The sequence below is a fragment of the Chiloscyllium plagiosum genome, unplaced genomic scaffold, assembly GCF_037043375.1.
Source record: "Chiloscyllium plagiosum isolate Xiang-an unplaced genomic scaffold, Cpla_swu_hap1 HiC_scaffold_17, whole genome shotgun sequence".
In the NCBI taxonomy this organism is placed as follows: Eukaryota; Metazoa; Chordata; class Chondrichthyes; order Orectolobiformes; family Hemiscylliidae; genus Chiloscyllium; species Chiloscyllium plagiosum.
The window spans coordinates 6525246-6669424 of NW_028270155.1; positions in this window are offsets into that span (position 1 = coordinate 6525246).

Here is a 144179-nt window from a genome sequence, read left to right on the forward strand (position 1 = left end):
GGTCTTCAGACCTGCCCTCCCTCCTCCGTACAGGATGTCCGAAGATCAGGAGCGTGGGACTGAAGTGCAACCAAAAGCTGAGGAGGAGGTTTTTGAGGAAATCAAAAAGGGAGTGCAAATGCCCACACCCAATATACACGTGGTCCATGGACTCCACATCACCACAGAACAAGCAGTTGGGCTGGGAGTCCGTGAACCACCGCAATCTGCAGTTGCAGGGGGGGGCAGAAGCTTTTTATTTGTTATAATATAAACAGAGAGAATACTGGAGACACCCAACAGGTCTGGCAGCATCTGTGGAGACAGAAACAGGGTTAACGTTTTGAGTCCAGTATGACTTCTTTTGTTCATGTTAGATCTCCAGTCCCTTGTGTTTTACTTATCCTGTGGACTGTGAGTGCTGCTGACAAATGCTGATGGCATCCAAGTCAGGATGGCTTCTTTTAATTTGTTCATTGGATGTGAGCATCACTGGCTAGGCTAGCATTTGCTGCCCTCAACCTTAATTACATTTGAACTGAGTGGCTTGATTAGATTAAATTACTTACTTACAGTGTAGAAACAGGCCTTTCGGCCCAATAAGTCCACACCGACCCGCCGAAGAGCAACCCACCCAGATCCATTCCCCTACATTTACCCCTTCACCTAACACTACTGGCAATTTAGCATGGCCAATTCACCTAACCTGCACATTTGTGGAAGGGAGTTCCAAACCTCTCTCACCCTTTGTGTGTCAAAGTGCTTCCTAACATCGCTCCTGAATAGTCTGGCCCTAATGCTCAGACTCTGCCCTATTTCTAGAGTTACCAACCAGTGGAAATAGCGTAATGTCATCTTCCCTGTGTTTTCCAGTTAATATCTTGAAGTTCACCCCAAGCCTTCTAAATTCTACAGAAAGCAGGCCTCATTTGTATAATTTCTCCCTATAACCTAATCTCTGAATTTTAGGTATCATTCTTGTAAAACCTACATTGTACTCCTTCTAAGGCCAATATATTCTTTGGTTTATATGACAATATAATGGCTACGTGATCAACCATTAGGCTCACTTTTAACTTCAGATTTTTCTGTCAATGATATCAAATTTCACTAGCTGTCATGGTGATGTTCCAATCCATGGCCCCAGCCATTGGCCTGGCATTTAGGATTACTAGTCTAGTGACAGTATTGCTATTCCATTGCCTCTGCTTGTTGAAGGTGGAATTCCCACATGTCTGTGAGCAGTTGAGTTTGGGAGAAGCTGTTGAGAATACTTGGTTCGTGAGCCAAGACAGTGAGTAGCTGGCATTAAGAAACAGATCACCCCATTATCCATGGAACAGGAATGAGATGCCAAGACATGTGGGCTCCAAAGAGGAGGAGCCCTCTGTACAACCTTCCTGATAATTACCAGATGATCCCAGTTAATCAATTCTGCACTGATTGTGGGCTTTTGTAGGACAACTGGTAAATGCTAGTCACTGTGCATCAAAAGATTTCAATGGGATCTTCATTTTGAGGTTACCTGCTGCAAGTAAACTCTCCCCACCACATCCCACCTCCGAGAAAATGGTCTGTGGACAGTATGCATCTGGGGAAACTAGCCGCAAAATTCACTACCTGCCACCACTGCTCTGCCTCTATTTGAAAATCATAATCCAGGTCCCAATGTTGAAAATCATCTTCAGAAATTTAAGCCCATCTAGCGCTTGCATCCCAACTGGTGTTGAGTCCCATTCCCTTATAATGTGCTCTGCTCACCAACCAACATTGAGTCATAGTGTCATAGAGATGTACAGCATGGAAACAGACCCTTTGGTCCAACTCATACACGCCAATCAGATATCATAACCTAATTTAGTCCCATTTACCAGCATTTAGCTCATATCCCTCTAAACCTTCCTATTCATATACCCATCCAGATGGCTTTTAAATGTTGCAATTGTACCAGCCTCCACCACTTCCTCTGGCAGCTCATTACATGCACACACCACCCTCTGTGTGAAAACATTGCCCTTTAGATCCCTTTTATATTTTTCCCATCTCACCCTAAACCTATGCCCTCTAGATCTGGACCCCCTCACCCCAGGGAAAAGACCTTGTCTATTTATGCTATCCATGCCCCTCATGATTTCATAAACCTCTATAAGGTCACCCCTCAGCCTTCGATGCTCCAGGGAAAGCAGCCCCAGCCTGTTCAGCCTCTCCCTATAGCTCGATTCCTCCAACCCTGGCAACATCCTTGTAAATTCTTTTGAACCCTTTCAAGTTTCACAACATCCTTCCGATAGGAAGGAAACCAGAATTGCATGCAATATTCCAAAAGTGGCCTAATAAACATCCTGTACAGCCGGAACATGACCTCCCAACTCCTATACTTAATACTCTGACCAATAAAGGAATGCATACCAAATTCTTTATCACTATCCTATCTAACTACAACTACTTTCAAAGAACTATGAACCTGCACTCCAAGATTTCTTTGTTCAGCAACATACTCCTCAGGACCTTGCCATTAAGTAGCTCCCAGCCCTCTTGATTTTATAGTCATCATGTTTGATCCAAACCCTTCCATTGTCTTGCCCCTTCCTTCCTCTGTCATCTCCACCAAACTGAGATCTCTCTGAGATCTGTACCTTCCATTGATTCTGCTTTCTTGAATTTTAATTGCTGCATCACTGGTTCCTTTGTCTTCAGTTGCCTCAGCACTAAACTCTGGAATTCTCTTTCTTATCCTCCCTGAATTTACTTGCTAATTTTTCTTGAATTCTCCTCCCAATTCTCTTCGGAATTCTCTTCTTAATCCTCTCTGTCTCTCTATTTTTTTTATTCAGACACTCCTCAAACGTAATTCATTGACTAGGCTTTGGTTTTTATGTTTGATGATCTGCTGATGTGTCTTGGTATCCTGCAATGAATCTTTTACCATTTCATTCTGTACAAGTGACAATCTCTTTTGGAAACAAAAGCAATTACAACAGAGGTCACATGTCACAGTGTACACTGCTATCACAAATATATTTCTCCAAATATCTTCCTTTTCATTAAAACATCTAAAAGTAAATTGTACGCACAGTCATTTTAGTTGCACATTGCATGATTTCTAAAATAAAATTATCACTCGTGCACTAAATTCCCATCTGCCCCACTTTTTTCAGTCTTCACACGTACATTGCAAGCGTAATATTTAAATGGTTCAATTCTTCTGGGTTGTTGTTTTTGATTTTCCATCTGGTATCTACCCTTCCCTGGGGTTCCTTCTCTGGGCAATGTTTCTCCCATCTCGAATGTTGTAACTGCTGTTGCTGGTCCATTGCCTTTGTTGGGGATGAGTGGACCTCTGAGATTAATAAATACTCTTTACCAATTTCTTTTTTAGCTCTGTTAGAATGTTATATGTTTCAATCAGCTCCCCTGTCATTCTTCTAAAGTTGAGTGAATAGAGGCCCAGTTGGACCAATCTCTCCTCACCAGAGTCCGACTAGCCCTTGTATCAGAACTGCACAAAATTTCTCCATACCTTATTTCATTGGTACCAACTGCAGAGTGATTTCAGTGCTGACATTGCACTTTCTCAGTACTAGTGTTGTCATCACCAGTTGTTTGATCCAGGTGAAATCTTCCTCATTTTCTCTGCTGTAATGCCACTGAACATTTGTTGTCGAGCTTGTGTAGTTAATAATGTACTGATGACAGATTAGGGAAGAGCTTTGCTCAGTATTTCACAATTCCCACAAGTTGGCTACTGAACCTCTGTCACTGGCCCTCACCTTGCCACCATCAGGGTGAATTCTTTTCACTGTCAGCACATGATCGACATACATAACTTCAGCCATCTTTAATTACATCTTTTACTTGTTCAGCTTCAGATTCATCTGACTAGTTCTCTCTAACAATCTAACCAGCTTCTGATAGTGGCTCCTTCCATACTATTACCTGTAGACAAGCAGATCATCCACAAAAGCTTCTGCTCTGTGTTTCTGGATTAATTGCCTAGTAAACAATGCCAATAGGTCATCACCACCTTGCCCCTCACACTCCCAGGGGTGAAGTGACACAATATTTTTATTTCAAATTACCAGCATCTGCCATATTTAAAATACTCCCAGAATTCAATGTGCCACCTCAAGCTACTTTGTAGCCAATGAAGCAGTTCTTTTGAGGCAAGTCATTATTGCTTTTTTATATTGTGATTTGGTTTTAGGGATAAATATTAGCCAGGATAGTGGGGGTAATTCTCCTACTTTGCTTCAAAATGATGGTTATGGGATATTTTATCTCGACTTGAAATGGAAGACAGGGCATATCAGAGATGGCCTGGTGAATGGTGGAACTATCTTGAGTAGCTGAGTGGCTTCCTTCTGAAGCTAATTCCCTTGTGGCTGGCCTGCTGAATGGCCTGGTAATGGAAGGACTCAATACCCACAATGCATTGCACCATTGAATAAGATCTATTTGTGACACAGCCTGCTCAGAATGGGGCTCATTGATGATGGGAAACCCAAAGTGCTACATGATCTCTGTTACGCTGAAGTTTCTGTGCTGTTGTGTGCTGCTCAACATGGACTGTCACATTCTCACTTGAATTATTATGAGGGCAGTATTAAGCCACATATTTTAGGGAGCCTGTAGAGAAACAGTAACAGAGGCAGTTACAAAGTTATCATTAGTATGTAGGAATTCCAGTGAGGTTTAACTGTATATACACATAACTCAACCTCCATGGTGTCTCAGTATTGATTAAATGCCTTGGTTACTGTTAGTCTAAACTCCATTCTTCAAATTGTTTGACCTGGAGACGTGTTTGCTGAGGAGGCCAGTAAAAGGGGTTTGGGTGAACATTGTGGGGGCTGGGAGAGGAGACAGGAGAAAAGGAAAGGGTGGCAGTAGGGGACATGGAATAGAATCAGGATGGGATTACAGGGGAAGGGCAGCGTGGTGTTGGTAGTCTTGGGATTGAGGGTGAAACAAGGTTAGCTTGGATGGAGTTTGGGAGTGGATGGCAGGGTTGCAACGAGATGGACTGTAGAGCTCAGAGAAATTCCAACTTTGTAGGTCAGTTATAATGGGGGTCTTCATATTGATTGGGATACTGGTAGTGCAAGTGGCAAGAGTTCCTCAACTGTGTTCAGGATAGCTTCCAACAGTAGGACGAACGCCCAGTCCTCAGCAAAGGACTCACCTTCATCCCCCTCCGTCCACGCATCAATGAAATTAATACACGCCGTGACGTCGAACAATTCTTCCGTCGCCTCCGCCTCCGACTTTACTTTCACAATCAGGACTCCCGCCCACCTTCCGAGGACCCCTTCGCCCACCTCCAACACACTGCATCCACCTGGACACCCCGCGCTGGCCGATGACCTGCCCTCGACCTCTTCATTTCCAACTGCCGCCGGGACATTAACCGCCTCAACCTGTCTACATCCCTCCCCCACTCCAACCTCTCACCCTCACAACGCGCAGCCCTCCAATCCCTCTGCTCCAATCCCAACCTCACCATCAAGCCAGCGGATAAAGGGGGCGCAGTGGTAGTCTGGCGCACTGACCTCTACACCCCTGAAGCCAAACGTCAACTTGAGGACACCTCTTCCTACTTTCCCTTCGACCATGACCCCACCCCCCCATCACCAAACCATCATCTCCCAGACCATACAGAACCTCATCACCTCAGGAGATCTCCCACCCACAGCTTCCAACCTCATAGTCCGGGAACCCCGCACTGCCCGGTTCTACCTCCTTCCCAAGATCCACAAGCCTGACCACCCTGGCTGACCCATTGTCTCAGCATGCTCCTGCCCCACTGAACTCATCTCTACCTACCTCGACACTGTCCTATCCCCCCTAGTCCAGGAACTCCCCACATACGTTCGAGACACCACCCACGCCCTCCACCTCCGCCAAGACTTCCGTTTCCCCGGCCCCCAACGCCTCATCTTCACCATGGATATCCAATCCCTCTGCACCTCCATCCGCCATGACCAGGGCCTCCAAGCCCTCCGTCTTTTCCTCTCCAGACGTCCCCAACAGTACCCTTCGACAGACACTCTCATTCATTTGGCCGAACTGGTCCTCACCCTTAACAATTTCTCCTTTGAATCCTCCCACTACCTCCAGACCAATGGGGTAGCCATGGGCACACGTATGGGCCCCAGCTATGCCTGTCTCTTTGTTGGCTACGTAGAGCAGTTGATCTTCCGTAATTACACCGGCACCACTCCCCACCTCTTCCTCCGCTACATTGATGACTGCATTGGCGCCACCTCGTGCTCCCGCGAGGAGGTTGAGCAATTCATCAACTTCACCAACACATTCCACCCTGACCTTAAATTTACCTGGACCATCTCTGACACCTCCCTCCCCTTCCTGGACCTCTCCATCTCCATTAATGATGCCCGACTTGACACTGACATTTTTTACAAACCCACCGACTCCCACAGCTACCTGGATTACATCTCTTCCCACCCTACCTCTTGCAAAAATGCCATCCCGTATTCCCAATTCCTCCGCCTCCACCGGATCTGCTCCCAGGGTGACCAGTTCCACCACAGAACACACCAGATGGCCTCCTTCTTTAGAGACCGCAATTTCCCTTCCAACGTGGTTAAAGATGCCCTGCAACGCATCTCGTCCACATCCCGCACCTCCGCCCTCAGACCCCACCCCTCCAACCGTAACAAGGACAGAATGCCCCTGGTGCTCACCTTCCACCCTACCAACCTTCGCATAAACCAAATCATCCACCGACATTTCCACCACCTCCAAACAGACCCCACCACCAGGGATATATTTCCCTCCCCACCCCTTTCCGCCTTCCGCAAAGACCGTTCCCTCCGTGACTACCTGGTCAGGTCGACGCCCCCCTACAACCCACCCTCCCATCCTGGCACCTTCCCCTGCCACCGCAGGAACTGTAAAACCTGCGCCCACACCTCCTCCCTCACCTCTATCCAAGGCCCTAAAGGAGCCTTCCACATCCATCAAAGTTTTACCTGCACATCCACTAATATCATTTATTGTGTCCGTTGCTCCCGATGCGGTCTCCTCTACATTGGGGAGACTGGGCGCCTCCTAGCAGAGCGCTTTAGGGAACATCTCCGGGACACCCACACCAATCAACCACACCGCCCTGTGGCCCAACATTTCAACTCCCCCTCCCACTCTGCCCAGGACATGGAGGTCCTGGGCCTCCTTCACCGCCGCTCCCTCACCACCAGATGCCTGGAGGAAGAACGCCTCATCTTCCGCCTTGGAGCACTTCAACCCCAGGGCATCAATGTGGACTTCAACAGTTTCCTCATTTCCCCTTCCCTCACCTCACCCTAGTTCCAAACTTCCAGCTCAGCACTGTCCCCATGACTTGTCCGGACTTGTCCTACCTGCCTATCTCCTTTTCCACCTATCCACTCTACCCTCTCCTCCCTGACCTATCACCTTCATCCCCTCCCCCGCTCACCCATTGTACTCTGTGCTACTTTCTCCCCACCCCCACCCTCCTCTAGCTTATCTCTCCACGCTTCAGGCTCACTGCCTTTATTCCTGATGAATGGCTTTTGCCTGAAACGTCGATTTCAAAGCTCCTTGGATACTGCCTGAACTGCTGTGCTCTTCCAGCACCACTAATCCAGAATCTGGTTTCCAGCATCTGCAGTCATTGTTTTTACTTAGTAGTATGTATCCAGTCTAACAAGGAAGGAAATGGGATGGCCATGAATCAGATGTCAGTGGGGAAACATTTAACAGAGAGTACCCATTGTAATGAAAGTTTCAGAATGGTCTTGGAGAATAACTTGTAACAAAAAAACACAATTGGTGGAGCGTTGACTTCAAGGAGGCCAGAACAGGGCTGAGCAGGATTGTTTGGAATGAAAGGTTAGTGGGAAAAACAATTATCTACCTTTAAGGAGCAGAGGGTTCAGATACAGTCAAGGTGTATTCCATCAAGTGGACAAGATGATGGAGCGATTGTAATGAGGTCAGTCAGGTGCACCTCATAGAATATGAGTTCCCTGATTGGGGCTGTTAATCTGGTCCAATCAGGAAGCCCTGGCTGACAGATATAACAGGAGTCTCAGGGGTTCTGTTCACTCTGAGAGCTGGCTCTGAGAGAGCCAAATCAGTGTCAAGTACTCTCCACGTGTGTATAAAGAGTGACTTGGTGATAGAGTATCAGCTTCTGTAGAGTTATTTCAGGTGGGACAAACAAACCCAGAGTTCCCTGGACAACCACCTAGGTAGAAATTATCATCAGAAAGAAAAGGTGTTCTTATGACACGTGTAACGTGGAAAATGCAGGAGAGAATCAACAGGAATACCAAAGGTTTGGGCGGGAGGTAATGAAACAACTAAGAACTAGAAGGAGAAACAATGAGGAAAGACTAACAGATAACATGAAGGGAAATCCCAAAGTATTCTACAGTCAAAGAAGCATTGAAGAGTGGTTAAAGGAGGAGTAGGCTGATGAGAGACCAAAGTGGGAATTACAGATGGAGGCAGAGGGCAGGCTGAGGTAGTAAATTAATATTCCACATCTGTCATTGCAAAAGAGGATCCTGCCCAGCCTGTGGTGACAGAGGAAGAAGCTCTGTCATTGGAAAGGATCAAGATTAAGAAGGAAAAAGTTTTGGATCGATTGTTGGCACTTAAAGTTAATAAGGCGCCCTGGTCAGATAAGATACATCCAAGGATTTAGGAGGACGTGAGGGTTTTAATTGCAGAGACTCTGGTTTTAATCTTCCTGTTTTTCCACACCTCCAGGGTGGTGCCAGAAGACTGGAGGAATGCCAACATTACAGCCTTGTTCAAAAATAAGTTGTGAGGTAAATCCTGGTAATTACAAATCAGTTAGCTTCATTTCAACAGTGGGGAAACCTTTAGAAAATATTACTCACGGTAGAAACCGGAGTACCCGGAGGAAACCCACACAGACACGGAGAGAATGTGCAAACTCCACACAGACAGTTGCCTGAGGTGGGAATTGAACCTGGGTTTCTGGTGCTGTGAGGCAGCAGTGCTAACCACTGTGCCACCGTGCCACCCACTGTTCTCCTTGGAGAAAGAAAGTGGAGGGAGATTTCATGACAGGTTGATTATAAATATTAAGCGTGATTTCCAAAGGAGAAATTAATTTTGGCTAACTTGAAGTAGAAACAGAAAGGGGTTTTTGTTGTGGTATACATGGATTTTCAGAAGATGTTTGATATAGTACCACACAACAGACTTGAGAAGAAAGATATGGGTCATGGTATAAAAGGGGCAGTAACAACATGGACACAATATTGGCTGAGTGACAGGAAATGGAGAATAATGGTCAATGGATATTATTTGGGGTGAAGAAAGGTTTGTAGTGGAATTCTCCAGGGGTCAGTACTGTGACACTTGCTGTTCCTGATGTATATTAATGATCTGGATGTTGCTGGATAAATAGCAATTGCAGAGTTTGCAGATAATATGGCAGTTAGAAGAGTTAAAAATGGCAAGGAGACAATAAAGAATGATATTGTAGTGGCTGGATAGATGGCAAGTGCAATTCAATACAGAGAAATGTGAGATATTGCACTTTGGCTGGAAGAATATTGAAAGACAATATAAAATAGGGGGCACAATTCTAAAGGGGGTCTTGGAGCAGAAGGACCTGGGTGTATATGTGCACAGATTATTGAAGATGGCATTCAGGTGGAGAGAACAGTTAATAAAGCACGCAGTTTCCTAGGCTTTATTAGTAGGGTGTGGAGTATAAGAACAGGGAGGTGATGTTGAACATGTAGAAGACCCTTGTTAGACCTCTTCTGGAGTATTGCATACAGTGTGGCTGCTGCATTATAGGAAAGATGTCAATGCATTGGAGAGAGGGCGGAAGTGGTTTCCAAAAATGGTTCCAGGAATGAGAAACTTGAGCAATGAGGATTAATGAAATTAGATTAGATTACTTAGTGTGGAAACAGGCCCTTCGGCCCAACAAGTCCACACTGACCCTTCGAAGAGCAACCCCCCCCCAGTTCCACTCCCCTACATTTACCCCTTCACCTAACACTACAGGCAATTTAGCATGGCCAATTCACCTGACCAGCACATCTTTGGACTGTGGGAGGAAACCGGAGCACCCGGAGGAAACCCACGCAGACGCGGGAAGAATGTGCAAACTCCACACAGACAGTTGCCTGAGGTGGGAATTGAACCTGGGTTTCTGGTGCTGTGAGGTAGCAGTGCTAACCACTGTGCCACCGTGCCGCCCACTGTTCTCCTTGGAGAAAGAAAGTGGAGGGAGATTTCATAGAGGGTTTCAAAATCATGAGTGGGCTGGACAGAGCCGATAGAGAGATGGTGATTTTATGGGTGTTGTGTGTCAAAAAGTGCAGGGATGTGCTCAGGTGTGGGAGGATAAAGGTGATGGGAAGGGTATGTAGAGGAGGAAAGGGAGATGAGGTTTTGGGGTTCGTGAGGTTTGGTTTGAGTTCCCCCAGTGAGTGCCATCAGTCAAAGACCAAATTAATGTGAAGACAAGACTATATAGAGGCAATGGTAATTAGGTAAGGGTAAATTCAAAACACATTGGACCTTTGACTTACTCTTGTCTTCTATCTACAGAGGCATGGGATTGCACTTTTCATCCTAATTAGTGATGGACAGCACTTTAAGATATGGTACCACATCCTAACAAGACATGGTCGATGTTGAGGGTACAAACTCACATCTGTGAACCCTGGATTCTGAAGATTCAGCTCATCTCATCATCAGCCCTGGCTCACTCTCTGATTCAAAAAGTATGGTGCTGGAAAAGCACAGCAGGTCAGGCAGCATTCGAGGAGCAGGAGAGTCGATGTTTCAGGCATAAGCCTTTTATCATCACATTCCTGATGAAGACCTAATGCCCGAAACCTCAACTCTCCTGATCCAGTGCCACACTTTTCGACTCTGACTCTCCAGCATCTGTAGTCCTCACTTTCTCCTATTCACTCTCTGAGTCAGAAGGCTATGGGAATTCAGAAACTACAGGTCTACTCCTGACTGATGCAGTAAGTGCCAACACTGGGAATGCTGCACTGTCAGGGTGAAATAACTGCACAGAGGCTGGCATCCCATCACCAAGTCACCTTTTATTTACATATGCACAGCTCACTGCCTGGCTCAGAGTCAGTCCCCTGACCTAAGGAAATTCTAGATCCTCTGTTAAGTTTTCCTTTCTTTTCTTTTTTCTTTTGTTTTCTTTTTTTTCCCTATCTTTTATATAACCCCCACACTACCACCTAATAGAGGTAGTGCTTATTGATTCCCCAGCACCCATATTGTGTGTGTGTTGGTGTAGGACTCAGTGAAGAACAACGAGTGCAGAAATCTTTATTTATATTCCATCACCAGGAAGAAAGGAAACATCTGAGTGGCCAGTGACAGGCAGTGCCCTTCTCAACGAAGAGCAATGCTGTGTGATCAAAAAGTGAAAGGAGAGGGCAGGGATTAAATAAAACTAGACTTGGAGGGGAAACTAAAGCACTCTACACCCCTCGGTGCCCACCTCTCCCTGAAAATCCGGAGGGAGTTGGTAGACACCGCTTGCTCCTTCTCTAAGCTCACCCGGGCATGGAAGAGGGGCAGGCAATCAGCCATAACGACCCCCTCCACAGCCCGCTGCCTGGACCTGTTAATGACCAGCCTGGCCAGGCCCAGGAGCAGACCCATGAGGAGATCCTCTGACCTACCCTCCCCCCCTCTGCACGGGCGGCCCAAAGATCAGGAGTGAAGGGCTGAAGTGCAGCCAGAAACATAGTAGAAGGTCTTTAAGAAAACTAAACAGGAAATGCAAATGCCTGCACCCCATATATACATGGTGCCAGCCCAGCAGTTGAGCTGGGAGCCTGTGAACTACCACAACCGTTGCAGGAGACTGCTGCGTGAGACAGCCTCCACCTCAGATATCCCCTATTGGCACTTTTATTTCTTTTTTCTTTCTTAGGTAGAGGGCACAGTGAAGGAACAAGTCCCCTGTTTATATGCTTTTTTTTCTGGAGGAGATTCTAAATCTCCGGTTTATATATTTTTTCCAATTCTCCAACATTACCGCCTAACTGCGGTAGTGCTTATTTTTTCCCCAGCACCCATGGTGTGTGTGTGCAGGTGTGAGACACAGTGAGAGACACAAGGTGCACAAATCTTTATTCAATTTCCACCACCAGGAAGATAGGGAAACACCCGAGTGGCCAGTGACAACACCGCCCTTCACATCAAAGGGCAGTGCTGTGTGATCAAAACTGAAGGGGAGGACAGGGACTAAATCAAAATAGAGTTGGAGGGAGAAATAATACACTCCACTCCCCGCGGCGCCCACCTCTCCCTGAACAGCTCCAGGGTGTTGGTGGACACCGCGTGCTCCTTCTGCAGGGATTCCTGGTACATATTTGTCAGGCAGGGCTCCCTGATTGGTCTCAGTCTAACAAGCCCAATCAAGGATCTCATAGTCAAGGAGACCCACCTTGTCCCAGTCACTACACAGGAGCATCAGCTTTTGGGCGGGATTGCTGATCCCTTCTGGGGATCTGGTATTTGATCACTATGTGAGGGAAAATACCCTGGGTTTGTAAAGGGTTATGTATCGCTGCAAGCAGACTGAAGCAGAACACTTGGGAATCTTGAGCTTAAACTCAGAAGGCAAACATTGTGTGACATTGTGTTCAAAATGACTGAGTACAATATGTATGCTCTGAGACAACACTGCCAAATACTTCAAATTTCATCACACATTCAGTTCTTTGACTGTTCTGAATGCAGATTGTGTTGTAATTTTAATAATGCTAATTAACTGCCGTCAAGTTAAAATTTGACATACTAAGTGGAGACTTACTTTTGTAACTCTGTGTAAAGGAACTTTCAATGTCAGGTTCTCTCAACTAAAGTGATATCCTTTAGAATTGTAATCCCATTAAAGAAATTGCTCGAATGCACTTTAACATGTAGAAAACATTTGCAATTATGGAGACGTAATAAAGTCTTCCCAGGTTCTGGGAGTTTAAGCAGTGAAAAATCATTCTCAGGGGGTTTTAAATCAGTGACAAGGGACTTTAAAATATGAAAGATCACTTGAGGAATGGAAGTGAAAAGTTTGACAAAATGTTTTCAGTCTGAGGCAGAGATTTGTAACAACAGAAAAAGGAATTGGATCAGTGTGTTTAACCTTAAAGTGAGAGCTAAGTCATTCAGGAGCAAATGCTTTCACATGAATGATGGTCAAAGCGTCAAACTATCTCCTTCACAACTGGCTGTGATTGGTGGGCTTTTACAGCCACCTTTGCATCAAGGGAAATGCAAAGTTGATATCTAAAGTTGATTGAATTCGATAATGGAAATTGGCTGAATGGTCTACTCTTCCTATAAAAAGAAAAGAAGGAACATGAAAGGATAGTGGCTCAGATTACAGCCCTAACTTAGACCAAGAGTCCTGGTCACCCATTGGTACTGTGCTTCCAGACTCAGATCCCAGTCCAACAAAACCTCGATTATAAAAGGACTTCCAAAATATTGTCTCAGTGAGAACCTGAACCTTTGTGGCATATACTGCACTGGCTAACGTACAGAAAACCACAAATTACATCAAATGCCCTTTTGGAAGAATTTTCTTTCAAGGAATGGCTGCTTCACAGGCATGGTTAAAGTTCACATGGCAGAGAGATTTTCTTTCAAAGATTTTTCCTTCAAGTCTTTGATATCGCACATGTATTTTTAATAATACATTTATTCTAAAAAAGGAGCAGATCTGGCTTCTTTCATGGAGCAACATGGAGACACAGTCAGGGAGAATGTGAATGAAAAGGGCTTTCAGTTCATCCAAGTATTGAGTTACTCCAATGCACTGATCAATCTCCCTTTACACGTTGAAGACCAATCTAAATCACATTGCCTTGAGGTAATATATGGGCAAAGTCTTGGAAAAGGTGTTTTATTTTATTTGCGGAATTGAGTGTTATATACACTGTGATAGATTACTTAACTAAGCAAGGACTTTGTTTCATTTAAGTTCCTTGAATGTTCCGTTTTCATGCTTGAGGGTGCTTTGACTTGTGAGCCTTGCTCACACGAGCGCAACATTTGAACTTAATCCTGTAACGCTATTGTGTCAGCCATGACTCAGTGAGTAGCACTCTCTACATCAGCAGGCTCTGGGTTAAAGCCATGTTCTCCCAAATGTATTGGCTGACATTCCCAGCGCAACACTGAGGGGGATGTGGTAGCATGGAAATAGCGCATATCCAGTAACCCAGAGCTCCAGGCTAATGAACATAGCTTCATGCCCCACCATGAAGGTAACAAAATTTGAATTTAACAAAAATCTGGCAAAATGCCATTAGTGGCCATGTAACCACTATTGATCACTGTAACAACCCATCTGTTTCATTAGAGTCCCTTAGGGAAGGAAATCAGCCATCTTTCTCTGGTATGGCCAATTTGAGACTCCAGAACCACAGCAATGTGGTTAAACTTTTAACTACCCTGCAGGCAATACATACTGGCCTTGCCAATGATACTCACATCCCATACAAGAATAAAAAAAGCCCTGATGCTCATCTGCTCTCTCAATTATATGTGAAGATTTCCACAGCGTCATTTTGAAACCGAGCAGGATGAACTGTTCTTGGTGACTCTTTCCCCTAGGGTTGGCCCTTTGTGAGGAATAGGGGAACAGGTCAGAAAGACCTTCCCAAGTGCCCAGCAAAGCACTTAGTTTTATTGGCAGAGTACTCACCTACCATTGCTATAGGAACACTCGGTCAGATCTAGGTGAAGTGAAGCGATACGTGGCTCAGTGGTTAGCACTGCTGCCTCACAGCGCTAGGAACCCACATTTGATTCCAGCCTCAGGCGACTGTCCGTGTGGAATTTGTACATTCTCCCCTTGTCTGCGTGGGTTTCCTGCCATAACCCAAAGATCATAGAATCCCTACAGTGTGGAATCAGGCCTTTTAGCCCATTGAGTCCACACCGATCTTCTGAAGAGCATCCTGACCGGACCCAGTCCCTATCCTATACTTGCATTTCCCATAGCTATCCCCCCCACAAACCTGCACATCCCTGGACACTATGGCAACATAGTGAAAATATCAAGTTAGCATGGTCAATCTTCACTCTAACCTGCATTTCTCCCACAGTCCAAAGATGTGTAGATTAGATGGATTGGCCATGTTATATTGCCACATAGTATCCAGGTATGTGTAGATGGATTAGCCATGGAAAAATGCAGGATTACAGGGATTTTTAAAATTCTTTTGTGGGACTTAGGTGTCACTGGCTGACCAGCATTGATAACCCATCCCTATTTGCCCTTGAGAAGGTGGGGGTGAGCTGCCTTCTTGAATCGCTGCAATCCACTTGCTGTGAGTTGACCCACAATGCCGGGAGGAAGGGAATTCCAGGATTTTGACTTGTGAAGGAATGGCAGTATACAGAGGTACTTCGATTATCTGAAGGACATGGGAGGGGAGTATTTTGTTCGGGTTAATCGAATGCTGGATAATTGAATGGATGACATAGTTTAGCCCAGCACTGGGACTTTGCGATCTTGTTCAGATAATCCAAAATTCGGATAATCGAATGCCGGATAATCAAGGTTCCTCTGTATCTATGTCAGGGCTGTGAGTGGCTTGGAGGAAAACTTGCAGATGGTGTGTTCCCAAGTACCTGTTGCCCTTGTCCTTCTAGAAGGAAGTGGACTTGGTTTTGGAAGGCGCTGTCTAAGGATCTTTGGTGAATTTCTGCAGTGCTTGTTGTGAATACTATACACTGCTACTACTGAGCACCAATGGTGGAGGGATTGAATGTTTGTGGATGTGGTGCCAACCAAGTGGGCTGCTTTGTCCTGGATGGTGGCAAGCTTGTTGAGTGTTGTTGGAGCTGCACTCATCCAGGCAAGTGGGGAATATTCCATCACAGCCCTGACTTGTACCTTGTAGCTGGTGGATTGACCTTGGGGAGTCAGGAGGTGAGTTAGTTGCTATCGTATCCCTAGTCTCTGACCTGCTCTTGTAGCCACTGTGTTTATGTGGTGAGTCCAGTTGAGGTTCTGGTCAAGGTAACCCCAAGGATGTTGACAGTGAGGGATTCAGTGATGGTAATACCGTTGAAAGTCAAGGGGCAGTAGTTAGACTATCTCTTATTGGTGATGGTCATTGTCTGGCATTTGTGAGGCGCGAATGTTACTTGCCACTTGTTGGCCCAAACCTGGATATTGTCCAGACCTTGTTGTATTTGAACATGAACTGCTTCAGTATCTGAGGAGTCACGAATGGTGCTGAACACTGTAATCATTGGTGAACGTCCCCACTTCTGACCTTATGACAGAGCGAAGGTCATTGATGAATTAGCTGAAAATTGTTGGGCCGACGACATGAGGGATAGGGTAGAAGGGTGGGACTGGGTGGGATGCTCTTCGAAGGGTCAATGTGGACTCAACAGGCTGCTTCTATACTGCAGGGATTCTATGACCCCATCACTCTACTCAATTTTAGATCCCCCACCTCCAGCCTGGTCTAATTGGGGTAAAGAGGTGAATATCCAAACATTGTGTGCACCACTTAACTCTGTGCCAAGTGTTCAAATGCACAATCCACCCTTCCCCATTAACTTTCACAAAAGGTCTTTCACAATTCCAATCACCCACATTCTCCAATATCACTCGAACTGACCACTAACCTTAAAACCTGCTAATTAATGTGTGTTCTTCCAACATGTGACTGCATTGTTCCAAAGGCTCTCAGATAGAAGTTTGTAACATACTCCTGTTTCTGTCAGAGCTAAAAATCACACAACACCAGGTTATAATCTAACAGGTTTATTTGGAAGCACTAGCTTTCGGAGCGACGCTCCTTCAGCAGGTGGCAGCTCCTCCACATCATGGTTTTTATCAAAATTAAGCTCTATTCTTGACAATTCCCCCTGCCTTGCTGATTAAACTAATTCCTGAGGGTAGTGGGTGGCTTTGAAAGTGGGAGATTAAATTGGGCATTGAAAGATCTTTAAAGCTAATTGGCAAAAGACCTCAGAAGCGAGAAGAGAATTTTTTTCCAACACAACAACTAATTATGATGTAGAAGGTGTTACCTGAAGGTGTGGTGGAAGCAGATGCCTTAGCAACTCACAAAAATACATTGTACAAAAGCTCGCATGAGAAAATAGTTGCAGAGATTTTGGGAACTGATGCAGGTAAGGTGGACATAATTGTCTCTTGCTGCTGTGGTTGGACAGGCCACCAGAAATAATGAACTTATGATGTACAATAATAAACTTACCATGGAGTTACAAAAGATGAACAATGATTAAAACATGCTGGGAAATCAAACCCAGCCTTGACTAAAGTGACCGTGCTAATCCACATGCTGCAGAATCCAGACAGGCTGCAGCTACCCACAGGTGGCTTTCAAACAAACCTGACATCTGCAGACCTGCATAACACACATGAATGGGACAATGGATGTCACCCTCGGAACAATCAGGAACAGTGAGTCATTCGCCAGACACGGGGGCATCTAGCACCCTTTTCTGGAGGAGGCTACGTGCACCCAGCACCTACCATGATGGACACCTAAGGGCCACCCCGCCATCAACGTGCCAGTCCCCGGTTGGGTCTGACCGATCAGGGTAATTGAACCTGATCAATCCTTTGGCAGATCCTCAAGACCCTCCCGAAAAGGCACCAAGACTCAGAAGGATAAGAATCGCCACAAAAGCCCACCTAGGGCGGTCACTTGAGAATAACCACTGAAAGAGAAGATACCTCCAAGACCATCGGAAAAAGAAGAAAGCATCACCAAATGGAGCCTGGCCAAGTTCTGGTGTGGTGTTAGACAATCACGCAAAGTAAGTTAAAGCATAAGAGAGTTTGTAGTGTTTATCATTAGCTTATTGTATACTTTATTGTTCTGATATTTATTGTGTTCAATAAACAAATACTATTGCGTATAAAAATTGACTCTTAGTTCTTTTGCTGAATATAAGAATTTAAACACACTGCGTGGCAGGTCCAACACTGTGCTCTAAGATTCAATGTTTCCCTGTTTCCAAAAGAAAGCAGAACCACTCCCAGGTTGGACTTTTTCAAAGTCCCTCCACACATGGACCTTGTGCTATTTCTGGCCACTCCAAACCACTAAGGAATGGAGGCACTGGAAGCTGATTTCTAGCTATCACAGAGTCATACAGCACAGAAACAGACCCTCGGACCAACCAGTTCACACCAACCATCTTCCCAAACTAAACTAGTCCCACCTGACTTGGCTTGCCCTATACCCGTCTGAACCTTTCCTCTTCATGAACTTATCTAACAGCCTTTTAAATGTTGTAACTGTACCTGCATAAACCACTTCCTCTGGAAGTTCACTCCACACACGAACCACTCTCTGTGTAAAAGCATTGTCCCTTATATCCTTTTCAAATCTTTCTCCTCTCACCTTAAAAGTACACCCCCAATTATTGAACTGCCCATGCTAGGGAAAAGACCCTTGTCATTCATCTTATCTGTGACCCTCATTATTTTATATTCTCAAATATTTTTCACCAGTATAGGAGGGGAAGAGGAATAGTGGGTTAGGTATTAAATTGAAATAGAGGAGATGTGATAAGGCAGCAGTTGAGTGGGACTGGGGTAAACAGCCGTGGAGTGGAGGAAGCCATGGACAAATAGGTCAATATCAATGTGTTCACTTGGCTTCTCTTTTGAAGGTATTGGCTCTGTATTTTTTATTGATTTGTGGGACTTGGGTGTCACTGGCTGGGCCAGCATTGATAGCCCATCCCTAGTTGCTCCTTGAGAAGGTGGTGGTGAGCTGCCTTCTTGAATTGCTGCAGTCCTCTTGCTGTGGATTGACCCACAATGCCCTTAGGAAGGGAATTCCAGGATTTTGACCCAACAACTGTGAAGGAACGGCGATATATTTCCAAGTCAGGGTGGCGACAGGCTTGGAGGGGAACTTGCATGTGGGTGTTCCCAAGTATCTGCTGCCCTTGTCCTTCTAGAAAGAAGTGGTTGTGGGTTTGGAAAGTGCTGTCTCAGAATCTTCATTGAATTTCTGCAGTGCATCTTGTAGATAGTACACACTGAGCGTCGATGGTGGAGGATGTGGTGCCAATCAAGTGGGTTGCTTTGTCCTGGATGGTGTCAAGCTTCCTGAGTGTTGTTGGAGCTGCACTCATCCTGACAACTGGGGAGTATTCCATCACACTCTTGACTTGTGCCTTGTAGATGGTGGATAGACTTTGGGGTGTCAGGATGTGAATTACTCACCACAGTATCCCTAGTCTCTGACCTGCTCTTGTAGCTACTGTGTTTATGTGGTGAGTCCAGTTGAGTTTCTGGTCAATGGTAACCCCAAAGATGTTGGCAGTGGAGGATTCAGTGATAGTAATTCCATTGAATGCCAAAGGTTAGAGTGTCTCTTATTAGTGATGGGCATTTGTATAGCGTGAATGTTACTTGCCACTTGTCGGCTCAAGCCTGGATATTGTCCAGATTTTGTTGCAGTTGAGCACAAATTGCTTCAGTCTCTGAGGAGTCACGAACCCTGTGCAATCATTAGCGAACATCCCCACTTCTGACTTTATGACAGAGCGGTCATTGATGAAGCAGCTGAAGTTTGTTGGGCCTCGGACACTACCCTGAGGAACTCCTGCAGAGATGCCTTGGATCTGAGATGACTGACCCTCCACAACCACCACCATCTTCCTTTGTGCCAGTGACACTAACCAGTGGAGAGTTTGCCCCCTGATACCCATTTATTCCAGTTTTCCTAGGGATCCTTGATGTCATACTCAGCCAAATGCAGCCTTGATATCAAGGGCTGTCCCTCTCTCCTCCCCTCTGGAATTCAGCTCTTTTGTCCATGTTTGACCCAAGGCTGTAATGAGGTCAGGAGCTGAGTGGCCCTGGCAGAGCCCAAACTGGGCGTCACTGAGCAGGTTATTGCTGAGCAGGTGCTGCTTGATAGCCCTGTTGATGACCCCTTCCATCACAGTACTGATGATGGAGAGTAGATTGATGGGGCAGTAATTGGCCGGGTTGGAGTTGTCCTACTTTTTGTGTACAGGACACACCTGGGCAGTTTTCCACATTGTCGGGGAGATGTCAGTGTTGTAACTATACTGGAAGAGCTTGGCTAGGGGAGCAGCAAGTCCTGGAGCACACATCTTCAGTACTATTACCGGAATGTTATCAAGGCCTATTGCCTTTGCAGTATCCAGTTCCTCGAGCCGTTTCTTGATATCACATGGGGTGAATCGATTTGGCTGGAGACCGGTATCTGTATTGCTGGGGACGACTGGTGGAGGCCGAATTAGACCATCCACTCGGCACTTCTGGCTGAAGATTGTTGCAAATTCATCAGCCTTCGCTTTAGCGCTGATGTGCTGGGCTCCTCCATCATTGAGGATAGGATGTTTGTGGAGCCTCCTCCTCCTTAATTATCCACCACCGTTCATGACCAGATGTGGAAAGACTGCAGAGCTTAGATCTGATCTGTTGGTTGTGGGATTGCTTAGCTCTGTCGATCACTTGCTGTTTATGCCGTTTGGTGCACAAGTAGTCCTGTTTGGGGTTGTCACCAGGTTGACACCTCATCTTCAGGGCTTGTGCCCGAAACGTCGATTCTCCTGCTCCTCGGATGCTGCCTGGCCTGCTGTGTTTTTCCAGCACCACATTTTTCAACTCTGGTACTCCAGCATCTGCAGTCCTCACTTTCTCCTACCTCATCTTCAGGTATGCCTGGTACTGCTCCTGACATGCCCTCCTGCTCTCTCCATTGAACTAGGGTTGATCCCGTGGCTTGATGGTAATGGTTGAGTGGGGGATATGCCGGCCCATGAGGTTACAGATTGTGCTGGAGTACAGTTCTGCTGCTGTTGATGACCCACAGCACCTCACGGATGCCCAGTCCGGATTTGCTAGATCGGTTTGAAGCCTGTCCCAATTAGCACAGTGATAGTGCCGCACAACACAACAGAGATTATTCTGAATGAGAAGGCGGGACTTGTGGTTTTCTGCATGTTTGTCACAGTATCTAATTTAGACTGATGTCCTGAAGTTTATACGCTGACAACACTTTGAAAACCCTTTTATAATTGAGGTGTTGTTGGTCTGGGATCTAATATGCACAGAGACAATGGATGAATAGGACTCTTGGGATAAATTAGGGCTCTAATCTTATTCACTATCTTTTATCCCAATCCTTTCATGTTCTGTAATGTCATGGGCAGATGCATCTGCAGCTGGCAGATTAGTAAGGATGAGGTCAAGGTATGGTTTTGGTTGGTTCTTTCACCACTTGCTGCAGACCCAGTCTACCAGCTACATCCTTTTGGAACTGACCATCTCAATCAGTAATGCTGTTGCTGAGACCCTCTTGGTGGTGGACATTGAAATCCCCCACCCAGAGGACATGTTGCACCCCTGCCATCCTCAGTGCTTCCTACAAGTGTTGTTCAACATGAAGGATACCAATTCATCAGCCGAAGGAGGACATTACGTGGTAACCAGTAAACGGTTTCCTTGTCTATGTTTAACCTGAAGCCATGAAACTTCATGGGGTCTGAAGTCAATGTCAAGGGCTCCCAGGGCAACTCCCTCCCGACTGTATCCACTGTGCCACCACCTCTGCTGGTCTGTCCTGCCGGTGGGACAGGACATATCCAAGGATGGGAATGCTGGTATGTGGGGTGTTATCTGTAAAGTATGATTCGGTAAGAATGACTATGTCAGGCTGTTGCTTGACTGGTCTGTGAGCCAGCTCTTCCAGTTTCGGCACTAGAGCCCAGATAATGGTAAGGCAGATGTTGTATGGTCGACAGGGCTGTTTGTGTTTTTGCTGTTGTCTTTTCCGGTTCCAAGGTTGATGCCAGGTTTCATCTCTCTGTTGTGACTTTCTAGTGATTGATACAACTGAGTGGCTTGCTCGGCCATTTCAGAGTCAACCACATTGCCGTGGCTATTGGGGGTTGTTATTGTCTGGGTGGCTGGCTTGCTGTGCAGAGTGACGGCAACAGCATGAGTTCAGTTCCTGCTGACTGAGGTTTCCAATAAGGATTCTCCTTCTCAACCTCTTCCCTCAATTGAAGTGAGATGACCCTCAGGTTAATTCAGCACTATGTGTTGAATCTATGGTCTGGTAGGACTACAGTGTTTACCTTTACCAGTCTGTTCTGGCTCCAGTGCAAACAACACCCTTCAGGTGGGTCAGCCATAGTAGAAAGGGTAGGCCTCTTACTTGACATCAAAAGAGTGACAAGTTTTAGTCCAACTGTAGGGACTTGAGCCATTAATCCCAGATGTTGCTACAAGTGCTGCATTGATCCAAGTGCTATCTTTTGGATAAGGTCTTAAAACAAGAACTCTCCTGACATCTGTTGACCACCAAATTACTGAAACAAACCTGGTCGCAATTTGATTACTGCATGCTTCCTGTGTGCAGGCTAGTATTGCAAAACAAGAGACTGCAGACTTGGTCAATAGGGTAAGGAGATCCCAGTACTGAGATAATTGGACTTTGAGAGCATCGTCCAGGGAAAGGGAGCAAAGATGGGAAAAGGCAAACTTGACGTCCAAAGTTGATCAAATTTAATGATTGGAAAAGGCCCAATAGGTTGAATGGCCTTATCTGCTTCCTGTGAAAAGGAAAGGAGGAAAATAAAAGGATTGGGATAAAGGATAGTGAATAAGATTAGAGCCCTAACTTATACCAAGGGTCATATTCACCCATTGTTGTTGTACATATTAGATCCCAGACCAACAACACCTCAATTATAAAAGGGTTTTCAAAGTGTTGTCAGTGTATGAACTTCGGACATCAGTCTTGAAAAGGATCTATGACAAACACACAGAAAACCACAAATTACAATGCTAATACTCTTTTAGAAGAATATTCCTTCAAAGAATGGATTCTTCACAGGGCAAGTGAACGTTCATTCTGCACAGACATTTTCCTTCAAAATATCCCTTCAATTCTTCGACATGTCACGTGTATTTTAAAGATTAGATTACTTACTTACAGTGTGGAAACAGGCTCTTCGGCCCAACAAGTCCACACTGACCCACTGAAGTGCAACCCCCCCCAGACCCATTCCCCTACACCTAACACTACAGGCAATTTAGCATGGCCAATTCACCATGGATTGTGGGAGGAAACCGGAGCACCCGGAGGAAACCCACGCAGACACGGGGAGAATATGCAAACTCCACACAGTCGCCTGAGGTGGGAATTGAATCCAGGTCTCTGGCGCTGTGAGGCAGCAGTGCTAACTCACTGCACCACCGTGCTGCCCCGGAAAGAAATTCTTAACACAAAGGAGCAGATCTGGCTTTGTAGAAGTGGAGAGGCCCAGAGGTTTGGGGAAATTAGGGCCTTGGTTGGAGACACAGCAACCAAAGATGTCACATGTAAAATCCTGAATTCTCAAGAGGGCAAAATGGAAAGCGTGAAGAGATCCCAGGGGTTATGTCAATCTAGACGGGGGTCAGAGATAGGCGATTGCTAGGCTGTAAAATGATTTGAAAATGAGGGGGAGAATTTTAAAATCAAAGAATTTCCAATCTGAGAGTCAGCGTGGCTCAGTGAACTCTCACATCACCGTAAACATTAGATTTAGGGTGAGGATGTGATTTGAATAATCGGTGGCACTTGAAAAGGAGCATCTGGCAAATTGGGAGAGATAAAGAAGTCTCTACATTTGTTATAAAAGTCATCTTCACTCCCCTCCCACATTGACCTCTCTTGCCCTTGGCCTCACATACCCCAGCAATGACATTGTCATCGACCCAGACCCATTCACTTTTGCCTTACAGCCTTAGGCCTACTTCAGTTCAATACCTTCTCCACAGTTGTCTTCCTCTTCTTGCTTTCCTCCTGCCCTCACGACTCCCCTTTCCCCTGGCTTGACACGTGTAGCAAACCATTAAATGTCTGACCATCACATTCAACCATTAACCCCCCACTCAGTTTTGGATTGGCATTTCCATAGGGCTAGTATCACTGCATTAAAAACCCAGAAGCAAGTATGGATAACACTGGAGAATCTCAGCAGGTCTGGCAACATCTGTGAAGAGATGGAGTTAATGTTTCAAGTCCAGAACTTGCAGTTCTGACGAAGAATGAAATGTACCACTGTTTGTCGATCCACAGAAGCTGTCAGACATGCTGAGTTTCTCCAGCATTCTCTGTGTTTGATTCAGATTTCCAACATCGGCACTGTTTTGTGTTGACTAGAGACCTAGAATGCCAGGCTAATGTTCTGGGGTAGAGACTGAAATCCCACAAGGGAAGTTGGTGAAATTCGAAATCAATAACAATCTGTAATTTAAAGCTAGTCCATTGATGGCTATGTGGTCACTTAACCTTAGTCCTACTCCTAACCCTAATTCTATCCCTAACCCTAGCTGTAACCCTAACTTTACCCCAACTCTAACCCTAATCCTAACCTATGCCTAAACCTAGCCATAATCCTAACTTTAACCCTAAGCCTAACCCTCACCCTGTCATAAAACCTGAGTCCTGGAATGGCGTAAAGGGAGATACTGGATTGATTCGGACTACATTCATTACAAAAATGGGGGGTCGGTGGGGGGTGGGGGGTGGTGGTTTTCATAAAGACCTATAAAGCTCTAATAGGATCAGACAGGGTAAATGGCGGGAGGATGTTCTTGATGGTCATGAAGTTCAGAACCAGAGGGTCAGAGTTCAAGGAAGAGTGGAGGCCGTTTTGGACTGAGATGAGGAGAGATTTCTTCACCCAGAGAATAGTGAGCCAATGGAATTCACTGTGGAATTATACCTATGTCCTTCCTGAAAGCCATTGAGGCCAAAACATCGAAGACTTTCAGGAAGGACATAGGTATAATTCAAAGGATCAAAGGGCATGAGGAGAAAGCTGGAATAGTGACTGTATCAGACAGTAATCTGTGATCGTACTGAATGATGGAATAGGTTTGAAGGGCTAACTGGCCTACTCCAACTCCAATTTTGTATGTTTCCATGTCATTTAGGGAAAGAAATCTGCCATCCTCACCTGAACTGATCTACATGTGATTCCAGACCTACAGCAATGTGATATACTCGGTGATGAGTAACTTTTGCCTTGTCAGTGATGCTCACATCTCATGAATGAATTGAAAATAAAAAGAGTTTTCAGCAGTTGAGGAGGGGGGATGGATAATTGATGAAGGGGTTTGGGATGCAGCATTCTCTCAGGTTGAACATGCTTCACCATGACTTCTCCAAATAAATAACCAAACTGGCTGGTTCTCTGGGCACTTGTCAAGTTGCTGTGCACCATGGTGTGCTGGTGGAATGTTGGTGGGGGCCTTAATGCTGGATAATGTTCTCCCATTGTCTGACTGACTGGTCCCAGCCAACTGGGTTTTCAGGTGGCCCCCTCTAATTTGGGACCATTCGTAGCTTTTGTGATAAAATGACTGAGAGAAAGCGAGGACTGCAGATGCTGGACAGTCAGAGTTGAAAAATGTGGCACTGGAAAAGCACAGCAGGTCTGGCACCATCCAAAGAGCAGGAGAAACGATGTTTTGGGCATAAGCCCTGCATCAGGAATGAGCCACATTTCTGATGAAGGGCTTATGCCGGAAACGTTGACTCTCCTGCTCTTCAGCTGCTGCTGGACCTGCTGTGCTTTTCCAGTGCCACACTTTTTGACCCTGACAGAATGATTGGAATCACTGCGACAGGCAAACTACATTAGACTCCGATATGGATGAGGAAACTGGAGAAGGGTCACCAGATGACCCTCAGACTTGACAAGAGGATACGGATATGGCAGGGCTGCGAGGGTTGTGGTTCATTAGACATTTGAGGAAGATAAGGAGTTGTTGAGTTCTTGGGAAAGTTGAGTGTGTGGGCTTTGATTTGTTGGGGCAATGAAAGTGTTTAAAGAGGAGGTGGATTGATTTTGGAAATAAAGGATTTGAGGGGTATGGGGAGCTGGTAGAGTGGAGGAAGCATAGAATCATAGAACCCTACAGTGTGGAAACAGGCCATTTGGCCCATCGAGTCTGTATTAACCCTCTGAAGAGCATTCCACCCAGACCTAGCCCTACAGGTGTAACGCTGCATTTCCCATGGCTAACCCACCTAGCCTGCACACCTTTAGACTTGGCTACATCAGCCATGGTGTTGTTGGATGGCAGACAGTCTCAAGGGGCTGAATGACAATTGATTAATTGTACAGGAAATGAAATGTAAAGCAATGCATCAACAATCCAGCAGAGGGAGCAGGAGAAACGCTTATGCCCAAGTTCACTGTGCTGTGATTTTCTGCTCTTTCCCAGACTTAAGCTTTTAAATCATTTCAAAGTCGCAGAAAAATCCGGAACCATTGATGCACCTGGCATAGAAAGAGGCCATCCAGCCCTTCCTGCCAGTATCTGAAAGAAATGTCCAGTTAATCCGGGCTTCCCTGATTACCTGCAGCTTTGTATTTCTTTTTCAAGTCTACACACGATTCTTTTTTAAAAGTTACTATTGGATCTGTTCTTGCCATCTTTTGAGAAAGTGATAAACAGCGCTACAACCAGTAGACACTGATTTTCTTTGTTTACTTAATATGCCGTAGCAGTGAACAAGAGATCCATCAGATATATAGCAGAGATTGTAGGGAGAGAGAGTCTGTGCCAAAATATCACCCCCCTCCCCCAACTCTGTCAAAGGCCATAAGGTATTAATGCGGGATTCCTGGCCATTGGTGCCTTGTCTCATCAGGTTTGACATCACACTATGAGTTCAGGCTTGAGACAGACTGGTCAAGGAGAAGGCAAAGTCAAGAACTGTCTTCAGGCTCAGACTTTGAAGGAAGACAATTTACTGTCCATTAATGCTAAATACTATTGCACATAATCCTTAGCACCATCATCATTGCCTGGATGGCTGCAGCTCCAAAAACACTCAAGAGGCTTGACACCATCCAGGACAAAGCAGCCCGCCGGATTGGCACCACATCCTGAAACATCCACTCCCTTCACCACTGACGCTCAGTAGCAGCAGTGTGTACCCTCACAAGATGCACTGCAGAAATTCACTGAAGATCCACAGACAGCACCTTCCAAACTGACAACTACTTCAATCTAGGACAAAGGCAGTAAGTACGTGGGAACACCACCCCCTGCAATTCCCCTCCAAGCCACTCACCATCACGAGGGAATTAAAAGAAAGATTCACAAGTCTCCCGCCTTCTAATTACATTGGGTAAGGACTATTCTAACCTCATCATGTGTTCATGTTCACGTACTTGTAAGTCTCTCTCTCATTCTACAGTGCTGTAATCTCTTGTGACATAGTTTAATGTAGTTCTAACGCTGCCCATATGTGTTAGTGATGTGCAGGTCTGTGATATATCACAAAATTGCACCATGATCCTGAGGAACTTATAACCAGGCCATGGGATGTGAATTAGACTTGTTAATGAGACGGTGAACATCCTATTCTCACTGAGCCAGCCTCGGGGTTAAACGGAAGCTGCACATTTTCCACACGCACTCTGAATGCCTTCCAGTGAAATCTGTTGGATTTGCAAACTGTTTTCTGGGGGGTGGGTGGTGGGTTAGGAAGGGGCTTCTTCCTCAATATCAAGTACTCTGTCCTTGATAGAGGAACCCAGCATCAGATAATGGGGGTGGACACTGACAGCTGGTCCCAGCACTTGCCTCTAACACCTCTCCCTGTTTGCCTGTGACCCCAACTTGGCCTTCACTCACCTCTGGCCTGGGGTGTCCCTCACAATCCTGGCCCCCTGATGGGTGCAGTTGTGACACAGCGGCGAATCTTTCTGCTAATTAAACCAAACATCCAGAAAAGCTCACCTCGCCTCATAATCTGTTAAAGTACAAGCGACAGAGAACTCCCAAATTCCACTAGTTAAATAAAAAAGCATCAATTTATTCTTTAACTCAAGAAGTGAACACTAAACAACAACTATTCACAACTCTAAGCCACCCTTTCTCTTAACTGCTTATTATCTGCCTCCAGCACAATTGTAACATTTAAAAGGCATATTGATGGGTCTATGAATAGGAAGGGTTTAGAGGAATATAGGCCAAGTGCTGGCAAATGGGACTAGATTAGGTTGGGATATCTGGTCGGCATGGATGAGTTGGACTGATGGGTCTGTTGGCGTGCTGTACATCTCTGTCACTCTATGACTTTATAACTCTATAACAATGTGCTGTTCCAATAAAACACTTATTAAAATTACAACAACTTAATTTTAAAACCACACAGTGGCTATTATCTTCATTGTCTGTCTTCTTCTGGCTGAAGATCTCCCTGAGTCGTCTTCTGTCTTTTATCTCAAGTATGCTTCATTTCTTGGTCTCTCTCAATGGCAGTTGCTCTCTCTCCAATTTTCAAAATGCCTGTATTTTTATATCTCCAGCATCAGATTGTCTCATTGGTTCAAGGTTGGCAAAACAATAAATTCAAACTCAATTGGGTTTTAGTATCCTGGGGCAAAATTTAAACTGCTTGACTAAAGGCATATTGTTGTCAAAACAGCAACCAAAACTCAGGTATCTATTTCACAGCCAAATGTTATGTATTTTCAATTTTCCAGTACACCATGAGACTGCCATTTAGTCATATACACAGGTGCATGTAATCACTCAGTTCAGAACAGCATTCACTCTCTCTTAAAGGCACAGTACATGTACTGTGTGGAATGCACAGCCTGGAAATGTGATGGAGGCAGCTTCAATGAAGACATTCAAAAGGTTGTTGGATGATTATTTGAGTTGCAATGGTGAACAGGGTTATGGGGAAATGGCACTAGGTGATGACGCTCATTTGTAGAGCTTTTGCAGACATGATAGGCTGAATAGCCTCTTCCTGTAGAGTAATAATTCTGTAATTGTGTGATAAAGTTACAGACAGGGCTGAAAATACACAGGAGGTTTGGCAGTACTTGTGAAGAGAGAGGAACAGAGTTAAATGCGTTTCAAGTCAGATATGACTTATTTTCAGAACTGGAGGGTAGGGCATAGGTTGAAGACAAGGAGGGAAATATTTAAAGGTTACCCAGAGGGTGCTGCATAAATAGAATGAGCTGCCAGAGGAAGTGATGCAGGTTACAATTACAACATTGAAAAGACATTTGGACAGGTATATGGATGGGAATAGTTTAGAGTGATATGCACCAAGCACAGGCAAAGGGGACTAGTTCAGTTTAAGAAATTGGATCAGCATCGATGAGTTGGGCTGAAGGCTCTGTTTTCATGACTCTATGAAGAAGACTCATATCAGACTCACAATGCCTGTCTGCGTCTGTCTGTAAAGGCTGTCAAACCTGCTGCGTAGTTTCAGCGCTTTTTGTTTCCATTTCAGATTCCCAGCATCCACAGTATTTTACTTTGATCCAAAATTGCAGATCCTCTGATCATTATTACCTCACTGTGCATGTATTGATTGCCGTGTGCCCAACAGTGATGACAATTCAGAAATACATCATTGATATAAAGTGCCTTGTGAGGCCATTAAAAATGTTATAGCAATAGCCAAAGCAAAATATTCCAAAAAGTAGTAAAAGAATGGTGACTGTGATATTAGTTTTCACCTTCCTCCTGAGACTATCAACAGTCCCCCCTCTGTCCTCTCACAGACCTCCAACTTTTCTTCACTTACTGCCTGCCTTACTTTGGTTTTGTGTTTTCGAAAGAGATGTTAACTCTCTTTGATCTGTCCAATTCTAAAGAGAGGTCATCTCACTGAAAGATGAAGGCTGTTTCAGACCTGCAAACGCCGCCTGACCCACTGAGCAGTTCCGGGGGGGGGGGGGGTTTCTGATCTTGTCTATGGGTACTGCTGTAAGTTTCATCCAGCTCCTGAAATTGTTGCCTGGTATCAGCCTTGACTCTTTGAATCACAAGAGGGCAGACAGCTGACGAGATCAGGCAATACAAAGTGATGGCAGATTTGCAGATTATGGAATGATTTACAGGAACAGATTGTGAAGATTCTGTGCTCTTATATGCACCATTAATCGTCATTACATCAGCACCGGCTTTACATGAAACTTCTTGTTATTTGCTGTGCAGCTTAGTCACCTCTGTGCCCAGCTGCTCAGAATGCAGCATGAGAGAGGAGCCTCCCAGAACCAAATGTACAGTTTCTGAAGGAGGGCACATTTACTCACCACAATGACATACAATTTACAACAGGTGAATAGTCACTTGGCCCCACTGATCTCAGCTGTGTGAATCGTCTTCTGCACTCCCTCATATCACCCTGTCAGGATAATCATCTATTCTTCTCCATAGAGTCATACAGCATGGAAACAGATCCTTCGGTCCTACCAGTCCATGCTGAACATGATCCCAAACTAATGTAGTCCCACCTGCCTGCCCCTGGCCCATATTCCTCCAAACCCTTCCTATTCATGTACTTACCCAAATGTCTTTTAAAAGTTGTAACTGCACCCACATCCATCACTTCTTCGGGAAATTGATTCCACACACGAACCACCCAAAAAGATTTGCCTCTCGTGTCTTTTTTAAATCACTCCCCTCTCATCTTAAAAATATACCCCAAGTCTTGAAATCCCCCATCCTCGGCAAAACCCTTCATACCCTTCATTTTATAAACTTCTATCAATTCACCTGTCAACCTCCTACACTCCAGTGAAAAAAGGCCCAGCCTGTGCAGCCTTTCTTTCTGACTCAACCCTTCCATACCCAGCAGGGTCCTGGTAAATCTCTCCTGAACTCTCTCCAGCTTAATAATATCCTTCCTATAACTGACCAGCTAGCACTGGGCACAGGGTTCCAGAAGAGGCCTCACCAATGTCCTGTAAACCTCACCATGACGTTCCAACTCTTCTAATCAAAGGACTCAGCAATGAAGGCAAGTTTATTAAATGCATTTTAACCATCATTACATCAGCACCATCTTTGCATAATACAAACTTCAAAGAATTATGTACCTTAGTCCCAAGACCCTGCCATTAATTGTATAAGCCCTACCCTTGTTTATTGTTCATCACATTTCACTGTACTCCTGTCCTTCTGTATTTGAGAACATATGACAATAAATTCTAAGTCTAAATCGAAATCTAATGAAACTTCCCTTACCTGAAGCCGCTCCCTTGGTGAGGCCACCTCTATGTGTGTGGATTAGGTCTCGTTGCTGAAGGAATGATGTATTGGCTACAGGGAGATACAGTGCGGTGTTCCCACACTGATTCCTGGGGTGGTGGCAGTTTCTCAGGAGTAGAGATTGGAGAAACTGAGTCTGTATTCAAAGTTTGAGAGGTGAAACCTCGCATTGAAACCTACATAACACCTAAATAGTTCTACAGAATGTTTGCATAAAGGATACTTCCCAATGGATGGGAGCTCTGGAATCATGGGACACAATCTCAGAATAAGGCCAGACCATTGAAGATGGAGATGAGGAGGAATGTCTTCACAATGAAGGTGGTGATTCTTTGGAACTCTACATTGGAGGGCTGGGGGAGCTGAGTTATTGAGAAAGTTCAAGTCAGGGATTGATAGATTTCTTGTGACTAATAACGTCAAGAGACATGGGGCATAGCGCTGAGGTTGATAGTTAACCAAAATCTCGAATGATGAAGCAGGCCATTTATTAATGACTTATTAAGTCATTTATTAATGACTTGGATGAGGGAGTCGAAGGGTGGGTCAGTAAATTTGCAGATGATATGAAGATTGGTGGAGTTGTGGATAGTGAGGAGGGCTGTTGTCAGCTGCAAAGGGACTTAGATATGATGCAGAGCTGGACTGAGGAGTGGCAGATGGAGTTCAACCCTGCCAAGTGTGAGGTTGTCCATTTTGGAAAGACAAATAAGAATTCGGAATACAGGGTTAACGGTAGGGTTCTTAGTCAGGTGGAGGAACAGAGGGATCTTGGGGTCTATGTTCATAGATCTTTGAAAGTTGCCACTCAGGTGGATAGAGCTTGTAAGAAGGCCTATGGTGTATTAGCGTTCATTAGCAGAGGGATTGAATTCAAGAGTCGTGAAGTGATGTTGCAACTGTACAGGACTTTGGTTAGGCCACATTTGGAGTACTGTGTGCAGTTCTGGTCGCCTCACTTTAGGAAAGATGTGGAAGCTTTGGAGAGGGTGCAGAGAAGATTTACCAGGATGTTGCCTGGAATGGAGAATAAGTCGTATGAGGATAGGTTGAGAGTGCTAGGCCTTTTCTCGTTGGAACGGCGAAGGATGAGGGGTGACTTGATAGAGGTTTTTAAGATGATCAGAGGAATAGATAGAGCAGACAGTCAGAAACTTTTTCCCCAGGTACAACAGAGTGTTACAAGGGGACATAAATTTAAGGTGAAGGGTGGAAGGGAAAGGGGAGATGTCAGGGGTAGGTTCTTTACCCAGAGAGTGGTGGGGGCATGGAATGCGCTGCCTGTGGGAGTGGTAGAGTCAGAATCTTTGGTGACCTTTAAGCGGACATTGGATAGGTACATGGATGGGTGCTTAAGCTAGGACAAATGTTCGGCACAACATCGTGGGCCGAAGGGCCTGTTCTGTGCTGTATTGTTCTATGTTCTATGTTCTATGTTCTATGCCTGAGGGGCTGAATGGCCTCCTTCCATATTCCTAACAATGTGCTTGTCTTGAATTTCCACTGAATTTATTTGTGATGAGCATAAATACCCCTTCCTGGTTTTAGACTCAACAGAAACAAAAACATTATCATTTAAGGACTTAATCCCACCTTTTGTAGAAGAGAACTTCAACTTGCTCAGAATGTTCTGATTGTTATAACCTCTTGGCTCTGATATTCTCTGCTTAAATCTTTATTACATTGATAGCACCACAACAAAATCACAAGGGAGAAAGGCCCATTGGTCTATGCCAGCCTTTAGACTCTGCATTGGTACCCTCCTAATCCTCTGTCCCTCACCCCATCAATCTTTTCATCCTTTCTCTCACTTGTGTTTATCAAGCCTTCTCATAAATTTCAGAATCCTATTCTTGTTTTAAAATCCTTTCCCTTTCTCTGGAATTCGCGTCCAACCCTGGAATCCCGGCCAACCAGGTCTTCCTCCAATCCTTACCTCCATTATGAAGTCTCCCAGCGCTGGTGGTTATGCTTTCAGCTGCCTGGAGCCTTCCATCTAGAATCCACTCCCAGAACCTCTACCTTATTGTTCCACTTATTAAAACCAACCTCAAACCAGCAAGCCACTGCTCAGCTGGCCTTTTATCTTGATCCACAGTTCAGGGAGTAAATGCAAATGTCTCTGTGAATTGCCATGCCATGTTTTACGACTTGAGTTGCTCTACAATTGCAAAGTTCCAGCTGCTGTTATTTGTGCCTGTTTCACTAGTCAGTGACTGTGAAGGAAATCGGGTTACAGACGGGAAATTGCAAAAGGTGAGATGTATGTAAGGACACGACTGAAGGTGCGTTTCTCACTGTTGAGTTGCAGTGGTGAGGAGGGCTCCAGAATGTTAGTGGGAGGTGCTAGCAAGTGGCAGATTTTATTTTCATTCACTTCTGCAATGTGGGTGTCTTGGCAAATCTCATGTTTTATTGCCCATCTATAGATGTACCTCGGGATGCTGGGATTGGAGACTGTTTTTTTTTAGAAACATGGAAAAATAGCAAATCGGAATGGGAGTAGGCCATTCAGCCCTGCTCCGCCATGCAGTATAGTCATGGCTGATCAGCTAAGTCAATGCTTGTTCCTGCTTTCACCCCTGTGCCCTTGATCCCTTTAGTGCTATATCCAACTTTTTGAAATCATACAGTTTTCTGGTCCTGAACTCTTTCTGTGGCAGAGATTTCCACAGGCTGAGTGAAGACCTTTCTCCTCATCTCAGTCCTAAATGATTTAATTCATATCCTTAGATTGTGACCCCTGATTCTGGATTGCTATGTCATCAGAAACATCCTTGCTGCAGTTACCCTGCCCCGTCCTGTTTATACGTAACAGCTTTTAAAGGCTTCTATGAGATTCCCCCTCAATCTCTTAAACTTCAGTGAATATAATCCCAGCCAATTTAACTTAGCCTCGGATGTCAACCTTTCCAAGAATGGTTCCAGGAATGAGTTACAGACTGACGAAGCTGGGAATTTTCTTCATAGAACATAGAACAGTGCAGCACAGTACAGGACCTTCGGCCCTTAATGTTGTGCCGGCCTTTTATCCGACTCTAAGATGAGACTAACTTACATACCCAATGTTTTTCTATCATCCATGTGCTTATCCAAGAGTCACTTAAGTATCCCTAATGTCTCTGACTCTACTATCACTGCTGGCAGTGCATTTCATGCACCCACCACTCTCAGTGTAAAAAAAACCTACCTCTGACATCTCCGCTAAACCTTCCTTCAATCACCTTAAAATTATGCCCCCTCATGATAGACATTTCTGCCATGGCTATCTACTCTATCTATGCCTCTCATCATCTTTTACACCTCTATCAAGTCACCTCTCATCCTTCTTCACTCCAATGAGAAAAGCCCTAGCTCCCTCAACCTTTCTTCATAAGACATGCCCTCCAGTCCAGGCAGCACCCTCTCTAAAGCTTCCACATCTTCCATATAATGAGGCAACCAGAACTGACCATAATATTCCAAGTGTGGTCTAACCAGGGCTGTATAGAGCTGCTGCATAACCACGTGGCTCTTAAAATCAATCTCCCTGCAAATGAAAGCCAACACTCCATGCACCTTCTTAACAAACCTATCAACTTGGGAGGCAACTTTGAGCGATCTATGGAAACATCAATTCTCCTGCTTCTCGGATGCTGCCTGACCTGCTGTGCTTTTCCAGTGCCATACTTTTCGATTCTAATTCTCCAACATCTGCATTCCTCACTTTCTCTTAGCATTCAAGAGGGGCATTGGGTGGTTATTTGGATAGACTCATGGAGATGGGGAAAAGGCAGGAGAACAGCGCTCTATTCAGACACGATGAGCCAATTCTGTGACTCTGAATTATTACAGCCCATGCAGTTAACTGTACTTGACTACTTCAGAGGGATATTAGCCACACTGATATGTGACTAGAGTCAGGTACAAATTCCCAAAAACCAGATAATGATGGTGTTCTTCCCTAAAAGCCGTTATTATAACCTGCATTTAAATAGTGCCAGTACACCTCAATATACCTGTCCGGAGAGTGACCATATAAAAAGTAACACTGAGCTGCCTAAAGAAATATTTAACTGGTAGTTTTAAAGGACATCTTAAAGAAGGAGGAAGAGAGAGACAGAGAGAGAGGTAAAGAGGCAAATTAACTTAGAGAGGGCATTCCAGAAATCAGGGCCTGAGCAGCTAAAGGTGCAGTCAATGGTGGAGTGATTAAAATTGGGGATAATCAAATGGTCAGAATTGGAGGAACACGGACTTCCCGGAAGAGGTTACGAAAATTGTAAGGGTCAAAGCCATGCACTACTTGCAAATCACAAGGAGAATTTTAACATTGAAGATGTTACTGAAAATGGAACCAAGGTAGATTGGTAAGCATTGGGCTGAGTTGGGCTTGATCTGAACCAGGACTGGGGAGCAGAGTTTGGATGAGCTTAATCTGTGGAGGTGGAAGATTGGCAACCAGCAAAAGAGTGCAGGGGGATAATTATGAACAGAGTTAATAAAATTGAGTTGAAGGAAAGCTGCTTGCATTATGTTTAAGCCTAAAACTCTGAATAATCTTGTCAGTTGCTATTAAGTAAATATTTTATTTTACTGTCAGCACATGATAGCATCTAACTGGTGAATGTTACAAATTATTTTATTTGGCAAACATGAACACTTTCAATTGCTGTCATCTTGCAATAGTGGAGGAGAAAGCTGATGAAGCCGACGAGACCTCTTGCTACTTTTAGTCTCCGTGATTATCCTTTGTGAACGAAGAGGTGGTGTCAGGTCTTAGTTCTCTGATGTCTTACAGTCAGGCTCAAACACCTCGGGCTATTGTGACGGATGGAATTTATGTGTTTCTTCTTACTCCCTGTGACCAGGTTGAATGGGCTGTTGAGACCAGAGCCCATCTGCTTTGCTTCCCTTTCTTTTCTCATTTTCCTTCTTCATCTTACTTACCTCTTACTTCTTAGCTCCTGTGAAGAGTTGTTCGCAGCAATGGCACTAGTGGTGGCTAGGTGAACCATGTGTGGATTCCTGATGGATGCATTGGAGGTGAAGTTGGGTTCATAGAGGTTTCTGCATCGATGAGATGGGCCAAGCGCTGGAGGTGGTGTGGGAGGCAAGTGTGGGTCCAGTGCCTACTCATGGTGGAGATGGGGGAGGTGGGTTTGGGTACAGCGCTGACTCATGGGGGTGGTGGAGGAGGTGAGTTTGGGTCCAGTGCTGACTCATGGGGGTGGTGGGGGAGGAGGTGAGTTTGGGTCCAGTGCTGATTCATGGCGGTGGTGGAGGAGGTGAGTTTGGGTCCAGTGCTGACTCATGGCAGTGGTGGAGGAGGTGAATTTGGGTCCAGTGCTGATTCATGGTGGTGGTGGAGGAGGTGAGTTTGGGTCCAGTGCTGACTCATGGTGGTGGTGGAGGAAGTGAGTTTGGGTCCAGTGCTGACTCATGGTGGTGGTGGAGGAGGCAAGTGTGGGTCCAGTGCTGATTCATGGTGGTGGTGGAGGAGGTGAGTGTGGGTCCAGTGCTGACTCATGGCGGTGGTGGAGGAGGTGAGTTTGGGTCCAGTGCTGATTCATGGCAGTGGTGGAGGAGGTGAGTTTGAGTCCAGTGCTGATTCATGGTGGTGATGGAGGAGGTGAGTTTGGGTCCAGTGCTGACTCATGGTGGTGATGGAGGAGGTGAGTTTGGGTCCAGTGCTGACTCATGGCGGTGGTGGAGGAGGTGAGTTTGGGTCCAGTGCTGATTCATGGTGGTGGTGGAGGAGGTGAGTTTGGGTCCAGTGCTGACTCATGGTGGTGGTGGAGGAGGTGAGTGTGGGTCCAGTGCTGATTCATGGTGGTGGTGGAGGAGGTGAGTGTGGGTCCAGTGCTGACTCATGGTGGTGGTGGAGGAGGTGAGTTTGGGTCCAGTGCTGATTCATGGTGGTGGTGGAGGAGGTGAGTGTGGGTCCAGTGCTGATTCATGGTGGTGGTGGAGGAGGTGAGTTTGGGTCCAGTGCTGACTCATGGTGGTGGTGGAGGAGGTGAGTGTGGGTCCAGTGCTGATTCATGGTGGTGGTGGAGGAGGTGAGTGTGGGTCCAGTGCTGATTCATGGTGGTGGTGGAGGAGGTGAGTTTGGGTCCAGTGCTGATTCATGGTGGTGGTGGAGGAGGTGAGTTTGGGTCCAGTGCTGACTCATGGCAGTGGTGGAGGAGGTGAGTTTGGGTCCAGTGCTGATTCATGGGGGTGGTGGAGGAGGTGAGTGTGGGTCCAGTGCTGTCTCATGGTGGTGGTGGAGGTGAATTTGGGTCCAGTGCTGATTCATGGCGGTGGTGGAGGAGGTGAATTTGGGTCCAGTGCTGACTCATGGTGGTGGTGGAGGAGGTGAGTTTGGGTCCAGTGCTGACTCATGGTGGTGGTGGAGGAGGTGAGTGTGGGTCCAGTGCTGACTCATGGTGGTGGTGGAGGAGGTGAGTGTGGGTCCAGTGCTGATTCATGGTGGTGGTGGAGGAGGTGAGTTTGAGTCCAGTGCTGACTCATGACAGTGGGGGAGGAGGTGAGTTTGGGTCCAGTGCTGACTCATGGCAGTGGGGGAGGAGGTGAGTTTGGGTCTAGTGCTGACTCATGGCAGTGGTGGAGGAGGTGAGTTTGGGTCCAGTGCTGACTCATGGCGGTGGTGGAGGAGGTGAGTTTGGGTCTAGTGCTGACTCATGGCAGTGGTGGAGGAGGTGAGTTTGGGTCCAGTGTTGATTCATGGCGGTGGTGGAGGAGGTGAGTTTGGGTCCAGTGCTGACTCATGGCAGTGGTGGAGGAGGTGAGTTTGGGTCCAGTGCTGACTCATGGCGGTGGTGGAGGAGGTGAGTTTGGGTCCAGTGCTGACTCATGGTGGTGGTGGAGGAGGTGAGTTTGGGTCCAGTGCTGATTCATGGTGGTGGTGGAGGAGGTGAGTTTGGGTCCAGTGCTGATTCATGGTGGTGGTGGAGGAGGTGAGTTTGGGTCCAGTGCTGATTCATGGTGGTGGTGGAGGAGGTGAGTTTGGGTCCAGTGCTGACTCATGGTGGTGGTGGAGGAGGTGAGTGTGGGTCCAGTGCTGATTCATGGTGGTGGTGGAGGAGGTGAGTTTGGGTCCAGTGCTGATTCATGGTGGTGGTGGAGGAGGTGAGTTTGGGTCCAGTGCTGACTCATGGTGGTGGTGGAGGAGGTGAGTGTGGGTCCAGTGCTGATTCATGGTGGTGGTGGAGGAGGTGAGTTTGGGTCCAGTGCTGATTCATGGTGGTGGTGGAGGAGGTGAGTTTGGGTCCAGTGCTGACTCATGGCAGTGGTGGAGGAGGTGAGTTTGGGTCCAGTGCTGATTCATGGGGGTGGTGGAGGAGGTGAGTGTGGGTCCAGTGCTGTCTCATGGTGGTGGTGGAGGTGAATTTGGGTCCAGTGCTGATTCATGGCGGTGGTGGAGGAGGTGAATTTGGGTCCAGTGCTGACTCATGGTGGTGGTGGAGGAGGTGAGTTTGGGTCCAGTGCTGACTCATGGTGGTGGTGGAGGAGGTGAGTGTGGGTCCAGTGCTGACTCATGGTGGTGGTGGAGGAGGTGAGTGTGGGTCCAGTGCTGATTCATGGTGGTGGTGGAGGAGGTGAGTTTGAGTCCAGTGCTGACTCATGACAGTGGGGGAGGAGGTGAGTTTGGGTCCAGTGCTGACTCATGACAGTGGGGGAGGAGGTGAGTTTGGGTCCAGTGCTGACTCATGGCAGTGGTGGAGGAGGTGAGTTTGGGTCCAGTGCTGATTCATGGTGGTGGTGGAGGAGGTGGTTTTGGGTCCAGTGCTGACTCATGGCAGTGGTGGAGGAGGTGAGTTTGGGTCCAGTGCTGATTCATGGTGGTGGTGGAGGAGGTGAGTTTGGGTCCAGTGCTGACTCATGGCGGTGGTGGAGGAGGTGAGTTTGGGTCCAGTGCTGATTCATGGCGGTGGTGGAGGAGGTGAGTTTGGGTCCAGTGCTGACTCATGGCGGTGGTGGAGGAGGTGAGTTTGGGTCCAGTGCTGATTCATGGTGGTGGTGGAGGAGGTGGTTTTGGGTCCAGTGCTGACTCATGGCAGTGGTGGAGGAGGTGAGTTTGGGTCCAGTGCTGATTCATGGTGGTGGTGGAGGAGGTGAGTTTGGGTCCAGTGCTGATTCATGGTGGTGGTGGAGGAGGTGAGTTTGGGTCCAGTGCTGACTCATGGCGGTGGTGGAGGAGGTGAGTTTGGGTCCAGTGCTGATTCATGGCGGTGGTGGAGGAGGTGAGTTTGGGTCCAGTGCTGACTCATGGCGGTGGTGGAGGAGGTGAGTTTGGGTCCAGTGCTGATTCATGGCGGTGGTGGAGGAGGTGAGTTTGGGTCCAGTGCTGACTCATGGCAGTGGTGGAGGAGGTGAGTTTGGGCCGAGAGCAAACTCTTGGCAGCGGTGGAGTCAGGTTTGGGCCGGTGCAGGACCTGGTGGTATCGTTGGCAGCTACATTGGCGCGATCCAGTGAAGATTCATGGTGGTTGCAGTGTTGGTGAAAGTGAGATGATGCTGGAGATCGGTGACTCTTGTTCTGCTGTGGTGGTGAGCGGAGTCGTGGCTGGCCGCTCCAGGCCCCATGGCTGAGTAATTAATAAGCTGGCCTATCAAACTGAACTTTATTTCTTTATTTTTATGCCTTAATGTTCTATGCTTTGGTTTACTTCTCTGTGTTTTAACATGGCACTGGAGAATCGCAACGCTCTACAAAACGTTTCACTGTATTTTGTAACAAGATACACATGACAATAAATTAACTAAACCAAATAAAATCAATACTTTTTCCAACTCTATTTTGATTTAATCCCTGCCCTCCCCTTCACTGTTTTGATCACACAGCATTGCCCTTTGATGAGAACGGCACTGCTTGTCACTGGCCACTCAGGTGTTTCCTTTCTTCCTGGTGGTGGAAACTGAATAAAGATTCGTGCACCTTGTGTTTCTCACTGTGTCTCACACCTGCACACACACACCATGGGTGCTGGTGAAAAAATAAGCACTACCGCAGTTAGGCGGGAGTGTGGAGGTTAAAAGAAGAAAAAAAATCAATACTTTTCACTTTTTGAGGGGCATGTGCATATTTTTCTTCTCTCAGATCGTTAAATAATTGCAAATACAAGATTTTTTGTAAGGTTTAAAGTAAGTAAATTATTTTTGTTATCAAATACTTATCCCTGATGTTTAAAATGTGGAATCTCACTCACATAAAGGTTAGATTTGGGTAAAGCTGAAACAATGCCAGTACAATGTAGGAACATTTCAGTCTCTTTTGTGATAGGCCTGTAGCTTCTTAAGAGGGTTGATCATTTTGTTGAAGTAAAGGTTTTGTAAAGCAGAGGATTCCCAATGAGGCATTCAGATTTCCAGGGAATTGGTTCTCAGATGAACGTGAAAAAAGAAAAAAGCTGAGGGCAGTCCTTCCATTTACATTTACTACGTCAGCTGCTCAGATGATTTCCAGATGGTTTGATGACTTTCTTATGGAATTCCGTTTGCAGAACAGCTTCTTGCCTTTTCAAAACCAGACAGAAGAAAATGTCTACCTCATGTAACCGGGTGCAAATTTGGAGTCCTTTTCCAAATAAGATGTCTGGTTTGGCTGATAATGCATCCAGTGTTGTGGACTCCATAACTTGAGAGTTTGAGACAGGAAGTGTCCTTTAATCTGAAGAAGCCATTCAACTGATTTAGAATAGAATAAAATGAGAATTAAGTTTTATTGTCACATGTACTCAAGTACGGGAGTACAAGAGTGCAGTGAAAAGTGTGTAATGTCACCTCTCATAGTACCTTAGTACAAATATTAGGTATAAATGGAGGAATAAAGAAGAAAAAAATTGCATTACCTTACAGTGATTCATGGTATAAGTTAGAAATAAGACATAATGAAAAGCATAAGCATTACAGTCAGATAAACAGATTCCAGTTCAATATTACATTGCCGTAGATCAGTGCAGGGGTTTACAAACGGGGTCTGAGCAGCCTCACAAGCCGCTGACCACCAACACATCTGAATTTGTTTCAGGGAAGGGCATGTCACAGTTTGTTCCCTCTTGAAATAATTTATCAGTTTACAAAATAAGTTACAAAAAACAGAAGAACTGCGGATGCTGGGAATCTGAAGCAAAAACAGAAATTGCTGGAAAAGTTCAACAGGTCGGGCAGCATCTGCGGAGAGAAGTCAGCATTAACCTTTTGGATCTAGTGACCCTTCATCAGACATTTTCCATCAATTTCTGTTTTTGTTTCCATGGAGCGTCGGAGGCTGAGGGGTGAACTTACAGATTAAATGATGAGGGGCATAGGTTGAGTAAATAGACAAGGTCTTTTTCCCAGGGTAAGGGAGTCCAAAACTAGAGGATCTAGATTTAAGGTGAGAGGGAAGAGATTTAAAAGGGACCTAAGGGGCACCTTTTTCACATGGAGAATGTGCATGTATGGAATGAGCTGCCAGAGGAAGTAGAGGCTGGTATAATTACAACATTGGAAAGGCACAAATGGATATATGAATAGGAGGGTTTAGAGGAATATGGTCAAATGCTGGCAAATAGGACCAGGTCAGTTTGGGATATCTAGTCAGCATGGACGAGTTCCACTGAAGAGTCTGTTTCCATGCTGTATGACTCAATGACTCTATAAACATTATAAAATAAGTCAGGTAATCATTAGACTGGTCACCTTTTTTTGATATTTGATCATCTCTTTGGCATCAGTTTGAAAAAAAACATCAGTTTGAGTTAAAAATAGCCTGCAGCATGGAAACAGGGAATAGCAGAGAACATAAGTACAGGAGTAATCCATTCAGCCCTTCGAACCTGTTCCATCTTTCAATGTGATCATGGCTGATCTGTGCCCTCATTCCATAAAGCTGACTTTGGCCCATATCCCTTAATATGTCCGCTAAACAAAAGTTAAGCTGAGATTTAAAATTAACAATTGATCCAGCATCCACTGCTGCTTGTGGAAGAGAATTCCAAACCTCTCCCACCCTTCATTTGTAGAAATGCTTCCTAACATCTCTCTTGAATAGTCCAGCCCTAATGTTCAGAATATGTCCCTTAGTCCTAGAATCTCCACCCCGTGGAACATACTCAATTTGTGTCAGTTCTATTGATAAGGACACAATCAAACCTGGAATTGCCTGGGAAAAAAAAGCAGCAACATTCGGAGTTTCGCTCACTAGTGCATGCTAATCATTGATGTGAGCTCAGGCTATGATAAGGGCTAGTAGAACAAGATTCATCCCAAAGAGACCGTAACATTTTTTTTCCTGTGGTCCCATGGTAGCATCCAGTTATTCTGTCAATAATTCTAATGGTTTTGCCTTCACTACTTTATCGGGAAGCTTCCAAAGAAGTTCTTCATCCTTTGTGAATAATGTCTCTTTGATGCAATGTTAAATCAAGAATATTCCAGCTCCCTCAGCTGGATGTTAAAGATCCTAAAAATACTATGCTGAAGAAGAACAGAGGTGTTCTCACCAGTTTCATGAGCGAATATTTATTCCTCAATCAACATTTAGAAAGTAGACGCTTTTCCTATTGTATTTGTGGGATCTTGCTGTATCTGTCCTTGATACCACATTTCTATCCCTTACAATAATGAGTGGACTTTGTAAAACATTATGGAACAGACTTTGTGTTGTAAATTTCCATATATTGGATCTCAGGCTTAAATAATCAAGCACATTAATCATCAGTAGTAAACAGACTCACATAATCAAACACAGGATAATTGAACACCACATGAGATTGCAGAAGGTACAAACTCATGCTGGATATCTGGTGAGTGATGACTTATTCTGGGAATGGCAGGTGGCAAGATGGGGTTGGAATCGGACATGAGAGATATTTGAGAGTCGGGATCAGTTGTTAATTACATGATGGTAAGATATGGTAAGAAATCCTGCTGGGCCTTGTGGTGTGTATCCTTCCTAAAAACTCGCACAACTCGTCATTTGTCAAAAAAAATGAAGATTTTCTTCAAATTTCTCCATTACAAGCACAACATCCCTGTGTAAACCTCCAGGTTGAGACTTTTACTATCTCACAAGTTGGTTAGCTGTGTGGCTTTTCAAGAATGCATTCATAAATAATAAATAAACTATTTGCAATCGTGGCCTTTGTGCTTTCTCTGAGCCAGCATTCCTTCTAATTGTGCTCATGCTAAATCCACTCTATATTAATGCATTCCTTGGACATGTATAATTGCATTTTTATCAAAGTATCTTCAGGCATGAGCCTCTTTGTAAATGAATAAACCAGTTTATGCAGTATTTTTACCTCTGTTACTAGCCTATAAATGACCAAATTTATTATATTTTGTTCCACAATTTGCCATATGAGATATAATCTCACATTTGCCCATCACCATCCCGGGATTCTGGTCCAATACCAAAGTCCATTACATTAACAATAACCTGGTAGTTTAATACTTAGATGTCCTTATAGTGCAAAATCATATTTATTACTTTTGTTAATAGGATCTTTCTGAATATCTGTAAGTGGATTTATTATTTTCACTGTGAAAAAGCAGGTCTAAAGTTCTTGAGAAGGTGAAATGTGTATTGATTGAGAGAGTATAGTTAGAGAGTAGTAAACAGGCTAGTGGCTCCCTATGCCCCAGTCTGTATATTTGCTCAAAACAGATGTTGAGCATATTCTGTCTCCTGTGTTGGGAGGAGATTTTGAGAGACTGAACTCTAGTGTACTGTGCGGCTGCTAAATAGTGGCACAGCAGAAAGTCTTGTTTTGTAGCCTCCCTGCCTCTGAGCCAGATGCTCAGGGTTCCACTTCCCATCCAGGTCTTAATGACCAAGGAGGCTGCATTCATTACACAGTCGAACAGACTGTTTATCAACCTGCGAATCCCCCCATTGACAGAGGGGCGATCAGAGGGATTCCTGGTCAGCCTACTTCAGAAGACAATGACAATCCACTTGAAAAACATAGCCACAGACCAAAACCAAAATCCATGGTCATCAACACCCTTTCAGGGCATGGGACCTGGATAGAGAGCCTGAGGAACTGAAGAATGCCATTTATTCCCTATTGCTGTATTACGTCTCACAGTCAATATGCAGTATACATTTCAGAGACATGTCCGTGACATCATGACTGTACCATAACATCTGACTGGAGGATATAAAAGTCTCAGTATCAATCTTAACTGCGACCTTTTGAAGCATGAAGTGCTGATACAAAAATCCTGTCTGTCAATGAATAGTTTGATATTGCCTTCAGTATGGAAATACTTGTGACTGTCATACATTCCAACAGCTGTAATGAATACCTGTTGAAGCTTTCAGTACTATGTTACCTATGTCTCATTCTTATGCTACAGAAAATAAATATCACCTTCTCAGGTGGGCAGCATGGTGGTTCAGTGGACAGCACTGCTGCCTCACAGCACCAGGGTCCCAGGTTCAATTCTCAGCCATGGCTGACTGGCTATGTGGAGTTTGTACATTCTCCCCATGTCTGTGTGGGTTTCCTCCAGGTGCTCTGGTTTCCTCCCACAGTCCAAAGATGTGCAGGTCAGGTGAATTAGCCATTGTAAATTGCCCCATAGTGTTAGGTGCATTAGTCAGAGGGAAATGGGTCTGCGTGGGTTACTCTTCGGAGGGTTGGTGTGGACTTGTTGGGCCGAAGGGCCTGTTTCTGCACCTTAGGGGATCTAATCTAAAATACCCAGCTGGAGGTGAAGGGGCACCCATGAGCTAGACTTCTGGATTATCGCTGATCTGCCTCATAACTCCGTCAAACTGCTCTGGTCTGCAACCTTTAATAATAACGGTACCTTTAATAATAATTGTACCTTTAATAATAACGGTACCTTTAATAATAACGGTACCTTTAATAATAACGGTACCGAACAAAAATGCACTGATCCTTATTTCAAATTGGCATCCAACCTCAGCATCTTTCAGGGTTAGAGAGATTCAGAGTCCCATGAACCTAGATGTGAACATGTGTTTCCTGACATCAATCCCAAATGGCCTGGCACTAATGTCCAGCTTATAACCTCTTACGCTGATTTCCCTTCTGATTAGAGCAAATATTTCCTTTCCCCAATCAAATGCCACCCAATTTAACTTCAAAACCTCAATTAGGTCACTCCCAAATCATTGAGAATTGATAGAATATGGGTTTGGTCTGTGTAACCTCTCCTTTCAATATTGTCCAGGTTACAGTCTGGTGATTGTACGTTCACTCTAAAGTTAACACAGCCTCACAGAGATCTGGAACTTTGACAGCGCCGCCCTTAGCAACAGGGGAGGTGATAGTGTTGTGATGATTTCACTCGGTGAGTCTTTCAGATCCTCCAGGCTAATGTCCTGGGGTGTGGATTTGCATCCCAACATGGTAGATTTTTATTTTTATTCATTCATAGGACATGGATGTCACTGGCTGGGCCCAATATTTATTACCCGTCCCTAGTTGTCCCCTTGAGAAGACGGGGGTGAGCTGCCTTCTTGAACCACTGCAGTCCATGTGCTGTAGGCAGATCCTCAATGCCCTTAGGGATGGAATTCCAGGATCCTGACCCAGTGACAGTGAAGGAACGGCGATATATTTCCAAGTCAGGATGGTGAGTGGCTTGGAGGAGAACTTGCAGGGGGTGGTGTTCCCATGTACCTGCTGCCCTTGTCCTTCTAAATGGAAGTGGTCATGGGTTTGGAAGGTGCTGTTGAGGATATTGGGTGAGTTTCTGCAGCGCATCTTATGGACAGTACACACTGCTGCTACTGAGCTACCGGAGGGGGATGGAGTAGGATGCCTGTGGTTGTACTCTGCTTAGTTCTGAATGATGTCAAACTTCCTGAGATGGTTATATTTGAATTCAATAAATTCTGTAATTAAGAAGTCAGTCTAACAGTGACCATGCAACAATTGTTGTAAAAACCCCACTGGTTCATTAATGTCATTTTGGGAAAGAAATCTGTTGTCCTTACCTGACCTGACCTACATGTGACTCCAGACCTGCGGCAACCAACTTCTTAACTGTCCTTTGAAATGGACTAGAGAGCCAATCAATTCAAGGACTGATGCCCAACAACAAAGAAGTACTTAAAATATACCTTTGCTGCTTGTGGGAATTACTATGCTGGAATTCAATAATTCCAACTCACTACAACAATTCGAACTGAACTATACCACGATGTACTTCAAGTTCCCACCCTAAATCAGTGAGCTGTGTTTGGATTCAGGTATTTATGTTCAGTGTTCATATGCCCAATTGTAGAAGCGAATTCACAAGAACACGTTTCAGTGTTGTCCCTTTGATAGTGTGGAATGCAGTGTGTGATGTACTATAAATATATTTGAAATAAATCAGAACAAAAGTTCCTTTGGGAAAGCAAAGCTTATGCTGGAATCAATGCAGCAACAATCTGCATTTATACAGCACCATTAATGTTGCGTAACATCCTAACATTCTTCACTGGGACGCTATCATTTGATACATAATGATAAAACTGTTTTTTTTTTAGAGTAAATAAAGAGACATCTGGGTTGGGTTGGACAGCTCAGTTGGTTGTTGAACTGGTTTGCAACATACAGCAACATCAGTAGCACGGTTTCAATCTCCTCACTGGCTAAAGTCACACTAAGGAACTCAATCTTGTCCTTCACTTGAGGCACTCATACCTCAGGTTAAACTCCTCATGACTTACCATTCCCTTTCTCATAAGACAGCAACCTATGGGACTACAGTGATACGACTGTAGGGGCATGGATTGGGTGAATAGTCAAGGTCTTTTCCCCAGGGTAGGCAATTCCAGAATTAGAGGATATAGGTTTAAGTTGAGAGGGGAAGATTTAAAAGGAACCTGAGGTGCAACGTTTTCATGGGGAGGATTCTGGGTAATCTAAGATGGAGGACGGGAAAAATTTCTGTCTGTAACAGGCTGCTCCTTTTTTGAGGTATTTTAGGTTTTGGAGGTGATTTCCTTGAATTCCAGGAGCAGCAGTTAGTGTTTTATATGCTGTTGCATTGTTTTGGAACTTTGGAGAAAAAAAAATCAAAACAACAGCACTTTTAAAAGCGCTTTTAAAAGGGAGATAGACAAAGGCAGCAAGCACATGGTCTGTAATGGAGAGAGAGAAAGAAATCCACACTGCTAAATGACACAGCAGTGAATCTGCACAATTACTGCCTTTGCTGTTTGAAGTCATATATCGCTGGACATTGGAATGTGTCTAGGGAAACAGAACAAACAGCGAAATTTACAACTGATATTGGAGGAACCTGTTTGGGAGAAGTCACAGCACAGAGACAGATAAGTAATTAGTTATAAGTATAAACTTGCTGTAAATCTACAACAGTGAGTACAGTGTTTATTGATTATCTGTTTTTATTGGGATCTGTCTCTTGATTAAATTTAGAAAATATAAGCCATAAGTGTTACGTTAGCCTGGAGCAGTGTTTTGTAGAGCAAAAAGACAGAGCTATTTTCTGGGTCTGTAGATTCGAAGGAGCAAAATGGCCTTTAATGGAGTCATATGCTCTTCTTGACGGATGTAGGAGTTTCAGGAGAGTTTATGGGTTAATGAGGATTATATCTGCGATAAATGACGTTGGTTGCGAATCCTGTCAGATAAAATGGATCAGTTGCAGTGACAGTTAGAGGCAATGAGGAATTTACAAGGGTAAGGGAGTATGATGGATGACAGTTATAGGAAGGCAGAAAAGCTGCAGATACAGTCAGGTAGATGGGTTAACTCCAAGAAAGGTAAGATAGGTAGGCAGATAGTACAGGAGGCTTCAGTGGCTATCCCCATTTCAAGAATGTTATTTTGGAAAATGTAGAGGGTGATGGATTTTCAGTGGAATGTAGCATGAACAGCCAAGTTCAAGACAGGCACGGTGGCACAGTGGTTAGCACTGCTGCCTCACAGCACCAGAGACCTGGGTTCAAATCCCGCCTCAGGTGACTGACTGTGTGGAGTTTGCACATTCTCCCCGTGTCTGCGTGGGTTTCCTCCGGGTGCTCCGGTTTCCTCCCACAGTCCAAAGATGTGCAGGTCAGGTGAATTGGCCATGCTAAATTGCCCGTAGTGTTAGGTGAAGGAGTAAATGTAGGAGTATGGGTGGGTTGCGCTTCGGCGGGTCGGTGTGGACTTGTTGGGCCGAAGGGCCTGTTTCCACACTGTAGGTAATCTAATCTAATCTAATGTAATGAGGGGTACGTCAGGTTCCAAGTGGTCAATTGTGTTAGGGGACTCTCTAGTCAGGGGAACAGACAGACGTTTCTGTGGCCAGCAGTGAAAAATCAGAATTGTGTGTTGCCTCCCTGGTGCCAGGATCAAGGATGTCTCAGAGAAGGTACAGAATGTTCTCAAAGGGGAGAGGGACCAGCAGGAGGTCATTGTACACATTGGAACCAATGACATAGGAAGGGAAAAGGTTGAGATTCTGACGGGAGAGTAGTGAGGAAAGAGATCAATCTGAGACTGGTACAGTTGAGAAAAGAAGTGAGGTAGGAACAAAACAGAGAGTAAGGTAGGACTAATAAATTAAACTGCATTTATTTCAATGCAAGGGGCCTAACAGGGAAGGCAGATGAACTCAGGGCATGGTTAGGAACATGGGACTGGGATATCATAGCAATTACAGAAACGTGGCTCAGGGATGAGCAGGACTGGCAGCTTAATGTTCCAGGATACAAATGCTACAGGAAGGATAGAAAGGGAGGCAAGAGAGGAGGGGGAATGGTGTTTTTGATAAGGGTTAGCATTACAGCTGTGCTGAGGGAGAATATTCCTGGAAATACATCCAGGGAAGTTATTTGGGTGGATAGAGAAATAAGAAAGGGGTGATCACCTTATTGGGATTGTATTATAGACTCTCTAATACTCAGAAGGAAATTTGTAAGGAGATTTCAGTTATCTGTAAGAATAATAGGGTGCTTATGGTAGGGGATTTTAACTTTCCAAACATAGACTGGGACTGCCATAGTGTTAAGGGTTTAGATGGAGAAGAATATGTTAAGTGTGTACAAGACAATTTTCTGATTCAATATGTGGATGTACTAGAGAAGGTGCAAAACTTGACCCACTCTTGGGCAATAAGGCAGGGCAGGTGACTGAGGTGTCAGTGGGGGAGCACTTTGGGGCCAGCGACCATAATTCTATTCGTTTTAAAATAGCGACGGAAAAGGATAGACCAGATCTAAAAGTTGAAGTTCTAAATTGGAGAAAGGACAATTTTGACGGTATTAGGTAAGAGCTTTCGAAAGCTGATTGGGGTCAGATGTTCGGAGGGAATGGGATGGCTGGAAAATGGGAAGCCTTCAAAAATGAGATAACGAGAGTCCAGAGACAGTACATTCCTGTTAGGATTAAAGGAAAGGTTGGAATGCTAGATGATGAGAGAAATTGAGGGTTTAGTTAAGAAAAAGAAGGAAGCATATGTTAGTTATAGACAGGAGAGATTGAGTAAATCCTTAGAAGAGTATAAAGGCAGTAGGAGTATACTTAAGAGGGAAATCAGGAGGGCAAAAAGGGGACATGAGATAGCTTTGGCAAATAGGGTTTTTATAAGCTGGAAGTTTTTGTTGCAAACGTTTTGTCCCCTGGCTAGGCGACATCATCAGTGCTTGGGACCCTCCTGCGAAGCGCTTCTTTGATGTTTCCTCCGGTGTTTATAGTGGTCTGTCCCTGCCGCTTCCGGTTGTCAGTTTCAGCTGTCCGCTGTAGTGGTTGGTATATTGGGTCCAGGTCAATGTGTTTGTTGATGGAGTTTGTGGATGAATGCCATGCCTCTAGGAATTCCCTGGCTGTTCTCTGTCTGGCTTGCCCTATGATAGTAGTGTTGTCCCTGTCGAATTCATGTTGCTTGTTGTCTGCGTGTGTGGCTACTAAGGATAGCTGGTCGTGTCGTTTCGTGGCTAGTTGATGTTCATGTATGCGGATTGTTAGCTGTCTTCCTGTTTGTCCTATATAGTGTTTTGTGCAGTCCTTGCATGGTATTTTGTACACTACATTAGTTTTGTCATGAAGGACCCGATACCCAACATGAGCAAAACTAATGTAGTGTACAAAATACCATGCAAGGACTGCACTAAACACTATATAGGACAAACAGGAAGACAGCTAACAATCCGCATACATGAACATCAACTAGCCACGAAACGACACGACCAGCTATCCTTAGTAGCCACACACGCAGACAACAAGCAACATGAATTCGACTGGGACAACACTACTATCATAGGGCAAGCCAGACAGAGAACAGCCAGGGAATTCCTAGAGGCATGGCACTCATCCACAAACTCCATCAACAAACACATCGACCTGGACCCAATATACCAACCACTACAGCGGACAGCTGAAACTGACAACTGGAAGCAGCAGGGACAGACCACTATAAACACTGGAGGAAACATCAAAGAAGTGCTTCGCAGGAGGCTCCCAAGCACTGATGATGTCGCCTAGCCAGGGGACGAAACGTTTGCAACAAAAACTTCCAGCTCGGCGAACAGAACCACAACAACGAGCACCCGAGCTACAAATCTTCGCACAAACTTTGAGGGTTTTTATAAGTACATTAAGATCAAAAGGGTAACTCAGGAAGAATAGGGACCCTCAAAGATCAGCAAGGCAGCCTTTGTGTGGAGACGCAGGAGGTGGGGCAGATACTAAACAAATATCTTGCATCAGTGTTTACTGTGGGGAAAGCCATGGAAGATATAGAATGTGGGGAAATAGATGGTGATATCTTGCAAAATGTCCATATTATAGAGGAGATGCTGGATGTCTTGAAATGCATAAAAGTAGATAAATCCCCAGGACCTGATCAGGTGTACCTTAGAATTCTATGGGAAGCTAGGGAAGTGATTGCTGGGCCTCTTGCTGAGATATTTGTATCATCAATAGTCACAGGTGTGGTGCCGGAAGACTGGAGGTTGGCTAACGTGGTGCCACTGTTTAAGAAGGGCAGTAAGGACAAGCCAGGGAACTATAGACCGGTGAGCCTGATATCAGTGGTGGGCAAGCTGTTGCTGGGAATCCTGAGGGACAGGATTTTCAGGTAATTTGGAAAAGGTAAGGACTGATTAGGGATAGTCAACATGGCTTTCTGTGTGGGAAATCATTTCTCACAAACTTGATTGAGTTTTTTGAAAATGTAACAAAGAGGATTGATGAGGGCAGAGTGATGGACGTGATCTATATGGACTTCAGTAAGGTGTTCGACAAGGTTCCCCATGGGAGACTAGTTAGCAAAGTTAGATATCATGGAATACAGGGAGAACTAGCCATTTGGATACAGAGCTGGCTCAAAGGTAGAAGACAGAGGGTGGTGGTGGAGGGTTGTTTTTCAGACTAGAGCCCTGTGACCAGTGGAGTGCCATAAGGATCGGTGCTGGGTCCTCTACTTTTTGTCATTTATATAAATGATTTGGATATGAGCATTGGAGGTATGGTTAGTAAGTTTGCAGATGACACCAAAATTAGAGGTGCAGTGGACAGTGAAGAAGGCTACCTCAGATTACAATGGGATCTTGATCAGCTAAGCCAATGGGCTGAGAAGTGGCAGGTGGAGTTTAATTTAGATAAATGCGAGGCTCAGCATTTTGGGAAAGCAAATCAGAACAGGACTTATACACTGAATGGTAAGGTCCGAGGTAGTCTTGCTGAACAAAGAGACCTTGGAGTGCAGGTTCATAGCTCCTTGAAAGTGGAGTCGTAGGTAGATAGGATAGTGAAGAAGGCGTTTGGTATGCTTTCCTTTATTGGTCAGACTATTAGGTACAGGAGTTGGGAGGTCATATTGCAGCTGTACAGGACATTGGTTAGGCCATTGCTGGAATTGGGGCGGCATGGTGACTCAGTGGTTAGCACTGCTGCCTCACAGCACCAGGATCCCAGGCTCAATTCCAGCCTCAGGTGACTGTCTGTGTGGAGTTTGCACGTTCTCCCCGTGTCTGCGTGGGTTTCCTCCGGGTGCTCCGGTTTCCTCCCACAGTCCAAAGATGTGCAGGTCAGGTGAATTGGCCATGCTAAATTGCCTGTAGTGTTAGATGCATTAGTCAGAGGAAATTGGGTCTGGGTGGGTTGCTCTTCGGAGTGTCGGTGTGGACTGGTTGGGCTGAAGGACCTGTTTCCACACTGTAGGGAAAATAAACTAAACTAATTTTGCATGCAATTCTGGTCTCCTTCCTATCGAAAAGATGTTGTGAAACTTGAATGGGTTCGGAAAAGATTTACAAGGATGTTGTCAGGGGTTGGAGGATTTGAGCTATAGGGAGAGGCTGAACAGGCAGGGGCTGTTTTCTCTGGAGCATCGGAGGCTGAGGGGTGACCTCATAGAGGTTTATAAAAACATGAGGGGCATGGATAGGGTAAATAGACAAAATCTTTTCCCTGGGTTGGGGGAGTCCAGAACTAGAGGGCATAGGTTTGGGTGAGAGGGGAAAGATATAGAAGAGATCTAAGGGGCAATTTTTTAACATAGAGGGTGGTATGTGTATGGAATGTGCTGCCAGAGGAAGTGGTGGAGGCTGGTACAATTGCAACATTTAAAAGGCATTTGGATGGGTATATGAATAGGAAGGATTTGGAGGGATATGGGCCGGGTGCTGGCAGGTGAGATTAGATTGGGTTGAGATATCTGGTTGGAACGGACGGTCTGTTTCCATGCTGTACATCTCTCTGACTATGACTCAATGACTCTTATTGATTTAAAATCTGTCTATCTCAGCACTGAATATACTCATTGACCCAATCTCGATATAGCCCTCTGTGGTTAAGAATTTCATAGATGCACTCACTTCCGAGAGAGGAAATTCCTCATTATCTCTGTCCCAAATATTGGACCCCTTGCTCTGAGATTACGTTCTCCGGTCTTAGACTGTCCTACAGGGGGAGACAACCTCTCCACATCTGTTAATTCCAACAAGAATCCTATACAATTCATTGGGGTGACCTCTCATTATTCTCAATTGCAGTGAATACAGGCCCAACTTCTCCTCACAAGACAGTCGTTCCATACCCAGTATCAGCCTAGTGAACCTCTCTGAATTGCCTCCAAATCTTTCTTTAGTCAAGGGGACTAAAACTGTTCACTGTATTCCAGCTTTGTTTTAACAAGTGTCTTGTATGGTTTAGCAAGACCTCCCTACTTTTATATTCCATTCCCCATGAAATAAAGACCAACATTCCATTTGTCTTCCCTATTACCCACTGAAATTGGATGCTAACTTGTGATTCATGGACAAGGACTTCCAAATCTCTCTGCTCTGTAGCTTTCTGAAGTCTTTCTCCATTTCAATAAATCTCATTATCATCTAGTGAATCTCTGAGCCCTCTCTAAAACCTTCACCAATATATAAATGAATCTTAGCCAGGTGCCAACATTTTCTATTTCAGTTGATGAAATCTGACAGCAAGTGAGCCCTGAGCATGAAATAGAATGTACTTATCGATTACTGAACTTGCAGTGGGGCTGCAGAGTGAAATAGCTGACCGAACAGATGGTTTGTGAAGCTCAGTGAGGGAGTTGGCGCGATCAAGATGAGCCAACTTCAAAGTTGTTGTCCCTGGCTGATATCCCAGCAGGGAAGGTGTTCGAGATTCCTGCCAGCGATTTAATAAGACTTGAAAATAAAGTGTGTGGCGCTATGTAAAAAAAAAGTTTGTCCCTCTGGCCCCTTTGAGGTTCTGTATTTCTGCTGCAGGTGTGCAATAGCCGGACAGTCATGGTGTCAGCTGATGCCATTTCACACTCAGGCCACACAGATGCTTATCTTGTCCGTTGGCCTTTCATGATGTGAATAGCAGAGGGATTGAATTCAAGAGTCGTGAGGTGATGTTGCAGCTGTACAGGACCTTGGTAACGCCACATTAGGAGTACTGTGTGCAGTTCTGGTCTCCTCATTTTAGGAAAGATGTGGAGGCTTTGGAGAGGGTGCAGAGGAGATTTACCAGGATGTTGCCTGGAATGGAGAATAGGTCGTACAAGGATAGGTTGAGAGTGCTAGGCCTTTTCTCATTGGAACGGCGAAGGATGAGGGGTGACTTGATAGAGGTTTATAAGTTGATCAGGGGAATAGATAGAGTAGACAATCAGAGACTTTTTCCCCGGGTACAACAGAGTATTACAATTTAAGGTGAAGAGTGGAAGGTATGGGGGGATGTCAGGGGTAGCTTCTTTACCCAGAGAGTGGTGGGGGCATGGAATGCGCTGCCTGTGGGAGTGGCAGAATCAGAATCATTGGTGACCTTTAAGCGGCAATTGGATAGGTACATGGATGGGTGCTTAAGCTAGGACAAATGTTCGGCACAACATCGTGGGCCGAAGGGCCTGTTCTGTGCTGTATTGTTCTATGCGGAGGTGCCGGTGTTGGACTGAGGTGGACAAAGTCTGTTATCACCAGGTTATAGACCAACAGGTTTATTTGAAATCACACAAGCTTTCAGAGCTCAGCCCCATCATCAGGTGCAGTGACAGTAAGGCACACACACAGAGTTTAAAGGTAGAAAGATCATCGGCAGAGAGATCAAAGGACATACAACTGGTGTGAGTGGAGTGTCAGCCTGATTCCAATGTAAAACACTGAGACAGGTTCTGAATAAAGCCTCACACCTACAATCCAGTGTCGGACCTGAGATGTCACCTTCTGTACATTCCTATCACTCTGCCTGATTGTCATGACAGCACAGCACTGACACTGACCTTATAAACAGTTTACACACTCTTGGTCACCTGCAGAGATGTATTGTCTGACACTCCACTCACACCAGTTGTATGATCTTTTGATCTCTCCGCCTTAAAACTGTGTCTGTGTGCCTTGCTTTCTCACTGCACCAGATGAAGAGGCTGCGTTCCAAAAACTTGTGAGTTCAAATAAACCTGTTGGACGATAACCTGGTGTCGTGTGACTTCTGATGTTGGCCTTTCAAGCAAGGGAAGGTGAAAAGATGACAGACGTTTGCCAGGAAAGCTGGCAAAGATCTAAAGAGCAAAATGAAAAGCCTGTTTCCATTGCTGTTGGTTTTGTACTTTCACACCCTTCTGATGGAGAATTCGAAGAAAAGCAAGAGAGCCAATATTTATTGCTCAGCCAGTGTCATTAGAAGTCAGATTAACTGATAGCAGTGAGCTGGTCTGACAGGCTGCAGGATGAAAATGCCATCCCATGGGACATGATGGGGGGGGGGGGGGGGGGGGTGTCAATCAGGCCGGAGGGTTTATTTTATGTCTCTTGAGACCCATGTGATGAGAGAGGTTATGGGTACTGGCCAGTCGACCCCGCTCGTTGGCAACTCCTGAATTCAGTTGCCAGGATTGTCTGGAGATGCTGTGCACTGCCTGTCTCTGAGATGGAAATATTACGAGTAAGCGAGCCAAATGCTCCCTCTGCCTTTTTGATTAGCATGGTCCACAGTATCTACACCAGACTTTTGAGGCGAGCATGATTGTTGCCACTGGCACTGTGGATGTGTATCTTTGTGTTTTGCACATTTATTGACTGCTGAACCTTGAAAGGGGCCACATCTGATCGAGCAGATGGTTTGAGACACAATACAAGATTGTGCAGTGAAATTATAATGAGAATCATTAGAAGCTCCACAGGAGGTCCCTGTAGACAAACAGCTCCAAATGGAAGAAAAAGGAAGGAGGGAACTTCCTCAACCTCAGGACATCCCAAAATGCTTTAGGGATGGGAATGAAATACTGAGTGGTATTAGGCAGTGTCATTTCACTTTCTACAATAGCTGTGTTAGCTGTGGGTAGCACACACCCAAGTCACATGCCTGTGGCTTAAGTCTCACCTCAGGAACACAGAATTGGAATAGTGTTGAATTATTGGTGTGTGTCAGATGAGGTGTCAAACTGAGGCAAACACAGGGAAATACTGGAGAAACTCAGCAAGTCTGGCAGCCTGTGCAGAGAGAGAAAAACACAGTTAACGTTTTGAGTCAGATATGTGTCCCATTCTGAAGAAGAATCATGCCAAATTCCAAACGTTAACATGATTCCTTGCTTACAGATGTTGCCAGACCTGCTGAGTTTCTCCAGCATTCTCAGATTTCCACCATCTGCAATATTTCACCTTCAGTCAGACCGAGGCCACTGTATAATGACAAAGCAGAGACAGGAATGTTTTGCCCTGTGTCCTGACCAACATTTGCCCTCAGAATGATTTATCAAGGTCACACGATTATTCTTGTTTGTGGAATCTTGCCGTGTATAAATTAAGCTGGCAATTTGTGATTAGGTAACTTCAAACGCCCTGCAGCTATTGATTCCCCCTGCCAACTGACTTTTACTAATTCCCTTGTCTGTCCAACTGTTGTTTTCCCTCTCTCTGGGCTCCACCTCCCCCTGACCCCCACCACATCTTCAGCATATCAACCTTTCCTCAGGTAAAATCAGTTCTGAAAAAGGGTCACTGGACCCAAAACATTAACTCTGCTTTCTTTCCACAGACATTGCCAAACCACTGAGTTTCTCTAGCAATTTTCTGTTTTTGTTTCTGAATTCTAGCACCTGCAGTTCTTTGGTTTTTGTGGTTTCCTGCATTTGGTCTCAGTGACGATGAAGGACACATTTCTTTGTGGAATCAGATACTTGGAGCTTGGGCATGACAGAAAGTAAAAATTCAGGGAAGCCTTTTGTTCCTCAAAGCACTGCCCCAAACTAATAGAGTCACGAACTGTTGGAAGGAAGGATGTAAGTTTGAGGCTATAAGCAAGAAAGGCAATAATGTTCACTTTGGCAATTACTGCCAATATTGATTTATCAATAGGTAAGATCAAGTGAACATTGGGGCCCTTTATTCATTCATGGGGTAAGGATCTTGCTGGCTGGGCAGTATTTATTGCCCATCCCAGATGGCAGTTAAGAGTCAACCACATTGCTGTGGGTCTGGAGTCACATGAAGATCAGACCAGGTAAGGATGCCAGTTTCCCTCCCTAACGGGCATTAATGAACCAGGTGGGTTTTTTCAACTATCACCAATGGACTCATGGTCATTAGATTCTTAATTCCAGATATTTATTGCATTCAAGTTCCACCATTTGCCATGGCAGGATTCGAACCCAGGTCCCCAGAACATCCCCTGGGTCTCTGGATTAACAGTCCAGTGATAATACCACTAGACCATCCCCTCCCCATGTCATTGTGACCCTGACATCCTCGTGGCTCACCACTTCAACTCGCTCTCCTGCTGTCTCTATGATATTTATATCTTTGGTCTTCCACACTGTTATAGTTCTAACCTATGCCACATTCAGCAACAAAATCTCATCTTTCTTCTTGATATCCCATGCCACCCTCACCAATAAGGCAGTGTTGCTCACTTGCCCAGTGACAGAATGGCCATCTTACAGATGCGCCTCATCCCAGTCTCTTCTCTGAGTCTGAAAATCTAGGCACACAAACATAGATGTTAAGCTGATACAGCTAATGTAGGGCTGGGGGTGAATGCTACACTTTTAGGGGTTCGTTCTCTGGTTGACATTTAGAACATAGAACAATACAGCACAGGAATTAGCACTTTGGCCAAGTTAAACTAATCCCTTCTGCCTGCCCTTGGTCCATATCCTTCCATTCCTTGCCTATCCATGTACTTATCTAAAAATCTCTTACATGCCCCTAATGTATCTGCCTCCACCACCATCCCTGGCAGTGTGTTGCAAACTCCTACCACTCTCTGTGTAAAAAAACTTGCCCCTCACATCCCCTTTGAACTTTTATTGTCTCACTTGAAATGCATGACTCCTAGTATTAGACATTTTGACTCTGGGGAAAACAGATTCTGACCATCAATCTTATCGATGCATCTCATACATTTAAAATCCCCTCCTGTCTTCTCAGTCATAAATGATCCCATGTCCATTACTCACTGAAAAGCCAATTAGTGTTGCCCAGTGTCCTGGCCAATGTTTGTCCAACAAGTGGTTCCATTGTTTGTGGAGGAAAATCCCCATCACTAACAACTTGCATCTCTATAGCGCCTTTACTGTGGTGAAATATCTCAAGGGGGAGAAATTCTATGCTGCATAAGGAGATATTTCTGGTGACCTGAAGGTGAGGTAAATTTTAAGGAATGCCATAAAGGAGGAGGGAGTTTGTGACATTGAAAGGTTTAGGGAGGGGATTCCCAAGGTTAATGCTCAGGCAGTTGAAGGCATGGCTGCCAATGGGACATTGATGAAAGTTCAGTGTGTGTAAGGATTTAGCACTGGAGGATGAGGAGAGAATGTAAGACTGAAGAGGACAGCTTCATGATAGGGTAGTACATATTTAAACGTGCATGGACTAATCTCCCATTGCTCATATGTGTTGTAAAAGCATCAGACACATTTTAGGCTCCTAACGCACAGTGCCCACATGCTAATGAATTAAGATGCTGCCTTGCTCAATTCCCAGAAGAAATTTCAATAAATTTCCATTCACCATAGTAATTACATTCCCTCTAAAATCTTTAAATTGTCATTCTCACTCACCGAAGGTATTATGACTGATTAAGTCAGAATGATAAAGAATGGCTTTCTGATTGCAGGCATACAAATTAATTTATGATTTGGAGTAATCTCTTTATGCGTAACTGCCTAATACTTAAAGCTTTTAGAATGTAAGGAAAAACATTGACATTGATCTAATGAGTAAGAAAGTTAGCAAAGACGTGGACGGTGCAAAGGAAATCCTTATTCCTTGCAGGTCGATAGGAGGGTTTGAGCAGCTGGGAGCTCACTGGAGAATTTAGACATCTTGTTGAGTCCCCAGTAGGTTCTCATAATGTGAAAACATCAAAAATGCTGAAAATGGAAATTTAATCCAAAATGTAAGAAACACATTCGCAATTTATTTGCCATTTCTTCCTTTCCTTATTTCTGCTGGTGATCTGTACTCCACCTATCTCTGTGGATAATCCCAGCTGTATATGAAGCTGAAAGGGTTAATAAGTACCGCCCACTGTGATTATGTCAGATGAACTTGTGAGCAGAATATGATTAGAGTGGTGCTGGAAAAGCACAGCAGGTCAGGCAGCATCCGAGGAGCAGGAAAATCGACGTTTTGGGCAAAAGCCCTTCATCAGGAATGAGGCCATCATTCCTCATTCCTGATGAAGGGCCTTTGCCCACAACATTAATTTTCCTGCTCCTTGGATGCTGCCTGACCTGCTGTGCTTTTCCAGCACCACTCTAATCTAGACTCTGATGTCCAGCATCTGCAGTCCTCACTTTCACCTTGTGAGCAGAATAGTCTAGGATCTTGAAGGAGTAAGATCTGATATCTGATCATAAGACCATGGGAGCTAAATTAGGCCATTCAGCCCATTGAAGTTGCTGTCCCATATGATCATGGCCGATGTGTTTCTCAACTCCATTTTCCTGTCTTTTCCCCACAACTCTTGATCTCCTAACCAATCAGCAACCTATCTCTCTCTGTCTTAAAGTCACTCAATTATCTCCACGGCCCTCTGTGGCAATCAGTTCCACAGATTCATCACCCTCTGGCTGAAGAAGGTCCTCCTCATTACAGTTGTAGAGAGCCATCCATTCACTCTGTGGTTGTGCCCTCATGTCCCAGTCTCTCCTACTCATGGAAACACCTACTCCATATCCACTCTGTCAGGGCCTGTCAGTATTCTGTCAGTTTCAAAAGAAAACAATCTGGAATTAAGAGTCTAATGATTCCCGATTGTCAGGAGGAAAAAAAAACATCTGGTTCTCTAATGTCTTTTAGTGAGTGAAATCTGCTGTTCTTACCTGGTCTGGCTGACATGTGACTCCAGACCCACAGCAATGTGGCTGACTCTTGACTGCTCTCTGGGCGTTTAGGGATGGGCAGTAAATACTGGCCTAGTCAGTGACCCCCATATTCAGTTAATGAATTAGAAAAAGTTAGAATTCATTTAAACTGAATAGATGCAGGAATTTGCTGGAGAGTCTCTGTGAGATTTATTGCAATCTGAAAAAGACAGACTTGAGAGAAAACCATTCGATGGTGAGTGAAGCAAAAGTCTGGAAGCAACACCAATCAGGCTCAAGTGGATAAGGTCAAACCTGGCACAAGAGATCAGCAGATTCCATTCAGTCCTAAAGGCAGAAAACAGACAATGACACACATGACAAAGTAGTATAGAAATTAGTATAGGACAGGTAACCAGACAATACATGTCCTTGTCTGCACTGTGCAACAAAGGAACCACACAGGCACAGACAGTGCCCAACTATTAGAAGGTGAATGCGTTACCTGCCATATAATAAGCCACCTGATAAGCTACCCATACAAAATACATTGTGGTAGACTCTAAGAGATATGGGTGATGTAAAAACATAGGAAGATAGGGCTTTGGAACTGAAGACAAGAGTGTAGTGCTGGAAAAGCACAGCAGGTCAGGCAGAATCAGGAAGGGCTGATGAAGGGCTTTTGCCTGAAATGTCGAGTTTCTTGCTGCTCTGATGCTGCCTGACGTGCTGTGCTTTTCCAGCACCACACGCTTGACTCTGATCTCCAATCTGCAGTCCTCACTTTCGCCTTTGGAGCTGAAGTAAACCATTTCCTTTCACAATCAGGACTCCTGCCCACCTTCCAAGGACCCCTTCGCCCACCTCCAACACACTGCATCCACCTGGACACCCCACGCTGGCCTATTACCTGCCCTCGACCTCTTCATTTCCAACAGCCGCCGGGACATTAACCGCCTCAACCTGTCCACCTCCCTCCGCCACTCCAACTTCTCACCCTCACAACGCGCAGCCCTCCAATCCCTCTACTCCAATCCCAACCTCACCATCAAGCCAGCCGATAAAGGGGGTGCAGTGGTAGTCTGGCGTACTGATCTCTACACCGCTGAAGCCAAACGTCAACTCGAGGACACCTCTTCCTACTGCCCCCTCGACCATGACCCCACCCCCCATCACCAAACCATCATCTCCCAGACCGTACAGAACCTCATCACCTCAGGAGATCTCCCACCCACAGCTTCCAACCTCATAGAGCAGGAACCCCGCACTGCCCGGTTCTACCTCCTTCCGAAGATCCACAAGCCTGACCACCCTGGCCGACCCATTGTCTCAGCATGCTCCTGCCCCACTGAACTCATCTCTACCTACCTTGACACTGTCCTATCCCCCCTAGTCCAGGAACTCCCCACATACGTTCGAGACACCACCCACGCCCTCCACCTCCTCCAAGACTTCCGTTTCCCCAGCCCCCAATGCCTCATCTTCACCATGGATATCCACTCCCTCTACACCTCCATCCGCATGACCAGGGCCTCCTAGCCCTCTGTTTTTTCCTCTCCAGACATTCCCAAGAGTACCCTTCCACCGACACTCTCACTCGTTTGGCCGAACTGGTCCACACCCTTAACAATTTCTCCTTTGAATCCTCCCACTTCCTCCAGACTAAAGGGGTAGCCATGGGCACACGTATGGGCCCCAACTATGCCTGTCTCTTTGTTGGCTACATAGAACAGTTGATCTTCCGTAATTACACTGGCTCCACTCCCCACCTCTTCCTCCGCTACATTGATGACTGCATTGGCGCCACCTCGTGCTCCCGCGAGGAGGTTGAGCAATTCATCAATTTCACCAACACATTCCACCCTGACCTTAAATTTACCTGGACCATCTCTGACACCTCCCTCCCCTTCCTGGACCTCTCCATCTCCATTAGTGACGACTGACTTGACACTGACATTTTTTACAAACCCACCGACTCCCACAGCTACCTGGATTACACCTCTTCCCACCCTACCTCTTGCAAAAATGCCATCACGTATTCCCAATTCCTCCGCCTCCACCGTATCTGCTCCCAGGAGGACCAGTTCCACCACAGAACACACCAGATGGCCTCCTTCTTTAGAGACTGCAATTTCTCTGCCCACGTGGTTAAAGATGCCCTCCAACGCATCTCGTCCACATCCCGCACCTCCGCCCTCAGACCCCACCCTTCCAACCGTAACAAGGACTGAGCGCCCCTGGTGCTCACCTTCCACCCTACCAACCTTCGCATAAACCAAATCATCCACCGACATTTCCGCCACCTCCAAACAGACCCCACCACCAGGGATATATTTCCTTCCCCACCCCTTTCCGCTTTCCGCAAAGACCGTTCCCTCCATGACTACCTGGTCAGGTCCACGCCCCCCTACAACCCACCCTCCCATCCTGGCACTTTCCCCTGCCACCTCAGGAACTGTAAAACCTGCACCCACACCTCCTCCCTCACCACTATCCAAGGCCCTAAAGGTGCCTTCCACGTCCATCAAAGTTTTACTTGCACATCCACTAATTTCATTTATTGTATCCGTTGCTCCTGATGCGGTCTCCTCTACATTGGGGCGACTGGACGCCTCCTAGCAGAGCGCTTTAGGGAACATCTCTTGGGACACCCGCACCAATCAACCACACTGCCCCGTGGCCCAACATTTCAACTCCCCCTCCCACTCTGCTGAGGACATGGAGGTCCTGGGCCTCCTTCACCGCCGCTCCCTCACCACCAGACGCCTGGAGGAAGAACGCCTCATCTTCCGCCTCGGAACACTTCAACCCCAGGGCATCAGTGTGGATTTCAACAGTTTCCTCATTTCCCCTTCCCCCACCTCACCCTAGTTCTAAACTTCCAGCTCAGCACTGTCCCCATGACTTGTCCAGACTTGTCCTACCTGCCTGTCTCCTTTTCCACCTATCCACTCCACCCTCTCCTCCCTGACCTATCACCTTCATACCCTCCCCCACTCACCCATTGTACTCTATGCTACTTTCTCCCCACCCCCACCCTCCTCTAGCTTATCTCTCCATGCTCCAGGCTCACTGCCTTTATTCCTGATGAAGGGCTTTTGCCCGAAACGTCGATTTCGAAGCTCCTTGGATGCTGCCTGAACTGCTGTGCTCTTCCAGCACCACTAATCCAGAATATGGTTTCCAGCATCTGCAGTCACTGTTTTTACCTCATTTCCTTTCAAGCCCTGTCCCCCATTCAGTAAGACCATGGCTGATTTCACTGAATCCTCAGCTCCTCTTTCTGGTCTTTTGAGCTGACCCTTATAACCCTTGACCCCCTCATTGATCAAAAATCTTCCTCACTCATGAATGAGTTGAAAGACCCAGGCTCCACGGTTTCAAGTGGAAGACAGTGCACGAGGTCTCAGAGAGAAAGAATTCTCCTTCCCTCCATCTGGAAAGGGAGGACCTCTCATTTTTAAATGGTGACCCACAAGGTTAGGATCTAGCGTGATAGCGGTTTGAACATAGTGCTCCCAGACGTTGTGCCAGGGTCCTCATGTCTGCAGAACCTGTGTGTCTTTGTAAAGTGAAAGAGGTGGATAGGCAGAGCCGGCATTCTGCTCCCCTCCAATTAGTTAACATGGGCTGAGCAAGAGCCCGAATGAGATGGACAAGTGTACACTCTGGGGAAAGTCTGGGAAATGTTCCCTGCACAGCTAGCAGGAGCAATGCAGGGAACATTATGCTTTTTAAAAATTATTCACTCATGGGACGTAGGCAGTGTGTGAAGACTAGCATCTGCTACCCATCTCTAAATGAGGGCTTGAGGGCCGCTTCAGAGTGCAGTTAAGAGTCAACCACGTTGCTGTGGGTTTGGAGTCACACAGGGGCCAGACCAGGAAAGAACAACAGATTTCCCTCACTGAAAGGCATTACTGAACCCAATGGGTTTTTGTAACAATTATCAGTGATTACATGATCACCATCAGGACAACTTACTACTTTTAATGAATTCAGTTTTCACCATCTGCCCTGGTGGGATTTGGAACCATGTTCTCAGGACATTCGGTCCGGGATTACCCTCCAGTGTCATTACCATTTGTAAAGTGATTAATGAAGTGAAGTACTGGGAAAAGATGGCAGGTCAAAGGGAGCTGGTCAAATACTTTCCAATTGAGTCTTTGTCCACTTGGCTGGACCATGCTGCTGCTGCTCCTTCGATCTCCTGCCCACTCCACTCTGAGGGTCATGACAAGCCCCTGTCATGGCTGCCATTGCAACCTGGCTGAACTGGTCCTCACCCTTAACAATTTCTCCTTCGAATCCTCCCCCTTCCTCCAGACCAAAAGGGTAGCCATGGGCACCTGAATGGGCCTCAGCTATGCCTGTCTCTTTGTTGGCTATGTAGGACAGTTCATCTTCTGTAGTCACACCGGCATCACTCCCCACCTCTTCTTCCGCTACATTGATGACTACATTGGCGCCACCTCGTGCTCCCGCGAGGAGGTTGAGCAATTCATCAACTTCAACACATTCCACGCCGAACTTCAATTCACTTGCACCATCTCTGACACCTCCCTCCCCTTCCTGGACCTCTCCATTTTCATTAATGATGACCGACTTGACACCGACATTTTTTACAAACCCACCGACTCCTACAGCTACCTGGATTACACCTCTTCCCAACCTACCTCCTGCAAAAATGCCATCCAGTATTCCCAATTCCTTCGCCTCCGCCGTATCTGCTCCCAGGAGGATCAGTTCCACCACAGAACACACCAGATGGCCTCCTTCTTTAGAGACCCCGCAATTTCCCTTCCCATGTGGTTAAAGATGCCCTTCAATGCATCTCATCCACATCCCACCCCTCCGCCCTCAGACCCGACCCCTCCAACCGTAACAAGGACAGAACGCCCCTGGTGCTCACCTTCCACCCTACCAACCTTCGCATAAACCACATCATCCGCCGACATTTCCGCCACCTCCAAACAGATCCCACCACCAGGGATATATTTCCCTCCCCACCCATTTCCGCCTTCCGCAAAGACCGTTCCCTCAGTGACTACCTGGTCAGGTCCACACCCTGTTACAACCCACACTCCCATCCTGGCACTTTCCCCTGCCACCGCAGGAACTGTAAAACCTGCACCCACACCTCCTCCCTCACCTCCATCCAAGGTCCTAAAGGAGCCTTCCACATCCATCAAAGTTTTACTTGCACATCCACCAATATCATTTATTGTATCCGTTGCTCCCGATGCGGTCTCCTCTACATTGGGGAGACTGGGCGCCTCCTAGCAGAGCGCTTTAGGGAACATCTCTGGGACACCCACACCAATTAACCACAACGCCCCGTGGCCCAACATTTCAACTCCCCCTCCCACTCTGCTGAGGACATGCAGGTCTTGGTCCTCCTTCACCGCCGCTCCATCACCACCTGATGCCTGGAGGAAGTATGCCTCATATTCTGCCTCAGAACACTTCAACCCCAGGGCATCAATGTGAACTTCACCAGTTTCCTCATTTCCCCTTCCTCCACCTCATCCTAGTTCCAACCTTCCAGCTCAGCACTGTCCCCATGACCTGTCCTACCTGCCTATCTTCCTTTCCACCTACCCACTCCACGCTCCTCTCTGATCTATCACCTTCGTCCCCACCCCCATTCACCCATTGTATCTTTGCTACCTTCCCCCACCTTCCTCCCTGACCTAACACCTCCATCCCCACCCCCATTCACCTATTGTACTTTCTCCCCACCCCCACCCCCCTCTTATTTACTGCAGTCACCCTGCCTCTATTCCTGATGAAGGGCTTTTGCCTGAAACTTCGATTTTCCTGCTCCTTGGATGCTGCCTAACCTGCTGTGCTTTTCCAGCACCACTCTAATCTAGACTGCCATTGTAACCTACAGCCATTTTCTGCACTGATAGCTTTTTTTTTAAATGTGAGCAATCGCATTTTAGTAAAACAAACAAAGACAAGACTTATACAATTAAAAATAGGGCTTTGGGTAGTGTTGTAGAACAGAGAGAGCTAGGGGTTCAGGTACATAATTCTTTGACTTTTGCATCACATATAGAAAGGGTGGTTAAGGATGTTTGCTTTCATTGCTCAGTGTTTTTGAGTATAGCAGTTAGCATGTCATGTTGAGGTTGTGCAGGACATTGGTGAGGCCTCTTCTGGAGCACTGTGTCCAGTTCTGGTCTCTCTGTCATAGGAAACCATGATGAGGAGGTGCCAGTGTTGGCACTGCTCCAGAGCAACGCTCCGAAAGCTTGCGCTTCCAAATAAACCTGGTGTTGTGTGATTTTTAACTTTGTTATAGCAAGAATATCATTAAGCTGGAGAGAGTTCAGAAGAGATGTACCAGGGTGTTGCTGGGAGTAGAAGGTTTGAGTTATAAGGAGAGACTGGATAGGCTGGGATGTTTTCACTGGAGTGTTGGAGGCTGGTGGTGTGGGCGGCACGGTGGGCACAGTAGTTAGCACTGCTTCCTCAAAGCGCAAGAGACCCGGGTTCAATTCCTGCCTCAGGTGACTGTGTGGAGTTTGCACTTTCTCCCCGTGTCTGCGTGGGTTTCCTCCGGGTGCTCCGGTTTCCTCCCACAGTCCAAACAATGTGCAGGTTAGGTGAATTGGCCATGCTAAATTGCCCGTAGTGTTAGGCGTTAGGTCTGGGTGGGTGCGCTTCGGCGGGTCGGTGCGGACTTGTTGGGCCGAAGGGCCTGTTTCCACACTGTAAGTAATCTAATCTAATCTAATCTGAGGGGTGACTTTATAGAGGTTTATAAAACAATGAGAGATTATAGATAAAGGTGGATGGCAGGTGTCTTTTCGCAAGGGTAGGAGATTTCATGACTAGAGGCAATTTTTCAGGTAAGAGAAGAAAGATTTTAAAAAGAAATGAGGGGCAATCCTTTTTACACAAAATGTGGTTTGTGAGTGGAATAAATGTCCAGAGGAAGTGATGGATGCAGCTGTAGTTTCAACATTTCAAAGACATTTAGATAAGTACATGAATAAGAAATGTTTGGAGAGATATGAGTCAAGAGCACGCAGGTGAGATTAGTTTACTTTGGGATTGAGTTCAGCATGGATAGGTTGGACCGAAGGGTCTGTTTCCGTGCTGTATGACTCTGAGTCTTTGTTTGTTCACAGAATGTGGGTTTCGCTGTCTAGGCCTGAATATATTGTCCATTTGTTATTGTTAAGAGTCAGTCATATTGTGGGGCTGAATTCACATGTAGGCCAGATCAGGTAAGGACAGCAGATCTTCTTTCTTGAAGAGCATCAGTGAACAAGATGGGTTTGTAGGGCAATTGACAAATGTTACATTGGCATTGAGCCCAGTGAAGGGATGGGTATGTTGAGTTTCATGATTAGTTGTAGAAATAACCTTGGTGTTGGGTTTCCAGCTCGTGATTGAAAATCAAGCCCAAATGATAGGAATAGGAACACAAAATACCAGAAATACTCAACAGGTCAGTCAACATTGGGGAGAGAGGACGAGAGATAATAGTTCAGGTTAATGATCTAGTGTTATAAACAGAAATTGCTGTAGCTTTAAAAAACAGTGCAGAGCCAGAGAGGTGGTAGCAAAAGAGGAACAAAAATGGAGCATTTTGCAGGGGCAGGTGTGATTAAATGGCAAATGTGATGATGGTGCAAAGGAGAGACTAACATCACAGTAATAAATTGCTGATATGTTGAGAGCAGATTGATCACTGCGGCTTACCGTAAGAAAAGAAAGGACAAATTAATCTCAAATAAAGTATAAACAGGAGATTCTATGGCTTGAAGCTACATCAGTTTTTATTTCTGATTTGCAGTATTTTCCTTTTGCTTGAATACTGATGATGGTCATGCTCTCTCATCATCATCACTTGTTCTATCCTTTCTCATCCTCATTTTTGTTCTCTTTATTTCTTTCGCAGGATGTGCCCATCTCAGGTTGAAATTGAGTGGCTTAAGACTGTTAGACATTGGAGCAGAAGTTGGCCATTTAACACATCAAGTCTTCTGTGTCATTCAATGAGATCATAGTTGATCTGATAATCTTAAACTCCACTTTCCTCTATTTCTCATAACCCTTGATTCTCTCACTGATTAAAAACCTGTCTATTCAAGAAATGGCTAATTGGTTAAACTGAGGGCAGTTATGAGCCAATCAAATTGCAGTGCCTGCAGTCACATGTAGGCCAGACCAGGTAAGGACAGCAGACTTCCTTCCCTGAATAGCATTAGTGAACCAGATGGGTTTTTACAGCAATTGATGATTGTCTCATAGTCACCATCAATGGACTAGCTGTGTATTACAGATTTATTAATTAACTTCAAATTCCACTCCCCACCATCATGAGATTTGAACTTTCTCCCCCAGATCATTAGCCATGGCCTCTGGAATACGAGTCCAGCCCAGTTTCCAAAACACCACTAACTTGCCCCTCCACCTCCCATATGTCTAATTTCTGATATTTCTGCTTTTCTGATATTTAGGTGAGGTGAAATTTGTTAATTGCTCACTGCATGAGTCTAATTGCTCCCTTGGTCTTTTATTTACAAGGCTAAATTTAGTTTATTCCAATGAAAGAAAGTATGGCATATTTTATATGGCATCTTTCAGGGTAGTGGGGACTAAGCATCTCACAGCCAATGACATAGTTTTGAAACTTAGGCACTGTTAAAATGTAGGAAACCAATTTGCGCACAGCAAGTGTCCACAAACAGCAAATATGAGAATGACTAGATAATCTGTTCTATAGCTGTTGACTGTCTTGAGTGGAAGAGACAGAAATCCTCATAATAATGAAGCCATGTAGGGCTGGGGGCCAAGTGCTGGAAAATGGGATTGGAATTGTTAGGTGAATGTTTTGGACCAGCATAGACTTGATAGATGGAAATCAAGGTTAGAGTAGTGCTGGAAAAGCACAGCAGGTCAGGCTGTACCCTAGGATCAGGAAAATCGACGTTTCAAGCCAAAGCCCTTCATCAAGAATGAGGCTTCTGGGTCGGGGCTGATAGATGGAAAGGCCTGTTTTCTGTACTGTAGATCTCTATGACTCTATTAGTCAAAAAGTGTCACAGGATCCTCAGTGTGTACTGGGTGAAGTAATCGTTCCTGAACTCGGAATTCTTACTCGGGGAACTCAACATAGGCATTGCTTGGTGTGTGTTAATCAGTTCCGTGCTGGATCAAGTATTCCTAGTGTGTCTTACTCAGTATTACACTGGATTGAATTATCCCTGTCTGTGTTACAGAGTTTCACATGCTCCTTTTATGTGTTACTCTGTTTCACACTGGATTACATCCTCCTGGTGTCAGTTTCATAAATGATGATAAACAAGTGGAATGCAGTGGCAATTAATATTTCAAATATTGTTTTTTTGAGGTTCTTTTAATCTCTTATCTCTGATGACTGTCCCAGTTTGTGAACGAAGACTGTTGTGTTTGAAAGAGTTACACAGTGGCACCGCACATCAAAGCCCTGTTCCCTTTTCATCACTGCAATCAAGACAGTGATCTGGATGACAGATCTAACAGTATGTTTAAGACACATCTCTGTCTCCCTTAACAGTGCCTCGTCTATTACATCAAACCCTTCAGTCCCAGCCTGCAAAAGCAGAGTCAATTCCTGTTTAAAAATGAATAGGTTATTTGAACAGTGAAGCATCACAGTTTGGTTTGGTATTCTGCAGTAAAACAGACAAAGAAAGGAACTTACATTTATATGGTATCATTTAGAACCTCAAGAAATTCCAAACAGCCTTACTGCTCATTTTTAAAAATCTAGTCACAGTTTAATGTAGGAATTTACACACTGCAAGCTCCTATGTGATAACGACCAGATAATGGGTCAAATTGATTGCTGCAGATCGGATGTACAACTGAGATGGACACCAGGGCCCTGCAGAAGTCTTCATTGTCTGACACTTGAGTTTATTGCCTTATCCAAAAGATGTCTCATCTGACAATGCAGTCTTTCCTCAGTGCTGCACTCAGGCTCCAAGGTGGAGTTATGAACCTAAACCCTTCTGACTCTGAGGTGAGAGTGTTACCCTCTCAGCTACAGTTGACACTTAGTACATAAAGGTAAAAACAATGACTGCAGATGCTGGAAACCATATTCTGGATTAGTGGTGCTGGAAGAGCACAGCAGTTCAGGCAGCATCCGAGGAACTTCGAAATCGACGTTTCGGGCAACAAATTCCTGATGAAGGGCTTTTGCCCGAAACGTCGATTTCGAAGCTCCTTGGATGCTGCCTGAACTGCTGTGCTCTTCCAGCACCACTAATCCAGAACTTAGTACATAAAGTTAATATATAAATAATGTAAAAATATATAAACAGTCTTAAACAGTCTTCACTGTTAGATCTGTCATCCAGATCACTGTCTTGATTCATACAATTCCTTGCTCCTTTGTTAACAAGCAAATAGAGTAACCCTTGTTAAACACACAGCAAGATCCCACAGTTGGCAGAGAGGTTTTGCTTTGTTCATTGCAAACATTGCAGCTATTATGTCTGAGCTGAGTCAGAGAATGTGGAATGATGGTAGCCTGACTGAGAAGACCAAACTGTGAGACCTGGAGCAGCTATTTCCAGACAAAACGGTGTCTCAAGGAGGGAGTAGTGAGAGGACAGGTCAAATATTTTCCCATAAAGACAAGGATGGGACCAAGGCTGGAATTAGTTCTTAGGCAGACTTAGACCAAAATGAACAATTTTAAAAAAAGTGTCAATGGATTATGATTTAGGTTTTATGAAATAAAAGATTAAATAAACAGTAGCGGTGATGCACAATATTTTTACTGTCATTTATTAAGTTTAACTCTTCATTAAAAAAGGCATGAGTGTTAAACTTCAATGCATATGATGTGCTCTTGTGGTTCTTACGAAAGATTTCTGGTTGATCTCAGTGACAGGCTGATTGTGCATTACGCAGTGAACTTTGACAGGGATTCAGAAGGAGGCAGATTCCATGTGATCGACCTGATATCATGTCGCTTTGCAATCTCATCAATAGTTTAAAATCACCCCTTAGATCATTGGAAAACTCCCTGATTGGAATGAGATAATTCAGGAGAAACCTCTTCACCTAGTTTGTGTGAGAATGTGCTACTCACAACCACAGGGAGAGATTGAGATGAATAACACGGATACATTTCAGGGAGATCTGGGTAAATAAACAAAGGAGAGAAATATAGAAGGATATGTTGATGCTGATAGAATGGGATGGAGATAGGTGGCTTGTAGACCTGTTGAACCCGATGGGACTCTTTTAGTACATTCCAGCTCATAAAAGTGAAAATCATTTCAATTCAAGGTTGACATATCAGATCGATGTATTCTGGTAATGATCATTTTGTCATTGAAACTTACAAGGAGCAATATTTCATTCCAAACCTTGGAGGCTTCACCACAAATAGAAAGGAATCTTTCAAAGAGAATCACATTACAATGGACACACAGGGACTATTGCTTTTTGGTTTCTGAGCCATTTTCTTGTGCTTTGCAATTCACAAAATCAATTTTTTCCTACTTAGTGGAACTCATGTGTAAGAAGCAAAGCCGCACCATCTTTTATGAATGGACTCCGTCACTCAGGAAGTTGCATCATGCTCAGCTTGGATTTGAGCTTCCAATATCATGGAATACAAGCCACATCTCTCATGAAAAGTGATATAAGTGTGTAATGTGCTTCAAGCTGAGGGGCTATCAAGCTTTTTTTCCCTAAAAGTTAGAGAAGTTACCTTGTCTTCTGGATTGTTAAGCTTCTAAGGATTTTAAAAGTTTTGTTTAAAGAGTATGTCATGTACTCCTGCAACAACATCTCCAGAATATGTCAATGCCTTTGACCATGAGGAAACTTTACTTAGACTCAGGAGGCCACATCTTAACCAGGACTTCTATGTTCTCTCTTTCATCCCTAAAGTTGCCCCCAGAACCTCAGCTACCTCTGTTAAGCCGAATACTCAGTTTTCTCAATAAATTGTGTATACTGTCTATAAAATGCACTGCAGCAATTCACCAAAGATCTTTAGACAGCTCCTTCCAAACCCATGAGCATTTCCGTCTAGCTGGACAAGGTCAGCAGGTGTAGGGGAACGCCACAGGTTTCTCTCCAAGCCTCTCCCCATCTTGACTAGGAAATATATTGCCGTTCCTTCAGTGTTGCTGGGTCAAAATCTAGTAATTCTCTCTGTAAGGGCATTGTGGGTCTACCTACCACACATGGACTAGGCAGCTCAAGAAGTCCATCACCTTCTCAAGGAACAATTAGAGCGGTGATGCGGTGGCTCAGTGGTTAGCACTGCTGCCTCACAGCGTCAAGGACCCGGGCTCGTATTCCAACCTCAGGCGATTGTGTGGAGTTTGCACATTCTCCCCGTGTCTGTGTGGGGTTCCTCCGGGTGCTCCGGTTTCCTCCCACAGTCCAAAGATGTACAGGTTAGTTGAATTGGTCATGCTAAGTTGCCTATAGTGTTACGTGATGTGTAGGTTAAGTGCATTAAATGTAGGATAATAGAATAGGGGAATAGGTCTGGCTGGGTTAGTCTTCGGAGGGTCAATGTGAGCTTGTTGGGTCGAAGGGCCTGTTTCCACACTATAGGGATTTTAGTCTATACTAATAGGCTCAGCCAGTGATGTTCACATCTCCAGAATGAATAAAATAAAATCCACAACGTCCAAGTATCGCTGCAGTTTTGAGCTCTGCTTCCATAAGCGAAGGACACTTTGACCATCTCTGATTGCCCTGGAATGTTATGGGAGAAACTTTGTAATATTGTAAGTCATTCCACTTTGACCTCTGTTCAGACTAACAATGCTGCTTAGACTTTCACCTTTACACCTGGTTGAACTAGCTTTTTTTTTAAAGGAACATGTAAAGTTGGTCCAGGTGAATGAGAATAAATTTTAAAATTGGCTCTTTGGCTTTTTGATGGGAGCTTTTTTGTTCTTTTGCAATGTTCATAAATTCATCCATCATTTTCATATTCACAAAATGACAGCTTCTCGACTGAATAGAAGGAGACCATTTGGCTCACTGTGCCTGCACCAGCTCTATTGTCTGGTGCCAAGTGCCCATTTGCCTGCTCACCATCACTGTGAAAATGAAAATCCAGTGCCCTCTGGAATGCCTTGACTGGACCTGCCTCCACAACATTTTCAGATGGTGCATTGCAGACACTAACTACTCACTTTCTCACATCACAATTCACTGCTTCACCCTGTCTACCCTGTCCAATCCGCTCACGGTTGCGAAACCCTCAGTCTGAGTAATCTCTTATCTTGATCTCTGCGACCTTTCTTTTCTCTCTCTCTTCCTCAGTCTCACTCTCTCAATCCCTTTCAATTTCAAAGCACTGTCTGAAACCTCAAAATGTCCCAAACTAATTTCATTGCAGGTGGAGAGCTTTTTAAAAAGATGGTCACTGATGAAATGTAAGAATTGCAGCAGCCAATTTTCACATCAAACTCTCGTGCACACAGCAATAAGCCAAGGATCCAATCATTTGTTTCGGTCTGGGGTACTTACGTAGGCCTCTTGTAGTGCAGCGATAATGTCCCTATCTCTGAGCTAGGTGCCTGGGTTCAGATGTTTGTAATAGGTTGATTAGAAAATATCTCACCTGACATTGTGGATGTGGTTTGTGTAATTTTGGAGACTGCAATAAACAGTTATTTTTAATCGGTTGAGGGTGTCCAGGAAATTGGAGAAGGCTGATGTATAGTACTGAGGCAGAGACCAGCCGTGATTTAATTGACTGACAGAATTGACTCCAATGGCAGAATGGTCTCCTCCCTGTTTCAGGAAGGAGCCAGTTCGTGCAGGTTATCAGCTGAATCTGTACTGGAGCCAGGTCCCTCTTCCAAGGGAGGTGTGGAAGCCACTTTACAATGCATGGCATGAACTGCTTTTGTGTCGCTCCAGTGCTTGTAACTTCTCAATCTTGACATTTAATTTGCGAATATAAATCACTTTGGAGGCTGGTTAAGTACTCTAATATAGACTGAAACATGAGCTTGTTACACTTTAAAGGAACAAATAGACCTGAGTGCAATTTGTAAATCGTAAATACATTTTCGCAACAAAGAAAAACTCCATGTTTACTCGCCAAACTTCGATCACTGGAGATTTTGAAGCAATTGTACCAAGATATCAACATGGATACAGTATTGCTTTGAAACTCTTACTCTAAAACAAGCCATTTGTTTGAACATTGCATGTGTGGCTCCTCCCACACTGCTTCATTTCAAACTGTCAACATCTTCTGTTATTCCTTTTTCCCTCATGTACTTCCCTTGTTTCTCCTTCATGCAGCTAAATTATTCACCTCAGGCCCTCCTTGTGGACATTAGTTCCACAGCATCAACCTCCTTGTGATAAAGATGGTACCACTGAATTCTCTATTAGTTTCAATTATGATAAATTTGCTTTTTTTATTCAGGATGAATGGGTGCCACTATCTGGGTCAGTAGTTACTACACTTGAGAGGATGGTGGTGAGCTGCTTTGCTGAATTCCTGCAGTCTGTGGGGAAACACCTGTAGAGCTGTCAGGAGGGAAGATGATGGGGAAAACCTTGTTTTTATCAGAGCATAAATAGAAAGGGCCATGAACAGCCATGTGCTGGGTACAATGGTGCTGACCCTTTCGCAGGTTCTGTACCGCTTCTGGCTTCAATAATACATGATGTGGAGGTGCTGGTGTTGGACTAGGGTGGACAGTCAGGAGTCACACGACTCCAGGTTATAGTCCAACAGGTTTATTTGAAATCACAAGCTTTTGGAGCGCTGCTCCCTCATCAGTTGACGACAGACCAGTGCTCTGAAAGCTTGTGGTTTCAAATTAATCTGTTGCACTAGTACCTGGTGCCATGTGACTTCTGACTCAATTATTCAAGCATTCAAATCAGGAGCAGAAATAGACCATTCAAACCTGCACTGCCATGAGTTCCCTGTTTGTGCTCTAATTGTCACATTCCCGTCTATCCCAAATGATCTTTGATTCCCTCACCCTATCTCCACCTTCAAAATATTCAACGACCCCCGTCTCCACTTCCTTCTGAGAAAGAGGGTTCTAAAGTCAGACTATAGCAAAATCAGAAATTGCTGGAGAAACTCAAACAGATCTGGCAGTATCTGGGGGCAGAGTGTTATGGACCACACCAGGCTGCCTCAAAATACGGAGGAACCTCGATTATCTGGTATTTGATTATCTGAATATTGGATTATCTGGCAAGATTGCAAGGTTCCAATGCTTGGCTAAACAACATTATCCAGCATTCGATTATCTGGAATTCAATTAACCAAATGAAATACACCCCACCGATGTAGTTCGGATAATTGAGGTTCCTCAGTATTTTAAGAGGGTAGCCTAGACCCTAACTTTTCCTTATTTTAAAGGCAGATGTGAAGTGGATATTCCAGGTGTGATGCAGCTGGTCAAACCACTCGGCTTTAAGCGAAACAGAATTTATTTAAACACTACCGTTGAAACACAAACAAAAGAAAACGTAATTTAGAATAACTTAATTATTTGAAAATCCAACTGATTCAATACAGCAACTTAACTAAGCAGCTGTTCCAAATCCCATAACATCCCATAAACACACGCCTTGGCAAATTGCAAATTCACACTCAGGTTCTTACAGGTAGGAGTGAACAGCTTCCAATGAGATTTCAGTGGGAAACGTCAGCCAGGAATCATCTGCCAAAGTTTGCAACCCTTCTGCACTGCAGCGGCTTCTCACTATTACATCTCAAACAAAACTAGAGGAAATCTGAGCTGGGAGAACTGACCACTCCCCTGCCATCATTAAATTAGGCTCTTTCCAGATCTTTCAGCTCCTCTGCCTTTACACCTCTCTTAAAAAAAGACCCAAGTACAAAATAATCTTGTTAAAGTGACAGCATCATCACAAGAGAAAGCAGAGTTGACATTTTGAGTTCGGTGACCCCTCATTTGAACTAGTTGTAGCTAGGAAAAATTGGTATATATATATCTGAAGGCATGGAGCATGTAAAGGAATGAGTATAAAAGTGGAGATGGAGCCCAGAAGGAGAGAAAGACAGTTGGGCAAAGACTAAGTCGGTGTATTGCTGTATGCAATTGGTGGCAGTACCAATGCCAATCTTGTCAGATAAGGTATTTAAGAAGAAACTGTAATGTTTTATGATGTAGTTAAAGCCTTCAAAATCTATTCCAGTTCAAGGCTTAACCCCATTTTAAACCATGCAACATTTAATTAGAAAGATCAGGAGCCAAGGGAAGACATTGATTCTTCAAAAATGATTTAAAATGCTTCACAGATAATTGTCGATTAAGGTCCTGGAAAAGAGAGCTTATATGTGGCCATACTGTAGAGGTGGTCCCGGATGAAACCTTATCAGAAGTTTTACAGTCTAAAGTTTTACAGACTTCACGGTACCGTAATCACTGCAGATTGAACTTTCCAAACAGGACAGACATCACACCTGAGGAGGCCATGAATTTGCTCTCGGCCCACTTTGTTACAAGTACAGCTTGTTGCAGGCAAGTTCCATGTAGGCACTACCCCTCCCAGCCAGTGATGCTGAATGTCATGCATGCTCAGGTGCAGTAGGAGATTCTTAGCTCACAGCAAGGAAGCGTCAAAGCACACCATCCCAGTCTGCAAGAAGGACATGCCACAATGACCAAGATATGTTCACCTTGGGAAGAGAGGTAGCTCAATTATTGTAAACAGTGAATCAAAGCCATTCAGGGGGAAAAGTAGATATCCTAGGGCACCAATGAAACCATGTCAATATTCAATGCTCAAAAATTCATCAGCTACAGAAAAGTCACTTTAGCTTGCAATTGTGACCATCAGCAACCTGTGGAAGAACTCATGGCTTATTTTCGTAAAGAGAAAGAGAATCAAACTATGGAACTTCTAGAGATGAAGAATGCCTTTGTGTCACTGAGGGCTAATCATGAAAAGGAGTTCAAACAGATCAAGACTAAACAAAAGCCTGTGCAACTGAACTATCTCAAAGAAATTGCTAATTTCCTAGCTATTTGCAAAGTTCAGTCTGCAGTATTGTCGTAACATAAAGTCTTCTTTAGAGTGTAAAAATTATGATAACATTTCATCTCACACCACAACTACAACGTGGTCCCATATGAGCTCTCCTTTCAAGGATCTACAATATATCGTAAATTATCTGTGAGGCATTTTAAGTCATTTACAGTGAAATGGAGCAGCCGGACCCTCTCAAAATATCTTGGGAAGATAGTCCAGACCTTAACATTTTCTTATTTTAAAAGTAAGCATAGGATGTTGTGTTCTGGATGACTGGTGAAACTACCAGGCTTGTAACAAAACACACTTTATTCCTATATGTGTAGCCTCATTCCTGAAGCATGGCTCTTGCCTGAAATGTCGAATCTCCTGCTCCTCAGATGCTGCCTGACCTGCAGTGCTTTTCCAGCACCACACTCTCGACTCTAATCTCTGGCATCTGCAGTCCTCACTTTCTCCACACTTTATTCATATACCATGGTCGAATTACAGACAAACTAAAAATAGAAGAACTGGCTTAACTGTAAATCTATCGAAATGTTTAACAAAATACTGTATACATTAACTACTACTAATTAACTGTTCCAATATAATAACATCCCATAAACAAATCCTTGGCAAAGGCAAATTCAGTAAAAGAGACTGTCTCCCATGCAATTCTAGCAGCAGGAAGAGTGCCCCAACTTTTAGCTGTAACAGAGAGAGGAATAAGAGCTTCCATATCCAGCTTCAAGACCCCAGGACCTGCCATAGAAGGTGAAAATTAACAAAAATCCTTTTTCTGTGTGAGTTTGACCCCACCCATTCAGGCTGCTTCTAATGTTTCAACTTTAAAACAAAACATGTTGTTTACTTTATTAGCTTTGGAACCGACCACCCAGCGCCTCTGTCTCAACCTGTCTTGATTAGAAAACCAGGACAAAATCCATCTCTTAAAGCCCGCAGTATCAACACAATAGAAGGGTCAATACTGACCCGATCACCCAGTTTTTCCAATCAGCAGATGTGATTAAGTCCTGGACTTATAAGGAATAGATTGTAGAAGATTTCCAAATATCTTATATTGAGACAGTTACTGTTCTCAAGCAATTGACATAGCAGAGCGATCAGTGGATGAAGTTAAAAATCTCTGTATGACAGAATTATCCAGAGCGCCAGGATCAGAATGAACTCTTAGCTGAGAAATATTTTGTGCTACAATGTGGTGACATTTTGTTTGAGAAAAAGGAAGAGAGAAACAAACTTTTACTTATGTTTACATAAGGCTGTTATGGAGAAGCAAGTCCTTTTAAAAGATTAAGATCTGTTGCAGAATAAAGGTCAGCTTTTGAAAAAAAAAGGTTAATAGTCACTTGAGGAAGTAAATAAATTAGCCATCTAGCGTGTAGACCATAACACTGCTTAGGGAGAACTTTTGGTCCCGATGTTGCTTTCCCCATTGACATTGATGCACTTTGACTTTCCGACGAAGGTTTGGGAGCTGCAAACCCCTCCGCTCTGACACTGACCTTCTCAGACCAATAATAAAGGAACACCCACTTTCTATACTGACTCCTTCAAGAGAGCTGAGAATGCTGCTCGGGGTTAAATCTTCAAATCTCCTGATGTGGGGGGTTGGGGGTGTGGGGTATAGGGTGTGATAATGGAGGGTTGGCAGAAAGTTTGGGAACTGGGAGCAAAAATTCATGGTTAATTGTTTATATTTAAAAGGGGTACAATTAATGAATATGAGGGGAGATGCAGAGTGAAGGGTTAACTCTGCATTGACTCTAAGAATTGTTGAGCCAGTGAGCATGCGTGTAAGGAGCTATATTATACTGACATCAAACCACAATGAATTGGAGTCTGAGTCTGTTGGTTTCCAGAAGTTGTCCTCTTTTAACCCCTCTCAAATGAAGCAATAGAGCTTGTTAATGTTCACTTACAAGTGTGTAGAGCTGAGCTGACTATAATATCCTTTCAATTGTGGAGTGACCAGGATGTGAGTGTATGAGCAATAGTCTGATTTGGATGCAGATAGTTTGTGACAGCGATGAGATATAATGTTCACAATGACGATGCCGAAGACCATTTAGTTTTTACCATGCATCACTTCAGCCCTATCAGAAAGGTCATGGGTTTCCTGATTGCCTTTGAACGGATTGTGTTCCGCACATTTTTATTTATGAAGCGATCACACGCTTCACTGCTCGTCACAAATCTAATTATTGTCTGGTTTGGATTCCCCTGCCCCCTCCGCAGAAAGGTTGGTGAGAAATGCATTGCTGACACCCTCTTGGATTGGAGTTCATTCCCACTGCGTCTGGTACAGTGTCCTACTGTTTACAGAGCTGTCATCCTCACTCTCTGAGCTTGTATACAGCCCAGGTCTGCCAGCAGCAATGGTTTTATCTGATTCCCTTTGTTTCAGCATTAACTGCATTCCATTCATGTGACTCAATTGTGTCCAGCTGCAAAAGGACTTGAGAAGCTCAATATGAACCAAGTTGCTTGGTTTGATCCAGTCCACTACTTAGACATCAGCTCCATTCTCTCGTCCAGAAGCCTCTACTTCCTCAGTGGGCTAAGGAAATCTGGCATGTCTGTAAAGACTCTTGCCAATTTTTATAGATGCACCATAGAAGGCATTCTATCCAGATCGATCACGGCAACTGCTCTGCCCAGGACTGTTAGAAATTACAGAGAGTTGTGAACACAGCCCAGACCATCACACAAGCCAACCTCCCATCCATTGGCTCCATCTACACTATTCACTGTCACGGGAAAGGTAGCCAATATCATTAAAGAACCTTCCCACCCCAGTTGCAATCTATTCCATTGGGCAGAAGATACAAAAGCTCAGACACACATACCAACAGATTCAAGAACAGCTTCTTCCCCATTGTTTTTGACTTCTGAATAAAGCTCTCAGATTTTACGCTTAATGTTGATCTTGTTCTTTGTGCACCTTCCCTGTAGCCGCAACATAGTACGTTGCCCTGTTCTATTACCCTAATGCACTTTGTATAGTGTGGTCTGCCTGCACTGCACATAAAACAAAACTTTACACTGTATGTTGGAACATGTGACAATAATAAAACAAATCAAATAAAAAGAAATCACTGAATCTGCAGTGAATACTATTCACAAAGCAGCAAGTTGCTCACAGCTTCTTTCTCACTCCCCCTCATACCCATGATATCTCCAATCTACAAGAACAAAGGCAGCAGGCACAGATCTCCCTGCAAGTCACACACTACCCTGAACAGAAGTACGTTGCTGTTCCTTCACTGTCGTTAAGTCAAAAGTCCTGGAGCTCCCCTTCTAACAGCGCCGTACCTCCAGCTCATGGAGTGCAGTGGACCAAGAAGACAACTTATCACTGCCTTCACCATGGACATTACACCTGCGGGTTGCCAACTTTCAGATAAGAATGAGGCAGTGATCCTGCCTGCCCCTTTGGGTGGATGTAACTAATGCCAATAACCTTTCCTGGGGGAACAATGTTTTTTTTTTGTCAATTATGAGCCCGGAAGACAGATGATCCAGTTGTCTGCTGTTTGTAGATCTTGCTGTCCAGAAACTGTCCACTGTCTTTCTTACATTACAACAGTGGGTGCACACATCACACCACAGAACAAAGAGCCCCTACAGAACTCAGTCTATCCAAACTAGACTTAATTATGCTGCTCCGAACATACACAACTGTCCTAATAAGCAAGGCCTCTTAAAAATAACAGTAAAAATGGAACAAATGCTTACAGGTTGAAGTTAGAAGGGCAGAAGGAGAGAGAGAGCCTGTTTCCACACAGCTGAACTCCTAACTAGTTCTGGACTGAACTTCTCGGCTATTTTATTATACAGGTCAGTTCCATACCTGACCACTTTGGCGTGGAGTGTCATTGGTTTGCATATAAATAAAATGGCCTCAGGCAGTGCTTTTCAGACCTGAACCACACCTTCCAAGATAATGATTTTCTTATGTCTCTTTAGCTTCTTTTGTCAGTTGCTTGAAACCTGTTCTGGATCCTTCTTGAAACTTTTGTGAGAAGGAACGGTTTCTTCCCCGTCTATTCTGTCCAGGCTCCCCATGATTTTGAACACCATTATCAGATTCCCCAGCTATCCCTTAGCTAAAGGTCTTCCAAATATCTTCATAACTGATGTTCCTCAGCCCTAGAACCATTCTTGTGAATCTTTCTTGCACTCAATCTAACTTCTTCAAACTCTTCCTGAAGTAGTGTCCCTCCAACTGAGGTTGAACAAGTGCTTCAGACATTTTCAACACACCATCCTTGCTCTTATACTAATGCACCTATTAGTGAAACCCTGGGTGGGGGAGCACGGTATACTTTATTAACTGCTCTCTACGCATGTTCTATGACTTACGCACTAATGCATACAGGGCTAGCTGCTTAAGCACCCCTGTTAAAGTTATACCCTTTACTATATGATGTCCCAGATATTCTGAGGAGTGGTAATCACAGTCAGCATAAAACTCAGCTCCTTCTTTAATGTTAGTGCTGAAGCTTTGCATTTCCAGCCGGGAGTTCAAATCCTGGCTCCTTCATAAATACAGAGTGCAGCTGAAATCAGCACAATTGAGGCATTTAACAGGACATCTGAAGATTATTTGGATAAATAATATGTAAGAGTATGGGAGGAAATGTAGGAAATTGGCTCTAGGTAACGATGCTTGTTTAATGTGCCGGGCTAACATGAAGGGCCAAATGGCCTTCTTCTGCAATTCCATGAGTTCCACTATAGGGCTGGACATTGGGGGAAGTCAAACCACACCCCGATTTATAGCTGTCACTGTGCTGTTTTCTGAGACTTAAATATCCAATAGCAGAGCCTATCACTCTGACAGCTACTTAGAGGGTGAGAGTATATAAGTTTAAGCGTGAGGTTTGAGTGGCAGCTGATTAAGAGTTTAGAGTGCCAGATAGGTGTCAGGTGGATTGCACCAGGTGGATAGGGTGCCAGGTCAGTGACCAATTGTGTAGGGTAGGTATGGAGGCTGGGTGTGTTGACTGGAAGTGGTGGGGGATGTGAATTGTTGGGGCAAAGTGGGTGGCTGGCAGTGCCAATCAAGTAGATGCTTTGTCATGGATGGTGTTGAGTTTCTCAAGTGTTATTGGAGCTGTACACATCCATGCAATTGGAGGGTATTCCAACATACACCTGAGTTATGCCTTGTGGACTAATTGTGCCGAATGATTATTTCTAGAATATTACACACCACTGAAGTTGAGCAGACTGATCTGAATTTTCTGGCCTTAACTCTTCACCCGAATTTTAACAAGATGTAATGCTTTCAAATCTCCAGTCCTCTGGCACTGTCCTTGAGGCTAGGGAAGACTGAAAGATTGTGACCAGTGTCTCTGCACTTTCTACTCTCATTCACCTCAGTATCTTTGAATGCACCATATCCAGATCCAGTGTCTCAGCAACTTTAAGTACTGACATCCCGTTCTATTCCTCCTGCAACAATGAACAACGTGACATCATCCCACATTGCATTCCATCTGCCAGGCTTTTATCCACTCACTAACTATATCTGCAAACTCTTATGTCTCCTTTACTATATATTTTCCTATTATCCTTGTGTCATGTGTATGTCATGACACCCCTCATCTGAGTCATTGATGTAAATTGTAAAAAGTTGAGTCTCCAGCAAGACCCCTGTGGGGCTCCTCAAATCACATCCTGACAGTCAGATAAGAACCTAATTATTTATATCCTACAGTTTTCTATCACACTAATAAGATGCCCCCTACATCATGAGCTGTTATTTTCCTGCAATGACACTTGATGTAGTACTTTGTCAAATGGCTTTTGGAAATCCATGTATAATACGTCTACAGACTCCCCTATGTCTACAATGCACAATACTCCTTCCCCTTCACAAAACCATGCTGATCCTTCCCTTGTGGGTTTCTAAGTGCCCAGCACTAATCTCTTCAATAGTCAATTCCCTGTGACAGAAGTCAAGCTAACTGGACCCATAGTTTCCAGTAATTTTTTGCCTCCCTCCCTTCTTGACCAGAGGGATTATATTTGCTAATTTCCAATCTGCTAGAACCTCACCTCCCTCCTGAATTTTGGGAATATTGGAAATTACTTGGTCCACTCATTTCTAAGAACTAGTGCCTTCTTTCTTGTTGGACTGGGATTATATTGTTGTCAAAAATGCTCCTGAACACAATCTAGGAACTCTCGACCTTTTCTGTCCTTTGCTGTACCACGACCCAAGTCTATGTGCGGATAATTCAAGTCCCCCATTATAGCTACCCTATACATGTCCCTGTAATTTCCTTGCAAGCCTGCTCCTTTCCATCCTTCCTAGTAGTTGATGGCTGATAGATTACACCTTAACTTTTTGGTTCCAGCCAAATTGAGAAGGAGAATCGGGCTCATGCCCGAAACGTCAATTCTCCTTCTCCTTTGATGCTGCCTGACCTGCTGCACTTTTCCAGCAACACATTTTCAAGCTCTGATCTTCAGCATCTGCAGTCCTCACTTTCTTCCAGCCAAATTGACCTTGTTCTTGAACCATGCAGTCTGTGCCTGCAATTCTGAAAATTCCACACATTTCCATACATGCACAGTCGCCCTGATTTACATTTGAATGAAACAATGAACTGCAGAGGCTGAAGATGTGAAACAAAGACAGACATTTGCTGGAGAAACTCAGCAGATCTGGAAGCATCCGTGGACAGAAAACAGAATTAATGTTTCAGGCCCAGTGACTTGTTGGGTTGAAGGGCCTGTTTCCACATTGTAGGGATTCTATGATTCTATGACTCTTTTTTAGGTGTTAATACTTTCAGTCTTACTCTGACCCCATCTGTTAAGATGATAAGACAAACATAGGAACAGAAGTAGGCCATTCAGCCCATTGAGTCTGTCTCACCATTCAATGAGATCATGGCTGATCGGATAATCTTCAACTCCACTTTCCTGCCTTTTCCCTATAATCCTTGATTCCCTTCCTGATTAGAAATCTACCTACCTCAGCCTTAAATATACTTAATGACCTAGTCTCGACAGCCCTCTGTGCTAAAGAATTCCACAGATTCTCCACCTTTTGAAAGAAAAAGGTTCATCCTCATTTCTGTCTTAAATGTGCACCCCTTATTCTGAGGTAATCCTCCCTGGTTGTAGACTCTCCCAGAAAGGAAAGCACTCTTTTCATATCTACCCTATCAAGCTCCGTCTTGTATGTTTCTGTAAGGTCTCCTCCCATTCTTCAATATTCCAATGAGTACAGGCACAACATACTCAGCTTCCTGTCATAACCATAGTTTAACTTATGTTTCAGAAAGTTCTTCAGTGGCTGTGAACTACTTGGCACCATTGAGAGGTTGTGAAAGGGGCATGAATTCCAGTTCTTTTTTTCTAAATGTCCATAAACTCATTAGGAAAGAGTTGCACATCAAGTGCAATTAATTCCTCTTCAGCATCTTGAGTTGGACTCCAGGAATCCTTTGGCAAGGAAGCAAAATAATGTAGATGGCAGAAATCTGAAATAAATTGCAGGAGACGCTGGAGAATTAATGTTTCCCGTCTGATATGACTCACTTCTGGAACTGAGGACTCCCTTGACCCGTTGAGTTAAAGATTTTAATATTTTTGAGCAGTCAGATGAATGGAATGTCTCAGACTGAGAAGTAGTCGACCCTTGGGCGTTATTCCTTTGTTAATTAAAGAAACGAGGAGGTTTGTGCAGGCACAACTAGAATTACTGACACCCTGTGCAGTTTCTGAGGAATCGAAAGATATTCTTTATGCCTGTGCACGTCTGATACACTAAAACACAGACGTTATGTTTAAAAAGGCATAACACAAAAAGGACATATCATGGCCTGGGGTAAGTCTTAAAATTTGATTTCTCTGTTTGCGAAATTGTCCACCAGTCAGTGTAGTTTATTGTTTATCATCATTTAGACAGCACCACTTGAAGAAGTATCATATAGTAATTGGAGGATAAGTAGATTACTGCATTTCAGTTCACACTGAAGATCTGAATTCAGTTTCCCTGAAGGTGATGAACTGATGTTCCTTCCATGTGCACTGATGCCAAACTGTTTCCTCTACATCTGCAACCTCCACCCTGAACAAAGCTAAGGGCAACAGATACATGGGAACACTGGCCCCTGCAAGTCCCTCTCCAAGCCACTACCATCCCGACTTGGAAATATATTGCTGCTCCTTCACTGTCACTGGGTCACAATCCTGGGACTCGCAGCACTGTGAGTGTGCCTACCCCAAAAGGATTTCCAAAAAGCCCTCTCACCATCACTGATCCATCACGGTGGCTCAGTGGTTAACAATGCTGCCTCATGGGGCCAGAGACCCGGGTTCGAATCCAGCCTTGGTGACTGTCTGTGTGGAATTTGCACATTCTCCGTGTGTCTGCATGGGTTTCCTCTGGGTGCTCCGGTTTCCTCCCTCAGTCCAAAGATGTGCAGGTTAGGTGGATTGGTCATGCTAAATTGTCCATAGTGTTCATGGATGTGCAGGCTAGGTGGGTTAACCATGGGAAATGCAGGGTTGCAGGGAGTGGGTGCGTATGGGTCTGATGCTCTTCAGAGCGTTAGTGTGGACTTAATGGGCCGAATGGCCTAATTATCACTGTAGGATTTCTATGATGATCACATTCTCAGGGGCTAACTAGGGATGGACAAAAATGTTGGCCCAGCCAACGAAAGGAGAAAGGGAGGACTGGAGATCAGAGTCGAAGAGTGTGGTGCTGGAAAAGCACAGCCGGTAACAATCAAAAAGTTCACTGCCCCCTCTGACCTATCACCTTCTCTCTCACCTTCATCCACCTATCGGTTGCCCTGCTACCTCCCCCCCAACCTTACCCCCCTCCCATTTATCTCTCAGCTCCCTGGCCTACAAGCCTTATTCCTGATGAAGGGCTTATGCCCAAAATGTCGATTCTTCTGCTCCTCAGATGTTGCGTAACCTACTGTGCTTTTCCAGCACCACACTCTCGACCCCAGCCAATGAAACTCACATCGCATGAATAAACATAGAAGGAAAGTTTTTAGATTAATTTACAATAGAACGCAGCTTGTAATCCAATGCAATGTGACATCAGCCATGGCTCAGTAACAGTAAATTCAAGGCCAGTTTAGAAACAGCGATTAAAGGATTAAAATTATGAGATCTGATTTTACAGCTTGTGTTTCCTGGAGGTTTAGAAAGTGAGGAGAATTATTTGATGAAGTTGTCTGGAATGATTAAAGGATTATGGAGGTTTTTGGAATCTGTAGAAGAAATTTTTGAACTAATGAAGAATTTGTTTTGAAAACATTTAACCAATTTGATAAGGTGAACATGGAGAAGTTTGCTTCTGTTCTCCAGAGCCCTGATCCAAAAGGGAATTGTCCAATCTGGGAACACAGGCTTTCTGATTGGCTGCTGGATGGTGATGTTGTTACAATGAGCATGATGTGTGACCAATGGCCAGAGGACAGGGGCAATTTGAGTCAAGTTCTTGTGTTGAAACTTTCAAGAATGTGTCGAACCTGAGGTGGGAAATGTCCAGATTGAGTGTAACCTCTTTATCTTGGTGCAGCCGAAAGTTGTCAGCGTGATTGATTGCACAGCTCAAACCCCACCAGCTCCTGATATAGCTCAAGGAGATTATCATGCCTGGTAGCTCTGAGAGCGCCCTGATGAACTTAGCCTGCTGCTCCATCTTTCTCAGACCCCCAAACCTTGAGCTACATGGGGTTATAAATCATCGCACAGTCAGGACTGCCACTGCTGACTTCAGCTCCTGTTAGCTGAAATACCACAAGACAGCATTCCTTTCATTCGGCTTCACTCCCATTCCATGCTCAGACTGTCTCTCCCCAGCAGCCTTCCTCTCAAATCTCTGATGTGCAATAAATGTACAATTTTAATTCAGCTTGTGCAGTAAAATGCTTATCAAACAGTTTATTGTTGGCAGGCAACTAGGAACTTGGAACATTCAAGCTGTATTTAATGCTTTCAACAACATTATGATAACACTCAGATTTTTACCTTCATCTTCAAATAATCTTGATGTCTCTCTCTGTCTTCTCTCCAATAAGGCAACATTTGTTTTATTTATTGTATATGCTTTTAATGTTCTTTTCTGGTGAATAATATGCTCATCACGACAAAATAGAGGAACAGGTAACGGCTCCTCAGCTCCTGCATTTCGATAGAACCTTAAAAAAAAGGAGCAGGAGTAGGCCATTTGGCCCTTGTTGTTGACACTATTATGCAACAAAAACTATTGATGGGGAGAAAGTGAATTGATGTTTCAGGATCATCATCTTATGATGAAAGTTCATCGACTGAAAATCTCAGATGTTTTACAGCACAGAGCGAAGCTATTCAGCCTATCATGCCTACACTGTCTCATGAAGTGAGCGCTATTACCTAATGCCAATCTTCCACTTTTTCTCTCAAACTCGTGCATTGTATTTCTATCCAAATAACCATCCAATTCCCTCTTGAATGCCTCGGTTGAACCTGCCCCTACCACATTTCTAGGCAGTGCGCTCCAGACCTTAAATACTCACCTGGGTGAAAAAGGTTTTCTCATGTCACCCTTGCTTCTTTTGCAGATCACTTTAAATCTATGTCCCTCTTGTTCTTGTGCCTTTTACGAGTGGGAATAGCTTCCCCCATCTACTCTGTTAGGCCTGATCATGATTTTGAAAACCTCATTCAAATCTCCTCGCAGCCTTCTTCTCTCTAGGGAGAACAGTCCCAGTTTCTTCAATCTATCCTCATCGCTGAAGTTTCTCATTCCTGGAACCATTCTTGCAAAATTCTTCTGCACTCCCTCCAATGCATTCACATCTTTCCTATAACGTGCTGCCCACAGCTGTATGCATCACACCAGCTGGGGTCTAACAAGGGTCTTGTACACTGGCTGGAATGTCCTACTAATTTTTCTCACGATGCTGTCAGCACAAACAAGGGCAAGTTACACTTGACCCCTTTATGCCAGAGAGCAACGTGGGCAGGAAATCCCATCGGGAATGTGTAGATCAAGTACCTCAGGGGTCACCAGGTAGGCTTTCATTTGACTTCTTAGGACAGTGAATTTCCAACCCACCTCAATCTGCTGGCCAATCGGAGGCTGCCCGAAACAATTCTCCACAGCGCCCCTATAGCACAGTGCTGGCACAGCAGCCCAGAGGTCGGCATGGTGGCACAGAGGTTAGCACTGCTGCCTGAGAGCGCCAGGGACCTGGGTTCAATGCCTGCCTCGGGCAACTGTCTCTGTGGGGTTTGCATATTCTCCCCATGTCTGCGTGGGTCTCCTCTGGGTGCTCCGGGTTCCTCCCACAGTCCAAAGATGTGCAGGTTAGATGAATTGGCCATGCTAAATTGCCTATAGTGTTCAAAGTTTGGGTGAAGATTTGTAGCTCGGGTGCTCGTTGTTGTGGTTCTGTTCGCCGAGCTGGAAATTTTTGTTGCAAACGTTTCGCCCCCTGTCTAGGTGACATCCTCAGTGCTTGGGAGTCTCCTGTGAAGCGCTTCTGTGGTGTTTCCTCCGGCATTTAAAGTGGCCTGTCCCTGCCGCTTCCGGTTGTCAGTTTCAGCTGTCCGCTGTAGTGGCCGGTATATTGGGTCCAGGTCGATGTGTTTGTTGATGGAGTTTGTGGATGAGTGCCATGCTTCTAGGAATTCCCTGGCTGTTCTTTGTTTGGCTTGCCCTATAATGGTAGTGTTGTCCCTGTCGAATTCATGTTGCTTGTCGTCTGCGTGTGTGGCTACTAAGGATAACTGGTCATGGCGTTTCGTGGCTAGTTGATGTTCATGGATGCGGATCGTTAGCTGTCTTCCTGTTTGTCCTATGTAGTGTTTTGTGCAGTTCTTGGATGGGATTTTGTACACTACATTCGTGTACAACGTTTGCAACAAAAATTTCCAGCTCGGCGAACACAACCACAACAACGAGCACCCGAGCTACAAATCTTCACCCAAACTTTGAACACCTACGGTCGAGAGATGCTAAGACAAGCCAGGAAATGGGAATCCTGCGCTAACCAACTAAGCGCCACATATGAACAACTCCGGTTCCTGCATGAATGCCGAAAGAATCAAATCCTTCCACCATGTGTCAGATACAGACCACCAGTCAACAACCCACAAGCCAGAGACACAGCCAGACAGAACGGATTCAGGATGATCCAGGTAATGATTACAGACGCGCACAACAGACTTCACAAATACAGACAAGAAATTGCGCGCCAAAAGTCGTTAATTTCAAAAACCACTAATCAGGAATGGACCCGGACCATAGAACAGGCTGTCACCATAGGACAGAACAGGACTACACACCGCAAAAAAACGGCACTAAAAGAAAAAATGGCCAAACTAACACACAACAAAGAGGACACCACAACACATACCTGGGTTAAAAACCTCTCCCACAGACAGCTCACAGACACGGAAAGAACAATACTGGCCAAGGGACTCAACTACAACCACAGGGACGCCAAGACAGCAGACTTCCTAGCAGCACTAGAATGCACACTCAGGAACAATGGACTGACAGAAGAGACACAACAAACAGTGAGACAAAGTATCGTACCTCTGATAACCAGGAAAAGACAAACACATAACCTCAACACCAAGGAGAGGGAAGCACTAAAATCACTAAGAAACAATAAAAACATAATCATACTACCAGCAGACAAAGGCAGAATGACGGTCATCCTGGACAAAGCAGAATACACCCAAAAAGCACAACAACTACTTGCAGATACCAACACCTACCAAAAGAGGGAGTTTTACCCCACCCCACAGCTCACCAATAGGATAAACAACACACTGAGGAATCTACAAAAAAACGGACAGATAACCAGGTCGGACCTATAAAGAATGAAACCTGAAAGCAACAACACCCCCAGATTCTATGGACTACCTAAAGTGCACAAACCAGACATCCCACTCAGACCCATAGTATCACTACCAGGGACACCATCACACAAACTGGCTAAAGAAGTACAGCAGAAACTGAAACGCCTGATCAGCGGATCCTGACAATCTATACAATCAACACAGGAATTCTTGGACATCATCAGAAATATACACATAGACAAGGAAGAAACTATGGTCTCATTCGACGTAACAGCACTGTACAGCTCTATTGACAAAACCCTAGTCAGAGAAACAATAGCCAACCTGCTGAACATACAGAACAGACAACAGGACGTGGAACCTATCAACAAAGATGGCATACTTAAACTACTGGACTTGTGCCTCACAATACACTTCACATTCAACAACCAGATATATGAACAAATCAACGGAGCACCCATGGGCTCACCCATCTCTGGACTCATAGCAGAAGCAGTAATGCAAGGGGGCATAGCTTTAAATTAAGGGGGGGTAGGTATAGGACAGATGTTAGGGGTAGGTTCTTTACTCAGCGAGTCATGAGTTCATGGAATGCCCTGCCAGTAGCAGTGGTGGACTCTCCCTCATTATGGGCATTTAAGCGGGCATTGGATAGGCATATGGAGGATAGTGGGCTAGTGTAGGTTAGGTGGGCTTGGATCGGCGCAACATCGAGGGCCGAAGGGCCTGTACTGCGCTGTATTCTTCTATGTTCTATGTTCTATGTTCTATGGTTAGAACAAACAGTCTTACCACAAATTCAACCCAAACTCTGGGTCAGATATGTTGATGATACCTTTGTAATCATGAAAAACACAGAAATAGAAAACACACACCGGATCATCAACGCCACACTCTCAGGAATCAGATTCACGAGAGAAGAAGAAAAGGATAACCAACTCCCATTCCTAGTTGTGATGGTACAGAGAACACCGAATGGAGAATTCACCACTAAGGTATACAGGAAAGCCACACACACAGACCAAGTCCTGAACTATGAAAGCAACCACCCCAACACACACAAAAGAAGTTGCATCAAGACACTATGGTAAGGTCCTGGGGAGTGTTGCTGAACAAAGAGACCTTGGAGTGCAGGTTCATAGCTCCTTGAAAGTGGAGTCACAGGTAGATAGGATAGTGAAGAAGGCGTTTGGTATGCTTTTCTTTATTGGTCAGCGTATGGAGTACAGGAGTTGGGAGGTCATGTTGCAGCTGTACAGGACATTGGTTAGGCTACTGTTGGAATATTGTGTGCAATTCTGGTCTCCTTCCTATCGAAAAGATGTTGTGAAACTTGAAAGGGTTCAGAAAAGATTTACAAGGATGTTGCCAGGGTTGGAGGGTTTGAGCTACGGGGAGAGGCTGAACAGGCTGGGGCTGTTTTCCCTGGAGCATTGAAGGCTGAGGGGTGACCTTATAGAGGTTTATAAAATTATGAGGGGCATAGACAGGATAACTAGACAAAGTCTTTTTCCTGGGGTGGGGGAGTCCAGAACTAGAGGGTGTAGGATTAGGGTGAGAGGGGAAAGATATAAAAGGGACCTAAGGGGCAACCTTTTCATGCAGAAGGTGGTACGTGTATGGAATGAGCTGCCAGAGGAAGTGTTGGAGGCTGGTACAATTGCAACATTTAAGAAGCAATTGGATGGGTATATGAATAGGAAGGATTTGGAGGGATATGGGCCGGGTGCTGGCAGGTGGGACTAGATTGGGTTGGCTATGAACCTGCACTCCAAGGTGTCTTTGTTCAGCAACACTCCCTAGGACCTTACCATTAAGTGTATAAGTCCTGCTAAGATTTGCTTTCCCAAAATGCAGCATCTCGCATTTATCTAAATTCAACTCCATCTGCCACTTCTCAACCCATTGGCCCATTTGATCAAGATCCTGTTGTAATCTGAGGTAACCTTCTTCGCTGTCCACTACACCTCCAATTTTGGTGTCATCTGCAAACTTACTAACTGTACCTCTTATGCTCGCATCCAAATCATTTATGTAAATGACAAAAAGTAGTGGAGCTAGTACTGATCCTTGTGGCACTCCACTGGTCACAGGCCTCCAGTCTGAAAAACAACCCTCCACCACCACCCTCTGTCTTCTACCTTTGAGCCAGTTCTGTATCCAAATGGCGAGTTCTCCCTGTATTCCATGAGACATAACCTTGCTAACCAGTCTCCCACGGAGAACCTATTCGAACACCTTTCTGAAGTCCATTTGGACCTCATCTCCTGCTCTGCCCTCATCAATCCTCTTTGTTACTTCTTCAAAAATCTCAATCAAGTTTATGAGACATGATTCCCCAAGCATAAAGACATGTTGACTTACCCTAATCAGATCCTAACCCCTTTCCTCCCAACTCATCTCTCCCCCTGTCCAACCTCTGCAGATCCCATCCCCCCTCCCCCACTGCAGACTCTTATACCTCAAAGAACATAGAACATAGAAAAATACAGCGCAGTACAGGCCCTTTGGCCCTCGATGTTGCGCCGATCCAAGCCCACCTAACCTACACTAGCCCACTATCCTCCATATGCCTATCCAATGCCCATTTAAATGCCCATAAAGAGGGAGAATCCACCGCTGCTACTGGCAGGGCATTCCATGAACTCACGACTTGCTTAGTAAAGAATCTACCCCTAACATCTGTCCTATACCTACCCCCACCTTAATTTAAAGCTATGCCCCCTTGTAATAGCTGACTCCATATGTGGAAAAAGGTTCTCATGGTCAACCCTATCTAAACACCTAATCATCTTGAACACCTCTATCAAGTCACCCCTAAACCTTCTTTTCTCCAATGAAAACAGCCCCAAGTGCCTCAGCCTTTCCTCATACGATCTTCCTATCACACCAGGCAACATCCTGGTAAACCTCCTCTGCACCCGTTCCAGTGCCTCCACATCCTTCCTATAGTATGGCAACCAAAACTGCACACAATACTCCAGATGCGGCCGCACCAGAGTCTTATACAACTGCAACATGACCGCAGGGCTCCGGAACTCAATTCCTCTACCAATAAAAGCCAGTATGCCATATGCCTTCTTCACCGCACTATTTACCTGGGTGGCAACTTTCAGAGATCTGTGTACATGGACACCAAGATCCCTCTGCTCATCCACACTACCAAGTATCCGACCATTAGCCCAGTACCCCGTCTTTTTGTTACTCTTACCAAAGTGAATCACCTCACACTTACCTACATTGAACTCCATTTGCCATCTTTCTGCCCAGCTCTGCAACTTATCTATATCCTGCTGTAACCTGACATGTCCTTCCTCACTGTCAACAACTCCACCGACTTTCGTATCATCCGCAAACTTGCTCACCCAACCTTCTAACCCCTCCTCCAGGTCATTTATAAAAATGACAAACAGCAATGGTCCCAAAACAGATCCTTGCGGAACACCGCTAGTAACTGCACTCCAAGATGAACCTTTACCATCAACTACTACCACAACCACACTGGCCCCACCCCCCACCTTTTCCTCCGCTACATCGATGACTGTATCGGCGCCGCCTCGTGCTCCCACGAGGAAGTTGAACAGTTCATCCACTTCACCAACACCTTCCACCCCGACCTCAAATTCACCTGGACAGTCTCAGATTCCTCCCTCCCCTTCCTCGACCTTTCTATTTCCATCTCAGGCGACCGAATCAACACGGACATCTACTACAAACCGACCGACTCCCACAGCTACCTGGACTACACCTCCTCCCATCCTGCCCCCTGTAAAAACGCCATCCCATTCTCCCAATTCCTTCGACTCCGCCGCATCTGCTCCCAGGAGGACCAGTTCCAAAAACGCACAACCCAGATGGCCTCCTTCTTCAAGGACTGCAATTTCCCCCCCGACGTGGTCGACGATGCCCTCCACCGCATCTCTTCCACTTCCCACTCCTCTGCCCTTGAACCCCGCCCCTCCAACCGCCACCAGGACAGAACCCCACTCGTCCTCACCTACCACCCCACAAATCTCCATGTACAGCGCATCATCCGCCGTCATTTCCGCTACCTCCAAACGGACCCCACCACCAAGGATATATTTCCCTCCCCTCCCCTATCAGCATTCCGTAAAGACCACTCCCTCCGTGACTCCCTCGTCAGATCCACACCCCCCACCAACCCAACCTCCACTCCCGGCACCTTCCCCTGCAACTGCAGGAGGTGCAAGACTTGCGCCCACACCTCCCCCCTCACCTCCCTCCAAGGCCCCAAAGGAAACTTCCATATCCGCCACAGATTCACCTGCACCTCCACACATATCATCTATTGCATCCTCTGCACCCGATGTGGCCTCCTCTATATTGGGGAGACAGGCCAGCTACTTGCGGAGCGTTTCAGAGAATACCTCTGGGACACCCGGACCAACCAACCCAACCACCCTGTAGCTCAACATTTCAATTCCCCCTCCCACTCCACCAAGGATATGCAGGTCTTTGGACTCCTCCATTGTCAGACCACAACAAAACGACGGTTGGAGGAAGAACGCCTCATCTTCCGGCTAGGAACCCTCCAACCACAAGGGATGAACTCGGATTTCACCAGTTTCCTCATTTCCCCTCCCCCCACCCTGTCTCAGTCAAATCCATCAAATTCAGCACCGCCTTCCTAACCTGAGATCTTCTTCCCGACCTCTCCGCCCCCACCCCAGTCTGACCTATCACCCTCACCTTGACCTCTTTCCACCTATCACATTTCCGACGCCCCTCCCCCAAGTCCCTCCTCCCTACCTTTTATCTCAGCCTGCTGGACAAACTTTCCCCATTCCTGAAGAAGGGCTTATGCCCGAAACGTCGATTCTCCTGTTCCCTGGATGCTGCCTGACCTGCTGCGCTTTTCCAGCAACACATTTCCAGCTCATCAACTACTACCCTCTGTCTTCTTCCAGCCAGCCAATTCCTAATCCAAACCTCCAATTCACCTCAATGCCATACCTCCATATTTTTTGCAGTAGTCTACCATGGGGAACCTTATCAAACCCCTTACTAAAATCCATATACACCACATCTACCGCTTTACCCTCGTCTACTTCCTTAGTCACCTTCTCAAAGAATTCAATAAGGTTTGTGAGGCACGACCTGCCCTTCACAAAACCATGCTGACTATCCTTGATCACATTATTTCTATCCAGATGTTCATAAATCCTATCCCTTACAATTCTCTCTAAGACTTTGCCCACAACAGAAGCGAGACTCACCGGCCTATAGTTACTAGGGTTATCCCTACTCCCCTTCTTGAACAAGGGAACCACATTTGCTATCCTCCAGTCTTCTGGCACTATTCTTGTAGACAACGAGGACATAAAAATCAAGGCCAATGGCTCTGCAATCTCCTCCCTTGCTTCCCAGAGAATCCTAGGATAAATGCCATCAGGCCCTGGGGACTTATCTATTTTCACCCTTTCCAGAATTTCCAATACCTCTTCCCTACATATCTCAAAGCCGTCCATTCTAATTAATTGTGACTCAATATTCACATCAGCAACAATGTCCTGTTCCTGAGTGAATACTGACAAAAAGTATTCATTCAGTGTCTCCCCAATCTCTTCAGCCACACGCAACTTCCCACTACTATCCTTGACTGGACCTATTCCTACCCTAGTCATTCTTTTATTCCTGACATACCTATAGAAAGCCTTAGGATTTTTCCTAATTCTACCAACTAAGGACTTTTCATGTCCCCTCCTTGCTGCTCTTAGCTCTCTCTTCAGATCCTTCCTGGCTACCTTAGAACATAGAAGAATACAGCGCAGTACAGGCCCTTTGGCCCTCGATGTTGCGCCGATCCAAGCCCACCTAACCTATACTAACCCACTATCCTCCATATACCTATCCAATGCCCGCTTAAATGCCCATAAAGAGGGAGAGTCCACCACTGCTACTGGCAGGGCATTCCATGAACTTACGACTCGCTGAGTGAAGAACCTACCCCTAACTTCAGTCCTATATCTACCCCCCCTTAATTTAAAGCTATGCCCCCTTGTAATACCTGACTCCATACGCGGGAAAAGGTTCACACTGTCAACCCTATCTAACCCCCTAATCATCTTGTACACCTCAATCAAGTCACCCCTAAACCTTCTTTTCTCTAATGAAAACAGCCCCAAGTGTCTCAGTCTTTCCTCATACGATCTTCCTTCCATACCAGGCAACATCCTGGTAAACCTCCTCTGCACCCGTTCCAGTGCCTCCACGTCCTTCCTATAGTATGGCGACCAAAACTGCACACAATATTCCAGATGCGGCCGCACCAGAGTCTTATACAACTGTATCATGACCTCAGGACTCCGGAACTCAATTCCTCTACCAATAAAAGCCAGTACGCCATATGCCTTCCTCACCGCACTATTTACCTGGGTGGCAACTTTCAGAGATCTGTGTACATGGACACCAAGATCCCTCTGCTCATCCACACTACCAAGTATCCGACCGTTAGCCCAGTACCCCATCTTTTTGTTATTCTTCCCAAAGTGAATCACCTCACACTTAGCTACATTGAATTCCATTTGCCACCTTTCTGCCCAGCTCTGCAGCTTCTCTATATCCTGCTGTAACCTGCCACATCCTTCCTCACTGTCAACAACTCCTCCGACTTTCGTATCATCCGCAAACTTGCTCACCCAACCTTCTAACCCCTCTTCCAGGTCATTTATAAAAATGACAAACAGCAATGGTCCCAAAACAGATCCTTGCGGAACACCGCTAGTGACGCCACTCCATGAAGAAACTTTGCCATCAACTACTACCCTCTGTCTTCTTCCATCCAGCCAATTCCTAATCCAAACCTCCAACTCACCCTCAATGCCATATCTCCGTATTTTCTGCAGTAGCCTACCATGGGGAACCTTATCAAATGCCTTACTAAAATCCATATATACCACATCTACCGCTTTCCCCTCATCAACCTCCTTCGTCACCTTTTCAAAGAATTCAATAAGGTTTGTGAGGCACGACCTGCCCTTCACAAAACCATGCTGACTATCCTTGATCACATTATTCCTATCAAGATGTGCATAAATCCTATCCCTTACAATTCTCTCTAAGACTTTGCCCACAACAGAAGTGAGACTCACCGGCCTATAGTTACTAGGGTTATCCCTACTCCCCTTTTTGAACAAGGGAACCACATTTGCTATCCTCCAGTCTTCTGGCACTACTCCTGTAGACAAAGAGGACATAAAAATCAAGGCCAATGGCTCTGCAATCTCCTCCCTTGCTTCCCAGAGAATCCTAGGATAAATGCCATCAGGCCCAGGGGACTTATCTATTTTCACCTTTTCCAGGATTTCCAACACCTCTTCTCTACATACTTCAAAGCCATCCATTCTACTTATTTGTGACTCAGTATTCGCATCAACGACAATGCCCTGTTCCTGAGTAAATACTGAAGAAAAGTATTCATTCAGTGTCTCCCCAATCTCTTCCGCCTCCACACGCAACTTCCCACTACTATCCTTGACTGGACCTATTCCTACCCTAGTCATTCTTTTATTCCTAACATACCTATAGAAAGCCTTAGGGTTTTCCCTAATCCTACCGACTAAGGACCTTTCATGTCCTCTCCTTTCATGTCCCCTCCTTATAACTCTCAATCGCCCCAATTGAACCTTCATGCCTCATCTCCCCTCTCTAGACTGCAATGTCCCTTCTGTAAGAGTTCCCTATATTCTGATGGGTTCAACTTTTCTCAGATTTCAATTAACCCCTTCAGACATTAACTGGCTTATTTAATGGATAATGTTAAAAATCACACAACACCAGGTTATCGTCCAACAGGTTTATTTGGAAGCACTAGCTTTCGGAGAGCTGGAGCAGGTTCATAAGACACAGAATTTGTCGAATTTATAACCTGGCATTGTCCATCCCAGTTCAACACCCAGTCCACATTATTTAATGGGGAGTAGAAATGTTTGTGATAGGGCAGAGTGTAGAAAGTGCCTCTCTAATGAATAGCAGTGCATGGGGGAGGAGGAGGCTAACAGACAATGTAAGGAAAAGCTGGATACAGAGGTGCAGCTAGTTATAGCAGAATCAGTACCAATGCTTGCTGCTTGGGAAAGGAACTCAGTGGCAATGATGTCAATTTATTGAACTCAACAGTGAGGGCAGAATGCTGAAAGGTCCTTCTTTGGAAGGTTAGGGTCTGTTCTTCAAGGTTATTTCGAGCTGCGTTGAAACAGGAGGATTTTGTTTCTATTTAGATCCACAAATTATAAAGTAAAACAATTTTGTTCTGGGCTTATTCCCATCTCTCTACCCTTGAATATAATGGGCACTGTATCAGAGTGTATAAAGTACATGCAGAAATCACAGCTAGTCGTAAAATGGAACAAGTTTACAATAATGAAGCATTAATGCCTTAATGCCGTTTGAGTCAGACATGGGAAGGACAATGCAAACTGCCCATCTTTCAGCTGCTGAAATTGAAACTAATGCCTTGCATTCTACTCCCTGGACACTTTGTAAATGCTTTTTGAATGGAAATTTCAAGTGATTGAGCTATTTTGAAAGAAATTGTGTTTTGAGAACTTTTCAAAGCATGTTAAAATGGAACACATTGACATTGTTATCTCAGCAGATGGAAGGACACAGCCAATTCAAAAGCTGCGTTATCTCCCACGGCAACACAAAAACTAGTCATTATGATGTCTTCATCTCAAGAAGGCTGGCTGCTAAGCAACCAGCCCTTGTATAGATGTTGGACCAGCTCAGAGTTTGCTACTTAATGCTGACTGACAAAGAATAGAAACAGCAACATGGGAAGCAAGAACTGTGAGACTCAATGGAATAAGCATAAAGTAGCGCAGATGCTGGAAACGTGAGATATAAACAGGAAATCCTCAGCAGGTTTTGGCATCATTGGTAGAGAGAGCAAAGCAGAGTTAGCAGGCGGAAAGGAACAGGGGTGCAGGAGAGAGGGAGATGGACAGCTTCACATTCCCCAAGGAGAACATGTTAGCAGCTCGCCTTGTTTAGAAGGTCACCCCTTGAGCCATGAGGCAGTGATGGTGGGCTCATTGGGCTCCTCCTGGGACTTCCACCCCTCGCTGCAGGCAATGTCCCATCCTCAGGAGCTACCAGGGCAATAAGATTGGTCAGCAGCCCTGGCGACGTCAGAGCTGAGGTGTACGATTTCTGGCTAATCCAGGTAAAAGGCTTGAGGAATTTCAGAAGATGGTAAGGCTTTGGGAAGGAGAGAGTTCAGTTACTTAGAGAGGTGTGAAGAAGGCTATGGGCAGGTAGGGTTCGTAGTATGGGTGGGTAGGAGTGTCAAGTTCAATATGACTCTTTATCTGTCCATTTGCCAGAGTTCCGATAGATTAGATTCCCTACAGTATGGAAATAGGCCCTTCAGCCCAACAGGTCCACACCGACCCTCCGAAGAGTAACCCATCCATACCCATTCCCCATATTGACCGCTGACAAATGCACCTAACACTATGGGCAATTTAGCATGGCCAATTCAACTGACCTGCACATTTTTGGATTGTGGGAGGAAACCGGAGCACCTGGAGGAATCCCACACAGACATGAGGAGAATGTGCAAACTCCACGCAGACAGTCGCCCGAGGTGGGAATCGAACCCGGGTCCCTGGCACTGTGAGGCAGCAGTGCTAACCACTCAGTCACCGTGCTGCCCTGTGATGAATTCTGATGAATTGCTTTTGTTTTTCATTCACAAGGTGCTGGCATTTTTGCCAACTTACCCAGAGGGCAGTTCAGATTCAACCACACATCCATCAGTCTGGAGTTTAGATGTAGACCAGACCAGGTAAGGACCACAAACTTCCTTCCCCAGAAGACATGAATGAATCTGATGGAATTTTATGATATTCCATAATGGTCTTTATTAGATCAGCTCCTTATTTTAGGTTTTTATTGAATTGGTTCAGGGTTCTAGATTGTTCTTCCTATCACATTTAAATTGTGCCACAGCCTCTTTCTGTCATATCAGACTGGAACCATTATCTCTGTTTCTGCCTCCACATTTGCTGAGTTTCTCCAGCACTTTCTGTGTTTATTTCCCACAGATGTCAAATGGGAAATCTCTTCACCAAAGCCAATCCCCAGAAAACACTCAAAGCTGAAATCACAGGAATTGCCCCAATCTGGGTTTGAGCCCAGACTAAACTTCCTTGAAGTGAGAAACTATTGTTCAAATGATCTGGCTCACCCATCTGAATGCTTCCCCATTGACAAATTTAATGTTGTGATTTCAGACTGTGCAGTCAATTCAGGTTAGTAATGATTGTGCAGCTTTTAAATGTCAAAACACTTGTAACATTTCTTCAAAATTAATCCATTTCTATGTGCAGAAGGATGAACATATAGTCATAGAGTCATAAAAATGTACAGCACGGAAACAGACTCTTCGATCCAACTTTTCCATGCCACCCAGATTTGCTAAATTAATCCAGCCCCATTTGCCAGCTTTTGGCCCATATTTCTCTAAATACTTCCTATCCATATACCCATGCCTTTTAAATGTTGTATTTTTACCAGCCTCCACCACTTCCTCTGGCAGCTCATTCCATTCATGCACCACCCTCTGTGAAAAAATTGCCCCTCAGGTTCCTTTTATATCTTTCGTCTCTCACCCTAGACCTATGCCCTCTAGTTTTGGACTCCCCCAACCCAGGGTAAAGATCTTGTCTGTTTACCCTATCCATGCTCCTCATGATTTTATAAACCTGTATGAGGACACCCCTCAGCCTCTGACACTCCAGGGAAATTAGCTCCAGCCTATTCCACCTCTCCCTACAGCTCAAGCCCTCGAACCCTGGCAACATCCTTGTAAATCTATTCTGCACCCTTTCAAGTTTATTAGCATCTTTTCTATAGCAGGGAGATCAGACATGAAAGCAGTATTCCAAAAGTGGCCTCACGATGTCCTGTACAGCTGCAACATGACCTCCCAACTCCTATACTCAGTGCAATGATCAATAAAGGTATGCACACCAAATGCCTTCTTCACTACTCTGTCTACCTGCAACTCTGCTTTCAAGGAACTATGCACCTACACTCCAAGGTCTCTGTTGGACAACACAATTTGGCAGGGGGATGGGAACTGGATCTATGGATCAGGGGATGGGATAGCTGGTGAACAGACAGATACAACATGCAGAGAGTCTGTGAGGAAGGATAGACAGTTGATAGGGTAAATTTGCAGTCAATGTGATGGTTTGAAGTGTGTCTTTTTTAACGCAACAAGTTTCAGGAATAAGGGTGATGAACTTAGAGAATGGATCAGTCCTTGGAGCTGCAATGTTGTTGGTATTACGAAGACTTGGGCATCACAGGGGCAGGAGTGGTTATTGGATGTTCCAGCGTTTAGATGTTTCAAAAGGAATAGGGAAGGAGGTAAAAGAAATGAAGGACTGGCATTGCTAATCAGGGATAGTATCACAGCTGCAGAAAGGGAGGTCGTCGAGGAAGAGTTGTTCACTGAGTCAGTCTAGGTGGAAGTCAGAAACAGGAAAGGGGCAGTCACTTTACTGGGAGTTTTCTATAGACCCCCCCAATAGCAAGAGAGGCACGGAAGAGCAGATTGGCATGCAGATTTTAGAAAGATGCAGAAATAACAGGGTAGTTGTGATGGGCGATTTCAACTTCCCTAATATTTATTGGAATTTCCTTAGTGCAGATGGAACAGATTTTGTCAGGTGTGTTCAGGAAGGATTCCTGACTCAATATGTTGATAAACCGACTAGAGGGAAGGCCATAATGGATTTGGTGCTTGGCAATGAACCAGGTCAGGTGAAAGATCTCTCGGGTGGGAGAGCATTTGATAGTGATCACAACTCCCTGACGTTTACTGTAGTCATGGAGAAGGATAGGAGCAGATGGTACAGGAAAGCATTTAATTGGGGGAGGGGGGATTACAATGCTATTAGGCAGGAACTGTGGAGCATACATTGGGAGGAGATATTCTCAGGGAAATGCACAACAGAAATGTGGAGGCTGTTTAGGGATAACTTGCTGTGAGTGCTGGATAGATTTATCCCACTGAGGCAAGGAAGGGATGATAGGGTGAAGGAACTTTGGATGACAAGAGATGTAGAACATCTAGTCAAGAGGAAGAAGGAAGCTTACTTAAGGCTGAGGAAGCAAAGATCAGACAGGGTTACAAGGTAGCCAGGAAGGAACTGAAGAATGGAGTCGGAGGAGGTAGGGGAGGTCCTTAAAGGATACTTCGCTTTAGTATTCACTACTGAGAGGGACCTTGATATTTGTGTGGACAGTGTGAAACAGGCTGATATGCTTGAACAGGTTGATGTTAAGAAAGAGAATGAGCTAGAAATTTTGAAAAACATGAGGATAGATATGTCCCCTAGATCAGACGGTATATATCCAAAGTAACTATGAGACGCGTGTGAAGAGATTCCTGTGCCTTTGGTGATGATCTTTGCATCCTCACTGTCCACTGGAGTAGTGCCAGATGATTGGAGGGTGGCAAATGTTATTCCCTTGTTCAAGAAAGGGAGTAGGGATAATCTTATGAATTACAGACTAACCAGTCTTATGTCAGTGGTGCGCAAATTATTGGAGAGGATTCTGACAGACAGGATTTAAGATTATTTGGAAAAGCATAGTTTGATTAGAGATAGTCAGCATGGTTTCGTAAGGATCAGGTCATGCCTCACAAACCTTATTGAATTTTTTGAGAATGTGACAAAACACATTGATGAAGGTAGAGCTGTGGGTGTGGTGTACATGGATTTTAGCAAGGTATTTGGCAAGGATCCCCATGATTGGCTTATTCAGAAAGTAAGGAGACATGGGATACAGAGAAATCTGGCTGTCTGGATACAGAATTCACTGGCCAATCGAAGACAGAGGGAGATAGTAGATGGAAAGTATTCATCCTGGAGCTCAGTGACCAGTGGTTCTCAGCAGGGATCTGTTCTAGGACCTCTGCTCTTTGTGAATTTTATAAATGACTTCGATGAGGAAGTGGAAAGGTGGTTAATTCCATTTGATGATGACATGAAGGATTGTGGAGTTGTAGATATTGTGGGGGACTGTTGTAGATTGCAACAGGAGATTAACAAGATGCAGAGCTGGAGAATTGTGAAGTGATTCACTTTGAAAGATGGAATTTGAATGCAGATTACAGGGTTAAATGCAGAATTGTTAGCGGTTTGGAAGAACAGAGGGTTCTTGGGGTCCATAGAACCCTCAAAGTTGCCACCCAACGTGGGTTGTTAAGAAGACATATGGTGTGTTGGCTTTCATTAGCAGAGCACTGAGTTTACGAGCTGCGAGGTTATACCTTAAGCTCTATAATGCCCTGGTTAGACCACACTTTGAAATATTGTGTTCAGTTCTAGTCGCCTCATTATAGGAAGGTTGTGGAAACTTTAGGGAGAGTGCAGAGAAGATTTACCAGGATGCTGCCCGAATTGGAGGGCATGTCTTATGAAGAAAGTTTGAGGGAACTAGGACTTTTCTCAATGGAGCAAAGAAGATGAGAGGTGACTTGATAGAGGTGTACAAGGTGATGAAAGGTATGCATAGAGTAGATAGGCAGAGACTTTTTTCCAGGGCAGAAATGGCTATCATGGGGAGGGGACATAATTTTAAGGTGATTGGAGGAAAGTTTAGGGGAGATGTTAGAGGTAGATTATTTGCACTGAGAGTGATAGCTGTGTGGAATGCATTGCCAGCGGTGGTCGTAGAGTCAGATACATTCGGGACATTTAAGTGACTGTTGGACAGGCAGGTGGATGATAATAAAATGTAGGGTATATAGGTTAATTTGATCTTAGAGTAGGATAAAAGGACTGCACAACATCAAGGGCCCTGTACTGTGCTGTACTGTTCTATGTTCTATGCTCTAACGCTCCCAGGACCTTACCGTTAATTATTTAAGTCCTATCCTGATTTGCCTTTTTAAAATGCAACATCTCATATTTATCTAAATTAAACTGTAACCACCACTCCTTGCCCTTTGGCCCATCTGCTGAAGATCCTGTTGTACCGAGAGATTATCTTCTTTGTTTACTACACTTATAACTTTGGTGTCATCTACAAACTTACTAACCATCCCTCCTATGTTCTCATCTAAATCATTTACATAAATGACAAAAAGTAAAGGACCCAGTACTGATCCTTGTGGCACACCACTGGTCACAGGCCTCCAGTCTGAAAAACATCCTTCTACCACCAACCTCTGTCTCCTACCTTTGAGCCAGTTCTGTATCCAAATGGCTAGGTCTCCCTGTATTCCATGTGATCCAGCCTTGCTAACTAGACTACCATGAGGAACCTTGTCATAAGCCTTACTGAAGACCATATATAGACAAGGCATTTATGTATTTTTTTGTTCATTCACGGGATGAGGGCATTGCTGGCTAGACCTGTCAAGGTCTCAGAACAGCCAGAGAAATTTCACAGCAGCTTTGGGTTACTTCATGTCTGATGAAGTTTACAGACATCAGATAGTGACCAAATGAGCAGTCCTGGCTGTTTATTGACAGATAAACAGTGGCCAGAACACAGAGAGAACTCTCCTTCCTTTCTTAAAAATATTGAACTGAGAATTTTCATATCCATTTGAGAGAGAGTTGAGAGGGGAACTTTGATTTAGCCTTAATCCTAACCCTAACTTTTACGCAAAACATAACTCTAACCTGAACCTAATCTGAACACTAAATTTAACTCTAATCCTAAAACTAACCTGAATCCTAATCCAAAGGTAACTCTAATCCTAACCATAATCCTAATCATAACAATAAATCCAAGTCTAATCTTAAGAGTAACCCAAACCCTAATGCTAATGCTAAACTGAACCGTAACCCTAATCCTAATCCTAACACTAGCCCTAACTCCAACTATAACTTTAAAACTAACCCTAACTCTATTCTTAACCCTAACCCAAGACTGCACCCTAACCCTAACCCTAACCCTAACCCTAACCCTAACCCTAACCTGAACACTAATACTAATCCTCATCCTAACTGTACCGCAAAAGCTAATCCTGACCCTATTCGCAACCCCACCCCAATCCTAACCCTAACCCTAACCCTAACCCTAACCCCACCCCAATCCTAACCCCACCCCAATCCTAACCCTAACCCTAACCCTAACCCTAACCCTAACCCTGACCCTAACCCTAACCCTAACCCTAACCCATTGTAAAACTCACACTCTGGCTTTGGACGTAGGATCACCAGCCAATTTAGAACCCATCAGAATCAAGCAAGTCATCCTCAATCCCAAAGGATTTGTGAACAGGATATGATCATGTTGAGAGGCTTCTCTGAAAATAACAGGTTGAATAAATTGGGTCTGTATTCTCTGAGATAAATGACCTGATTGAAGTGTAAACGAATTTCGTGGAGAGTCAATAGAGAAGTTGCTGAAAAGTTGCTTTGTCTGTTGGGAGAGTGTAAAGTTTGGGGGTGCCTTCTGGATGAAGGTTTGAACATTTAGACTGTGATGAGGAGAAATTTATTTACGGCAGGTGATTGTGCGTTTTTAGGATCGCCTGTCCCAGAGAGTTGGGGTTGTTCAGTGGTTAAGTATCATCAACAGATTTTTGGTCTCCAGGGGAGTCAAGAGCTGTAAATTGGAATTAGTGTCAAAGGTCAGGATAGCAGGTGGCTGCTTCAGTGCTCCACTGGGAGAGTTGTGTTAGAGCATCAACTCTGTGACTGGGGCATGAATCTCCAGTCTTCTCATTCAGAGACCTGCACTAACGAGGCATTTTAATGAAGTTACGATCAATGAAAAGATATATTGGAACATGTTCTTAGTGGGAAAGGCTTTCAGGAGGAGCAAAGAGGATTGCCGTCTCTGTAATGGAAAAGGATAGTGTGCTAAACTTCGCCTTAAGGGTATTGGGAAAGTAGTGTTTCAGTCATATAAAGCTTTGGTCTCATTTCACCAGGAGTACTGTATCTATTTCTGGTCACTATATCTCTGGAAGGTGCCTCGGACTAAATGCAGTGCCACAGGTCTCTCTTCCTTATCTCTCCCAACATCTCCTGCTTCTCATGTACCATGAATGGTGAGAAATGTTTTTTCTGTGTGTTGTTAAGCGTTTATTGCTGATTTGCTCTGCTCAAAGACACTGTTCTGTTGTTATCGTCTGTTATAATAAATTATTTTTCCTCTCAGCATATCTGGTTTATCATTGCTGCTGAATCTGAAGTACATAAGAAACAAGAGTGAGAGTAATCCATTCACCCCCGTGAACCTGCCCTGTTATTCTGGAAAACCATCGTCGATTTTTGACGTTTATTTCCACTTTCCTGCTCTTGATTCTCCTGGTGACCAAGAACCTATTAATCTCTGTTTTGAATAAATATAACTGAGCATCCACTGTTGCTGAGGTAGACAATTTCAAACACTCACAAACCCATTGAGTGAAGAGATACCTCCTTATCTCAGCCTGACTGCTCAATTCCTGTTCCTGAATGTGTCCCCTTGCTCTAGAATTGCCCACCAGGGGAAAGAATCTCTCAGCAATGTCTCTTAAAACCCCCCAAACTCTTTTAAGCTTCAATGTGAGCATTTCCCTCGCTTCTAAACTACAGAGAACATAGGCCCTATTTACTGAATCTTGTAGCAAAGGGCAACTGTTTCATCCAAACTATTCTTTTTCTTAGGGATTGTTTGGGATCAGGAAAGACATGTTTCCACTCTGGTTCAATGGGTTTGAGATGGCTGATGGTCTGATGCACAACCTGCAGAGACTCTGCTACATGAGGGGCAACTGGGGTTTGAGGAGTGAGTGGGGGGGGCACATTGTTTGGAAGTTTGTCTGCTCCCTCCACTGCCATGACTTCTGCTGCTGACAAAGTCTCTCTGTAATTGGTGCCTTCTCAAACGAACCTTCTCCATTTGGCCATCCACAGGCCTGAGACTCCCAAACATTAGCAGCTAAAGACCAATCCTGGAACCTAGAGGTGTTTGCCACTTCTCCCAGTGAGTGGTACTGGGTAAGGGTTGTTTGAGATGGTTCAGCACCACCAATCCTCTTTTGCCTTTGCTTTGTTGTGAGTCTATCTAGTGATTATGGGTAGGGAATACAGCATTGTAGAGTACCTGCAAAAGAGACTCTGCCCTTAAAGAATAAAATGGTTTATTGCATGATAACAATAAGTGCAACTACATTTGGTTCAGGGTAATTATGAGCACCTTATAGAGCTGATACAGATAGACCTCCTCCCTCCGAAAGGGAGAATAGGACTCCTCATCTCCATCACTAACTCTGCAATATTAGGAGAATGGATGGAACCAAAGTAACATGAACATTAACCCTGTCAGATCCATTACCTTATATAATTTTTCCCGCAACCTTTCTTGTCCACAGTTAACCCATTACATTTTCATGTATTATAACTGTGTTACATTTACTACAATCCCCATTTCTCCCATGTCTCTGACTTCATAAATGCAGTTGGCCTGGATGTCTCAATTTTCTGTGAACTCACTCATAGAGTCATAGAGATGTACGGCATGGAAACAGACCCTTCGGTCCAACCCGTCCATGCCAATCAGATATCCCAACCCAATCTAGTCCAACCTGCCAGCACCCGGCCCATATCCCTCCAAACCCTTCCTATTCATATACCCATCCAAATGCCTCTCAAATGTTGCAATTGCTCTTCGGAATTGGGGAATGGCAGTTCACTTGGTGGAGGACAGTTGACCCTGATTCTAATCTGTGAGTAATTTTCCTGATGGAGGATCATTTAGATATCAGATATCCTTCACAGGGCATGTTGCTCAGTGTTGTTGGTGGTTCATTAATTTACCGAGAGGACCATTAACCTCCTGAGTTTCCTTTGCAGAGGAACCGTTTCTTGATATCTTACATTGTTGCCCCAGGCTTCTATCTGGGTAATGTTCAGGAATAGAAGAAATGAGCAAACTGAAACAAAAACAGAGAATGCCAATAAAAATCACAAAGATACCTTGGAGTGCAGGTTCATAGCTCCTTGCAAGTAGGTAGGATAGTGAAGAAGGCATTTGGTATGCTTTCCTTTATTGGTCAGTGCATTGAGTCTCGGAGTTGAGAGGTCATGATGCGGCTGTACAGGACATTGGTTAGGCCACTTTTGGAATATTGCATGCAATTCTGTATCCCTCCAATAGAAAGGATGTTGTGAAATTTGAAAGGGTTCAGAAAAGATTTATGAGGATGTTGGAGTATTTGAGCTATAGGGAGAGGCTGAATAGGCTGGGCCTCTTTCCCCTGGAGCAGCGGACCTGAGGGGTGACATTATAGAGGTTTCTAAAATCATTAAGGGCATGGATAATGTGAATATTCAAGGTCTTTTCCTTAGAGTAGGTGAGTCCAAAACTAGACGACATAGGTTTAAGGTGAGAGAGAAAAGATTTAAAAGGGACCTAAGGGGCAATGTTTTCACTTAGAGGATGCTGTGAGTATGGAATGAGCTGCCAGAGGAAGTGGTGGAGGTTGGTACAATTACAACATTTAAGAGGTATCTGGATGGGTATATGAATAGGAAGAGTTTAGAGGGATATGGGCCAAGTGCTGGCAAATGGGACTAGATTGGGTTGGGATATTTGGTTGGCATGGACGAGTTGATCCGACGGGCCTGTTTCCGTGCTGTACATCTCTATGACGATGTCTGGCAACATCTGGAAACAGAGAAAGCAGAGTTAATGTTTTGAATCCAGTTCCCTTTCTTCTGAAAGTGAGATTCTTCAGCAATTCCAATTTTTGTTTCAGATCTTCAGCAGCTGCAGATCTTTGTTTTATTTTATGAGCCAAGTCAAACTTGACTCATGCTTGCTTTGAAGGTGTTAATGCCACATGTTCACTGCAATTATGAATCAGATCAATTCCTGGCAAGACCAGCAGGAGCATTAACACCTGAACTGTGCCAGAAGTTAAACACCCACCACTGTGGGGGAAATCACTTCACCTTTCTGCTGTGTAACCAACAGAGGAGGAGGGAAAGAATTCATTCTGACCTTGCCCTTCTGCAAAGCTCAGGAGATTGAAAGATCCAGATAGAGGGCTATGGAAGACTTGGCAATGCAGCAAGCGTTGCAACTCCAATCTACACCTGAGGCTTACAATTGTGACTGGAGCGCTACAGGACAGGATATTGAACTGTTGTCACTGCAGTCAGACAAAGTTGACCAGTCACTAGTCACCACCAGATCCAGGAGAAAGTGAGGACTGCAGATGCTGGAGATCAGAGCTGAAAATGTGTTGCTGGAAAAGCGCAGCAGGTCAGGCAGCATCCAAGGAACAGGAGAATAGACGTTTTGGGCATAAGCCCTTCTTCCAGATCCAGGCCTACTTCCAAGATAACAACAAGCTGCGTGGATGATTGAAAGTTTTGATCGCGGCATGTGCATTGTAGAAGTGCCATCTCTAGAGGAGATACAATGGAGAACATCAGGCCCAGAAACTCTAGCTGTGGTGTCACTGCAAAGTGATGGTTATGGCTGCAATCCAATTGGACAGGCAGTCTGTTGAGCCGGCTCTTTAGACATTCGGTGAAGCTATGGTTGCTGTATACCAGGCAGGTCCTATCAGTGCCTTCCCCCAAACCCCTCCCCAGCAAGTCATAAGAACATAGGCATTGAAGTAGGCCATTCAGCCCCTCAAGCCTCTTCCACCCTTCAGTAAGACGGGTTGTTCAGTGGCTAGCACTGCTACCTCACAGCACCAGGGACGTGGGTTTGATTCCACTCTCAGGCAACAGTCTGTGTCGTGTTTACTTATTCTCCCTGTGTCTGTGTGGCTTTACTCTGGGTGCTCTGGTAGGTTGGCTGTGTTGCCTATAGTGACGAGGGATGTGCAGGCTAGGTGGGCAAGCCACGGTAAGTGTGAAAGTTATGGGGGTAGGGTCTGGGTCTGGGTGGAATCCTCTTCAGAGGACTTGATGGGCTGAATGGCCACTTTCCACATTGTAGGGATTCTATGATTAACTTCTGTATGAAATCTGTGGCCTAACTCGATATTTCTGCTTTTGGTCTCTCTTCTGTTTTATCTTTGCTTAAAAGAAAATCTATCTCAGATTTAAAATTAACAACTGGTCCAGCTGCTTGTGGAAGAGAATTTGAAACCTCTCCCACCCTTTGTGTGTCGATGTGCTGCCTAACATCTCTCCTGAATGGTCTGGCTCTGATATTTAAGCAATGCCACATATTCCTAGAATCCAGAACCAGTGGAAATGATTTATCTCTAACTACACTGTTTTTCCTGTTAATGTCCTGAAGACATCAATCAGATCATGCCTTAACCTTTTCAATTCCAAAGAAAACAGGCCACATTTGTACAATCTCTCTTCACAACTTAACCCCTTACATCCAAGCATCATTCTTGTAATCCTATATAGTTCTCCCTCCAAGGCCAATCTATCCTTCCGAAGGTGTGGTGCCCAGATCTGCTCACAGTGCTCTGAGTGGGGTCTAACCAGGGCAAATACAGCCTGGAGCTGCTACCTTGCTTTCACCCATTATGATGAGCAATCCAGTTGGATTGCTGAATGTCCACTGCTACTTAGAGTCATAGAGTCATAGAGATGTACAACATGGAAACAGACCCTTCGGTCCAACCTGTCCATGCTGACCAGATATCCCAACCCAATCTAGTCCCACCGGCCAGCACCCAGCCCATATCCCTCCAAACCCTTCTTATTCATATACCCATCCAAATGCCTCTTAAATGTTGCAATTGTACCAGCCTCCACCACATCCTCTAGCAGCTCATTCCATACACGTACCACCCTCTGTGTGAAAATGTTGCCCCTTAGGTCTCTTTTATATCTTTCCCCTCTCGCCCTAAACCTATGCCCTCTAGTTCTGTACTCCCTAACCCCAGGGAAAAGACTTTGCCTATTTATCCTATAGATGCCCCCATAATTTTGTAAACCTCTATAAGGTCACCCCTCAGCCTCTGACGCTCCAGGGAAAACAGCCCCAGCCTGTTCAGCCTCTCCCTATAGCTCAAATCCTCCAACCCTGGCAACATCCTTGTAAATCTTTTCTGAACTCTTTCAAGTTTCACAACATCTTTCCGATAGGAAGGAGACCAGAATTGTACACAATATTCCAACAGTGGCCTAACCAATGTCCTGTACAGCCGCAACAAGACCCCCCAACTCCTGTACTCAATACTCTGACCAATAAAGGAACGCATATCAAACGCCTTCTTCACTATCCTATCTATCTGTGACTCCACTTTCAAGGAGCTATGAACCTGCACTCCAAGGTCTCTTTGTTCAGCAACACCCCCTAGGACCTTACCATTAAGTGTATAAGTCCTGCTGAGATTTGCTTTCCCAAAATGCAGCATCTCGCATTTATCTGAATTAAACTCCATCTGCCAATTCTCAGCTCATTGGCCCAGCTGGTCAAGATCCTGTTGTAACCTGAGGTAACCCTCTTCGCTGTCCACTACACCTCCAATTTTGGTGTCATCTGCAAACTTACTAACTGTACCTCTTATGCTCGCATCCAAATCATTTATGTAAATGACAAAAAGTAGAGGACCCAGCACCGATCCTTGTGGCACTCCACTGGTCACAGGCCTCCAGTCTGAATAACAACTCTCCACCACCACCCTCTGTCTTCTACCTTTCAGCTAGTTCTGTATCCTAATGGCTAGTTCTCCCTGTATTCCATGAGATCTAAACTTGCTAATCATGGGGAACCTTGTCTGGCCTTCACTGACCTTTGCCCCCTCTCTTGGATTTTGAGTCCTCAGTTTCCCCAGGCCAGGTAGAAAGCAATCTCAGAGCAGACCTTGGACATGTACAGGTGGTTACGTGATTACACTTAGAATAAAGTGACACTGACTGTTCATGCACTGATGAATCCTGGCCTAGGACCATTCATCCCTTGGAACTCAGGTCTATTTGTACATGTTCCAGTGGCCATTTTGATGGTCATCTTGGCATTCAGGCCAATTATGGCCACTTTGCAGACAATACAGCTTTCGGGACTCTTGATTCTGGCCACAGTGTCTATTCCCCTGACTATGTTAACCCTGATCTTTTCTCCCCCCTCTTGAATAGCTTCCTGTACCATGGGTTCTACGGTCAGTTTGCTCATCCTCTCCACAGCCCAAACTCTCATCCAACATAAGGCTCCAACATTTTAGATAAGCTCAAGGGCTGAGGCTCCTTCAGCACTACCTCCTGGGAGCCCTCCACCTGTTTAGCTGGTGGTTACACCTTCCTGTTCCTGTCCCTGACATTTGAGGTCATTAGACTAAGGGGTGTGACTACCTCCTCAAACACAGTGTCTAGGAAACTCTTCGCCTCTCTGGTGAGTCACAGTGTTCAAAGCTCAGACTCATCAACTCTGAGCTGGAGCTCCACAAGCAACCAACACTTGCTACAGATGTGGTCGCAATCGCTCCCACTCCATGTAGTTACAACACATCGCCTGGCCTGACATCACTATCTTAATTACTTAGGTTATAATTTGGCATTAAAAAATCATAATAGTCTTTTAGTTTGTAGCCTGTAAATATTTCCCTATTTACTTTCAATTTGAAAGTTACTTATAATAGATAGTCAAGTTAGTAGCTACCAGCAACCAATGAAGTCATGGTTTAGCTGTGAAATCACTCTTTTGTGCAGGGCCCCTGATCCTGGGCCTTAATTAATTTTGTTTTTATAAAACAAAATCTTGAGTCAAAGAAAGCAAGCGAAAAGCACCTCTTCCTTTCTGCATCAAATTCACACTCTGCCTCCAAATCCCCTGGATACTAACTCCAGCTGTGTCTCACTCTGGATGTGATCTCTCCTTTCTGTCAGTGTGAAGCTTTCTGATCGTATGTTTCCAAAATAAAATCATTATCCTTTTCAGTATTGGTTTCTTCCCACAAACCTTGCTGAGTTTTGATATTCTGATCTGTTTGCAGTAGTGTTCTCCAAACCTCCTAATCCTATATTAGGAGTTTGAAATCTTCAATGCCTTTTGAGATTACTGACCCTGAGACCACTGACAGAGCCCTTGCTGTATACCTGGCAATGCCTCAGTGACTCCAATGTACTCCTTCAAACGCTAGTCACCTATGATTGTGATATGACCTTATTTCTGAAAAGTATTTTTTCTCAAATAACTTGCTGCACCTTTAGTCTGCCCAGCTTACAATACATTACGGGAATATCAGAACCACCCTGGTCACTGTTACGTTCTTGCTCAAGTTGATAACCCATGAATAAAGAAACAAAAGGAGTGAGTTTCTAATTGAATTTCTTTCTTGCAATGCACTTAAATACCTGATGAAGGGCTTTTGCCCGAAACGTCAATTTTACTGCTTCTCGGATGCTGCCTGAACTGCTGTGCTTTTCCAGCACCACTCTAATCTAGACTCTGGTTTCCAGCATCTGCAGTCATTGTTTTTACCTACCGTGAGATTAAATAGGAGGTAGAGTTCTGCACTAAGTGTGTCAACCCTTTCAAGTTTTTCCAATTCCCATAACCCTCGCCACTGAGACACTATTTGAATCTAAAGCTTTTTAAAATTCATTCACAGGATGAGGTCATTGCTGTCTGGGCCAGCATTTATTGCCCATCCTTAGTTGCCCAAGGGCAGTTAAGAGGCAACCACATTGCTGTGGGTTTAGAGTTGCATGTAAGTCAGACCAGGTAAGATGGCAGATTTCCTTCCCTAAAGGACACTGGTGAACGAGATGGGCTTTTTTTCTGACGGTCAAAAATGGACTTACAGTCATCATTAGACTCTTAATTCCAGATTTGTTTTCTTGAATTCAAATTCTGCCATTGGCTGTGGTGGGATTCAAACCTGGGTCCCCGGACTATTACCTGGTCCTTTAGATTATCAGTCCAGTGATAATTCCACTCGGCCATCACCTCCCCTGTAATGATTAGAAAAAGCTTCCATTTGTTCAGGTAGCATATTTCTACTTTTCATCTGCAATAATTTAGATTTCTTCCAATAAATATCAGATAATAATGGAATTGTCAAATTTAAAGTTGGTGAAAAGATTTCCAGCAAATATTTTGTTTTGATTAATAAAGCATTTATATCTATGAGTGAATAATACACTGTAATAAGAATTAAGTGTGTAGATTTGTAAAAAAAAATTAAAATTGGCATTAATGATGTGTCACTGTTGAGGATATCGCTATGCATGTTATTGTTTTAAACTCTGTGTGCTTTAGGGAAGGAAATCTGCTGCCATTACCCGGTCTGGCCCGCATGTAGCAGAAGACCAACTCTCAACCTCCCTCTGCGCAATAGGGATGGACAGTAAATGTTGGCCTAGCCAGTAACATTCATATCCCATGAGTTAATTAAGAAAAAAACCACCATTCTCCTCACTATTAGCCACCTGGTCATCTTTGTGTCATGTGCAAACTTACTTATCATACCTCCCACATTCTCGTTTACAACATTTCTGAAAACCACAAACACTACGTGACCTAGCATTGAACCCATTGGTTCAAACACATGATGCTCAAAGCGTTCATACATTTATAAAATCCACAAAATTGATCTCGTGTCGGGCTGCACACTGGTCTTCAGTCACACAAACAGCCCTCTCTGTCTCCTCTTAGTAAACCAGTTTTGGGTCCAGCTTGCCAAGTTACCCTGGATGTCATGAGATTTTAACTAATTTTTAAAAGTGTTCATCTTAGCTTCTGCGAAGTGAATGTTTCACCCTCCTCCTACTGTAAAGCCCCACAATATAAACAAACTTCCATGAACACTCCAAGAGGACTTCAGTCAAGTGTTACCTGACCCATACTAATTTTAACAACAGGAGTAAGCAATTCAGTCCCTGGTTGCAGAAGTAGACAAACATACACATGCCACTAGTTTAAAATCCACACCTAAACCAATACATTAATGAATGTATATAAATGATACACCCTTATCACAATGTTGTCGTGTAACTTGTAGCATACCCATGCTCTTGACTATCATTCCATCTACACCACATTGTCTCATCTCTGGATTGTAGTTTCTACTTCTTCAGCCAAGGTATCTGGTCTAATATGAAAATGAGCTTGGCAGTGGAATCAAGTTTAAATTGAATAAGATATCCCTTGCTATGAAGAAATTCTGTGAATCTCGGATTATTGGGAACACCAACTTTCTCTGTAAATGCCTTGGTTAACTTCCTGAAAAGAGATTGCTGGACCATATTAAGGTCTGTGCATGTGTTACCTCCTTTTTTTCTGCAACTCAGTAACTGTCTCCTATGTCTGCACTGAGTGTTTGAATTTGATATAATTCTGTATCTAAGGAACTGTTACCTCATGCAGTCCAGTCTGATAATCTTTATGGTTTACCTCTGACCTGGAATTTGCTGGAAAGTATTAAAACTGCTTCCATTGTTTCTCAAGGCTCTGTAAAGCTGATTTAAATCTGTATTATTTTAATATTGTTCCTACTCTGCCTTAAACTTGTTTTCTTAGATTCACAAATGCCATTTCATATTCAGTTATTGTAGACCTTGCTAGAGTGCATTCAGCATTCTATAGATTTCCCTTCATTTCCCTTCGTTTTTAAACTCTGTATTACTGTAAGATTTACAGAGTCATAGAAACACAGATTGTGTTAAAAATTTCAATAAAATGTTTAATTGTGTTATGAGCTGTTCTGTAGTGATTTACTGTTTTCAAGATTTTAAAATTTCTGTCTTTCTGTTATGCAGAATTTTAATGTAGTGCCATTTTCGTTGAGCTTCAAGAAGGATCTCTGGGATGAGCCCAAGTGAGTTTTTATCTGTTATTGTCTTAAATTCTGACACCGCCTGATTCTTTCATTCACTGGAGCCAGAGTTAATTGTCACTGCTCGGGCATCCTGGGATTGCAGAAGGTGACACCATCTTGAAAGGACCGCTGAGCACATGGTCAAGCACTGTCAGTCTGGAACAGCCCTGTACAGTTTGTGACATTTGTCCTGGGTACAACTGACAAGAGGAATATAGTGTCCTGCTTTGCAGGGGTCCTGTTTGACAGCTTGGTGCAGATGAGGGACCATTTCCCCCAGGACCAGCAGGGGAGGTCATGGCAACAGACCATGCCAACCCGGCCCATGGTTATCATCTAGTTTAGTGTAGTCTCAACCATGTGGAGGAATGGCCAGCACTGTAGGAAAAAGGTCACTGATTGGTAAGTGCCACTATCTAATCTCCACTACCTCACACTCACTCTGTCTCTGCTAATGCAGCCACCTCCCACCAATCATGCTCTACCACTCTCATTATTGTCTGCAATAGATTCCAATGCTTTACCAATGAGCTACATTGCACGAGTTGGTATGTGTTTCTCTCTCCCTTCTGTAGCCTGTTACCTTTATTAGGAAACGCAACCAAGGATTTAGTACAGAGGACAGAAACAGGGGCTTTCTTTGTAGCAGTGGAAAGAGCAATGGAGAGTTCTCTGCCATGTTTCAGCAGCCATGATCTACCATCCTTAGGGCAGCACGGTGGCTCAGTGGTTAGCACTGCTGCCTCACAGCGCCAGGGACCTGGGTTCAATTCCAGCCTCAGGTGACTGTCTGTGTGGAGTTTGCACATTCTCCCTGTGTCTGTGTGGGTTTCCTTCGGATGCTCTGGTTTCCTCCCACAGTCAAAAAATGTGCAGGTCAGGGTGGATTGTCCATGCTAAAGTGCCCATAGTACAAGGAATGTGTGAGCTAGGTGTACTAACCATGGGAAATGCAGAGTTCCAGGAATAGGGTAGAAGGTTAGGTCTGGGTGGGATGCTCTTGGGAGAGTCGGTGTCGAACCAATGGGTCAAATGGCCTGCTTCCACACTGTAGGAATTCTCTGATTCGATGATCCCATTGGATGACAGAGCAGACCTGATGGGCTGAATGGCTGACTTCTACACTTTGCATGTCATGGCCTATGCCATTCTTACTCTAAAGCAAGAAGATCATTAGTTTGAACCCCACTCCAGAATGATAAGGGTATTATTGCATTGGACAACTGTGGTCTGAATCCTTCAGATTCCTGCCAATTAAAAGAAACAATTTGCACTGATATCACACCTTGTTGAATGATAATTCCTTACCTTGAATACCTTGGTGAATGATCCAGCTGGTAGATTTGCTGCAATCATCCTCTTTCCTGGAAGTAATCTGCAGGGATCTGCTTTATCTAGTGTGGTAAGGGCAAACCACTTGATCATCCAATGAGAAGTGGATTGTGCCTGGGTATGATGTCACTTAATGCTTTTACAGCAGCTAGGAACAAGTTAGACTGATGTGATAAACATTGTTCCAGTGACGATGAGGGAGATCCCAATGTAACGTCATTCTCCTCTAAGATCGGACATTATTTTTTTGCCCACCTGAGTCCAGATCATCCAAGTGGGTGGTACTTAATGCATTCCACAGGATTAACCCCTTCAGACTGTCACACCCTCAAACAGCAGACCTTAGAATGGAAAGGGCATTCTAGCCAATTAAGTATTTTGGAAATCTCAGCACTGGTATAATGTAGGAAAGTACACCATCAAAAGTTCTGACAAATAGAAATGAGTTAATTAACCTGACAATTTTCTTCTGTTTATTCATTGAGTAATAAATATTGGCCAAGGTGATTCTATTCTGCTAATTTACTTTAACATCTCACTGTCCACCCTATCTAATTCTCTGACCTTGTATGCCTCTATTAAGTCACCTCATAACCTTCTTCTCTCATGAAAACAGTCTCAAGTCCCTCAGCCTTTCCTCATAAGAGCTTCCCTCCATACCAGGCAACATCCTAGTAAATCTCCTCTGAATCCTCCAAAGCTTCCACATCCGTCCTATAATGTGGCGACCAGAATCTACGCAGTACGCCAAATGTAGCCACACCAGAGTTTTATACAGCTGCAACATGATCTCATGGCTCCGAAACTCAATTCCTCTACTTATAAAAAGCTAAAACACCATATGCCTTCTTAACAACCCTATCAACCTTGGTGGTAACTTTCAACGATCTATGTACCTGGACACACAGCTCTCTCTGCTCATCTACACTACCAAGAATCTTACCATTAGCCCAATACTCTGTAATTCCTGTTATTCTTTCCAAAGTGAATCACTTCACACTTTTCCACATTAAACTCCATTTGCCACCTCTCAGCCCAGCTCTGCAGCTTATCTATGTCCCTCTGTAACCTACAACATCCTTCAGCACTGTCCACAACTCCACCGACCTAAGTGTCATCTGCAAATTTACTAACCCATCCATCTATGCCCTCATCCAGGTCATTTAGAACATAAAACATAGAACATAGAACAGTACAGCACAGAATAGGCCCTTCAGCCCATGATGTTGTGCTGACCATTGATCCTCATGTAAGGTAAACTTAATGTACGAACCCTCAAATTTCTGTGACCATATGCATGTCCAGCAGTCTCTTAAATATCCCCAGTGACCTTGCTTCCACAACTGCTGCTGGCAACACATTCCATGCTCTCACAACTCTCTGCATAAAGAACCCGCCTCTGACATCCCCTCTATACTTTCCGCCAAACAGCTTAAAACTATGACCCCTCGTGTTAACAATTTCTGCCTTGGGAAAAAGTCTCTGGCTATCAACTCTATCTATGCCTCTCATTATCTTGTACACCTCAATTAGGTCCCCTCTCTTCCTTCTTTTTTCCAATGAAAAAAGTCCGAGCTCAGTCAAACTCTCTTCGTAAGATAAGCCCTCCAGTCCAGGCAGCATCCTGGTAAACCTCCTCTGAACCCTCTCCAAAGTATCCACATCTTTCCTATAATATGGCAAGCTGAAAAATGTGTTTCTGGAAAAGCACAGCAGGTCAGGCAGCATCCAAGGAGCAGGAGAATTGACGTTTCGGGCATAAGTCCTTCTTCAGGAATCAATATAATACGGAGACCAGAACTGGACGCAGTATTCCAAGTGCAGTCTAACCAAAGTTTTATGGAGCTGCCACAAGATCTCACGACTCTAAAACTCAATCCCCCTGTTAATGAAAGCCAATACACCATATGCTTTCTTAACAACCCTGTCCACTTGGGTGGCCATTTTAAGGGATCTATATACCTGCACACCAAGATCTCTCTGTTCCTCTAAACACTGCCAAGAATCCTGTCTTTAATCCTGTACTCATCTTTCAAGTTCGACCTTCCAAAATGCATCACTTCGCATTTATCCAGGTTGAACTCCATCTGCCACCTCTCAGCCCATCTCTGCATCCTGTCAATGTCACGCTGCAGCCTACAACAGTTCCTCTATACTGTCAACGACACCTCCAACCTTTGTGTCATCTGCAAACATGCTAATCCATCCTTCAATCTCCTCATCCAAGTCATTAATAAAAATTACAAAAAGTAGAGGCCCAAGGTCAGAGCCCTGTGGAACACCACTCACCACTGACTTCCAGACAGAATACTTTCCTTCCACTACCACTTGCTGTCTTCTGTCGACCAGCCAATTCTGTATCCAAACAGCTAAATTTCCCTGTATCCCATTCCTCCTGACCTTCTGAACGAACCTACCATGGGGAACCTTATCAAAAACTTTGGTGAAGTCCATATACACCAAATCCACTGCTCGACCCTCACCAACTTGTCTAGTAACATCCTCAAAGAACTCAATAAGATTTGTGAGGCATGACCTGCCCCTCACAAAGCCGTGCTGACTGCCTTTAATCAAGCCATGCTCGTCCAGTTGGTCACAAATCCTATCCCTTAGAATCTTTTCTAACACCTTGCAGACGACAGATGTGAAACTGACTGGTCTGTAATTGCCGGGGATTTCCCTATTTCCTTTCTTGAAGAGATGAATTACATTTGCCTCCCTCCGGTCCTCAGGTACGACTCCAGTGGAGAGCGAGGATGGAAAGATCTTTGCAAGTGGCGAAGCAATCACATTTCTCGCTTCCCAAAGCAGCCGAGGACAAATCAGGTCTGCCCCTGGCGACTTGTCAATCTTAATGTTTGTCAAAGTTTTCAGCACATCAGCTTCCTCAATCTCTATCTGTTCCAGCATGCTTACCTGCTCCTCAATGGTTTCATTCACTACAAGGCCCTTTCCTTTAATAAAGACAGAAGCAAAAACTCATTTAGGGCTTCCCCTACCTCCTCAGACTCTATACACAAGTTCCCTATGCTATCCCTGATCGACCCTACTCTTTCTTTGATCATTCTCTTATTCTTCACATACATGTAAAATGCCTTTGGATTCTCCCTAATCCTTCCTGCCGAGCCTTTCTCGTGCCCCCCTCCTGGCTCTCCTCAGACCATTTTTGAGCTCCTTCCTCGCCTGCCTGTAATCCTCTAGAGCTGAGCTTGACCCTAGCTTCCTCCACCTTACGTAAGCTGCCTTCTTTCTTTTGACGAGAAGTTCCTCCGCTCTTGTCATCGAAGGTTCCTTTATCTTACCCCTTCTTGCCTGTCTCAGAGGAACACATTTATGCATCACTCGCAACAACTGTTCCTTAAACAGTCTCCACATGTCTATAGTGCCCTTTCTATGGAACAATTGCTCCCAGTCTATGCTTCCCAACTCATGTCTGATAGTATCATAGTTTCCTTTTCCCCAATTAAATGTCCTCCCATTGTGCCTGTTTCTCTCCTTCTCCACAGTTATGTAGAATGTGAGGCAGTTGTGGTCACTATCACCAAAATGCTCTCCCATCGCAAGATCTGACACCTGCCCCAGCTCATTGCCGAGCACCAAATCCAAAATGGCCTCTCCCCTCGTCAGCCTGTCAACGTACTGAGTTAGGAAACCCTCCTGAACACACCTTACAAAAACAGCTCCTTCCAAACTATCTGCTCGAAGGAGGTTCCAATCAATATTGGGAAAGTTAAAGTCACCCATTACAACAACCCTACTACATTCACACTTTTCCGAAATCTGCCGACCTATACTTTCTTCCATCTCCCTGCTGCTATTGGGGGGCCTGTAGTAAACCCCTAACGAGGTGACTGCTCCCTTGCTGTTCCTAATTTCCACCCATACTGACTCGGTAGGCAGATCTTCCTCGACAATGAAGCTTCTGTAGCTGTGATACCCTCTCTGATTAGCAGTGCTACACCCCCTCCTCTTTTTCCCCCCCTCCCTATTCTTTTTAAATGCTCTAAACCCTGGAACATCCAGCAACTATTCATGCCCCTGAGAAACCCTTGTCTCTGTTTTGGCCACAACATCATATAGCACCAGGTACTGATCCATGCTCCAAGCTTATCACTTTTATTCCTGATACTCCTTGCATTAAAGCAAACACACTTTAACCGATCCCTTGATTCTTTCCCAGAAAATTCCTTCCCACTGGCTGCGCTACCTCTTGCTATTGCTTCATCCCCATCAACTCTCAACTCCGGTATACAGCTCAGGTTCTCACCCCCTGCAATACTAGTTTAAACCCCCCTGAACCATTCAAACAAACCTTCCACCCAGGACATTGGTCCACATCCAGTTCAGGTGCAACCCGTCCTTCATGTACAGGTCCCACCTTCCCCAGAAGAATTATCTACATATCTGAAGTCCTCCCTCCTACACCAGCTGCGCAGCCACGTGTTAAGCTGCGCCCGCTCCCTGTTCCTTGCCTTGCTATCTCGTGGCACCAGTAGTGAACCCAAGAACACTACTCTGTTCGTCCTGCTCTGCAGCTTCCACCCTAACTTTCTGAAATCACTTTTATAAAAATGACAAACAGCAGTGGCTCCAAAACAGATCATTGCGGTACCCCACTAGTAACTGAACTCCAGGTTGAACATTTCCCATCAACCACCACCCTCTGTCTTGTTACATAGAACATAGAACATAGAACATTACAGCGCAGTACAGGCCCTTCGGCCCTCAATGTTGCGCCGACCTGTCATACCAATATGAAGCCCATCTAACCTACACTATTCCATGTACGTCCATATGCTTGTCCAATGACAACTTAAATGTACTTAAAGTTGGCGAACTACTACCGTTGCAGGCAAAGCATTCCATACCCTTACTACTCTCTGAGTTACAGCTTGCCAATTTCTGATCCAAACCGCTAAAACACCCTCAATCCCATGCGTCTGTATATTCTGCAAAAGCCTACCGTGGGGAACCTTATCAAAGGCTTCACTAAAATCCATATACACCACATCAACAGCTTTACCCTCATCCACTTGTTTGGTCACCTTCTCAAAGAACCCAATACGTTTTGTGAGGCATGACCTACCCTTCACAAAATTGTGTTGACTATCCGTAATTAACTTATTCCTTTCTAGATGATTATAAATCCTATCTCTTATAATCCTTTCCAAAACATTGCCCACAACAGAAGTAAGGCTGACAGGTCTATAATTACCAGGGTTGTCTCTACTCCCCTTCCTGAACAAGGGGACAACATTTGCCATCCTCCAGTCTTCTGGCACTATTCCTGTAGACAATGATGACATAAAGATCAAAGCCAAAGGCTCTGTAATCTCATCCCTGACTTCCCAGAGAATCTGAAGATAAATTCTATCTGGCCCTGGCGATTCATCAATTTTCACACTTTCCAGAATTGCTAACACCTCCTTCATATGAGCCTCAATCCTGTCTAGTCTAATCACCTGTATCTCAGTATTCTCCTTGACAACATTGATCTATGTCTTGCTGTATCCCCTGACAATCCTCTTCACTATCTGTAACCTTGTATCCTGAATTTTCATTTGCCCCTTCCCGGTGATGGGTGAAACACTGACTTCAAATCCCGTCAGTAACTCGCAGGCAATATAGCTGCCGAAGCCTCCAAGCAGCCAAACTAAACCCTGTCTCATAAATTATTTCCTAAGTCTACTTCATAATCTCTTAGTCATAATGTGATTGAATGTGTTTTCCCAAAATGTTGACAGTATTACAAAACTAATGTTTCAATAAGAGTTATGATCGTGTCGGATTACTTAAGAAAATGTTTGTTGATTTTCTTTAGCGTTGCTTGCTTTGGGGGCTGTTGGTTAATAGAGTGTGCTTGTTTCTGTACACAAGATATATATATTATATATATATAATCCCCACAGTGTGGAAACAGGCCATTCAACCCAACAAGTCCACACTGACCCTCCAAAGAGCATTCCACTCAGACCCCTACCCCATCCCTGTAACCCTGCATTTGCCATAGCTGATTCGCCCAGCCTGAACATCTTTGGACTGTGGGAGGAAACTAGAACACCCAGCAGAAACCCACGCAGACATGGGGATAACATGCAAACTCCAGACAGACAGTTTCCTGAGGCTGCAATCAAACCCGGGTCCCTGATGCTATGAGGCAGCAGTGCTAACCACTGAGTCACTGTGCCACCCTCTTTACATGTTGGTAACCTATATGTAGTTACTTTTAAACACAACTGTCTGCCTCCAGCCTTGCTTATGTATATGGGTTTATGTTTCATTTGTTCATGAGTTGATTGATGCGCTTATCATGTATGTATTCCATGTTTGCAAACAACACTGTGTACATACACAGGTATGTGGCTGTGAGGCCAGTGTGCATGTTAATCTGTGCATGTTCAAAATATTAGTTGATGAGGCATGGGTATTGTTAACAAGGCCAACATTATTGTCCATCAGAGTGGGTTTATCAGCCATTTAAGGGGGTAATTAAAAGTCACCCAAATTGCTGTGGGTCTGGCTTCACACGTGTATCAGAATGAAGACAGTAGAATTCCTTTCCCCATAGGGCATTAGTGAACTAGACATATTTTTAACATCAATCACTAATGGTTATTGAAAGTACCTTTCAATTCCTGATTTATTTCAACGTATAACCCAGTGCTGATGTGGTAGGATTTGAACACTTGTTTCCAGCAGCCCTGTGTCACCACCTGCCCTCAGCACACCATTGTTGTTTAAATGAGGTGACCCTCAGCTTCCAGTGAACCTGTGGGAGTCGGTGCTACAGATAGATGCAGCCCTGCTCTCCCTATTACTGTGGAAATACCAAAGGAATAGGTTCACCTGTGTCTATATGTGCATGTATGTGTCAATGTGAATGTATCAGCGTGTTTATGAACATACGCGTGTGTGGTTTATTTGTACGAGTACGCTTTGTTGTGAGTTCACATCAGTGTGCACCTATGTCGATGTGAGTTTTTCAGTGTGTGTGTTTCACTCTGTCTATGTATACATACTGTACACATCCATACCATTTATTCTCAACATATGTGTAGCAGAGCAGTAACTTAATTAAAACACCAAACACAGCATCTATTAGCAATTCACAGAAAAATCAGCGCCCGTCTATTTCTATGTTTGCTGATTAGCATTGGGAGTGAGTGTGTGTGTATGAGAGAGAAAGAATGTGTGTATGTGTGTGTATGTGTGCGTGTGAGAGAGTGTGTGTGAGTATGTATGTGTGTGAGTGTGCATGTGTGTGTATATGTGTGTGTGTGTTTGTATGTGTGTGTGAGCATGTGACTGAGTGTACGAATGTGTGTGTTTGAATGTGAGTGAGTGTGATTGTATGTGAATGAGTGTATGAATGTATATGTGAGTGGGTGTATGATTGTGTGAGTGCGTGTGTGTATCTGTATGCATGCGCGTGTGTGTGTGAGAGAGAGTATGTGAGTGAGTGTATGAACGTGTGAGTGTGAGCGTGTGAGTGTGAGCGTGTGAGTGTGTGTGTATGTGAGAGAGAGTATGTGAGTGGGTGTATGAATGTGTGAGTGTGAGCGTGTGAGTGTGTGTGTGTTTGAGCAAGGGGAGGAATTGTTACCTGCGGGCGTTCTCAGAGAACAAAGGTCATTACCTCTCACTCGACTTTTTTTTACTTTAATGAAGCATGCAATTAAAATAAAACACATTAGCCAGTAACTGTCACCCATCAGTGAACTTGCTCATTTATGATTGCAAACTACCTTCACATTGAGAGGATTCGTGTACAGGAACCGGACTGCCATGCGACATTGACAGGAAGGTGGATGAATCTGAACTCAGACTGTCAGCATCATCGTCAGAGATCGAGATCATCGCTGGGTCGTGATTGAGAGCAGAATTTGGAGCATCGTTGGTTGAGCTGAGCTGCTAATGGTGGATCTTTATGTTGACTTCAGTCTAACATTACTTCTGTGACCAGCCAAGCAGAGTGATGGCTTCTGTGTGCCAGTGCCCCAGGCCTGGGGGATGGGTTTGTAGTACAGTCAGGGTTGGAGGAAGATCGCTGGGATGGCCCAGACCTTCTTTATGAAGACAGTCCTCCGGGATTGCTGTCGGTCCAAACAACAGATATTTTCAGTCTGTAGCATTTCCCCCGCAGGGGCTACTTTGATACAACCTTCAGGAATGTGAAGCAATGTGAGTGCCTCCTGAAACTATGCGAGGAGAAAGGAGGTTAGGGTCCCCTCTCAGTCCTGTCTGTGTGTCATTGTTTGTTCTCCTTGCAGTGAGGAGCCGGGTTGTTATAGTCCATATCTTCCGGCAGCAGATCTCCTGACCATCTTGGGAAGGTACATGCAGCTTGAAGAAGTGATGTGGTGGACCCCTTTGAAATTTGGACCAGCAAGCTGCACGTCAAGGTGACCCTGAGGGTGGATGCCAGTGGGCGCATTCTCCATGTGCCCTCCAGCTTTGAGATCGGAGGGAGCCGAGGCTACCTGATGTATGTGGAGAGTGTCAAACCTGTGGGAGGGCAGGACACAGGGCAACAGACTATAAAGTAAACCCTGTGTAGGAACAGGAGGGCCACCTGAATAAGGACTGGAGGGAGTCCAAGAGCAGTAACCTGTGCGGGGAATTGGACTACCTGTACGAATGGCCTGTCCAAGACACGGTGGGAGTGCCACATTCGCTCAGATGGCCAGAGGTGGCAACACTAGCCTTGGATGCCCCTGATGACAGTAAAGTGTCACCCTCCAGCATGAAAACTGAAATATTGGGCACCGAGAAGGAGGGACAGGCCAGAGAAGAGGGACAGAACAGAGAGGAGGGACAGACAAGAGAGGAGGGACAGACAAGAGAGGAGGGACAGACAAGAGAGGAACATAGAACATAGAACAATACAGCACAGAACAGGCCCTTCGGCCCATGATGTTGTGCTGAACATTTGTCCTAGCTTAAACACCCATCCATGTACCTATCCAATTGCCGCTTAAAGGTCACCAATAATGCTGACTCTGCCACTCCCACAGACAGCGCATTCCATGCCCCCACCACTCTCTGGGTAAAGAACCTACCCCTGACATCCCCCCTATACCTTCCACCCTTCACCTTAAATTTATGTCCCCTTTTAACACTCTGTTGACAAGAGAGGAGGGACAGACAAGAGAGGAGGGACAAGTCAGTGAGGAGGGACAGGCAGGAGAGGAGGGACAGGCCAATGAGGAGGGACAGGCAGGAGAGGAGGGACAGGCCAGTGGGGAGGGGAAGGGAGTCAGCTGACAGGCACAGCAACTGACCCAGTCTCCACCTGAACAGACAGAGCCAATGGAAGGAGCAGGCAGCTCTTCATGAGAGTCTTCAGGGTCATCAGTCTGTTCAGCTGAAGACCATGCTGCCCCAGTGCTGCCCCGCCCTCTATCAGTCCCATGGTGCAGTGGGTGTTGGTGTTATCCAATGCCTCCATTCTTACCCCAGCTGGAATATTCTTGTTGACTTCCTGCAGGTGAGTGAAAAGGTTCTCAGCTTTAGGTTAGTTGGTACCACCCAATGTGTTACACAGCCCTGGCCCATTCTGATGCAGTTGGTGATTGTGGCTGCCCCCATTATCTTCCACGCTTCCTTCATTATGGACATGGCCCTCGAACAGATGAGATATATTCCTGCTTCTGAACCCTGGCCTCAATAACGTGAGAGATCAGCTGCTGTTCATCGCATCATTGAATCCCGACAGTGCGGAATCAGGTCATTTCCCACTGACCCTCTAAAAAACATGTCAATCAGAACCAACCCCTGTAACCTGCAATTCCCATGGCTAACCCATCTCACCAGCACACCTTTAGACTGCAGGAAGAAACCCATGCAGACATGGGGAGAATGTGTAAACTCTAAACAGAAAGTCACCTGTGGGTGGAATTGAAACTGGGTCCCTGACGCTGTGAGGCAGCAGTGCTGATCACTGAACCCCTGTGTCACCCCTAGTGGTGGTGAATTTTCAGGTATGTTGGTGAATGGATCTTCTGGGAGGCAGAGAATGGTAGGAGGTCTGGTAGAAACACAGAAATAAATCTCAAAGTGCAAGACTATTCAATCGGATTCATGTGGACATATTGTGAACTGAGGAGAAAGTGAGGTCTGCAGATGCTGGAGATCAGAGCTGAAAATGTGTTGCTGAAACAGCGCAGCAGTTCTGTGAACTGAATCAGGGTTGGGGCGGTGATGGACTAGTGGTATTAACACTGAACTGTTAATCCATAGGTCCAGGTAATGTTTGAAGGACCCACATTCAAATCTCACCATGGCAGAGGGGTTGAGTTTAACGAAAATCTGGAATTAAGAGTCTCGACTACTTTGCGTGATTCTTATAAATGATTTGGATGTGAGCATGAGAGGCAGACTTAGTAAGTTTGCAGATGACACCAAAATTGGAGGTGTAGTGGACAGTGAAGAAGGTTACCTCAGATTACACCAGGATCTCCATCAGTTGGGCCAATGGGCTGAGAAGTGATAGACGGAGTTTAATTCAGATAAATGCGAGGTGCTGCATTTTGGGAAAGCAAATATTAACAGGACTTATTCACTTATTGGTAACGTCCTTGGGAGTGTTGCTGAACAAAGAGACCTTAGAATGCAGGTTCATAGCTCCTTGAAAGTAGAGTTGCAGGTAGATAGGATAGTGAATAAGGTATTTGGTATATTTTTCTTTATTGGTCAGAGTATTGAATACAGGAGTTGGGAGGTCATGTTGTGGCTGTATAGGATGTTGGTTAGGCCACTTTTGGATTATATCAGCCCTCCTATCGGAAGGATATTGTGAAACTTGAAAAGGTTCAGAAAAGATTTTCAAGGATGTTGCCAGGGTTGGAGGATTTGGGCTATAATGAGAGGCTGAATAGGCTGGGGCTGTTTTCCCTGGAGCGTCAGAGGCTGAGGGGTGACCTTTGGAGGGTGGCACAGTGGCTCAGTGGTTAGCGCTGCTGCCTCAGAGCGCCAGAGACCTGGGTTCAATTCCAGCCTCGGGCAACTGTCTATGTGGAGTTTGCACATTCTTCCCGTGTCTGCATGGGTTTCATCTGGGTGCTCCGGTTTCCTCCCACAGTCCAAAGATGTGCAGGTTAGGTGAATTGGCTGTGCTAAATTGCCCATAATGTTAGGTGAAGGGGTAAATGTAGGGGAATGGGTCTGGGTGGGTTGCTTTTTGGAGGGTCGGTGCGTACCTGTTTCCACACTGTAAGTAATCTAATCTAATCTAATCTTATAGAGGTTTATAAAGTCATGAGGGACATGGGTAGGATAAATAGACAAAGTCTTTTTCCTGGAATGGGGGAGTCCAAAACTAGAGGGCATTTGTATAAGGCGAGAGGAGAAAGTTATAAAAGAGACCTAAGGGGCAACTTTTTCACGCAGAGGATGGTGCATGTATGGAATGAGCTGCCAGAGGATGTGGTGGAGGCTGGTACAATTGCAGCATTTAAGAGGCATTTGGCTGGGTATATGAATAGGAAGGGTTTGGAGAGATATGGGTCGGGTGCTGGCAGGTGGGACTAGATTGGGTTGGGATATCTGGTCGGCATGGATGAGTTGGACCGAAGGGTCTGTTTCCATCCTGTACATCTCTATGACTCTATGATTCTATGATGAACATGTGTTGGTTGTCAGGAAAATCCCATCTGGTTTGCCAATGTCCTTTCGGGAAGGAAATCTGCCATCTTTACTCAGTCTGGCCTTCATGTGACTCCAGTCCCAAAGCAATGTGCTTGACTCTCAACTGCCCTCCGGGGTGGGCAATAACTGCTGGCCTAAACAGCGACATGTTCATCCCATGAATGAATAAAAGAAAAAGTGTGGGACCGACAGGTTGGAGCAGAATTGTCATTTCTCGTGCTATGGTATTAGACATTTCAGACATGTTAAATACTTCTGTCTCAGCAAAAGTATGAAGCCCTGAGACTGAGCACTGAACAGAACTGCAGGGTGTTATCAAAATAAATGCATCTGATGGATTGGATAGAACAGTTCCTATATTTTACTTGGCATGCATTCTCAGGCTTGTTTATGTTACCTCGAACGTACCTTAACCAATCTCCGAATCTCCTTAACTTGCAAATTAATAATAATGTTTTTCCCTCATACTTTTACCAGACTGTTTCTCTTTTACAAACATGTGACCTGTTATAAATGATAACAATTGATTTGATTAAAATTATTGCTCATTCTCAGCCTGACACGTTCTGCTTTGTTAAAAAGAAAATCCTTGCCTCTAATTTTTAATGCCATTATAAGGAAGATACATAGAAATCCTGTTGGCGCTTTTGACTTTGGTCTCTGTGTCCACTGGATAAAGTGATCCTTCGATGGACAGGCATTAGGATTATAAGTAGTCAGTATCAAACAGTCACACTCTGTTAGAATGTAGAGACATAGGAGCAAGAGTAGACCATTCAGCCTCTCGAAGCTGTTCCACCATTCAATCAGATTGTGGCTGATCTGTGGCCGAACTCTATAAACTTGCCTTCTGCCCATATCCCTTAATATCTCTGCTTAACAAGAATTTATCCATCTCAGATTTAAAACTTACAACTGATCCAGCATTCACTGCTGTTTGTAGAAAAGTTCCAAACCTCTCCCACCCTTTGTATGTCAAAATGTTTCCTAACATCTTTCCTAAATGGTATGGCCCTAATTTCTGACCTATGCCTCCTAGTTCTAGAATCCGCATCAGTGGAAATAGTTTATCTTTATTGACCCATAAGACCATAAGACATAGGAGCAGAAATTAGACCATTTAGCCCATTGAATTTCTCAAGCCCATTCTCCCGCTTTCTCCCTGTAACCCTTGATCCCCTTGACAATCAAGAATCTATCTATCTCAGTCTTAAATAAACTCAATGGCCTGGCCTCAACAGCCTTCTGTGGCAGTGAATTCCATAGATTCACCGCGCTGTGGCTGAAGATGCTTCTCCTTATCTCTGGTCTAAAATGTCTTTCCTTTACTCTATGGCTGTGCCCTTGGGTCTCTCCTACCAATGAAAACATCTTCCCATTATCTACTCTGTTCAGGCCATTCAGTATTCTGTATGTTTCAATTAGGTTCCCCCTCATCCTTCTAAACTCCATCAAGTATAAACCCAGAGTCCTCAAATGTTCTCCATATATTAAGCTTTTCATTCCAGGGACCATTCTCTAGAATCTCCTCTGAACACACTCCAAGGCCAGTATATCCTTCCTGAGATATGGGGCCCAAAACTGCACACAATTCTCCAAATGTGGTCTGGGCAAAGCCTTACAGAGCCTCAGAAGTACATCCCTGCTTCTATATTCATGTTCTCTCAAAATAAATGCCACTATGAGGCGGCATGGTGGCTCAGTGGTTAACACTGTTGCCTCACAGCACCAGGGTCCCAGGTTCGGATCCAGCCTCAGGCATCTGTCTGTGTGGAGTTTGCACATTCTCCCCATGTCTGCGTGGGTTTCCTCTGCGTGCTTCAGTTTCCTCCCACAGTCCAAAGATGTGCAGCTTAGGTGGATTTGCCCTGGGAAATCATCCCATAGTGTCCAGGGTTATACAGGCTTTGGGGAATTAGCCATAGGGAATGTGAGGTTATGGGGATGGGTGGGGGGATGCACTGCGTCTGGTCTTCGGCAGGTCTGTATGGTATTGATGGACTGAATGTTCTCTTTCTGCACTATAGAGACTCTATGATTGATATTCCCAGTTTAATATAGATCAGTTGTCAATTTTAAATCTGACTCATGAACTTTTGGTGAGCAAAGGTATTAAGGGAAATGGGCCAAAGGCAGGTATATTATATTATATTATATTACACTATGTTGTATTATAATATATTATATTATGTTATGTTATATTATATTATATATATTAAGATGTACAGTTAGTAAGTTTATAGATGACACCAAAATTGGAGGTGTAATGGACACTGAAGAAGATTATCTCAGATTACAACAGGATCTGGACCAGATGGGCCGATGGGCTGAGAAGTGGCAGATGGAGTTTAATTCAGATAAATGCGAGGTGCTGCATTTTGGGAAAACAAATCTTAGCAGGACTTACACACGTAATGGTAAGGTCCGAGGGAGTGTTGCTGAACAAAGAGACCTTGGAGTGCAGGTTCATAGCGCCTTGAAAGTGGAGTCGCAGGTAGATAGGATAGTGAAGAAGGCGTTTGGTAGGTTTTCCTTTATTGGGTACAGGAGTTGGGAGGTCATGTTGCGGCTGTACAGGACATTGGTTAAGCTACTTTTGGAATATTGCGTGCAATTCTGGTCTCCTTCCTATCGGAAAGATGTTGTGAAACTTGAAAGGGTTCAGAAAAGATTTACTCCACTTCCAAGGAGCTATGAACCTGCACTCCAAGGTCTCTTTGTTCAGCAGCATTCCCTAGGACCTTACCATTAAGCGTATAAGTCCTGCTCTGATTTGCTTTCCCAAAATGCAGCACCTTGCATATATCTAAATTAAACTCCATCTGCCACTTCTCGGCTGCAAACTTACTAACTATACCTCTTAATATATGTAATATAATATCATATAATATAACAATATAATATCATATAATATAACAATATAATATAACATAATATACCCAGCTTTGGCCCATTTCCCTTTTGCTCAACAAAAATTCATGAGTCAGATTTAAAATTGGCAAAGGTTGGAGGGTGGCTGAAAGGCTGAACAGGCTGGGGCTGTTTTCCCTGGAGCACCGGGGGCTGAGGAGTGACCTTATACAGGTTTATAAAATCATGATAGACATGGATAGGATAAATGGACAAAGTCTTTCCCCTGGGGTGGGGAAGTCCAGAACTAGAAGGTTTAGGTTTCAGGTGAGAGGGGAAAGATAGAATAAAGACCTAAGTGGGATCGCAGAGGGTGGTGCGTGTGAGGAATGGGGTGCCGGAGGAAGTGGTGGAGGCTGGTACAATTGCAACATTTAAAGGGCATCTGGATATATAATAGGAAGGGTTTGGAGGGATATGGGCCAAGTGCTGGCAGGTGGGCTAGATTGGATTGGGATATCTGGTTGGCATGGATGAGTTGGACCGAAGGGTCTGTTTCCACACTGAACATCTCTATGACTGTATGGAGTTAGGCCACAGATCAGCCAGGGCCCCATTGAATGGTGAGGGGCTGAATGGCCTACTCCTGTTCCTATCATTCCTGTGTGTTTCTAGATCAACCAATCATGCATTCCTCCAAGGTTCTTAGAAGCAACAGTCAGAGATGCAAGCCTGCAATGGGAAGTCTTATCCTAACCTTCATGTAAATATTCCTTGTTTTTGTGGCTGGTTCCAGTGTCAGAAACCCATCCATTACTTTGTGCATTCACTCAGTGACCTCTGACAGTTGATCCTGAGCTCCGACTTTATGACTGTCAGGTACCCTAAGGCAAAGTGCAGAGGTCAAGGAAAGCAATCAGCAAATGCTATTTTAGTGAAACCGACTCTGTACAGCAGATGTTTTTATGCCCCGAAAGACACAACCCACCAGTGTTTATTTACCATTGTTGACCTGGAGTTCTGGATGTCTGAAAGAAACTTGTGAGCCACCTTGCTGCCCCATTTGTCATTATTATAATTGCAGTGAGGAATTTAGGAGAATCTTGTTTGCCAAAGAGTGGGAAAGTTTGGGATAAACTGACTGGATCCCTATCCCAAGAGCAGACCAAAAACAAGTGGGAGGAGGCCATTCGGACCCTCAAGACAGCTCCATCACGAGGGGTAAGCCTGTCCAACAGACTTGGGCCATGGAGTGGTCACCAGCCTTTGTCCTAGACTCACTGAAGGACATGAAGTAGATTTGAGACTTGGTGTAGAGTTGATCATCCAGTTACAAATGGCCTCTTTCCCGTATTTGCTGCAGATGTGTTTCACATGAGCTTATCAGCAACATATGAAATATGAAACAGGAGCAGAAATAAACCATTTGGTCCCATCAGCCTGACCCACCATTCAATAAGACTATCGCTGATCTGTTAGTGCTTTGAGTTCAATTTCTAAATCTCACCCAGATAACCCTTGATTCTCCTGCCTAACAAGAATCAATCTAGGGCAATAGGCCAAGAGCTGGAAACTGGGATTAGTGTCGTCAGATTTTGTTGTGCAGCACAATCACAATGGGCTTTCCTCTGAGCTGTGAAAGTCAATGAGCCGACGGCTAAAGAACGATGTGATCAAACTCTGAGGCCTTTGAGACTATTCATACAATCAGCATAAAGACGTTTCCACTGGAAGGTAAAACCTAAACTGGGAATCATTGATTGAAAATCACATCATCGAATCCTACAGTGTGGGAACAGACCATTCGGCCCAATATGTCCACCCTGACTCTCTGATGAGCATCCTACCCAGACTCACCCACCTACCCCATCCCTGTAAGCCTGCATTTCTTATGGCTAATCCATCTAACGTACACATCTCTGGATAATATGGGCAATTTAGCATGGCCAATCCATCCTAACCTGCATATTTTTGGATAATGGGAGGAAACCATGTGCAAACTCCACACAGACAGTTGCCTGAGGCTGGAATTGAATCCAAGTCCCAGGTGCTGTAAGGCAACAGTGCTAACCACTGAGCCACAGTGTCCACTGAGCCACGGTGTCCACTGAGCCACAGTGTCCACTGAGCCTCGGTGTCCACTGAGCCTCGGTGTCCACTGAGCCACAGTGTCCACTGAGCCTCGGTGTCCACTGAGCCTCGGTGTCCACTGAGCCTCGGTGTCCACTGAGCCACAGTGTCCACTGAACCACGGTGTCCACTGAGCCTCGGTGTCCACTGAGCCACGGTGTCCACTGAGCCACAGTGTCCACTGAACCACGGTGTCCACTGAGCCACAGTGTCCACTGAACCACGGTGTCCACTGAGCCTCGGTGTCCACTGAGCCACAGTGTCCACTGAGCCACAGTGTCCACTGAGCCATGGTGTCCACTGAGCCTCGGTGTCCACTGAGCCACAGTGTCCACTGAGCCACGGTGTCCACTGAGCCACGGTGTCCACTGAGCCTCGGTGTCCACTGAGCCACGGTGTCCACTGAGCCTCGGTGTCCACTGAGCCACAGTGTCCACTGAGCCTCGGTGTCCACTGAGCCACGGTGTCCACTGAGCCACGGTGTCCACTGAGCCACAGTGTCCACTGAGCCTCGGTGTCCACTGAGCCACGGTGTCCACTGAGCCTCGGTGTCCACTGAGCTACGGTGTCCACTGAGCCTCGGTGTCCACTGAGCCACGGTGTCCACTGAGCCTCGGTGTCCACTGAGCCACAGTGTCCACTGAGCCTCGGTGTCCACTGAGCCTCGGTGTCCACTGAGCCTCGGTGTCCACTGAGCCACGGTGTCCACTGAGCCTCGGTGTCCACTGAGCCACAGTGTCCACTGAGCCTCGGTGTCCACTGAGCCACGGTGTCCACTGAGCCACGGTGTCCACTGAGCCACAGTGTCCACTGAGCCTCGGTGTCCACTGAGCCACGGTGTCCACTGAGCCTCGGTGTCCACTGAGCTACGGTGTCCACTGAGCCTCGGTGTCCACTGAGCCACGGTGTCCACTGAGCCTCGGTGTCCACTGAGCCACAGTGTCCACTGAGCCTCGGTGTCCACTGAGCCTCGGTGTCCACTGAGCCTCGGTGTCCACTTAGCCACGGTGTCCACTGAGCCTCGGTGTCCACTTAGCCACGGTGTCCACTGAGCCTCGGTGTCCACTGAGCCACAGTGTCCACTGAGCCTCGGTGTCCACTGAGCCTCGGTGTCCACTTAGCCACGGTGTCCACTGAGCCTCGGTGTCCACTTAGCCACGGTGTCCACTGAGCCACAGTGTCCACTGAGCCACAGTGTCCACTGAGCCACGGTGTCCACTGAGCCACGGTGTCCACTGAGCCTCGGTGTCCACTGAGCCACGGTGTCCACTGAGCCTCGGTGTCCACTGAGCCACGGTGTCCACTGAGCCTCGGTGTCCACTGAGCCACAGTGTCCACTGAGCCTCGGTGTCCACTGAGCCACAGTGTCCACTGAGCCTCGGTGTCCACTGAGCCTCGGTGTCCACTTAGCCACGGTGTCCACTGAGCCTCGGTGTCCACTGAGCCACGGTGTCCACTGAGCCACAGTGTCCACTGAGCCACAGTGTCCACTGAGCCACGGTGTCCACTGAGCCACGGTGTCCACTGAGCCTCGGTGTCCACTGAGCCACGGTGTCCACTGAGCCTCGGTGTCCACTGAGCCACAGTGTCCACTGAGCCTCGGTGTCCACTGAGCCACTGTGTCCACTGAGCCTCGGTGTCCACTGAGCCACAGTGTCCACTGAGCCTCGGTGTCCACTGAGCCACAGTGTCCACTGAGCCTCGGTGTCCACTGAGCCACTGTGTCCACTGAGCCTCGGTGTCCACTGAGCCACAGTGTCCACTGAGCCTCGGTGTCCACTGAGCCTCGGTGTCCACTGAGCCACAGTGTCCACTGAGCCACAGTGTCCACTGAGCCTCGGTGTCCACTGAGCCTCGGTGTCCACTGAGCCACGGTGTCCACTGAGCCTTGGTGTCCACTGAGCCACAGTGTCCACTGAGCCTCCGTGTCCACTGAGCCACAGTGTCCACTGAGCCTCGGTGTCCACTGAGCCACAGTGTCCACTGAGCCTCGGTGTCCACTGAGCCACAGTGTCCACTGAGCCACAGTGTCCACTGAGCCTCGGTGTCCACTGAGCCACGGTGTCCACTGAGCCACAGTGTCCACTGAGCCTCGGTGTCCACTGAGCCACAGTGTCCACTGAGCCACAGTGTCCACTGAGCCTTGGTGTCCACTGAGCCTCGGTGTCCACTGAGCCACAGTGTCCACTGAGCCTCGGTGTCCACTGAGCCTCGGTGTCCACTGAGCCACGGTGTCCACTGAGCCTCGGTGTCCACTGAGCCACGGTGTCCACTGAGCCTCGGTGTCCACTGAGCCACGGTGTCCACTGAGCCTCGGTGTCCACTGAGCCACAGTGTCCACTGAGCCTCGGTGTCCACTGAGCCTCGGTGTCCACTGAGCCACAGTGTCCACTGAGCCTCGGTGTCCACTGAGCCACAGTGTCCACTGAGCCACGGTGTCCACTGAGCCTCGGTGTCCACTGAGCCACAGTGTCCACTGAGCCACGGTCATGGTTTTCATTCCAGTAAGGAATGTAGACGAATCTTGTTGGTCAGAGAGTGGTGAGAATATGGATCGTGCAACCACAAGCAGTAGTGGAGGTGAATCATGCTGATGGAGTGAAGAGGAGGTTGAAGTGCATGAGGAAACAGGAGGTTGTATTGATGGAGTTGGACAAAGAAGCTGGAAGAATGGACTGAATAACCTGATCCTGTGCTTTAAATATCATGGAATGTATTTTGTAATACTTTTCCCTACATGTTTCTTTTCTACCTTTTGGTGCTATCTCCAACCTGATCTGCTGATTGTTTCTGACCAAGATAGTCTCATAGACTCTAAATTAGAGACTCCGTGGTTTTGGAAGGGAAAATGAGTCATTGGATTTGAAGCATTAACTGTGCACAGATGCTGCCAGACCTGCTGAGTTTCTCCAGCACTTGCTGCTTTTATTACTCAGGTAAGGGAAAGAGATCTTGAACTAAGATCACTGTGTGATGAGAGTGACTGGAAGTTGCACAATTGCTGCAATAAGCTGATCAGCTTGCCCTTTCCTCATTGCTGACTTAACTAGAGCCCCGGGCATCATTGATTGCATGTGTATGCCTGTCATACTGGTGTGAGACTGATCCATTAGAAGGAAGTGCCTTTACCAGAACGCATATCTGCAACAACAATGGGTACATTCACCTTCTTGGAAAGTGTCTCCACTCCTTCATCCTTCCCTGATGAAGATCTTCACTCCACTGCCCAGAGTCCATCGGTTGGAGACGGCTCCTCAGGCCACCAGGTGAGCCCTGGACACTGATGACAGAGATCATACTGGTCTCACAGCCACAGGAATTATATGGCTGGTCCAGTGATGTTTCTGGTCATGGATCTGAGAGTGGGGAGTTTAGCAATAGTAAAGCCATTGAATGTCAGCGGGAGGTAGTTAGATGCTGTCTTGGTGCACCTTTCGGCCATGAATATTAATTGCTATTTAGCAACCCTAGCCTACTCTTTGGGTGAGGTTCCTGTGGGAATGAATTACGTCCGTATCTGTGGAATTGCAAGTGACATTGAACACTGTGAGATCATTGGTGAACCTCCCATTTCTGACCTTATGATGAAACAACTGAAGATGCTTGGGTCTGAGTTGGTACCTTGAGGAACTGCAGCATCTAGGGGTGTCTAGGTGTTTAGCAAAGTCAGGGAGGCCAACAATGGGGGTGAATCCCACTGCCCTTTGCACCTGTATAATCTTAGCTAGCGAATGGGTTCCTCACGCACAGTGATGGCGCAACTATTTGCAAGGTGCCACCAAGGTTCCTGTGGAAGGAACTCCCCCTCCCACTGTCCCATCTTTAATGAGTTTTCATGAGCTGCCTGGACCACCTTAAGTAGCATCATTTGAGGGTTGGCTTGCATGGGAATTCCAGTCTTTCTCACCCCTCTTGATGGATTGGCCAAGGCTGGGAACACTGTCAGAGAAGGTGGCTGCCTTCTGGCAGACGAGCATTTGGATGTTGTCTTCTTCATTCTCTCCCCCAACGGGGTCACCATCTTTCAGGTGAGATTGTAAACGGAGACTCTGCCTGAGTGTAGAAGATTTCTAGGCCCTGTCCAATGAAAAGCTGGTGTGTCCTTCCCAATATTTATCCCTCACTCTTGTAACCATTGCCCAAAGCGGTTGATTGGACCACTGCTTGTGGGATCTTGCTGTGCACAGACCGACCTCTGTGATGCCTGTATGACAACAGTGACCACCCTTCAAAACCTCCTCAGCAGTCGGGAAACACTTAGGGAATACTGCAACTGTATTGGGTTTGAGTCGGTATACTTGGAATATTTCTCACAGTGTTGGTCCCCTTACCTGAGGAGGGATGTAATTGTGTTGGAGGCAGTTCACAAGATTGATTCCAGACATGAGGGGTTTATCTTATGAAGAAAGATCGAGCAGTTCAGGCCTATACTCTCTGGAGTTTAGAAGAATGAGTGGAGATCTAACTGAGGTCTAGAAGGGAATTGACAAAGCAGACGTAGAGAGGATGTTTCTTCAGACGGGGCAATCTAAGACGAGAGGTCATGGTTGAGGATAAAGGATAGCAGATTTACAACAGAGATGAGGAGAAATTATATCTCTTAAAGGGTCATGAATCTGTAGAACTCACTCTCCAATAGTATAGTGGATTCTGGGACATTGAGCCAACAATTCAAAATTTAAGGAAGAGAGAGAAAGATATTTAATTAGTAACGGTTTGAAGGGTTGTGGAGATTAGGCAGGAAAGTGGAGTTGAGCTGGAAATGTGTTGCTGGAAAAGCGCAGCAGGTCAGGCAGCATCCAGGGAACAGGAGAATCGACGTTTCGGGCATAAGCCCTTCTTCAGGAATCATTCCTGAAGAAGGGCTTATGCCCGAAACGTCGATTCTCCTGTTCCCTGGATGCTGCCTGACCTGCTGCGCTTTTCCAGCAACACATTTCCAGCTCTGATCTCCAGCATCTGCAGACCTCACTTTCTCCTCAAAGTGGAGTTGAGGCCGAGGTGAGATCGGTTATGATCCTATTGAATAGCGGGGCAGGATGGAGAGGCTGAATGGTCTATTCCTGCTCCTCATCCTTATGTTCTGATATTCTGAATAGGCTCATTAATGGGAACTTTTATTTTCCCTTTTCAAGGTCTGAGTGACATGTCCTAGGACATTTTCCTAAGTTACATTTGCAAAGAAATGCATCTTGTGGCTGTTTGCACCCGAGCTTTGGGGATCGGGTCGGGAGCTGGAGATGGTTGAGAGATTTCCCTGGTGTTACAGCTGATATTTTCATGGGGGATACACAGCTCACCTCGTTCCAGAGTCTGCTGTATCCCTCCCCCAGGACTCCAACGCCTGAGCCTCATTAATTCATTTTCCCTGAAACCCCTCCAGATTGTCTTCAGCTGAGAGCTCCATTTGGCAGGCACTTCCTCCCTTAAGACTCGCTGACTTACTTTTGTTGTTGTCAGGTTCTGTCTCCACTCACTCCAGCTGCTGACACACTCTCAGCTCATACTACAAGTTACTGACTGACAGTGACAGGGCTCAGGATGTGACTGATGCTTGTGACAATAAGAAGCATCCTCCTTGTTATCAGAAACCTGAAGGTGGTGCTAATATTGGGCAGGCATTTACAAGGATCAAGATAAGGCTATGCTTAACTTTCACTGTACACTTACTGCTAAAGGTGTTAGGTTTAAGAGACACATTGGGGTGATTTCTGGGGAACTTTGTTAAGACTTCAAGATTAGGGGCTGCTGTGATGCCATGGTAGTGTCCCTATCTCTAGGGACTGAGAGTGTTGTCCTTAAATTGCACACAATATATAAAACAAGGTAAATGAGCTTATATTGCAGACTGAAATTCACAAATGCAATGTTGTAACAGTCAGAAACAATACCTTGAAACCGTTTATGGAAACTCTGCCTGTAAGTGATGATATTAGCTTCAACCACACAAGAAAACTGACGATGCAGGAATGAGCAGCCAACTTGGGGTGGGGGGTTGGGGGGGAGGGGGGACAGTGGGGGGTGGTGGTTGTTGGGGAGTATGAAATAGTTTGATGGTATGGGCGAAAAGTCACATTTTGTCAAAACATTTGTTTTTACTTCATCAGGATCCTTTGAAAGAATGCTTTTGTATTCTTGCAAAATGTCCTGATGAGTGCAAGACAACAAGTTTAAAAAAAAAGTGATGTCATTCTCCCTGAGCCTCTGAACAACTCTTCAGGTGTGAACAGAAAGCAGAAAGGACCAGTTTTCCTGAGCTGTTTGTTGTTTCATTCAGACAACAGGTAACATTTAGTTTCCTGGGAAATCTGAAGCAGAGAGTTAGAATGGAAAAAAAATCCAGTAGTTTCTCTCGAGGTCTAACACCAAGGTTTGGGTGAAAGAGACCAGGAGACTTTTTTTTTGTCTGGGTGAAAACAAATCGATAAAGAGACAAAATACTGTGTGAAAGGTCTGGCTTTGTGAATCCTTCAGGTGACTGCGTGTGTAAATCCTTCAATCACATTGTTTAAAGTAAAACTGGGAGCTTAATAAAAGAGGCCAGTTATACCACCGTTTAAAAGATAGAACATGAACTAGTTTGGAGTATTCAGCTTCTGCAGCATGTTCTTAAAATCAGCACACAATTCAATTGGAAGAGGTTGGTGTATTGTTGCATCCAGCATGATGCTATTTGCTTGTTTATCATCATAGAAACAGAAGGAGGCCATTTGGCCCTTTGAACCTACTGTGCCATTTGTCATGATCATCTCAGTTTGCTGTTCATATCCTCGCCATCTTGAAACAGAATGCAGCAATGTTAGTCAAATTAAATTACAATCCGATACCATAACCTATTCTGTCTGAGTCTGAACTCTAAAATTTTACAAGAATGACCATCACGGATGCTTATTTCAATATAATATACTTTTGAGGCTGGACGCCAGGAGAAACCTTCTCACAGAGTGACTTTCACAACTTTGGGATTCATCTGCAAGGTTAGTCACAGGATTTAGGATCATTTAGGATCAGATCAGAAGGGGGAATGGACATGATTTGAAGGGAGATGAGGTACAAGCTGTATACAAATGATTGAGGATGTTTGCTTGCATGGATGTTAAATATTCACATGAAGCAGTCAGGTTAAGTGGCCAATTTCCATGTGGTAAATTCTGTGAGTTTCTATGAATACAAATAACGGGTTAAATGAAGTTTCAAAAGCCTTGACATTGGTGGTGGAGCTGGGGCTTTGACACTGTCAAATCAGAAAAGGTTTCCAATTCAAGAACTGAAATGTTAATTAGTTCACAATTGACTGTAGTTTTTTTAAAAAAAATCCTGATCTATAAATAATGTTTCATCCAACAGGTTATATCACTGAGAATACACAAGGAGGAGATGAGTATTTGAAGTCCACACAAAAGTAATGACACCCTTGTTAGATTATATCATCATTGCTTTGACTTTTGCAAAGCTATAATTTGCAATGTACCAGACAGTCCCACTGCACGTTATAATTTAAATGTCAATTGAAATGTGCAGTAATACTGCTCATTAAAGCTGGTTACACTGCCAAAATAATTAGAGTGTAGTCCAATAATGCAACTGACAAAAGGAACCTGGGCTTCAGAAATCTGAGACTCAATAAATAGTTTCAACAAGATATAAACCCTCATTTATTTCAAATGCATATATATTAATTAGATTGCATCTAACAGAATGTTTACATGACATCCAATTCTTAGACAGATGCACAGACTTGGGTCAATTTGTAGTGGGCAAAGAGTTTAATGCCTGTAATCTATGACTGCTGTCTTATATTTTCTGAGTGTTGGAAAGATGACAGTACTAACATGTCTCTCCCGAAGGAATGAGGCAGTGTTAATATGTAAATGGGTCATACACTGCTATCACACCATCAACAGTGCATGGCTTCAAGAAGAGAAAGGACTTATTATGTACAGTTTAAGATACACAAGGGCCATCCTGTTACCTGTGAGGAGCATTCACTGTTTGCCCGCGAATGGTCAATACTTGCCAACTAAGACAGCACAAAATGGTTGTACATTAACGAACATTACTGCTGATCTGGTATTGTTCTGGTTTCAAAACAGCGTTGCTGAAACATTGTGAATTTAATACCACTGAACAACCCAATTAGCACTTAGCTTTCCAGTAAACTGTAACTCCACTCTGGCATGCTTCAAGTTATTCAAAATACAACAGGGACACGATAATTTATGCCAAAACTCCAAGAAAAACCTTTATTCAATATGCAAATTATCAGTAGTGCGACTCCACAGAGTAGCAGGGAATTAAGGACGTATTAATCAATGATTATCTGCAAGGTTTGCTGATATTAGCAGGTCATGTCAGTAAACTGGCATAATTTTAAGTATTCTTTAAATGTTAATGGTCGCATTTTGAGGGATTATTGCCTCTCCTTGAATATTCTTCTCAGAGCCGTTTGTTTCTTATTAACACCGGATAGATGTCTATGCAGAATTACACATTCAAACAGGCACTTTGTTTTTATTGACAATAATCTCAGCACATCCCTGGCCTCTTTCCTTCCCTGTAAAAAAGATTCTTTCTGCAATTCAAAAATATTTGATGTATTTTCAGAGAAGTAAGGTAGACATCTTTGGAGAAAGGGGCAGAAGGTAATGGTGACAGGATTTGATGAAGTAGAGTGGGAGGAGGTACATAGGAAGCATGAATGACAGTAGAGATCAGTTGGGCTGAATGGCTTGTTTCTGTGTGGTAAATTGCATGCGATTCAATGTCGTGGAGAGATTATGAGAATCTAGGGTACACTCTAAGTCTGAACTTCACTGAAACTCGTTGAAGCTAACAGACAAATCAGAGGCACGGACAGTAAACCTTGCGAATTCGGCATAATATTCCACTTCACTTTGTATGTTTCAAAATGGCATTCCAGTACAACTAGTTCATTTCCAAATATTGTTGTTTATTCTGGGAAAAATCTGACTGAACCTTTAATCAAAATTGCTCGAGATTGAAAGAATAGCAATATCTGCCATATTGGCCTCCTTAATGAGATGTTGACCTAGGGACTCAAAGAAAATCAAGAAAAACAAGATCTTGAGCTTCATTCTCTAGATATGAGTCTCACTGGAAAAGGTTGGGTTTAATATTTGGACCAGATCTACAATGGGTTATCAGCTCTCTGAACCACTAATGGATGTTAGATGCAAAACAACTTGCGAGGTGACATCAGAAGGTGATTGAGAGTCAACCACACTGGTGAGGGATTGGAGATATATACAGAGATCTGAATGATGGATTTGACCTTAAACAAGGGAAGCCATACATATCTGAATGAGATTAGATTGGATTTTCTACAGTGTGGAAACGGGTCATTTGGCCCAACCAGTCCACACCAACCCTCCGAAGAGGAGTCCACCCAGACCTATTCTCCTACATTTACCCCTGACTAATGAACCTAACACTATGGGCAATTTAGTATGGCCAATTCACCTAACCTGCACATCTTTTGGACTGTGGGAGGAAACCAGAGCACCCAGAGGAAACCCACACAGACACGGGGAGAATGTGCAAACTGACAGTCACCCGAGGTGGGAATCAAACCCGGGTCTCTGGCGCTGTGAGGCAGCAGTGCTAACCACTGAGCCCCCGTGCTGGCCAGGCACTGTTTTGTTTGGATAATTGATTATTCAGATAATGGATTTGACCTTAAACAAGGGAAGCCATACTGATCTAATACTGTGCTCTACCGGAGAATTTGTTAAATCTATAATTTTAGTGAGTCTGCTAGTTAAACGAACTAATCTTTGAATTTTGCAAATAACAGTTTGAACTGAGAAGGACTAAACCCTTACCATCACATAAATACTGTTTGTGAAATCCCAGCATTATACAAGTTCCCAAACAGCTTCTATGATCGCAAGAGCATTTGTCAGTTTCCGGGATCTCAGCGTCGTGACAGAAAGCCAGACGCATCACCTCGCGCATGTGTTTATCTGCTTGGTCATTTCTTTCATGAGCGGCCTGGTAAAGTGACTGGAATACCGTAAAACACTGCCAAGGGCGGTGTAACTAACCCTTACCTAAAAAATATCCAGTCGCTGTTGCTTGAGCTGCTTGTGTTTCTTTGTTTTTGCCAGCATTTTCACATGTTCTTCAGTACAGGTAAATCCAATACACTTACCTCTTTGTTGTAACGTTTTTGCGGGACGTTGAGATCTTCTTCGGATAATCTGAAATTTGGATAATTGATATTTGAATAATCGAGGTTCCTTTGTCTGGACCCTGAAGTAACTGCACAGAGTCCAGTATTCCATCACCAAGTCACCCTTTATTTACACAAGCAAAGTACATGGACTCTGGCCAGTTAGCTCAGAGCCAGTCCCTATAGTAAGGAGACTCTCTGACACTCCTGGTTATATCTGCCAGCCAGAGCTGCCTGATTTGTCCAGGTTAACAGCCCCAATCAAAGATCTCATACCCATGCGATCCACTTGGCCAAGCTCATTCCAATTACTACAGACTTAAACCAAATGAGGCAGGTTTTCCTTCCTATAGCCTCTATCACGAGTCAGGCAGGAAGGGAAAATGTTTGTGGTGATATTTTGGATGAAGGTTCAGAGGGATGGGTTGAAAAGAATTTCTCACACTCCGTGCCAACCCCATCAGGCCACGCACATGAAGCAGTTCAAGCTCCCGCTCTCCAGAGACAAAACATCAAAGCTTCCTGTCTTGCATTCATTAGGATTAGGATGCTAGAAAAAGACTTTAAAAGAGAAATTCTAATTATACAATTTGAATTGTGTAAATTGGTGCCCTGTCTTTGAGTCATCAACAAATTTAGCAACC